Below are 144179 nucleotides of genomic sequence, written 5' to 3' on the forward strand. Positions count from 1 at the left end.
CTCGCGGGGATACACTCCTGGGGCAGGGACTGTAAGCGCTAGCTTTTCTCCTCTGCACCCAGAAGGGGAAGGGACAAGGAAGGAGGCGCCGCCGCGATGAGAGCCCGACGACGCCTCCTGGGAGGGGATAGGGAAGGAAGGGAAAGGACGAGGATTCCCGCACCGTCACAAAGGCGGGCGGGCCCTACTAACAGCGAAAACAAGCGAAACGCAATTTATATTCTACCAATCCCAGTGGATTTTCTTATGAGGAAGAGAAATCCATCGATCGAATCGGTAGATAGCAGGACGTACAATTAGTTATAATTAAGTTATAACCGACAATATTTAGTAAGATACCCGATTTTCCTTTAGGTGGGCCTATTTCTCTCAACAATGTGCCGGGTAATAATTAAGTTATTGCCGACAATATATAGAGACCTACCTAAATTTCCTTTAGGTGGGCCATTTCTCTCAGTAATGTGCCTTTATCACGCGGATATCATGTCGTCGTGTAGTGGGAGGACTCGGGTCATCTTCCTTTGGTCTTGCTTGTTCCATTTCTCCCCCCCTGAATCTCTGGCCCCTCCGATGCAATCCAGAGCGGTCCTGCGAAGAACCCCCCTCCTCCCTCCTAGTTGGCGGCAGCCGCGTCTAACGAGCAAAATTACCCCCGTCGCCCACGCCCCACCTCCGGGGTTCACGGAAGGGGCGGGGCGGGGTGGGATGTCGAATGAGGGGAAGCAACACTCGCTATGACAGGGTGGGAGTAGCTGCTCTTCTGAAGATGGGTGCAAGGATTTTATGGATTTTGGAATTTCGGAGAGGATAGGGTGCCCAGTGTCAGGGTGGAGGCGCCGATAAAAGGTGGAAAGAACACGGTCGTAGGTTCGAGTCCCGCCTTGGTAGGTTGGCCCTATCCAGGGCTTGGATGTTTGTGATCGTGTTTGTTAGATTTCCCGGGTGTGAAAGCCTTTAATTCACTTAATCGTTTCCGGCTTAATTTTGTGGAATAATGATATATTCGTGATTAAAGCACAAATGGTAATATCCACACTATTTTATTTATCACTTAACCGACCATGGTTTCGGCACTTGGTGTCATTTTCAAGGTGAAAATGACACCAAAGTGAAAACCTTGAAAATGACACCAAGTGTCGAAACCATGGTCGGTTAAGTGATTAATAAAATAGTGTGGATATTACCATTTTTTCTTTAATCATGGATACTTCTATTCACTGTTTTCGGGCCGTTGAAGGTAAATAAAAATAAATGGAAATTATCTACGTATCCTCAAATCTGTGAGAAACTCATCAAAACAAGTCTCTTATTACATTCGTAAAATTATTTAAAATCAACAATGGTGAAATTCAAGTTCTTGTGAAATATTCATATCAATATACCCAGAAAAATATAAATCATTAACTCCAATTTGAGTATCATCAGGAATAATCTTCAAAATAAATACAATTGTAACTCCACGCGTAATTTATTGTTCACCGACTTGGGTTTTGACAGCTAAGTGTCATGATATCAAAGGGTCTCTGGTATGGGATGATGAAATGTTAACTCTGTTTGCCCGTTAGCGTATTAGTTAAAATATATATAATAAATAATCTAAGTAAGTATAATAAATAATCTAAGTAATTCCCGGTTATGTCTCGAATGAATTCTTTTCTGGTTTGCAACCGGGTTAAAAGTCTGCATGTTGTAGGGTACCGTTTTGTTGTGAGACTTTCCCAACACCTCATCATCAACCCAAAAGGTGTAGCAAAAGTTTCCCAACGAAACATCGGCCTACAAAATTCAGACCCTAACCAGGTTGGAAACCAGGGAAGAATTTTTTCAAATACAGAAAATGACTAATCCTAAAGCAGTGCGAGGAGAAGGTTTGGGGAAGGCTAGCGTGAGAGGCTAAAAGAGGCTCTCACTCCTGTGTCCCTCCTTTCCCTCATCTTCTGTGCCCGATTGAGGGATTCTGATGCCAATCGGCCCAATGTGTGTCACGGAGCGGAAGGAAGCTGGGAATCAAAGCGAAGGGCCCTCACACCACCGCTCCTCTTACCGCACCGCACCCTCCTGCCCTCCTTCAACCCCGGGTCCTTTTAGTCCTCAGCTTACCCTACCCTCTCTCCCTCCCCCCAAAAACCCTTTTCCGCTACCCCAATTTCCTCCCTTTACCACTCAAAATCCTCCCTTAATGTCCCCAGCACTCCTCTCCCACCCTCACCCTCTTTCCCTCTCCCCTACCTATCCTATTTCCTCAATATCATCTCCTCCTTCGCATCCGTTTCCATCCTTTACTTTCCCCTTGTTCCTCCGATGCAAAACAACTTCTCTAATAGATGGACCTATCAATGTACATCTTCAACTTTGGCGTAACTAGGAATATGCTTTGGTGGGTGTAGGGATGTGGGGAGGGCGACCCCCCTGGCAACCGGGGGTCCGAGGAAAATTTTTGAAAAATAACAAGGCTGGAAATGCAATTCATATAATTTTGATGGGTGATCTTTAAGTTTAAGCAGATGCGGTATAACACGTCGAAACTAGAAACAAACTACATCTACCCTGATGATAATTATACTTGATGCTCTGAATTTTTGAGGCGTAAACCTTGTAGAATTCCATTTTAAGTTAGGAAAAATAGCATAATTTGCTTTCTGCTATTTAACTTTTAATCGTCTATTAGTGTCGATACACTACCATTTTCAAGACTAGTGGTACAAAACACATTGGTACTTGGTTGTATACCAGGTCGTACTGGTATATAACCGTGTACCAACGTGTTGTATTTCGAAACTAGTCGACGATTAAAAGTTAACATGTAGACAGAAAAGGTATTTATTTTTCCTACTTTTGTCGGGTTTACACGCGGAAAAGATATGAAGGCAGCCGACCGGAGACCATTCCATATGTGCACAAGTGCCCTAGCTACTTTGCCCCTGTGGTCAATGAGGTCTTTTTTCTCGTAACCCATTTTCAGTACCCTTGAGAATGAGTTGCGAGATGGGACCCGAAACGTCGGCTGCCTTAATTTTTCTTACTCGCACGCAAGAGAAGTTAATTAATTCAATTCGCCGGGAAAGTGTCATAATTACTCTTATTGATGGACCTAGCAATACAGTGTGTCATGGATGAATCGAAAGTTTATTCCTCGAAATCATCTTAGACACGATTATTTTTATACGACTGGGTCATTGCGTAAAAATTTGTTGGAAAGGCTTGTGAATACTCTGATCTGGAGTGTAGCGCTTTACGACTCAGAAACATGGGCGTTCAGAAAGGAGGATAAGAAAAGACTGGAGGAGTTCGAGAGGTAGGTGTGGAGAGGAATGGGTAAAAGGAAGTGGACTTAGTCGAAGAGGGACGACGAATCCGTTTCGATCTTTGATTTTCCTCTTGTTCATCACTCCAAAACAACTGTGGTAGATGGCTCCAGTCATAATGTGGGTCTTGTATGAATTGAAAGTTTATTCTTCTAAAGCATCTTAATTACAATTATTTTAAAATGACAGGGTTATCATGTAAGAAAATTTTTGGAAAGTCTAGTGAAGAGTCTGATCTGGAGTATAGTGCTTTCGGTTGGGCACTAAGGAACGACTGACGATAATTGGTCTCATTGGTCAAGAATGTATACTCATATTTCAAGAAGAATGTATACTAATGTGAAAGTCAAGTGTACTCATTGGTCAAGAATGGCTCGCATTTGTTTTTAGAACTAACTTGTAGAAAAAGATACATATCTTTTAATAGCTACTGTATTTAGTAATTGGGGGAGGTGACCGAAGCTGATATCATTCGCGCTATGGAGGGAAGGGTGGAGAGAAACCCGGCGTCGGCATTAGCCTTAACGAACGAACTCTAAACGAGCGGCGCCAAGGTTACCACGGGTTATCGTCATCTCTTAAGGAAGGAGTGCCCCTCCACAAAGCATTCACGCAGGAATCAGGCAGTCTTTGAAAATTGGTATAGACTTAGTTTTTCCTGTGATTGTAGGAATATGCCATATATTAGTCTGGTTCATATAAACTCAAGTTACGCCAAATGGCAAAAGTTAACGGCGTCAGTGGCGGCGGGATCAAGTCCTTGTCTGCCACACAAGAGGTCGCGGGTTCCACTCTCGCCTGGGTAGGTTGCACCTATCTAGGGCGTGGATGTTCATATACGTTTAATTGTCATGTTAAAATCCCGTTGTAGAATGCCAATCGTGATGTTTTCGGTGGTCATCATTACTGATCAGATTGGTTTGACGCAGCTCTCCACTCAATTCTCGTAATCGGCATCAGTGAATCTTGTCACACCTACATATTTCTTTTCTTTTAAATCATTCATTAACTATTCCATGTATTTCATTCGTGGTTTTCGGTGGTACAAGAATAAATAAATGAAATGCAAAATGCAAGGATGACTGGAGAATCCTCCGTATAATTATAATATTTGTGGTAGAGTCCTTTATTGGTTCAAAACCAAATTGTTGCATAGACATCTCTCCTACATACACTCTACGGCCTTCTCGTATATGCAGAAAACCCCTTAACGCCGGCGCCGTTTTCCATCGCTTCCACTCCTTCCCAAAACGCCTTCCTCCCACGCCCTCCCCACCCCTCTCCCCCTTCCTCCCCCTCCCACCTCCCCACACCCCCGCCCGCCGAAACCCGCGTGACAAGGGCTTTCTTAGTCGCGAGACATTTATCGATCTCCCGCCCCGCGGGCCGGGCGGTGGCGGGAGGGGGGCGGGGGAGTGGCCGGGGAAGGAATTGTGGCGGCGGCGGCGAAGGGCGGCCGTCGTCGTCGTCTGTGTGCGGGTGTATGTTTTCGGCCTGGAGAAGGTCGAGAGGTGCTGGAGTGAAACGTTTTTCTTTCAAGGTTGTGGAGGAGGTTGGAGTGGAAAGGTTCGTGGATTCTTGAATTGAGTGCGTGGTAATTAAAATAATAATCAACCCAAAATATTTGACGCACTATTGCGAACCCTATGATGACGAAAGCGTATGAAGCACATTCTTCGCGATAGCTTACGTCCCCTGGATGTGAATCAATCGGGGAGGTGGTAATTAGTAATTTTACAGCTCATTTTGGTGGAATTTGCGTATGGTTGGAGTAATGACAAATGTTTGTAATTCCGCAGAACGTATACGTTTTCACCCAAATAATTTCATTTACTGTTTGCGGGTGTATGTTTTTGGCCTGGAGAAGGTTGAGAGGTGCTGGAGTGAAACGTTTTTCTTTTAGTGTTGCTGGAGGGTGAAGCGGAAAGGGTTCCGAATTCTTGAATTGAGTGCGTGGTAATTAAAATAATTCTCTACCCAAAATATTTAACACACTATTGCGAACTCTTGCATAATGGAGGTATACCAAGCACATTCCACACTTACGTACTCTGGATGCGAATCAATCGAGGAGGTGGTTATTTAACAATTTCTTGGCCAAATTTGTGTAATTTACACTGGTTGGAGTTACAGAGCATCGTTGTATTCTACACGGAAAAAAAAGTTTGATTAGAACTATCGATTTCTGATTAAATTTATCAAACTTTTGGGTTCATATGGCACATTGAAAAATTCAGTAATTATTACCAAACCAGTTTGATAAATTCTATCAAACTGATTTGGTAATTGTTACCGAAATGGCTACATCAGTTCGATAAAAACTATCAAAACCTAAAGGGTAATAAAATCGACGTAGCGTGCACATGTGAAAGATTTTCAACCCAGAAAACACTATTATGATTGAAAATAATAAAATTAGGAGTTTGGCGTAAGTTTCTGCAAAAAAAATACAAAAAAAAGTGGAAAAATAACAAGCCTGCGTGAAGCATTGAACGTGGGCCCTCCGCGTGGTAGCAACGGACTCTAACAACTAGTCTAAATCGGTTGTCATAATAATTGCTAACTTAAACGCTGTAATATATTGTTATTGTAAGTATTTAACCTTTGTTTTGAAATGTGAATAAGGTGTGGCTACAGTTTCCCTTTGTATGCTTTAGAGGAATACTTGATGCACACAATTGCATTACGTAGTTACTCCATATGAATATCTAGTGCAGATGCGCAAGAAAACTTTATTTGCAGGCTTATTACATCGATAAAGAGATGGCTTTAACGTGCCGGGTGATATCCTTAGCATGGATTGGGTCTAATATCACGGCTTTTATCACATGTCATTAAACATGATCGCGAATGATTATACCTCAGGAATACCTATAATTAAAGTTTTAATGTGTCGAAATACACAAACATCTCCTTAGAGCTTTTATATCTATGATAATATGCGATTCAATCAATGTCTTTGATGCACCAGCTAACGAGTAGTATTGCAATTTAAAGCAAGAAAAAACAGAAAAATGAACGTAAACAAAATTAAAACGTTATCGCCATCACAAATAATGAAAGCAAAAGCATTTCTACCAACTTATCTTTTATGTAAGGCATGTTTAAGAATCTTTCAACTGCAAATGTGTATTGGTATAAACATAAGAGGAACGATAGACCGTTCGATAGATTACGAAACACTTGGTAAATTCTATCAAACCAAATTTGCATAGCAATGTAGAATTTGATAATTTTTACCAAACAAGCAATCACCTTCGTAAAATTAATCATAACTTCGATAAAAGTTATCAAACTCAGAATCGTATTGAATTAATTCGGTTATTTTTACGAAACTCTTCCGTACAATTCACCAAATTATGCAATACCAAAATGTTTGATGAAATATATCAAGAGCTCACGCTAGCGTTTGGTAAAAAAAATCAAGTGCTTAATAATTTGCATCAAAGTTTAAGTATATTTAACAAAAATACTCCCTATCACACCAGTTCGATAGTTTTAATCAAATCTTTTTTTTCCGTGTACAGAACGTATATGTGTTCACGTAACTGGTTTAATTTATTTTGCTATCGGCAAGGGTAATCCTGTATTTAAGTGAGAAAATCCCCTGAACATTAATTTTCCCCAAACAACTAAAGCATCTTCCGCTGTTGAAAGTACTTCATATTGCCCGCAACTTCATCACACGATTCCCATCATCCACCCACGCGACCAATTTTCCTTCGCGATGATTTTCTCATTTTTAAAATGACGATATTTTCTTGAAATTTTCAGTTAAAGACCGTTGCAAACAATTTCGTGTTTCTCAAATTTGACTAAGTTACCCAGATATTTCTCGGATAAAAAAATTTAAACATGAATAATTTTAATAAATTTTAAAAGGCAAATGTCGTCAATGTTTCACTCTAGGGATCCCTATAAAATCAGTATTTTCATTGTTATTCAATGTAAAAGAGTTTCAAGCATCAGAGATAGCCGATCCTGGTATAGGTGGCTACTTAATAACATTAAGGGATTTTGGCCGACTAAAATATCATAATTTATAAATATTAATGATTGATGTGACATTTGTATTTGCCATCACATGGAATTGAGTTGTGTGCATACTCCCTTTAAATGTATTTGACGGTATTTTTTAGTCTGGCGCGATAATCGTCGAAGAAGAGTTCACAGAGCTTGCTATGGATGCATGATTTTACGTGCAATCTACCGTCTACAGCGGTGAAATTGAATTCATGAAACGAATTCTCACCGTCTGAGTGAAGATCATGTCTTTGGTTACGCGTATCCATCTTGAACGAAATGAAAATCTCACTTCCGATCTTTTAGATCGAGAATCAACCAAGCTTCAAAAAAGCGATAAAATTTCCTTCGTGCATTCGAAAAATGTGTTCGTGTGGCTTCGCAAGGGTGACTTCATCACGCTTTTCCGTTCCTCATTTATTTCTGCTCGTATATGTTTTATAATTTCTTTCTCTCATAGCGTCGGACCACCCACATGCTCGCAATAGCATCCTATATATCTATCCATAACCTCGCCAAAACTCATTAATTCCTTCCTGACAGCTTTTTAAAAAAGATCTTCACTCATCCTTCCTAATAATTTCTCCTCGCTCGCGGATCAATCCAACCTGAACCTCTAGGGGTTTAACCCTAGAGAGCGTCCGTAAGAGATATATATATATATATATAATCAAGGAGATTTGCCGAGTGATGAGGGAATTCGTCATTTTTATCTTTTCCTCTCATTTTTACACTTTGTTTTGTCGCTTGAAACGGCGGGAAAGGAGATGTTTTCTTGCGGGTTGTACGGCGTGGGTGGGGGAGTTTTTATTTTATTTTATTAATATTTTTGTGAAGGAGTTTCTGTACCTCCTGAAATGTTTCCCCTCGGCTCAAATAATCGTTCCTTCCTACCCGCGAAGTGAAGAAGGAGTAGAGAAAAAAAGTTGCTGAAGAAAAGTGTCGCTTCTTCTTACTTTTAACGAGCTTCCCACTTTTATTATTCGCTTGCCCCTCCCCCCCTCCGTACCTTTCCCTCAACTCTCCTCACAAGAGGCGGTTTCCCCAGATACCTCTCTTTTTTTTCGTTATTTATTTGTTTCAGCACTTTTTTCTTCCTTGGTCTCTCTCTCAAGGCGACGTGGAAGGAAACGGTAGGAAGTGTTTATGTGTGAATAACCGACTGCGAGTTTATGTGTAGAAGCGAGCCCTGGAATGGAGTATTTAGCGTTAAAAACCTCCACGGAGAGTCTTGTTTTGTCGTCCCCGTTTTTTTTCTCTCTTATTTCTTCGTGAGTCATCCTTGCTTGGTGATATATATGGATATAATCTCCGCGCTATGCTTTTGTTTTGGTGACGCGTCCAACCGGCCTCGGCTACGTTGCAGTTCCTCATTTATTTACTTTCTTCGATCGATTTCCGCGGCTCTACCTCCTTATGCCCTCAGACCTCCACGCTTATTTTTGGGATATCCTTGGCTGCACGCAAGTCTCGACGAATCAGCAGTTAGGTCGGTGCATGAGGTGTTTTTTGAGGTGGTTCTTTTTACCCAGTTCTGAGTTCTGCGATGCTTACAGCTTTGCCATTCCGGGACGGAGATACCCAAATCGAATAACGGGTTTAGTGCTAAGGGGTAACTTTTAACATTAAAGAGGTTTGTTCCTGTAAACGAAGGATGTGTCATTTTCATTAAAATTTTGTTGTTAGTTCTTTTAATTATGATTTGTCGACTAAGAGCCGCAAAAATAGGCTACCCTTAGTAGGTTCATGTATTTTGTGAAAATCCCCCATAACATTTATCATTTTTAAACTGGGCCATCTTGTCTACGCTCGAAAAATTTATTTATTTACTTATTTTATTTATTTATTTCACCACCAAAAACGGCACATTGTCTGTTTACGTAAATAAATAATAGCTAAAAGATATCGTAATAAATAGAAACTAATAGAAAACAAAATTTTTTAGCATAAGAAGGAGCATAATGGATGAGACAGCGGTGATTGGCTACTAAATCTAGGAATTTATGTGTCAATTTGACAGAAAACTCATATAGTGTTCGACATACTCTAGAATCACGATAGGAGTGAACGTCACACTTGTATCCGAGCCACTTCAAAGATATTAGCGAGTGAATTCTGTGATTGAAGTTAGATGTCGTTCTTTTCGCACAAATAACCCTGAGGAGTGCTCGAATAGATGAAACTAATGTTAATTTCAAAGGATAACGATTTTATCACCCGCGTAGTTTGAATCCCTATTTTACTATAATCCTCGATGGATGTCGTCTATGATGGAAAGTATTTTTTCAAATATAATATTCGAGTTATATTCGTTTTGAACTGTGTAGAGGGCGCATCACTTCCGCTCTAACTGTATTTTTTCATTACGAATTAACTATTGAAAATGGCATGTTTTCATCCTGAAATGCACAGGGCACGAAAAATCAGAGATCCTTGTCATCATTTGTCTGCGTGTCTGACTTTTAAGTTTACTTCTTTGCATTCTCTGACTCAAATTTCACGTCCTATTTTACATGCCATGCAAATTTCTAGAAGATAACGCTGTTTTCAATCCAGTAATTCCTCTCTTAAAAAGACAAAATAGAAGTGGTCGGCAGGGATGGCAAGTGAAACGGAACGAAAATATTTCGTTTCGGTCCGGAGGGAAACGAAAATACGTGGCCTAGGTTTAGTTTCTTTCCTGCACGAAATTAAAATCACCAGGGAGTTTAGTTTCGACCCGGCACGAAACTTAATGCCGAGGAATGAAACTAAATTAATCGAAACTCCGCTGTTAGTAGTTAAGTTTCGGTCCCAGAAGTTGAGTGGAGGGAATAGTTTCGACCCATTACGTTGACATACGTGTATGGAGGTTAAAACAATGAGCTTAAAAATGGAATATTCAGTTTGCGTTCATCGTTCTCCTGTTAGTGGTAAAAATATGAGTGCCCCATGCATCTAATAGGTAGCGGTAGGCCGAACTTCTACTTCATTCAGCCATACTTCGCACTCGGTGTGTGGGTCGAAACTGAACTGTTCGAAGGTGAGGCACACGGTCCCTCCGGTGCGAATCATTATCTGCGTTTCGTTTCGTCCCAGAGTTTTACTTTAGTTTCGACCCGAAGTAGTTTTGACTCGTTTCATTTCGACCCAGTTTCTACATATCGCTCACGGGAACGAAAGTATTGAAATTTTACTGGTTTTGCCCTTTCGCTTAGTTTCTATTGCTATCCCTGCCGGTCGGAAGGGAACGATAGGCCCTCCCTTGTATGTTCAATTTCCTTCACGTTAACCAACCGCTCCGGTCGGCTGTTTTGCGTATTAAAAGAGGCGCTAAGGTCAGTGTAGGGTGGGAGAGGGTGATGAGTCGTGGTGAGAAGGAAGTCTGTTAAAACGTGTGTTTGAAAACGAGTTTGAGGGAGAGGAGAGGGAGGAGGGAGAGATCTTTCCGTCATCGCCCTGTGGATCTTTCTCCTCGCAGCAGAAGACTGGCGCCGAAGTCTCGCCCGCGCCTCCTAGCCCACCATCCTCCCGGCTCTCCCCCTTGCTTCAGGCCTCATCCGACACCATATTCACCCACATATTCCTTCTCCCTCAGTCGATCCTCGCATCGCTCATACAGTTCCCGCGAATGCTTACGGCATTGCTCTGCTCGAAGAGGTTTAGGGCCCTAGATCTTTAGGGCCTGGTTACCAGTGGCGCACTGAGGGGGGGGGGGGGTTTGGGGGATAAACCCCCCCACCCCCCCAGAGCTCAGAGAAATTTTTAAGTTTAATCCATTTTACTTATTTGGACCAGTATTACTCATAGAATAGTGCTAGAATTTATCAAATATCCCTCAGAAAACCGTAAAACTCGCCATTTTAAACCATTATTCTTCAATTTTTTCTGGAGGGTGGCCCCCGCAACTCCTGCTTACCCTGGTGGGTATGCAATACCTCCACACCCGTAAGTATTAGTTGCGCCTAAAACCCCCCCTAGCCTTAATTCCTAGCTGCGCCCCTGCTGGTTACAAGGTACATAAAAACGTTAAAATCAATGAATCAACTTCTCTCGGATTTGTGCGAGGGTAAGAAGTAATTCAGCCAAAAAATTTTCTTACCCTCGCGCAAACCCGAGAGAAGTTAATTTCCATAATATTCGCGGGGAAAGTGTTAAATCGTGCGAGTCTCAACGTATGAACGCGAGAATTATAGCAAAAGTTCACGGTGGAGCTACTCAAGTTGTGCAAATGAATGAATTGCTAATATATCCAGTTCTAATTTGGTTTGATCAATATCTAATAGTAAGTGATTGGTTATAATAAATTTCATGCATCACCAATGAATGATGATACATGAAAAATCGGCCTGCTTCGATATTATCGATTTATTGCACCACAGAAAATAGCTCAAATTGGCCTTTTACGTAGGGATTTTACAACAATCTTAACAATTACATGTGTACGGACAACAATTCCCTGAATAAGAGCTGCCTACTCAGGCGGTACTCGAACCCGCGACCTCTTGCTTGGCTGGCGAGGATTCTACCCCGCTTTCTCTGAAGCAGTGAATGCGTACCGTCCTTATTGTATCGCCTATGGTCAAAAACATCAATCATATTTTCGATTAATCGGGCCATCGAACAAATCCACGTGCTGTACATGCCCGCATTCATAAGGTTAAAACTGTTATTTCCTGATTCTAAGGAGGATAAGAAGGGGTCTGGTTGAAATAAGCGAGACTCAAGGGTGACGTCATGAGAGACGGGAAAAGGGTAAAAGGTCAGGAATCTTGAAACTCGAATCATTCACCGCCTATTAGTAACCGGGTAAGTTAAATGGCCGTGGTGAACTGTCGAAGAAAAAAGTTAATTGCGTTCAGAGCGATGTGGGTCAAAGCAGTCCTGTATTCGCTCCGTCAGCTTATATACTCTTGCGTTTCGTAGTCGTATTTCGGCGAAAGACTTGCTCTCGAATTTATTCGTATTATAAGGAATTAGGCTATGGTTTTGCTTCAGAAAATTCGGATTGTATGCGATAGATGTATCATGAATTTGTGTGCTTGGTCGGAACAAGTAGGTGTTACCTGCTTATGCATAATACCCCACCTTCCGCCTTTATCCATTCCCTCCCAGATAATGGCTGCTTGCGATTTTGAAGATATTTGAGTGCTTCGCTCCTTCGGCCGTCTTTAGTAATACTTTTTAATATTCTGTAACGCATTCATGGAGCTTATGAGAGGGTCGTTATGTAAGAGTTAAAAGAAAAGGTTAGTGATGAGTTTGATCTGGAGTGTAGCTCTTTACTCTTTACGGTGCGGAAACGTGGACACTTAGGAAGGAGGACGAAAGAACACTGGAGGCATTCGAGATGTGGGTGTGGAGAAGAATGGAGAAGGTGATGAGGACGGATAGGAAGAGTAACGAAGAAGTGCTGGACATGGTGGGTGAGGAGAGGCAGCTTTCAGATAAGATACGGAGGAGACGGAAGGTATGGATGGAGCGAGCACTTAGCGGGGAGGGGATGTTGAAAACAGTGTTAGAGGGTAGAATGTTGAGTAAACGAGGGAGAGGAAGGAAAAGGATAGGATTTTTAGATATAATGAAAGGGTGTATGCCTTGTTGTGAATTGAAGAGGGAAGTGCTTGAATACAGGGGATTTTCCCAGAATGCTTCTTTAGTACTCTAAAAAACCTTCCTTAATCGGTAGAATAAAACAAAACGCATTCATTGAACGATTTTCTCAGAATGACCCGTGGCCAAATGGCAACATTGGACAGTAACGATATTAAAATTTAATATAATCCATTTTCTACCATCATAAAAGAGGATTAACTCTTCCAGAAAAGAATATTTTTGGATGAAGGAAAGTTAAACTCATTTTTTTAATGCCCTTCTATTTTTACTCCTGCAATTTTTCATCTTCTTTACTGTCAGTATGAGTCATAATTTCGATTTGCACCTGTCTCTTTATACAAGATGTATTATTTCTTAAGTTAAAGTTAAAAGTTTTTCAATTGCATTTTTTGAAGTTACTATTTTTCATGCGCATGCAAGGGAATAATATAATTTTGATTATTTTTTAATCATACATGTATTATATTTAACGCGTAATTGATGAAAAAATGTGTGAAATAATTCTAAAATATATAACCCCTTTTTAAAATTTAACCATTATTCTTTGGAAAGTTTGTAAACAAGTCACTCATAATTAAATGCAGTGGCGTAACTATGGGGGGGGGGGGGCGGGGGGGGGGGAAGAGGGGATAGATCTCCCCCAAAGCCTCAGATAAATAAAAAATATTTAAAACCATTGGCTAATTTTGACATATAATGACTATATCTGCTTAAAGTTCAATTTTTAGGGGTAAAATTGATTTCGGGGCATGTCATTTTTCATAAATTTTACTAGATTTTGCCTAGGGTTGCCACTCCAGGCCATCTCATCTCCCCGGAAGGCATATTCCTAGTTACGCCACTGATTAAATATATGATTGAATTTAGTATTCCTATGCTATGCTATAGAGTAAGTATATTACTAAGTAAGTATACTTACTCTATGGTTATACTCGCTGTTAATATACGTGTACTGTGTGTCGCAGGTAGAAATCACGTAAGATGCCTTATCATTTCGTATGGATAACAGTTTTACATTGAAATTATAGTAATATTTTGTTCGAAGTTTGTGTCTCCGTCACCTTCGTCCGTCTAATTCATATTGTATACTATCATGTAATAGTAAAGTTCGTATTATTTACATTTATTCTTCGATATCCGCGTAATAGCATGCACGTTTGTACGCCCGAGTGTTCCCAAGTGTACCTTCTGAGGTAAAACATTGAGAACTCGTTAATGTGCATGTATATGCTTGTACTTAATAGACTGATCTCCAACTTACTGATAATCCTCATGTAATGAGTTTTAGAGAAAAATATTCTCCACATTAATTTTTTTTTCTAATTTTTATCATTAATTAAACCATGCTTCCCCCCGCTCCATGTTTTAGCTCGGGTCGAATTGAGTTGCTGGAAGAAAAAGAATAAATATTTTAAAAAATCCCATCTCCTAAGTAGGTGGTAAACATTTTGCTAAATACTTCTCCCCCGCGAGAGAGAAAATTAGGTTTTGTGAGGGATTATTTTCCCCACTTCTTCTTTTGTTTTCTTTTTTATTTTTCTTCTTTTTTTTTAAAGGAGTAGAGCGTGTGCGTTCCCTTTTTTGCATGCGTGACTTGCCGGGGAAAAGCCTCGGAATCACGCAAATATCGATCTGCAATTAAAAAAAAGGAAGGGGGAGGGAGGAAAAATCCACCCTTTCCTTCCAACCCGCCCCCTTCAAGAAAGCTTTGCGGGCACTTTAGCGCCGATAATGACTATGGGGGAAGAAAATGAAGCACGGAAGGCACCACCATTACGAGTAAGCCGCGGGGAGAGAGGTGTAGCGGAGTGGTGCGACGCGCGTCGGGCGTGCAGAAGAAGGGGTCCCTACCCCCCCCTTTTCGGAAGTAGGGGTTCCGGGAGGTATGGGGGGCGAGGTTGGTTGTATGTGGGATATGAGGTAGAGGGAGGGAGGGAGAGGTGGGCTTATCTTCCACTTTGGTGTTGCAGCGGAGTTCCCACGGCGGCCGCGTCATATCGCGTACGAAATTATGCGCCCACGGGAATAATCGAGGTTTAAGCAGTTCATGACGAAAATTTCTGTTGTTATGCTCGGGCTTAGTAAATTCTCTCGTCCAATTAAACTTATCCTAGGCGGTTTTGCCCGTGTTTATCTCAAGAGGGTCGAGAGATTTTGCCGACGCTGTCTGTACGTACGTACGTGATTCCTTGTGGATACGAAACTTACCGCTTAAAACAGAGAAATAATAAATTGAACTATCCAAGGCCTCTATAACGCTCGAGTTTCTCTATCGTAAAGTACTGAATTGTCCTTCCTTTGGTTTCCGAATTGAATAATTTATCCCCAAGCAAGATTTAGGATTTTTTAGGGTTTTCATGTTGGCTTCTTTTTGTTTAATCAATAATCCTTTGAATTCAGGTTTTAAACTTATTGTCCACAAAAGAATTATTTAGAAATTCACATCACGCTTATAATTCGCACGTATGCGTTATAATGGTTGGTCTTCATCATTCCTAGTTTTCTCTGAGGAAGAGAATTGATTTATTTTGCCCGTATTTCTCATATTTTTCTTTCCTTCATACGAGTACATACCTTCATTATTAGCAATTTTCAGTGCTTAGGTTGTGGCTTAATCGATGAATTGTTTTTTTTTTCAAAATATGTTTTCTTTTTCACTTTTTATTTTCCCCTTAAGATAGTTTTTTCTGGTCTCATGGTCAGATATCGTCTCTAAGATGTCGTCATTAGTGAATTTTCCTTTTAAATTTTGTTAGTCATAGTTGTTTTATATCCCATTGTTGTTATATCTATCCCTATTTTTTATTGAATTTTTCTATGTAAAAGGTTGTAGCGTATAAATTTAATGATTTTCAACCATTCTCCTTGCACGCGTCCATTTCTTTTTATATGTTGATATTCCTCGATGATGTAATTTCCATAAAAATAGTTATTGCGCTAGTTGTTCTAGCTCAATCATAACTTCAATTTCGTGACCCTTCTAAATCACTTCTTGCGTGTAAATGGGTAGCATGTTTCGGTAACCTAGCCGTTACATCATAGAGCTTTTCGTGATTCTTAACCGTTACTTTTTTGGAAGATGTTTTTATGCGCGGATAATTAGATTTTAAAATTGGAAGAAGGGAGACATTGTTTCGCCATTGCTATCCTTCCCACGTCTATCACGTTTATCCCGTATCCGTTTTTTAAAGCCATTTGAGGTCCTGCCCTAATGGTGACCTCATGAAAAATACCTCTGTGCTAAGTGCTCGCACTTTACGGGAAAAAGGTCGAATTATTATTGCGTTTATAAGTGTTCTCGGGTACCTTGATATAATGTCACAAGGATTGGGCAATTTGTATATATATAAAGAACACCTACTGGTTGTTGAACGGCAGTAGCGGATCCAAGATTGGGATAAGGGTGGGGGCTAAGTATGGGGTAAACTCCCAGAATTATTGCGGGCCCGAACAAAAATTAACAATCTATCTAGTGTAAATTGGATGTCCAAGGGTGGCTATAGCCTCCTTAGCCCCCAATAGATCCGCCACTGTTGAACGGTGAAGTTAAAGGTCTTCATGATGCACTAATTTCATTTATCTCTCCTGCCTGTATCCTCACCAGGCTGTTTCCTTCGTCAGTTCGGCTTGCGGCCAATGACTCGTTCTGTTATCCATGAATTTGTTGTTTCTTCCTCCTCCTTCCTCGCGTAACCAACGTACTATAATGTTTGCTTGCATATGTGACCACTGAAACGTAATCAGGTTTTTGGTCGTCGCCCCACCATGATATTTGTTTCCTCTGGTGTTACATTTGGTCCTTCCATATCCTTTAGCGCTTGGTCTCCCCAGCGATGTCTTGGTCGCTCCAGTGCTTGTATAGATGAGGAAAATTTATCTTTTCTTTCCTGAATAAGGCTCTTTCTTGCCTATAGCTCATTTGGGTACTGGTGCCATGGTCTTGATTTAGTATCCTTAGTCCTCTGTTATTCTGTGTTTCCAGACGTCTTGGTGTAACTAATGGCTAAAAATTGTGGGCAGCTGTTTGTTTCAAAAACATCTTCTATCTCTGCTGAGTCTTCTCAGATATTTCTATTAGTTTCTAGGTTTATGATCCATATTAGAGAAAAGGTGATATAATTATCTTGTCGACTCCTTATTTGTTTTTTAAAAATATGATTCTGCTTTTTAATCGTTCATATTGGACCCTATAACATTAATATATGATTGTATACTTTCCCGGCGAACAGAATATTTAATCTTTTTTCGGAGCTCCACACGGGTAAGGTATTCGAAGATCGCCGACGTTTCGGGTTCCGACTCATCTCCCATTCTTAAGGCTTCTCAAGAAACTTCGGCGCTCTTCGAATATCTTACCCGCGCGGAAATCCGAGAAAACTTTAAATATCCTATAACAGTTTTTTCCCATCAAAATTCTCATTTTTCATTTTTCCCCTCATCATTATCGTCTATGCTTCATATTTCAGATTTGACTCAACTTACTTTCTTCAAAAACAGTTTTAACTTTTCCCCCTCCTCCTTGTACACACTCTGTCAACTTGGCTCAATTCCTTCTGGTTGCTTAGTTGTCATCTGCCTGCCTATTTCATCAAGAATTTTCTCGTCTCCTTTCGTTCACGTCATATTTTCCATCTCCTTCATATCCACATCTGGAACACCTCTTGTCTCCACTTATACTCCTTCCATAGTGACCACATTCCTGCCCCTTTTGCATTATATTCCATATCTGAATGTTCGCTAAACTGTTCATTGGTCTCGAACCGTCCGTAGGCTTTATCATCGAGTCATTTTTATTCATAAATGCCTATTATTTCGCAGATTTTTCACGCCCCCTTCTTGTGTGGGCGTTTTCCTGCACCCTTATCCTCATGTTTTTTACCCACAAAGAGAAATCTTTTTTCTTGCACAAAATTTCCACGTATACTTGTTTATCTATTTTGTCATTTCACAAATATTGTATATTTTACATGTTTTGTATTGGAAACGTTTATCTACCGTTTTTAAATATGCTTGCATTGACGCTATCGAGGTGTTAGGTGGAAGAGGGGACTTCTTAGTCTTAACCTCGTCCAAATAATGACATCTTAATTCTTCGTTAAAACTTTCGCGGGTGCTCGTCATGTTGAATTAAAACTTTTTTTTTTTGAAAGCGACCAGCATCGGTCGGGAAACGTTGGGGCCACCCAAAATCTGACGCGGCGACATAGCCCAAAAGTTTTAATTCAACAATGACATCTTATTATTATTATTTGAGTTCTATTATTACCCTTACATACCTATTGCTATGTTCTTCTTCTTATTTGTCCATAAAGGTGTTGCGTAAATGCTCTCTCTGCTACAGTTCGTGATCAGTATAGTTTAAATATCAGGCCTCACCTTTCTGCGCTGAAGCTGATAAAAGCATGGCTTAGGCTTTCAGTTTCATTGATTGAAATTCGTTATTCTTATGAAAAGTATTCTTCGCCGGCCTCGGTGGCGGCGGGGTAACGTCCTCGCCTGCCAAACAAGAGGTCGCGAGTCCCGCCTGGGTAGGTTTCCCCTGCCCAGGGCATGGTTGTTCGTATACGCTTACTTGTTTAAGTTGTTGAATACCTCGTTGTAAAATGGCCAATTTGAGCTGTATGCGGTGGTTTGAAAATAAATAAAATAAAATAAAAAGGCTTAAATACTCATATTCATGTTTGAAGTCAAGGATATCTTGAGTTGTACACCCCCTCTTATATTGTATTTAAAATCTTAATAGTCGTGATAATATGTTTTTATTAACGCCCGTTCCAAAACACAAAATAAATCATCTTGTTGGCAAGGGAGAAATTGCCTCTTGTAATTGTTCACTCTTTTTGGTTTTCAATCTCCGTTCCATTTCTACTAATGCTGAAAATAGATTTGGAGTCATTGGAAGCAAATCTTTGGTAATCCTAATTATTACACTAGGTGCTCAGTCATATAGGCAATCGAGGAAGGTCTGAATCCTCCTTCCCTGAATGGCAACACTTTGTGGGAAGAGTATTTGGGAGGAGGGTGGCAGGTATTTTTTTCTTTAAGCGGCGCATGAGTAGGTGGACGATCTGATTGCTGTCCGTGGAGTGGGTGTGAGACCAGTGTTGTTGAGAAGGAGGAAGAAGGGTAGATTGGAGAATGGATGGGCGGGGAGGCAAGGAGTAGGTTGGAGAAGAAAGGAAGGGGTGGGGGAAGTTAGGGAGTTTATAAGGAGAGTGGGGTGGGGTGGTGTTAAGAGGATGTGCGTGGGAGAGCCGTTTGCGAACGGTGACTCATCGGGAAGCGCTCTTTTTCTCGTATTCTGGTTTCCCCCAAAAACATTCATACCACACCACCTATCTGCTATCAGTCTCGCGTTTAATGAATGATGCATAGGGAGGAGGGAATTATTCATAGCGTTTCTCCCGATGTCTCACCTAACTTAATTTTTTTCATGATTTTAAATGTGTTTGATAGCCATGAAAATTTCACGGGTTTCCAATCGGGTAATCACTCATCGACACTATACGATAGAATAACTTACGATTTTCAATGGTTTATGCCGATTTTCCCTGGATCAAGACCGCGAATTTTACAAAAGAGGATCCTCTAGTTGGTCTCTAAATGTGTTGTCGCCCACCGCGAATTTAAATGGGTTTACAGAAGTCGCCACTCGCGTCACTTAATCCGAGTTCCACTGGGAAATAAGTTGTAATTACGAAATTTATACACATTATGATGTGATCTATCGAATTCATAATTTTTCAGCGCATTTGTCATTACAAACATTATAATGAAAAGTATTGGAAAAAAGTGGATCGCATTGCACTCATTACAGCGCCGCGGACGTTTATGAAAACAGATTAAAATGCGACCGAAGTGGCAACAGCCTTCTCTTGGATGGAATTGGGCCTCCTCTATGCAGTCCCCTTGCTCTAGAAACTAATATTACGGTAGTGGATTATGCAGACGACGAATAGATTCGTTATCATCCAACGCGAATTTAAACGTATTTGCATAAGTACTTTTTAAATAATTTAAACCGGGGATAAGGGAAAAAAGTGAAACATAAGGCTTACACAGTGATCTATTGGTAGTAAAAATCTCTTTCGCGGTCTTTACTTGCAATAGTTCAGTGTACGAGGAATATGCCTGTTTTTTGTAGTAAGAGCATTTTAAATTTGATATTATTAATTTGAATTTTGACATAAATTTTTATCTTCACTACCAGTGGCGTAACTATGGGGGGATGAGGGGATAGTTCTCCCCCCCCCCCCCCCCCAAGCCACAGAGAAATAAAAAAGTTATCTAAAACTATGGTCAAGTTTTGAAATTTTATAAATGCAGCTGCTTACAGTTAAATTTTTAGTGCCTAAGTGATGCAAAATGCATATCCAGGCATGTCATTTTTCAAAACTTTCCCGGATCCCCCATTGCGAGGGGTAGGGGTTTTGCCTCCCCCAGCCCATCCTATCCCCCCCCCCCAAAGCATATTCCTAATTACGCCACTGTTCACTACTATATCTACATAATACCCTGCGAGCCACCTCTAGGGTGTTTGGCAGAGTGTTACTACAATGTAAATTACTTTTGAATTGCAGCCTTATGCATTACAGGTCGTATGCGGCAGATATAAGACCCTTAACTTTCCTGAATTTTTCATCGCATTCAGGTGTTAGCCCACCGCGTTCATTCGGATTTGCCGCCTGTGGTCAAACTGGCTATACTATTTCCCTTGTCTAAATATCTAATTCCAGGGGCGTCTAAACTGCCGTTGTTGAATGGTAATGAGCGTCCACACATTATGTGAATTTTCAGTTGAACGGACTTCTTTTTTTAAGGTGCTAAGTTATCTCACGGTAACCACCGACCCCTCGAAACACCCGCATGGCGCACTCCACTTTTTTAAACCGGGCGAACCGTGCATGATATTAGCGATAGTATCTATCGATGGAGGTTCAAGCGAAACTTCTTCATGCAGAAAGAAACCTGTTTTTAGCTGGAAATAGTGCTCGTTTGATATGGCGTCACTCCTAAGGGATTACTCGGACTACGGAGAATGCATGTTCCTGCTACTGCAATCTCGAAATGGTTTGATGAGCTCTAATTACCAACATACCGACGTTGCAAATGGCTTCGTTGAACCGTGGCAGCAGTGACTCTTGGAGAGTACTTGAAATCCCCCCTTGAGGTAAAGAGTTTCTTGGACTACTATTAAGCACGTCGAAATGGTGTCTCGTCTGGATATGATGCTCAAAATATAGGTTCTCAGTGCGCTTTTTAAGAGAACAATACCAAAATTAGTGAAAAATTACGTGATTTGTCACCCAAAAGACCTAAAACTCTCCATCTAACACCTATGTAAGTGTCACACGTTTCCTACACTCTTCATTTTTCCCCATTAACATCTGGCTCCAGCTTTGAACCGTGGTTTATCTTTCATTTTGTGACATAGTAACGGTCACAGACCTCGGTATTTCTGTGTCGTTTTTCGCGAAGCATCAAAAGCATCAAAATCAAAGCAAACGCCACAAATTTATTTGCAAGACCTCTGGCGTAGCACCTACTTTGAAAAGATTAAATGAAGCTGGACCATGAGTGTGTTTCTTCGAGAATGTGTTATGAGATTTGCCATATCTATCGCTAAAATAAATTAATTCATACCATAATGCTAATGTTAGGATTGGTGCTGACTGGACAACGTTGCCATTTACACCTCTTTGTGTCGTATAAACCACCATATGGTTCTTATGTAGTTATTGTTGTATTTATCCCGCTGGCTTAACTCACTTGGTCCATTGGCTCCACTATCTCCATCATCAGAGATTAAGCCGTGTTTTGAAGAACCCCACTTTGTCCTCGCAGCGACGCACTTTGTCGTTCACGTATGGGTAAGGCGAGAGGGGTAGCCGAAAGAAAAATGGATGAAGGGAACAATTTGACGGCTATTATTGGCCGCGCGTAACTTATCGTATTTCTCTTTCCCTTCCCTTTGCCGGGGGAACGCGAGCATTTAGGGCGATAGAAGAGCGGCCGGCGTTGACGTTTTGTGCGCGTATGAAAAGGACAATGCATATCGAGGGAACTTCTTTCCCCCCCCCCTCCCCCCGTCTCGCCTCGGCTACTCTGCCAGTCATTCGTGTCCTCGACGTCCCTCCTCCTTCTGCAGTCTTCCCCTCTGACTCTTCCCTATATCCCGGCTGCCTACCTCTGCCAGCACGTTCCCCACTCAGGAAGTCCCTTTTCCCAGGCGTCAAGAGTGCGAAACGAGCATCCATGAAAATCTCTTTGCACAATTCTAATTTCTTTTTTAGTATTCTACCGATTAAGTTGGTTTCCATGCAGAGGAATTTCCTAAGGAGGCATTCTGTTAGCCTCCCTTTCCATCCAGCAAGAATCAAAAATCTCTTACAAAAAGGTGAATTTGGATGTACGCAAATTTCTGTTTTCGTTAATGTTATCAGAGCATTCAACTTTTTCTAGTTAATGCAAGTAATACGCTATTTATTGCATTTATAGTTTTTGCAATTGCAATTGTAGTTTGTAATTGCATTTATAGTTTTAAATATACTGCTATTCTATTTTTTTTAAAGTATTCTATCGATAAAGGTAGATTTCCTTGGGGTACGAAGGAAGAATTGTGGAAGCCTCCCTTTCAAGCACTTCCCTCTTCAATTCACAATTAGGCCCCTTGTCTTTCTTTCTATCTAAAAATCCTATTCCTTTCCTTCCTCTCCCTCGTTTACCTAACATTCTACCCTCTAACTCAGTTTTCAACATCCTTCTGATTGAACAACATGATTCTAATAAATATGGGGAATTGAACCTATTTTAATCCTCAAGTTAAAATTTTGGCTTCTACCATTTATTTTTATCGTGATGAGTGATTATGTCTAATTTGAGTTCACGAAAAATGGCTGGGCCAGCAAAATTAACTATTAACATCAAATGTACAGCAACATTTCCCGAGTTTTTTTTTGGCGTGATGCAATTTATTGTTCTGTTTATATCAGAACTACTCGGAACAGTATTACGTTCTCGTTTAATAACACATGAGACAACATTTTTTATGATTGGCCCATGTTTTAAGCAATCACTTTCTTTTAGCCTAGGGATCTCCATTACCTAGTTATCTGAAGGCTCTTGACGAAAACGCGATACGGGATAAGAGACTGACGATAAATGAAATGGCACATTTGTACTTACCTTAGGTGATGATATGTCGCCCTTAATAACTTTTGAAGAAAATTTTGTTCATCCAATTAACGTGCAATTGGAAGCTTTATCATTGTACAATTTGTCGCTGAATACTCGTTCGATTTGTTTGTAAATTACCCAGAAAAGAGTGAACTTACATCAAGTACTAAAGAGGCTCGGGTGTTCTATCTTCGGGTCGGTTCTCGGTCGTCTCAATAAATTATTACGTAGAGAATAGAAAATTTAATCTCTACCCACTATTAGGTGATGGGACGGTTCCACTCAGAATCGGGTTCCTCTATTCTTTGTTAAAGATACAGGGAAACTTCACTCATGATCTGTTATGCTTATTCCTCCCATTGGGTTGTACATATTTGCAGTCTTACCCCTCCTTCATTTATTAGGTAGTTTAAATATTCTACCGATTGAGGTAGATTTCCATAGAGTACTCAAGAAGCATTCTTACAGCCTCCCCTTCCTTTATGTACTTTCAATTCAACTATTCAATTAACAGCAAGCCCTTCTTCACTTCATTCTACCTAAAAGATTTTTGCTAAAATCACAAAGGAAAAAGGAATTTGTCGCGGGAACAGTAAGTAGTAGGGGACGGCATTTTACAATGAACAGTAACGGGATGAAATTTTCAATTATTTGCCAAACTACTGTTTAGATCTGATACCAAACAGCCAGAAGTTTCGTACGAATAGGTTTTGCCGAAGACCGCAAATATTTCTTATTAGTGTTCCTTACGATAGGTTCGAAGTAAATGCAACATCCAGATACTTCACTTCATCTGTTGCATTTATGTTAACCTTGCGAACAGTAGCGGGATGAAATTTTCAATAATTTGCCAAATTTTTAGGCGACTGACATGCGCTTTGTTTAGGTCTGATACCAAACAGCCTGAAGTTCCCTTTGGGTAGGTTTTGCCGACAACCACAAGTATTTCTTATGTTCTTAAGTTATTTATTCATTTATCAAGTTGTCCACGTGAAGCATATTTGCCAGTTTACAGTTGCGCAATATAACATACAGAAAAAGTAAAGACAAAATTAAACATAATAAATTTAAATGAATGACTGTGCATTCAATGTAACCTTATTGGCCTTAAGAGTTTCTATAATGATAGGAAAGAGCGCGGTTCGTAAAATTGTGGTTGGGAAAAAAGAACGAGTCAATGTGGTCTGGAACTCCGACATACTTGACTTTATCTGTCGCCTTTATGTTAGCCTAGCGAGGAGTAAGGGGATGAAATTTTTAATAATTAGCCAAATTTTAAAGCAAATGACATGCGCTTCGTTAAGGTCTACTACCATGCAGCCAGAAGTTTCGTATGGTTTTGCCGACGACCGTCGGTCTCTCCAGCTCATCCACATCCCCTCTTTCTTCCTCCTTATCCTCCGCTGCAAGGGCCCTTTCACCTGGCCACCCAATACATACACCTGCCCCCCCTACCACCTTCCCCCACCCCTCCTCTCTCTCCATCCCCTCCCCTCCACTCCCCACTCCACTCCCACATTTCTACCTCACTTAGCCAGCGGTACGGTGGAAAGCCATCCTCGGGGCTATGCACGTGTCTTACAGCGGGTTGAGTGAGCGGCAGGATGGTTGTAGGTACCCCTTGGAGGCATGTATGCGCGGTCTCTTGTGTTTAACCCCCGAGGAGGCATCTTTAAGCAGTTGCCGGTCTCTCCTCAAGCCTACCAATACGCCCTTCCCATTGCCTTCTTCCGAGAAAAACAATGTCATGTGCCGCTTTCGTATTTGAATATCCTGTCATGATGCATAATTAATTGAACAGATGACCTTCTTTAAAAAAGAACTCTATTTTTGAATGAAAGGATAAAAAGCTGCTTAGGCTGATTGACTTACGGTTAATTAATACGGTCGCAGATTGCGTTGGGTAGGGCATATAATACGAAGAGAGCAAGATACCCTAGTAAATGTCTGAGCAGAAAACCCTGATGGTAGACGACCGCCAGGAAGACCGAGAAAAAGATGGAAGGATGAGGTGTTGATTGATATGGGGAAAATGGGAGTCAGCGAGGCGGATGCAGAAGTTAGAACGAGTTGGAAGCAGACAGTTGGCGGGGATAAATACCATTCAGGGTATAAATGGCCATGGGAGTGAGTGAGTGAGTGGTTAATTAATTAGCTAGCGAACCTATAATAATATTAGCAGGTGTTTTATCTTTAATACATACGAAGTATATTGGGTTTATGAACTTAAGAATAAGTTTCAGGCTTGACGAGGTAGAAATCCGCTACATCCATGATAAAATATATTGGTGTTGGTGTTTTATATTTCCTATATAGATAGAATCCTAGATATATCGGATAGATTGATTGTACTAATGTAGTGTATGATACAATGTATTATAGGTATACAATAAAACATAGCTTCTGCCGTTTAATTGCGTCATTATTAGTAATTTCCAGTAATCCGGAAGTGCTCAGGACCGGTATGTGCCGGATCTCCGAGAGACCACTGCATTGTAATATAAGTGTAATAAATATCGGCCAACAAATCAGTTACTGTTCTTCCATGAATCTAAGTGGTCGCTTAGGCTGGTTTTATGTCCAGGGCCTAAAGCACTCGCAAAGATCGCGGTGGTGGTGCCCTCTGTGCATCGCCAATGTGGTCGCGACATCGCTAGGCGTTTGGGAGGCCTTGGACTGCGAGCTGCTTGGGGTAATAATGGGGGAAGGCTGGAGGATTTCGCCCCCACTAACTCCGAGGAAGTTACCCTTCTCCTCTCGGGGGTAGCCGTCCAGGGACCTCGCCCAGCACCAGCATGCCTCCTCCGCAAGGGCTTAGGATTCCCCAGGAGAGCTCTCTGCCTGCTCATTAGCGCCTCTTTTAAAAACCTCAAAACTAAACCTTTTTCATCTTTCTCCGAGGAAGGCCGCCAAAGTGCCATTCACCTTTCTCTCGTATGTGTTCACTAGGTTTTGTCAATCTCCGAAGGGTAAAAATATAGAGGGTTAATCTTTTTCCTTCGTGTACAGATATAGTAGGACCATTTCATTGATTTATTTAAACTAATTACTACCAAGAAATAGGGATGGAAATAAATTGCACACGCATAAAATAAAAGGTATGCTGGTTTGCTCAGGAAAATATCATATCAAATCGTTTTCGGATCGGAAAACTCGTAAAGGTGTCTACACGTTCCGATGTGGTTAAGAGTTACTTTTTTGGAATGTTATATCATTTAAAGGCTTCGTAATTGAAGTGGTGATGATAAGTAATGGCAGTTAATAGTAAAAATGGTAAGATTGATCTGTGGTCAGGTTCACGGATGATTAGGCGGTGGAAAAATTCCATTTTCAAGTGGATGCCTTAGGTAAATCTCACGGTCAATGCGTCAAGAAGATTTTTCACATGAATACATAAATCATTGGAATCTCTAGTACATTGAGGTCAATAGGTGCGGCGAAAAATGAAATAGGAAGATTAGCGCTTAAGCTACGTCTATCTTTTAGGTATTTTTTAGTGTATTTTAGGTATTAAGGAGTGTATGTCTTTCCGATCGGAATACGATTTGATGCTATCATTTCGTGAGTAAACCTGCGTATCTACTATTCCATGCGTGGAAAATTTATTTCCATCTTTAGTGTCCGATTTCTATTAGTTTAAATAAATCGGTTCAATAGTCCTACTTTAGCTGTACACGAAGGAAAAAAATGAATCTATTGCAGATTTATCCAGCGGAACCCATGAGCTAAAAATCACCACCAAACTATTTCTTATAATAGTCCACTCCTCTAGATATCCTCTTCCTTCGGGTGTGGAAATTTTAAGAGTCCTGCGCTGCTAAGAATGCGAACCAAGCGTGAGACTTTATGAACGGTTTCGCAGCATTCCAAGGTAATAAACCGACAATCATTCAGTTTCCGAGAGAGAGAGGAAAGGAAAAGCTCTCTCCCCGTGATTTATTGCTGCGACCCAGACAAATTGATGAGGAAGGAGGCGAGTCAGGCGATGAGGAGGAGGACTTCTTGGAAGGTCGTTTTGTCCCCATGGCGATGTTGCCCACAGCCAAGCTATTGGAAGCTGACCATTCTCCCCCACTCACTTGTGTGCCTCGGTCCATCTTTTAGTTCTTTACACCCATTGGGATTTGCTATGCCTCTTCCCAAATGATCTCCATTCCCTCGTGTTCCTTGCACTTTCCGTCAGCTTCATGAATTTTTTTTATGTGCCAGAAGGAGACTTACAGCCCCTGCTCAACATTTCGTGTTTAGTCTGTTTTCGTGGCTTTAATTTATGGTTTAAAACTAGTATCAGACTTACAGTACACTGACGTACTCCCAGACTTACCAACAGGACATATAGTTCGTTCGCAGTACTTGGTTGGTCTTCGGACTGGTTTCAAGTCGGATATGACATCCGCAATTAATAAATTATCTACAATGGGAATACCTGTATCATAATTTTATTTCCAGAATTTATTGCTTAGACTCTTGTCAACTATTCGCAGTATCTCAAGTATAAATATTTACCGCGGAGAAAATATTGAGGTGCGATTCCAGATCCACGAAAAAGATGAACGGATGTTCAATCCATGAATCCAGAAATTTCAAAGGCAGTGGTAGTTGTAGGTAGTAATATTTCAAACTGGTATAGTTGTGGGGCTGCCCTAAAATTTTATCGATTTTCTTCAGGAATCAATCAACTGTTTGACTCACTTTTGGACCGAAACACAGTGATACTGGAATACGAGATAATATTCAAGATATTTGGATGGATCATTTTTTTACGTGTAACCTGAAGAGAGGTTTGTTGAAATATGTTGTTTCAGAAGTTGAAGGGATCAAGGGGTTCACGTTCGCAAAATACCCATTAAATACTTACCTATTTAATGACATATACTTGAACGTACTATATGAAATATTCTTTCATTTTAATGGGTGGCGTGGTAAATTCCTCTTCTGCCTAACGGAAGGTCACGGGTTCGAGTCCCGCCTGGGTAGCGTACCTCTATCCAAAGCATGGATGCTCTTGTGCGTTTAATTGTTATGAAAACCCCGATGTAACGGCCAAGTAGCTCAGTTTTCAGTGGTGAGGCAATAAATAAATGAACACAAAAATTGATCGAGACTATATTGAGTAGAGGCCAGTGTGTCACACGATGCAATATGGGCAGCTGGAAATTACGTGAACAAAAATCTCCGGGAAACTTGTCCCTTAGGTGGGAGACATGTTCTTAACTGATATGCGTACCGGGACAAGTGTTTTCTGACGAAACTTCTCCTCCAAACCTCCCTGTGATGTTCCTCCAGCTCCCTTATGCCCCGAACATCCTCCGGTCGTCCTTGTGACCAAGCGACCCTACCCTGCCCTCCTCAAGTTCGGCCCCTCTCTGTTCACCGTCATTATCCGTAACGATTATGTTATTGTCCATGAAGGGGAGGGTGCCCTCCTCCCCGCACTACCAACCCCTCGACCAAACCCACTTGGTCGGCTTTCCCTACTCTCCCTATTGGTCACCCGCCACCCCTATTTTGCCCTCTTTCCCCTCCGCCACCCCCTTTCTAAGTTTCTCGTCCTGTCCCTTCCTATTATCTTCCCTACTCCCAACTTTCCAGGTCGGTCCCTCCCTCCCCCTTTTTAAGCCATTCTTCGCAGCCACTTCCCTTTCCCCCCTTCCCCTACCCACCCCCCTCTCCCCCCTCAAAGCATTTTACCTCATGTCCACCCTCTTCCCCTCTCTCAAACCATCCCTTCTCTTTGTTGCAGCCTCATTTTGCCGGCTTCCCTTACTCCCCTTAAGTAACCCAACCTCATCCCCTGCCTCAAGAACCTTCTCCTGTCCACCCCTTCCTCTGTGTGTGTGTTTGAAGCCGTGGACGGTGTTGTCCTGTTTTTCGGGAATTGGTCACTTGCGAAATTCCCACCGTCCCGCCCAACAACCGAGCCTCTTGTCCTCCGTATGGGAATTCTCTAGTGCACCGGTATCCTACACAATTCGTCGTCTTCGACTGTTCGATTGGATAAACTTTGTTATATTCCACACAGTTTACTTTAAAAACCCTACCGGTGCCGACCTTTTATCAATAGGTTGTGGAAATTTCTGTGAGGAATATAACTAACTTTATTTTTGAATCTATCATATCACCTTTCTACAAAGTGAACACGCGAACTATATTTTATTTTTATTTAATACCACACCAATGTAAACAGTTCTATTTGGCCTTTTCATTGGAGTTTTCATAACATTCAACCATTATTCGCCGGCCTCGGTGGCGGTGGGGTAAAGTCCTCGCCTGCCAGTCCGTAGGTCGCGGGTTCGAATCCCGCCTGGGTAGGTGATCCCTAACCAGGGCATGGATGTTTGTGTTGTAAGTTGTTGATGTTGAAAAACCCGTTATAAAGGCCGCAAAGTGCTGTTTACGGGGAAATGGGAAATAAATAAATAAATAAATTATACGAAGACCATTATTCATGCCCTGGACAGGGGCAACTTACCTTGGCGGGATTGGAACCCGCGACCTCCGGTTTGGCAGGCAAGGACCCTACCCTGTAGCTACCGAGGCCGGCTGTATTGTAATGGATGTGTTTGGTCGTGGAACGTGCGGCTGTTTAGGATTTATATTTTATCTGATATCGTTCTCAATTCAGGTTCTTTTATTATAAGTTTTATATGAAGGGATTGCCGCCTTCTGTAGTATTCTGGTTAAGTCAGTGTCTTCGACTTTTCAATAAACCTAAATAATTATCAATATGTTTGTTCTTGGACCTTACGGCTATTTAGGAATTATATTTATCCCTTTATCCCCCACAATACGTCTTCTTCCATCGTTCGCTTTATCTAATTGTAAGTAAAAATTGATATATTCACCCATTCATCGTGTTCTCTTATACCTTAAGAAACTTAACGAACCTAACCTCATCCCCTGCCTCAAGAGCGTTCTCCTGTCCACCCCTTCTTCCTCTTGTGAGTATTTGAAGCCGGGGACGGTGTTGTCCTGTTTTTCGGGAATTGGTCCCACCGTCCCGCTGAACAACTAAGGCTCTTATCCCAGCCAGGCCGCCCGTATGGGAATTCTCTTGTGCTCCAGTATCGTACACTAGTCGGCTCCTTCGACTGTTCGATTAGAATATATGGTAATCGAACGCAAGTGGACAGCATTCTATTGTAGATTAGACTGTTTGGTAATTGATGTGTTTGGTCAAAGAGTAACGCGGCTATTTACCGACGGGTTGCCGTTTGCTGTGGTATTCTGCATAAGTAAGTGTGATCGACTCTTCAATCGATCTCAATCATTATAAATATTTTTGATCTTGAATAGTACGGCTGTTTAGGAATTCTATTTTATCCTATATCCTCCACAATTGTTAAATCGTTCTATTTATATTAGAAAAAATGGATAATTTCACCCATTCATATTTTTTAGGTAACGTTCGTTTGTGTACGTGAGAAATTGAGGTCCACGGCTGATGAAAGAAAAACTACAAAGGTTTATCTCCAACACAGCCGTGAACAAAGTTTGTAGATGTTAAATGTATGGTATATTGATTGATAAATAACCTCTTCATTTACACGCTATCTTCTTTTTTTGGCAACGGCTTGTGCGAATCGTATGCCGTGGCCTGATATCCTTATAATATCGACGACATTTTTCACTCGAATACGGCGGTATTTTCTCTTCCAATTCTTCATCATTCTCTTTCTTCATCCAATATTTGCTTGTCGAATATATTCATTCGTCAATGCTAGCATATTTGTGGACTTCCTGGTTGAGATACCATAGCTTTTTATGTACTATTATATGCCGTGGATTGCTGCAGACTCCGTACGGCTTGTTGTAGTTTCCCTCGTATTGGGGGTGAAAAATGGGATGATTATGACACCAACGAAATTTCTCACTCGTGCTAGAATACGATGGTATTTTGTCTTTCTTCATCCAATATTGGCTTGCCGAATATTTTCATTAGTCAATGCTAGCATATTTGTGGACTACCTTGCTTTTCATAGGCCCTTAATTCCATATGCCGTGGATTGTTATGTTTTATGTGTCATAATTTCTCTCGTATCGGGGGTAAAAATAGAAGAAAAAGCCTCACCGTCTTCGAAAACGAAAGAAAATACCAATGCATTGAATCGTCTCAGACATCTTTAAAATATCCCCAATTTCCCATTTTTCCTAGTCCCCTGCCGGCAAATGCTATTAGCCCATTGAAGTACACACGGGAGTCTTTATTTGTCGAAATAAATGGCGAAAAATGGATGGAGTACAAAGACAGTATCCGCTACCATTCGGTCCGCCGAACGCATCCCTTCTTTTGGTCCTGCATCTCTACGACGTCGATCGTCCCCAACTCCCGCGTCGGAGGATTTTGAGGCGCTAGCTCCCCTTCATTTTTTTCTCATCGCTCGGTATGGCGCTTTCCGTTCTGTTTTTCGAAGTCCTCGCCGTTTTCAATTGTTCCCCGAGCTTATTGGTTCTCTCGACGGGGAGCTTAAAGATGAGTAGGTACATTGGCGAGGAGCAATACAGCCGGGAATGCTTAGGGACGGGTAAGATGTTGCGGTGGCCGCGTTTCACGATCTTATTTTTCCCCGGAAGAAAAGTCTTGCACCAACCACTCTCCCACCGTTATTTCATGCAGTCAGGGATTTAAAAAAGAACGGACCGAGGGATAAAGATGATCAATGAAGGAGAAGTGCCTGACGAAGTTCTCTTTCTCCCCTATACCCCCCATTTCTTCTTTTAGTATCGATGTGTGTGCTGACTGCCGCGGCAGAGTGGGTAAATATAAATAAATATTGCTTTACTCTACCCAAGGTTTTCATATATAAATATTCATTTACTGTTCCAAAGTTTTTTTTTATAATTCACCTTGTTTTAGCCCATGACTTCCATTTGCAGTGGGTAAACTTATTATATGTATATGGAGGATGTCTGTTTGTCTGTCCGATATGAGTTTCCGAACGGCTGCAAAGATTGCGACAAAAGTTTGTACATAGATGCACCTCATGCTCCCGTATTGCTACTTTCGGTTGCGTCGAATGCGTTTTGCGTCGTTTTCTCACTCAAGTTTGTTACACCACGTCAATCAACTTCTGCGGTAGTACATCCTTCCGGGTAGGCAATCCTTTTTGATCATGAAATCTAAGTTCTAGGTTTCCCATTTATTTTGATACTGTCCTTCCCGAACAAAGCCGGGTGGTCTGCTAGAAGCATATGAGTAACCTATACTCCGTAATTGAGGAATGGATATAACAGGAATTAACGTAAGGTTATTTTCTCCCTATATTCCCTTAGTCCCTTGAGAATGGCTCCAATTTAATCAAATGGTATGGGTAAAAAATATGAGGATCGGCACGAAGATGTATAACTCCTCGTGAAGTTCAACGAAATCAAGGCCAAAGTTGTCCAAAAGTAGAGTGTGAATAGCAGTATCTGGAGTCCTTCGCACGAGTCATTGATATAGTTTGCTGTGGTAGCAGCAATTAACAGCAACCTCGGTTGGGGTTCTAACTATGATTGTTTGACCACGGATAGCAAGTAATGCGGGTTTGAGTTCGTCGTTGGAACGCTAGGCAATGTTTCCAGAGAGCGACTCAGTGGTGAAGATTAACTTCAATTTTTACCCATTAGTAAAACAACATTATATATATGAAGGAAAAGTGGCTGAGAATATTCTCATCCACCTTTCAATTTTCTCTACTACTTCCAGCCAGATCGAGTAGCGAATCAGGGTCCAATGGCCAGTTTACGGTGGTCCTAATTTATATGCCTACATCCGCTTTTTTGCGTTGGTTTAATGACCCATTTAGACTTATATGCCTAAAAATAGTAATAAAAAAATAATTACGAAATATCTGCACGTTCCGTTGAATGATTTTAATCAAGTGGAGTGTTGCATCTTTCATCGATCCAATTCCGACCAAAGAATTTATTGAGTGGGTATCCGTCACGTTTTTTCATTTTCGAATTCTTATTAATATTATGCGGGCAGTTCCAACCAAATCGTTGCTATTAGCCTACACAGAAATCTGTAATGTCGTTGTTGAATTGCCACACCTAATTCTTGGGATTGTTTCGATTTTTTTATATTTAACATTTTGTTTGAATGGTATATTTATTGAGATTGATATTGTTATGCATCTACACACCGTTTCGCAAAATTTCTTCTTCTTTCGTTCGCAAAACTTCTCAATTGGCGTTTGGTGGGCATAACCTGAAAATAAAAATTAATAAAATTAATTAAAATTTTAAGTTAGTGCTGGAATTTTTTTTGCTATAGGTAGCCTAATTTAAAATTGTGGCCCTTAAGTATCCATGAAACAGCTGGATGACAAATCTTTGTTTTAGGCAATATACCTACCTCTCTTATTTTGTTGCTTGAATCGGAACTGGAGATATAGTGCAGTTGATTGTGAAGTATTACATGTCGTCGTGTAAGATGTTTCAGCGATCGTCTATAGAGATCTTATTTTTCCCCGGAAGATAAGTTTTGTCCTTAGCTCATGCAGTCAGAGACTTAAAAAGGAGTAGACCAAGGGATAAAGATGATCATTGGTGGTTGAAGTGGCTGAAAAAGATCTCTTCCTGCTATCCCTACCAAGAAGTCTTTCAGTATCGAAAGAGTGTGTTGCGCTACCGCGATGAAGCGGGCATCTCATATCTTCCCTTTACTTTGCGACCGAAGAGTGGGTATTGAGCCGTACGATATCTGGTGGGGGATCGAAGTTGGGGGAAGGAGGAGGGTATGCCAAGCACTTAGTAGTCGTCTTGTTTTGTTTCTCCGTTGATGGGAGGGTATTCAGTCATTTTCCCGTTGAATCTCCACCCTCCCGCGGTCTCCAATGGAAAATTGCCGTATCTTCGCTCCCCCAACCACGTCCCATGTTCCCCTTTCTTCGTTGATCACTGGTCCCCGGCTTATTTTTCTGCAGGGATATGACGGACAGGCCTTTCGTACATATAACAAGCCATCTCCTCCACATATTCGATCTCTCCTCCCCCTCTCACACTGCTTGTGGCACGATGAGTCCCATGTGGAGAGATAGGTGCACTTCCTGTATAGTTGCGCGGGATTTAGAGTCAGTCGTATTCTCCATCTCTTAGTTTTCTTTTTCGGTCGAGAGATGGAGAAAAACGCTGCGGAAGGCTTTTTTTATATTCACGATGCCCTTTCGGTTGTTTCTTTCTTTTTTTGTTTTCAGGTTGGCAAGGTTTCAGTCGTCGCGAAACAAAAAAAAATGAATTCATATTTTTTTTACCGATTTCGGTTACTTCAGGTTGCATGCGTTCTCCAGGTAGCCGCTGGGGATTAAAAAGTGAAGGATCGTTACTCTTCGGAGGAATAGGAAGTGGAGACGGTGGGTTTTGGAGCTATGAAGTAGTCGGAGCAAGGGAGAATATGTGCCAATCCGCGTTCTTGTGTTTCCATTCTACGGTCGGGACTCGTAAGGAAATGGTTGATGACATTTGATGATGGTATCTTTGGAACCGTCAAGGTACTGTGATTCCCTACTTTTGCGATTTTGTTTTGCTCTGAGTTTCTTGCAAATTGAATATTACAGGACGATTACTCGGTTCTGGTACCATATTCCTTACCATATTTATTATGATTATGTTACCATAATTGTATGAGTTATATATTTTTAATTACTTAATTGTTTAATATGCTTAAATGTGTAAATTTAATGTAATTATATAATTTATGCAGTATCTAATTATATTGGATGCGGAAATTTGACGCGTGATTGTTATTCTCGAATTCCACTTGTTGAACAAAGATTTAAATGGAAGTTTTAACTTATTAAAATGATATATTTACTTGGACATAACTCTTGTGTTTTTGTTTTATTCTGATATTATATTCGTAATTGATGTATAATTTGAATAGCGTAATAGAAGTATATGTTTTAACGTCAATATTTCATTTAACTTTAATTATATTGTTTATGTTCCGTGTGTAGTATTTCTTTTCTTCTTAAGGAATGGCAGCAGGGAAGGAAATCAATGTCATGAAAGGCAGCAGTTCGCATGATTGTCCCACATCTGTTGTAAATTACCTTCATATTTAGCTCTTTGATAAGCTGTGACCGAGAGTAAATGAATCTACGTGTTGACCGGGAATCCATCCGTAAATCTCGTAGGTGCAAGGCTAGAATACGCCTAAAGCATTCGAGGATGGTAGAGTATTCGAATATCCACGTCCATAATAACTGGACGTTGCATTTTAAATTACGTTAGTCCTCGCAGTGTTCTTTTTTCATTCATATATTCCTCCTTCTAATTCTACGCTGATTCCAATCCTTCCTCTATGAAAACATGTATCCTGAATATCCTCCAGATCATTTCAAAGCTAGATATGAAATCGACTACAGTTATTGGATGTTTTATCGTAGGCGTTTGGCTTGGTGTGTTAGAAAACCCTCGCTAAAAATGGAAATTGGAAAAGAGTAGAAGACACCCATCTCTACGCAGGAGGGTGGGAATTAAGAAATTCGATAAATTTCGAAATTATAAGTTACTCTCCGTGTTTGTATGGTTTTGTGGCCCGTATAATATCTAATTATTATTAGAGTATTCCACCGATTAAGGTAAGTTTCCATGTAGTTCTTAAGAAGCATTCTGGGAGCCTCCCTTCAAGCACTTCCCTCTTCAATTCACAATATGGCCTATCCCCTTTCATTCTATCTAAAAACCCTATTCTTTTCCTTCCTCTCCCTCGTTTACCTAACATTCTACCCTCTAACGGACTATCTAATACCTGCATCTATTTAGTTAGATCAAATATTGTGTTTTTACTGGCCTTTTTTCTGTGGTCGATGGTCTAAGTTAGGTCTTACCAAAACACTTTGTATTGTTGAGAGGTTGATTAATTCTTTGCCGTAACATCTGCTAGCGTTATTTCACTGTTTTCGGCAGTCCTCATGCTATGTAGTTATTTTTACAGGAGCTCGGTACGTTGGTCATATTTAGAGCCTCTATTTGCTGGAAATGTAGGGTTTAGCCACCCTTTCCATGGTGGAGAATGCATCGATTAATGAAGCAAGATTCTCCAGAATCCTTTCCAGACTGGACAATCTGACTTCATGCATCCGTTACAATGTACTCGTATCATCAAGTATCTTAATTGATGGGTTTAGAAGCCAAGGGGTACAAGTACTTTTTTCCTCAACAGAGTGAGGTAAAGTTATATGTTAGAATAAATACACAAAAAATTGGTTGCCAAGGGATACGAGTGAGCCTCTGTTCTGCGCTGACATCGAGTGGAAAATCAAATGCACTGCTAAACATCTAATAGATATCGTTTGTTTTCTATACCTAATTTATTTATCTAACTCTGTGTGGATAAAAGAAATCACTTGTGCCCCTTGGCTTCCCACCCACTCAATTGTTTGATGTGTCATTCTCCGTCCACGACTTTTTTTGTAGCATCGAGTTTCGAATTGCATGAATGTGTGCCAGGCTTGTGCTACTGTCCTTTTTCGATATACAGTAAAACTCGCTTTTAAGGATCACGCAGGAAACGAAATCCCGCCCACAACCTTGAGTTGAGTTTCTGGTCTCTTGGACTTTCCTTTGATCGCCAATGTTAATTTTCCCGCATGTAACGAGTTCGGTTGAAACGAAATCTCCGCTATTACGAACTATTCCTTGGTCCTTTGGAAAATTATTTCCTCTTTTATAAAGAAATTACGTCCATTTTCTCTACGTAACCGTTCCCTACCTTATCATCAGTGGTTCTTTTTCTTCGTCATCATCGTTTCTTGTGGTCATCTTCACATAGTTATACTGTTGATTTTAGAATCTTTCCCTTTTCATCCGTTTGATGGAAGGGGTTGGACGATGGTTAAATACTATGAATCTGTTACGTAAATAAATACGCTAAACAGAAAATTATCTGGAAATCCTGTAATGTGTTGGGCAAAATTCTTAATTATGGATATTACGAAATCCCGTTTATAAGAAAACTGAACGATGGTCTTCTGAAATTCGTTATATTCGTTACTGCAGATATTTTCGCCGTGTTTAGTCTAGATATATCGCCAAAATATATCGTAGAACATTCGGATTGAGCCATTGCGTACATTTTTCACCCTCTGCGATGTATCATTTCGTGTTTAAGGTCGATATATCGCCGGAATGCATCGTGGAACTGTAGGATTGAGCCATTCATTCCGTGCTGGAGAGCTCCTCTCCTTCCCACTCCAAACTAATGCAAATAAAAGGAAACGACGAGGCAATCAGCGAAATCCCATTCCATTCCTCTCCACTCTATTCTCTTCGCCCTGCTCCCTCCACTCCACTCCCTCGCTGATCACTCCAAACATTCCCTCCTCCTCCCCGTAAACTTTCTTGGCCCCATATTCTCTCTCTCTCTCCCTGTTCGAATGGGGCTTGGGTAAAATGGTGTCGGGCTTCGCCGGTGATGGCGTTAGTGGAGTGGAGGAGTATGAGAGGAGGGTGTACTTCCGCACACCCCCTTTTCTCTCTCTCTCTCCCACCCTCCCTCTTAATTGTTTGCACGGTTAGAACGAGCATTTGAGATCTCCGGAGTGGGAGGAGGAAGAATTAGGGATGGAGAGAGAGAGAGGTACCGTGAGGGTTTCGTTCGACCGGGAGAGAAGGGTGTGGTAGGTAGGGCGTGATGCATATTTAGATATACACATTTATGTATGTATATATGATTATTATCATCATATTTTTTATTTTCCCTCTTGCTATCTTGCTAGCTTTCTCCACAGTGAACGGATCGGGTTCAACTGTGTTTTATCTAGTTATTCTACTGATAGGAACCGTCGGACATTATGACAGGTGCCCAGGATGATTGATTTTTGTATTTTTCCTAATATGACTACCAGGTTCAGTAGGCAGCGATTCATCCGGGTTTCTTTCCGCGTTTATCTATTTTACTGTTGTCCAGTAAAATAGATAAATGCGGGGGGAAACACGGAAGAATCTCTGCCTACCCTCATAATCTCCGCGGAAGCCTACTCCAGGTTTATTATTTATTTTTATTATTACTCTCCAAGTATAGGAATATCTAGCTTCGTAGAATCAATTCAAGTTATGTAATCAGATGCTTGCAACTAGGTACCTAATATTCCATCTAAAAGAACTAACTTTTGCCTTCTTTTGCTATAAATCTAAATCAAGGAGCATTAGTGATTATACTTACCAGTTATTGAGTTAATTAGGTAATCCTTATACTCCCAAAAAGCCACATAACCTTTAATTGAACCACTAGCCCGATGGCAACTTTCTTATGACTTGTCTTTTTGCTAATTAATTTATTACACATATGTGTATATTCAGTCACACGATATGAGCGCAAGCGTAGAAATAAATTCATGGGATCATAAAGAAAGGGATAGGAACACATAGTAGAGAACAGCGGTGCTGTCCGCGCCAAAATCATGGTAAAGCTAAGCTCCTGCGCAAATGGTAGAGCACTAGGCCAGTAATCGAGAGGTTCTGGGTTCCAAACCCGGTCAGGCAGCATTTTTCCCCTCTGACCACAGCACCGTTGTCCTCGCCCTTATATGTATATGTACGAAGGAAGTGGGGTGGGGTGTGGGTGTTACTTTTTGCCCCTGTTTTTATATCTCGAAGCGAATGATTCAATCATTCTTGGTAACAAGGGGCGAACTTAGGAAAGTTTCCAGGGGTCATGACGCCCCCCAAAATTTTATCAAAAATATTTAATTTATTAGTTTAATAGCTTTTTTATCCTAGTATAGGAGTATAAGGAGTGAATATGCAAATTCATGGCTATGAGTCCCATATGTGAAAGAAGTTTGAGTTGTATTTATCGTAGATCGTATGGTATTTTTTTTTAAATTACACAGGAAAATGCCTCGGTCTCCCGGGGGGTATTCAATACTCCCGGACCCAGGTCATGACTCCATCCCCAAAGACCCTGAATCCGCCCCTCATGGTAGTACAATGTTAAGATTGGCATATTATGGCACTCAATTTCTCCTTTTCCCTAGCTAATTCCTACATTTACATACTACCTACCCCACGAGGCGCTTATTGAGGTGATTAAGAACTAACCGTGTACTCGTAGGAGAATACAAAAATGTAGGCGCTCATTGGATTGACTCATTGAGTTTGACCTGGAATTCATTGGTTTATTATTGCGTTTCTGTCGGACCTAGAAATATAGTATAGTTCCAAGAGTATCCTCCGTTTCACCATGAAAGATTTTCCTGTGGCAAAGCGGTCGTATTTATGAAATGCAATTGGCAAAGGCCTATCTATGCTTGAAATCAGACAAATTTGAAAAAAAATCAGACCGGTAGTAGGGGAAAAACCAAGCATATATAAAATTGATAGTTGGTGTGACGAAACCCGAAACGACAGTGGATAAAACCCTTAAACCACACCTTAGACTCTAATGAATTAAAAGGAACATCGATCGACGCTGGCCGATATTGCAATTGAAGACGTGGGTAAGATGACGTTCATTTTGATGATAAATGTAAAATGTAAGAATGTAACCTCTGTGCTATTCAGTTACACGGAGGTTTCCGAGTTCTCGCACGCAATGCACGTTTTTTCCCTCACGGTATTCCTGAATCCCCACACTCCCATATATATCTGTGTCGCTCTTCCCCTCCCACCCCCGAAATCTTTTCTTCCCTCTCACTCTAACCCTTCCCCACCCCTTTGCTCCTGGATCGATCGTGTGTGGTGCAGCGGCAATCGACGGAGTGGGTGGGTCGCGAGAGGAATTCTTGTAGACTCGGCTATGCACTGCCTCCCCTCTCGGCTGCAATAGTGCAACTCACACTACTCCCCTCCTTATCTGAACACTCCTGTGACAATGCCCATTTAAGTATTTCGCTCAGTTAGGATTCATGGCAATATCGTCCTAACTCTGTTGATGATGCACCTGCATGGGATAGGGTTGGTGTGGTGGCTAGTTATATGGCTTCACACCCTGCGTGCCCGGGTTCAAATCCCGACGTTGGCGGAGGTAATTAAGATATTTCTTTGTTGAACCCGGAAAAATTAAACAAATGCTGTTGTCAAAGAGTCTATTTTTTCCTCATGTACAGAATCTCCATGGGAATAATGTAATGTATCAGAGTGACTTCGCATTTGGTTTCTGATATGGGGACGAGACTAATTAGAGCTAAGTGAATTATTTTTGGAACAAAGAAATAAGAATTATTTTAGAACAAAGGAGAATTATTTGTTAGTGTTCGTTCGTAGAAAAGGAGGGATTGTCTACTGTATTTATTACGTCCGAGATAATTATTTCTACTCCATTTGTTCCACTGTCCGAGACCATTATTTTGTAGGATATGCGACTAACTGGATGCGATTTTCTCAAGACTTGTTAATTAATGTTACAATATTGATAATTTGTTGATAAGTATCTAGATAGTTACTAAGAAGAATAGATATTTTTCACGGAAAATGTATTTCCCCATACATCAACCAGATATGTGAATGAATGGTGATTTTTGATTCGGAGTTTACCAACTCATATTTCTTATTTGCAAGGCCTTGTTTTCACTGTGTGTGATTGTAGGGTTAAGCCACGGAAGCATGAGTAAGATGTGTGAGCACATACCCTGCCTCTGAGAAACGCAATCATTCCGGGATTCATGACACAGGCGAACGCGAGATAAGATTGCATCCTTATATTGTGTCTTTCGACGACGCATTTTAGGGTGATTTCGGTGTTCAGGGTGGCAGGGGGTGCAAAAGTGGGTGCTCCAATAAAATAAAAAGCGCTCTTTTTTATAAGGAAGCCATAGTATAAGTAGAAGGGACCGTGGAAATGTAAGGATATTGTATGTATATACATATACCCCTCTCTTTTTTTCTCTCGGTGGTTTTGAAGAAGGGTTTTTGTCGCTGCTGGCAGTTTTGCTAGTCCAATATCAACGTTTTTATGTTGCCAACCACCCCTCAATAAGACTCGTAACCCTGCGCAAACTCATTTCCCCCCACCCTTTGTGTCTTTCACCTCCTCCTCTCATCTTAAACCCCACCCACTTTTCTCGTACCCTACGACAAATACACCCTACTAAAATCCCTCTCCCCACCCTAGACCTCATCCCCACGCATTGGCTACCCCTCCACCCTTTTCGCCCAGCGTTGCGTAATGTGTTCGTACTCCGTCTCCTTCAGCCGCCAAAATTTATACAAAGGGTGTTTTTTTTATATCTACGCCCCTTTTGCGGTTCGATTGTGGACTTCGTCTTACTATTTCGCTGTTTTTTTTTTCTTTTGCATTCATGTGGCGTGTATGTTTCTATTTGTGAGTGTATTTTTTTTTACTTCCTGCAAGGAAATTGAGTGTTGTCACCGCCGCTTCATGTTTTCACAATTTTGGCTCGGATTTTTTGATCCCTTATCGAGGATTTTATCATATCATTCTCTCTCTGGAGTGGTTGAGAATCGAATAAATTGCGCAGAAATCGTTTTTCTCGTGTGATGCGTAGCCTACAAATGATGTTGAGAGCTTGGTCTTGGATTGTGGTTGTTCGATGTTATTTTGAGGCGATGCTGATAAGCTTGTTCAATGTTCAGGCTTTTTGGACTCCCCTACCCTTGCTAGAATCGTTGCATATATGTATGTTTATCTTAACAGTGAATGTGAGACCGTATTTGAAGTAGGAAATATATATCTGGGATATCTGGCTTGGAAAATAGGTACACATAGTTAAATGCCTGGTTCCAACGGGAGTTTCCCTTCTCAGATTATTTCTTCTTTCAAATTAAATGCGAAAAATTGCATTAAAAAAACATCAACTTGAGAGGTTTTAAATATTGTAAACGTTACTAAATAAATCAATTTTATTTTCAACACCACGTTCTTCAAATAGTCTCATTTAATCATAGTAGGTTCTCACTGGGTACAAATTATATTTATACTCTCGTCTACTACATTCAAATTTCTCTGAATTAGAGATGTCTTCTACAGTGATTCTCAGTTTGTTTGTTTATAAAACACAGAAGTAAGGCGTATGAACAAGTGGCTCCAACAATCGATAGAATCTTGCGATAACTATGCCATTAATTTATCCTTTTTTTCTTTGTCTTGACCTGTATTTTTTAATGATCATAAGTATCTTGGAGTTAAGGTAATGAAAAGTTTAGGTCATAAAAGTTTTGCATCATTTTGACCTAAACTTCAAGAAACTTTATCCTTGATATAAGATAATTTAATCAACGAGGTATGATAATTTATCTTTTTTTCCCGCTAAGGTTTTTCCCTGTACCCCGCCGTTGGCCTTGCGGCAATATTATCTCATGATAAGTACTCTGAACGGTTGATTTATCGCTGATTTGTTTCTATGCGTTGGCTTTTACTCAAAATGGTTCATGCAGCTATCTCTTGACCTCTATGCATACCTGCCATTCTTCTTGAAATTCTCGATAAGACCAATGCCACCACCATCGAGCTGAACGTCCATCCTCTTGCACACGCGAGGTGAAGAGCGAAGAATCGAGTGGCCCTCTTGCCGCTGCACTGAACCAATCTTCACCGAACACCACGAGAGCCGAAACCGGGAGTGTATCGAGTAAGTGAACTCCCGCAGATGGGTTAGACGAATGGGAAAGACCAGGGATATTGAGGCAAGGCGTACAAAATGTGCTCCACAAGAGAAGAATAAGAGCTGCTCGAGCCTTCATTTGTTTTTTTTTCAATCTCGAGGATGTCGGCTATAATTAGCCAGAATCGCATGTTTGCAAGTCTTAAAAAAGAGAAAGAACGAACTGACCATTCTGGCCGAAATCTGTATGCCTCTCCAGAAACAGCATGAATTAACGGAAGTATAAAATAATGTATCAGAATTTTTTTGTTTTCTCATTACCCTACCATGCAACGTGAATGCACGGAGCCGAACCGTACCTCTCACTTCGATCCTGGACCCTTGAAATTACCCTTTCCCAAGGGTCTGGAACAAAGAGGAGACGAGGCAAAAACATTTACACCCGCAAACGTCCGAACTGAGTTCATCTCCATTTCCGCGAAACGGATACTTATGATGGAACGGACAAATCCTTATGCATACCTATCTACCTTCCACTTCACTGTATGCATGCACGGCCAACCCTCTCATTGGCCCCTGAGGTTGTCTTTAGCCTTTACTTCTTTCTCTCTTCTCTCGCAGAGTTTTGTTTCTTCCGTCTTCTTGATTTCTTCCTTCCTCCCGTTTCGAAGCGTGCTCGTACTGTCTGTACCCGGAAGAAAAGTGGTAAATCCGAACGGAATTGCTCATTGAAGCGTAATACCTCTTCATGCCTGCGTAATGCATCGACTCGTTGCCCCCTCCTCCTTTTTTACCTTAAGGTGGCTGTGGAATATTAATCGTGTATCTCTGAGTGCAAACTTTCATAAATGTATTCCTTACGTCATAAATCATGCATAGTTTTTTTTTGAGATTTCATTTTTTTAAAATCCCGTCCTACCCTTACTTTAGTGTTGTGTATTGATAATAGGGAGTAGATGTGGATTGATAGTTTAATTAGGTGATAAGGGTTACCGATGAGAAACATAATAAAGAGGAGGTTATTTTTTGCAATACAAAACAATTTCACCTCCTTTAAAAAAATTATAAACTATAACTTTTGCCCTCTTGGTCTATATGGTCTATGTTTATACTGTTACCCTCCCCTGTAGTGCTTCACGAGACCATTTCCACTCCCAGGAAAAAACGTAACAATCCTACATTCTGCTACATAGAACTACTTGTCTGTGGGTTTGGCATGACTATGGGCAGGAAGGATGAGAATTCACTTACGAGCAGCCCTCTGTACCGAGATAAGAAGTTTGATGGATAGAGTAGAAAGGGCGTGAGCGGAGTGATCGAAATGATTTTTAATTGTGAATTGAAGAACGATGATGTAGTTCAATGGAGGATACGCGGCGATTCTGAATCTGAGAGTGTTGATAGGATATAGAATGATTTGAAATTCTCAGGGGAAGAGAGAAGTAGAGGAGGTGTAAAGTGCACGTTATGAAGACAATTATTGAGCACTCGTGAGCCTGTATCTTTCATAAATGGTACCAATGTGATAGATCTCCCATCATGGGCTAAGTAAACACGAATTCAGAGCGTATGTAAATATAAAAGTAATGACAGAGAAAATATTTCCAATTAAGTGTAGTCTACATTCATAATAAAGCACATAGGAAATTATTCTTTGTGCTCTTTTTGCTGAAATATTATCTCTAGAAGATACGAGCGGACATCCTGTGCGATTATGACTGTAGTTAAAGTAAATTTTCCAGGATCGGATTCGTCCGAGCGTTTTTGGAAAACACTCCAACAGTAGCATGGTAACCGTGGTAATGACGGTAAGCCGATGATATGGCTTCATCCACCCATGCACAATTCACATCCCTCTAGACTGTAGTTGAGTAGCCAAGGGAAGAATGGGCACGCGTGGATTGATCGAATATGATTTTTATTTTGAATTGAAAAATGCTGATGTGGTTAGCGGTGGCATGGGAACCTGTAGAGAGTTTTGGAATCGCTGGACAGTGATTGTAGATTGAAGGGTTTGGGTTACTTAGCGGAAGAGAACTAGAAAAGGTGTGAATTACACTTTATGGACACAATTATTAACAAATATTGAGCCAACATCTCTCATAAGCCGTACAAATATAATAGGTCTTCCATCAACGGCCGTATAAACACGAAGTGACAGCGTCTGGAAGTAAATAAATATTGGAAGTAAGGAAATAAAACTTTGTATTATAAATAAATATTGTTGCGGAATATGTGAGCTGACATTGTAAATGATTCTGACAGTATTAGAGCAAATTTGCCGATATCGGATTCCTCCTGTTGTAATTGGAAATACTTCCTCAGTAGCATGGTAACCGTGGTTTCCCCGAAATGACGGTAAGCCGATGATCTGAGTTCACCTACCCTCTAAACTGTAGTTGAGTAGCCAAGGGAAGAATGGACACACGTGGATTGATCGAATGAGATTTTTATTTTTCAATTTGAAAATGCTGATGTTATTAGTGGTGGCATGGGAAACACCTGGAGAGATTTTTGGAATCGAAGGGTAGTGATTGGGGATCGAAGGCTTTGGAGTGCTCAGGCGATGGGGATAAGAGGGGGTTGGGGTCGGGAATGGGGTGGAAATTAAACTCGATGGTGCTTATTTCGGCGTCCGAATGTTCGTTTCGTTCGCGAAGGGGTGTGTGTGGCCAAGGGTGAGGAGGAATGTTGGGCAGTGATTGGCGGATCAGTTCGCGAATGCTTCGTCGGATATGGTTGCATCATCATCGTGGCTCTCATTCAGGCCGGACGCTATATCTCCCGTCGGGCGTGTGGTGAGTGGTCGGAGGAGTGGGAAAAGTGCATTTCCTGCATCTCGAAAAGGATGTGGAGTGAGAGGGTAGTGGATATGATCGAGGGGGCTCAAAATCCATACAATACACATTTGCTCCTCCCCACGTGCGTGTTCAGCTTCCCAAGCAATCAGACCATCTTCTCCCGCTTTGATTGCATCTGCAAGCCACGTCAAGGGTGTGTGGTGTGGGTGAAAGGGTGCATGTTTTGAGGCAAAGCATGCGCTGAGCTTGCTTTAGACGAAAGTTTTATCGATAGCCGTGGAAACCTTTCAACTGTGGATCAAAATATTCACGATAGTGATTGTTAAAAGTGGTTTAACAATTGGCTGAGGTATTGAAATAAATGCTTTCTATTTTCCACGATTACTAAATTGATAACGACCTAGGTTTCAATGTTACTACATCATGTTTCAGGTTGAAGATATTGTTACTTCATTGAAGACTTGTTACCACATTATCTTCAATGTTATTACATTATTACAGATTTTATTGGTTGATGGTGAATCATTGTTTTGTGAGTGAAACTGTGATACAACGGTTGAAACAAATAGATATTTTATGTGTATTTACCATGTGTTCCTCCAATGTTACTGTGGGATTGCCATTCGTTAGAGGGTACAAACTTAATAATATAATTTGATTTAATTCTTGCTTAGCGGTTTTGAAGTTTCTGTTTTCTTTGTTTCTTTCTGTTTAACTCGATCCCGTGTTTCAGATATGTTTTCAGTTGGTTTGAGCTATAGACGTTGGTGCAATTCGTAAAAATAGAACAATCTGTTTCAAAGTTTCAGTTTCTTTATCATAAGCTTATCGTTCTTTATTCATGTGATTCCCGCTATTCAATCTCATGCGTTTCCATATAATTTCATGAATTTCTAAAGTAATTTGATTGGTGAAGGTTCAAAACCAGCCATAATTGTGTGTAATAAATAATGATCGGAATGTCCGGTGGACTTGATAGCTAATCGGAGCTCTTATGAATGCCATAATACCTTCTGGAAGCCCTGTTTGGTAATTAGTCGTACTATTTTAGTCTGCGACAATCTTTCACCTATTGTAATTGAGGTGTGAACATGGTGAATTCTCGTTCGTCATGGTGTAATAATGCTGGTTCTTAAGCAATGCACAGTGATTTTTAAATTTCACCTATTGTAATTGAGGTGTGAACATGGTGAATTCTCGTTCGTCATGGTGTAATAATGCTGGTTCTTAAGCAATGCACAGTGATTTTTAAATTTAATGTTGGATTTGAGTTAGGGAGTCTTGATCGAAGCTCTTAACTTTCTTGCAACCACCATCATAGATAATCGCGGCATTAAAATTTTTTTTTTAACATAATGGTTTTCGGATTTCACATCTGGTAGTCCAGCCAATTGGCGTGTGACTTCATAAAGACCTTCTTGTCGGTATTGTTGGGAATTGTTGCGTTGGAGTGGGTGCTGTGTGGTCGTGAATGAGTGAATTACGATTGGGGAGAGAATAATAATTGGTGGGTTGGCGGGCCTTTTGCCATGAATGGTTGAATGAGGAAGGGTTAGTGGAATCGGAAGGAAGTACTCGTCAGCGAAGCAAAAGGCTTACTAGACAGTGGGAATTGGAGTTTGAATATGCCACTTGTCTGGAGATGCATTTTGATGGAGGGCAGGGGATGTTGGCTCGATGGCTTACGTCGTGGGAAGGAAGTGGACTCTTGAGACGAGTAAGGGGGGGATGGTTTTGGCTGGAGGGGTACTGAGTTAGTGAATGGCGATTAAGGACGATGATATCTGCTAAGATGTCTGTGCATGCATTGGAATCGGAACGTTGGATGCCAATGGAGGAATCGCGGAATTGTATGTGCATATCATTTTGGAGTCGCCATTTTAGATGGGTTAGCCTAGAAAAAGTGGGTTTTCTGGTCAAATAATTATTATTTATTCATCAAGAAAATTCCATAGTAGCCGAGCGATTGAGTTCTAATAATTTTCGCGTATTTTTTTAAAAGAGTTCTATTTTTTTCTTTTTTTTCTTATAAGGATCCATTCTAAGTTTTCGTGGATATTTCACTATAACTTGTACCACTACTTTTTTACATAACGTGACCCGGGTTTCTATGAGTCATCATCATGTTCAGGCGTAAATTTTTAACTAGTTGCTTTAAGGATCCACTCATCTTCATTATTACGTTACGGGTCTGACTGAGCAAGATATTATTTTGCTAGATAGGAGTTGTCATGCGTTTTTCCCCGAGCAGTAAAAGTACATAAAAAATACGTATTCGAGCTCAGCAGTTCTTCAATAATCTCAATATTTTTCTTTTCATCTTTTTTCGTATTTTCTTACAAGTTAACGGTTGATATCCTAGCATCTCCCTCCACACGCCTGTTGTAACGTCTTGCAGGGTAGTATGTTGGTGGACGACTAGACGAATATTGCGACGACTTCAGCCTGGACGCCTACAACGCAGTAGATGAAGCTTCACCATCAAAATGAGAACGCGGACGAAACCAGGAAATATACTGCGCAGTGGCGTAACTAGGAATATGATTTGGTGGGGGGGGATGAGACGGCCTGGGGTGGCGACCCTCCCCCCCACCCCCCAGGCAACGGGATACGGGAAGATAAAAAAAAAATGGAATGCCTGGAAATACATTTTAAATAGTTTTGGCTCTAATAATTTAACTTGAAGCAGATGCAGTTATTATAACTCAAACCTAGACAATAGTTTTAAATAATGTTTTTCAAAATTTCTCTGAGGCTTTTGAGGGAATCTATCCCCATATCCCCCATAGTTACGCCACTGCGAACCTGAAAGCCGCGAAAACTTACCTCCGAAACTATTAAAATCTTCTTCATCTATTTTTATCGAGGTTTGAGCATGGTGAATTCTCCTTCGTTAAGTTGTAAGGGTGAAGAGTGTGGGTAAAGAGTTTGCGACAAAAAGGAGATTCTTCTCTTGAGGGTTGATGGGTGGGTAATATGAGTGGTAAACATTCCGATGAGGGAGAAGGGGAGGTGTACTTGAGTGTGGGGAAGGGGTGGAGGGATGAGTGTTGAGGACAGGGGGCCCAGAGTACCACTGAATGTGAGAGTTTGTGAAGAGTGGAGCCAAGTGCCCTTGTTTCATTTCTCCTTATCCAGTGCGCCCAACCCTTTGTGCACTTCCTTTCCTGCACCCCAAAGAAAAAGAATAAACCCTCGTTCACGACCTACAGTTTACCACCCTTTTGTTTGCTTGCAATTGAGATAGACTTAGTTGTGAACCATAAGTCGTCGCCTCTTTCCGTTCACCCCTTCCTTTTCTCTTATGGTTTGTCGTCTTGCGTCGAACGCTCTTCAAGGTTTTTGTGTTGCCCTTAGTAATGCTCACGCTCATATTTGAGTACGGATTCCATTATTTGGTGTTCTTTTCCCAGCCGTTGATTGTCATTGTGTATTGCTAACAGTGGTCTTCATTTTGTTACCGTAAAACGGCCTGACTTTGCCCCAAACATTTTGACTCCTCACTTTATTTTTGTTTAAATTACTTGAAATAATTTTTTAAATTTTTTATTTCTTTCAGGTTAGATTGTCCATATTTTACAGTTGCTGAAAATCACCTTTTTGGATCAGTAAAGTATTCAAAATATTTTTTTTTGTTTTTCAATGTCGGTGGAGCAAAGTCAGGCGGGAATCGGGTGACTTTTCCCCAACATTTTATTCCTATTGTAACACACACAAGAAAAGTTTTTGGAGAAATGAAACATCATAGGAGTATAGTAGAGTTTATATGTTAGAAAGTATCAACTTTAAGACTAGGCTCCTGGCTTTCTTTTATATTTAGAGGGCGTTTTACTACCTACACCAAAAATGAACGAAAATAAAGTGTAAGGACATGGGAGGGGAAAGGAAAACAGAATACTCAAATTCAACAGTAATTTTACGATAAAACATTGAACATTCCCATGAAATGAGAAACTACGCGACTTTTCCCCAAGAATATGTCTGGGGTAAAGTCATTCCAGATTCCTCTGAAAAGGTACTTTGTCCCAGAAACTAGCTAATATAATTCTTCGTGATTGATGTGAACAAAAATATGATTTATGCAGCTGATCCATGGTAAATTTTGAGTAAAAAAATACATAGCTCACCTTCTGGAAGCGTCTAGTAGGTGGACAATCAGCAACATTTTACACATAAACTTTAGTACCACAAAAACACCCTCCTCACAAAATCAACAGCACACTTCACTAGAACATGCAAGAATACTGGAAAAACCTTTTAATGTCTTGCAGTGTTGCCAAAGAATCCAAGAAAAATAAAAAAAAACTCTCCCAATCAACAACATAGTATCCATTTCTATGAAATGAAACATTGTTGACGGGGTGGGGAAAAGTCAGGCCGCTTGGGGTAAAGTCAGGCCGTTTTACGGTATCGTTTTCTATTGCTAACTAGTTGTTTTATTTGCATGTTGGCATGTTCATGTTCTTAACACACTCCTATTATCTGATCTGATCGCGTGTAGCCACGGGCCTGTGAATATCATACCTTTCATTGAGCATATTATTGCTTTTAGAGTTATTCTGCCCGTTTAGGTAGTTTTTGTAGGTAGCAAATTGCGAAAAACCTCATTCTGTTCCCCTCCCCGATTTCAATTCCCTATTCAATTCACGACATGCGTATTACCGTTCGTTCTACCTGTAAATTGCAATTGATCCCCTTATCAGATAAAGAGACATTCTTCCCGCGTAAGTTGTGTTTAATATCCCCTCCCGGCTCAGTACTCGCCCCAATTAAGCCCCCAAATCCGCCCGTGTTATCTTTAGAATTGTCGTCTATTTCTTATAAATAGCTCTCAAATATTGGTTTAACTGCTTGATAAGTAGCTTGCGGATTGAAAGTCCTGTCCAGAGCCATTTCATTTGGACATTTCTAGACTTTTTAGTGTTAATTTTCGAAAGGTTATTGCGTAACTCTGGTAAAGAATGGTTATTATTAACCCTTATTGTTGCCTATTTCTATTCTTCAACATTCATATATATGTACTCTCAGGCATGTGTTCTCTGGTGGGATATTTTGTTACTCAAACTGCTAAAGTGATTTGTTTTCATGAAAATTACTAAGTATTTTGTTTAAATTAGCCTTTGTCTTAATGTGATCTATTCAAAGTTATTTTAAATGTGAGAAATATTTTGCACAAATAAAAAGAGGCCTCTTTGTCTCACGGCTGTGACTGTAAATTGGCTATAAAATTAATAATTTTTACTATAACGGGCATCATCTATTTCCCTATCATCTGTTTTTACTTTTTATTTTGTGAAACATAACTTTTATATTAGTCTTGCTCCAGCCTTATAATACCCTCCTTGACACAATCAGTTTGCAATTAATCGGGCTTGAAAATTTCAAATTCTACCCGTCGCAATAGGTTGAGAGAAGGTCAGACACGTGGTTATCAGCTAAACCTTCCAACTTCCAAATTGGTGACCGTGTTTTATCAGCGTTAGCCGCGCGAGAAAACTGGAATCTTTTTCGGAAAGGTCCGCTTGTTGTGTCGGATTGGGACCAGCAGAAACGAGAACACGGTTTTGAAGCGATAAGAACACGGCCGTGTGTCCTGGCAGGACGTTTAGCTAAGCGAGACCATTCCTGGACAAGCTTTTTAACTAAGTAATGGACGTGTTTTTAGTTGGTTTTTCTGCCGGAGAAAGGCTTGGTTGGTATTTTTGACCGTGGCACCCCGTAGCAGGGACTTTGGGAGCTTGGAGAAGGTGATTGTCGTTGGATGGGTAGAGCTTCGTTCTGCGGGGAATGGTTGGCTTCTGTGGGGGGAAAGAGCGCTGTGCAAGTCGCTTACTATGGTTTCCGGGAAAGATGTTTTGGGTGCCGTATTATGAGTCCCCTTTTAGAATTTTCGTGACGCTTCTTTTCTACACAGCTATCATCCAGCGTGCTCCCTGCAGAGTAGTATTTGTTTTCACTTTTCTGGAGAGTATAGTGACCATTTATAGGTAACGTATTGATGACGTTGGTCACAAGGTATTTTGGGCAAATATTTTCTTCATTATAAATAACGAAGGACCCCTCAAAAAGTTGCCAAACGATCCAAAATTGATACAAGCATAGTTTTACTCAATATGATTACGTTAAACCTTACTTCATTGGAGTTTGGAAAAATTATGGTTTTTAGCTAAAAATATGAATACTTTTAAGTACAGCAAGAATCATAGGTCAAATTCGTAGGAAAAAACTCTAAAAAAAGCATAAAGACTTTTCCTATTAATGGATGTAACAGCCGAGTGTCTACGACAAATAGTTTTTATTTTTTCGAGGTATCTTTTGCAAAAAATCATATTTTTTCCAAACTAAATACCCCATGATACAAGGGTTATCGTTATCAAACTCGGTATAAACTTTTCCATGTTATTATTTTATGGAATAATTCCACATTTCACTGGGGGGAAAGCGTTCGACCGGAAATCGGGAGACTCGGATTCGAATCCTGGTCAAGACAAATGTTTTTTTGGTGAAATTTTGGCTAATTTACCGACATAGATAGCATAAAACATACACCATAACTCGTTTATTGTTAACATTAATTACTAACATTATACGAGTATGTTTTACGTTTAATGTTTATTAAGATTAAAGTTAAGGAAAATGTGTTCCGGCATCGCTAATTTTTCCGTGACGTCACTGCTTGAAAGTATCTATACATACATTCTTCTAAATGTTATTCTCGCGGAGTCAGCAGCATTATTTAAATTTTAAGAGCTTAATTTTTAAAGATAATTTTCGCAAAAATATCATCGAAGAATTAAACAAACCCAAGGTGCAAACCTTCATACAAGACCCAACCATAGTCAACGGATTTAATTAAAATCACGGACGATGTGTGCTGTTTTTTCGAAATTCGAATAGTTGATAACATTGTATCGTAGAATATCGGATAGTGTAAAGGCCGTTTTACACGGGGCACGGAATTTCGCAGATTAGAGCTGCATTAATTTCTAAATTGGCGTGGAATTGCGCGAATGCATGAACGAAATTAGAACCGGGGCTATTTTGCCATCTCACGTCCACGCATTCTCGCATGTGTTCTAGCGATTCACCGCTTTACACGATGCAATTTTGACTGCGCCTTCGTACACACGTCAGGTTGTGCAAGTGCGTGCCCCGTGTAAAACGGCCTTAATAAGCTCGTTATTGGAGATATTCGGTGAATCGACAATTCGAACGTCCCATCCCTATTTTGTTTACCCTTATTGCATACATCCTTATCATGCGTTATACTCGTACGTCGATTGTGCGAAGGGGTCATCTTCCCCCCTCCCACGTTCCCTACTTTCCCTCCCCTACAGTCCACCCCCGCTCTCGCACCCCACCCCCCTCGAAACTAGAAACCTGCATTCGGAGGGAACAGGAAATTAGGATGGGGCGGCTTGGAAACCCGTTCGGCGTGACATCATGGATCCTCGGAATTCCACGAAGACGCCATTAAGGGAGGACAGGGAGGGGAAGGGGGAGTCAGGTCGTGTGGGCGGAGAGGAGAGGGAGGAGGAAGCTGGAGTGAAACAGATAGAGAGAGAGAGAGGGAAAAAGGACAGAGAGATTGGGTAGATGTTCATCTTTTTTATCCTCTTAATGAGGAGAACGTCCGCTAATCTCCATCTTAGGGCTAATTGAGTCTGTTTCTTTTTTTTCTAATCATCTTCCTCCCCCCACCTCCTCTCATCATTTTTCTTCTCTTTTTCCGTAAGCCTGAATCGCGCTATCATTTTTTTTCAATCCCTTGGGAGGTACAGCTCCAGGAATGGCGGAAAAATGACAGTTTCTCACGATAATTTTCCGCGATGACTTGAGGGATGGGATTACCATCCCTTTTTCCATAACTGAGGCTCGTCCGTTTTTCCGTCGATGAGACCATAGCTTGCGACGTTCTTTGGTCAATTGGAACACACGGCCGCTGACAGCGATTGTTACACTTGGCTTTTAATTGAATGATGTGTAAAGTGACGGAATAAGCGAAAAGGTCGATGGGAATGAACGTGGGAATCAGTAAGCGATCCTTTCCTTGGCCCTTGAAAAGCTATCGCTGGAGGAATCCCTCCGAGAGACGGTAAAAATTATCGTGGCATTCATGCTTTAGTTACATGGACTATCTAGTGCACTTTAAAATAAATTGTAATGTATGTATTGTGTTAAATTCAAAGAGCACTTATGGCAAGTTTCTTGGATATACGACTCAATTTACACTTATTTACTTAAAAATTCGCCGGCCTCGGTGACGGTGGGCTAGAGTCCTCGCTTGTCAAGCTGAAGGTCGCGGGTTCGAGCTCTACCTGGGTACATCATCCCTGTACGTGTACAGGGCATTGATGTCAGTTATCGTCTATCGTCGTTACGTTCTATCCCACCCATGTATAGGCAAATTAGTGGTTTTTTCGGGGTTTAGTAAAGAAATAAATAAATTCACGAATTTTTCACAATTTTAAGTAAATGAATCATGAAATTGGTAAAGAAAATATTTTTAAATATTTTTTCGTGTTTATCCAAAGTATTTGCTGGGCGTTGCGTTGCTTTAGTTTAATAGGGAGACTAGAGGAATGTGAGAGATGGACTGTCGTGCTGGATGAATAAGGGTTTACCAAATGAGGTGAATGAGAAATGGTTGGATATAGAGTTGGGAGAGATTTAAGCGAGAGACACTGATGGAGGTACGATGCGAGATTCAATTATTGTTTGATCGATTCTAGGAGTTTATAGCCGGGCGACTTCCGGTTTCCCTAGCGTAGAAGGCTCCGGATGGTCCAGGGAATTCCCAGTCGGGTGGGGAGGCGGATCAGGGAGATTACGGGGTACTATAAGAGAAGGGGGATTTGATCCCCAAACCATCCCATAATTCTTTCTCGTTAAGGAGAGTGTGGGCGTTTTCCTTTGTCTCATTTTTAATTAATCCGCATACCTTCTTTGCTTTGGGTAGAGCGTGGTATAAATCGGAGTCCTCTGAGGTCTGTGCTTTCCTTCTTCGTCTAAAAACCTCACTATGAAACTTAAAGAGTGCCAATGGCAAGTTTCTTGTTTTTTTTTAATGATTTATAGTAAATAAGTTATGAAATAGGTAATGAAAATATGTGTTAATATTGTATTGTGTTTGCCAAAGTGTTGTCATAACATTTTGTTTCATTATCTTGAAGGATAGAAAAACGTGAAAGATAGATAGATATGAATTGATCAACAAGCTATGCTAGTTATTGAACAAAAAAATTGCATGTTTTCAAAATCGACTATTGGAGTACTTACGGAAATTTGTTGAGCTCTAAATCTAACTTTACGGTTTAATTTGCTTTTTATGAATATTTATTTAATGAAACGTTAGGTAATCCACCATTTCAGGAACAGACTGAAAACGGATTGGAGTTTGCTCTTTCTGAGACCCATTTCTTTAAGTCAACCGAATGATGAAGTCCAAATATGTGCTTCATCGGCTGTAGTTGAAGCCGGCTGCGTTTTTTTCACGTACGTCTGTCTATAGAAGATAAAGTAGTGACGATTATTTAAGATTTTTTTCGCTTTCATTACTTACTTCCTAGCCATTTATTATGTCGCTCTCTCCATTTTCTTTGTGTTTTTGTTGCCAATGGCTGGTATCCTAACAGCCCCTGCCTCACGCCTAAAGACTTTCTTGGCCACTTGCACTTTTGTATGTAGATGCTGATGTTTGAAGATAAATTTGGTAGGTATAGGTTACAAACCTTATTCACGTAATTTAGAGGTACAGTGTAAGAAGCGGTGTAGTTGATTATCTGCATAGGCCGCTTTGTCCTCCATAATTCTTTCACCTTTTAATTGATAGTCTTCCGCATATTGCCCCCTAGTTAATCAATCCTCCTGGTGAGAAAATCTCATGTGGGGGACCAATTGGAAATAAAGCAAAGCGTTCCATGGTTCTCCAGCTGTAAATCTCCATGGCTTTCCGATCTGTGGCACTCCGAAGCCCTCGCGAACAAACAAAAGGAAAACAAATGAAAAAATAGGATCACAGTCCATTTGCCGTTTTGTCACCATAAACGGGCCCTTCTGACTTTCTCCCTCCCGAAATCAACGTAATGAGCGCCCGCTTTTGACCGGTCGGCAAAATCATTTAGGAAAATCGAACCAATTAGTGAAATACGCCCTGGCGTATTAATTATGTTAATTTTGACGGCTATTAGTGAGTGAAAGAGAGAGAGGAGTGCAATCCAGTACACACAAAACCGGCTTTACCGTGAGGTCTCTTTTTCACTCGCACGCTAATAAAATGCTGGAAACGTCCATCGCAGACGCCACCTATGTCATCGATCCGATTAGTTTTCATTTTGGCTTCGAGGCGAACGTAAATCCGTTCCCCACCCCCGCACACACGCCAAAAACAAACAAAACTTTATGATTTCTCCTCCTCGCTATTCCCATTTAACCTCCACAGCAGCCTCTCTCCCCCATTCGACCCCGTCCTATTCAACCTTCCTCCCGCGAGCCGCCCCATTCAATTCTTCGACCAACCCAACTCCCTTCCCCTCCAAATCGTGTATCTTCCCCTCCTCCACCCTCCCAACTCCTCCCCCTACATTCTACACCCCTTTTTAGTCCCCACCCTCCACCCCCACCCTCTCCGGTTTAATTAAGGAAGAGCTTTTGTAAGCTCCTCATCTAAAACCATGGTTACGATTTCGCCGGTTAACTGCCACGGCCATGCTTAATTAAACAGGGGCCCCGATGATTTGGTTTTAAATTGAAAACACAATGTCTATGCGCTCTGGAAAGGGAAGGACCCTGGCAATCGCGCGAGGAGACGACGTTGGGAGTGGTGGCAGTAACTTGCGCCTGCAGCAGCTATCGAGGTTGCTGCGATGGAGATAATTAATTTCGCGGAGTGAGCCGGGGAGGTTAAGTTGTTGCAGCGAATTGCAAGGATAGATGGCAGAGGGCGGGAGATTTTGCAAGTATTGACGGTTACATAACCCTACCCAAAATTGCACCTTAGTAGTCTCGGTAAGTACCTACCTGGTACCATTTTTTAATATTCATTAGCCAGTACTAGATTTTCTGTTTGCTGCTGTTTGTAGAAGGACCATTTTAGATATGCTAGGACAGATATACCTAGGCATTGATACCATTTTGCTTCATAATGCAGGGTAGCTTAACAGATTTCATCATGTACCAAGCATAAATATTTCGTAAATCAGACGTATATTGCTTAACAGGCAATTGAATCATTCCAGGCTTAGGGAAGCATAACATAAATATCTACCAAGCACAGCGAATAGATTTAATTCAACTCTGTGGACTAGTCATGTATGACTATCATATCAACTGAATTCAAAACAGGTTTACAGAATTGTAACCTAAAGTATGCCTACCGAGTTGAGGATGCATATTGCAGGTTAATGAGTTAACTGTGGGTGACGTAACCTGCACCTTTTCTTCAATTTAAAGAATCCTGGGTATCGAGCTAGTGGTTAAATTGTTGCAGTCTATGTACGCACAGCGAGATTATATTTTAGGGGAAGTATTCAAGGATACTTTACCTTATCCTAAATCGCTTTGCTCTTTGTTCCTATTTCCTCATACGTGCCCTGAATGAAAACTCTCCGTTAACATGGAATTCGGGTACATTCTTGGCACACAATTATTGATAGTTTCATCGAATCGGATTTCTTGTTCTCATCCCATTCCCAAAAATAAAAATTATATAAGCAGCCCTTGGAGCTTTGTAATCGTCATTACTGATGCGAAATAATATTTTCTAATCGGAATCAGGTAGGTAGAAAGTAAAATACCTATTTGTGCCTAGAGATGTACTTAGTACGAGTAACTGGACTACCGTCTCCCTTCATGTGAAATTCGCCTAAGCTTTAGCCCCGGATGACCTGGGACCACAATGTGGGAAGATACAATAGCTACGGCTGCAACACGAACCCCTGAAGTCATTATGAGGGAGAAATTCATAGATGTGATGACGTTAATTTAGTGTATTACCTCGCGCATCATACGAATCACGGAGTGATTGATTCGGTGCACAGATCTTAGACCTTCCCCATCTTTTACAATCAATGGTCATGCTTACACCATCCGTCATGGCTTAACACGAATTACTTGCTAATTATGATTAGATATGAATAAATAGCGGGTAGTGAGAGGACCTGGTGGAACTGGCGAGGGAATTCGCGCTCGCTTCCTCTTCTCCTCCCGAGGTTCTCTCACCGAGCGAGCGCGACGTGACCCCACCCCATGGGCAAACAGCGCGAGCTCTCTTGGGTAAATAAACACATAAATCGGCTTTTCCCTCTTCTATCTCTGCCACATTATGTGGGAAGAGCCGTGGTAAATGCCGAAAATATTGGGTCGTTCAGTCACTCTCAGCTGGTTCGAAGGGCCGAGGAGGGGTTTTGCCGAATGAATACGGGGTGGGCTCGATGGCAGTAAGGTTTAGGAAAAGAACTTAGCATGTCCGTCTATTCACTCTCAAGGATGAGGAACCTCAGCGCTGCCTCGTGGTTGAATCTTCCTCCTATGTAACCCTCGCTGAAAAAGCTTTGGAGAATGGCGGGTACCCTCCAGGGAGGCCCTTCCAAAGGTAACTATTACCACATAGAGGCACAAGTCCGTAACATTGAAGCATGATATTTTTGTCGCCACAATGGGTAAATTTTAATGATTTCAAAAATGTCCTCAGTCTGCCGATAAGTGCAAAGCGATCCAATATTTGTACACATCTACAATCGAGTATTTCCACAAGTTAGCAAATAGCAAAGAGAAGTAATGAATTTGAAAGATCATGTCATCACGATTATAAATTTCAGTTGATAGCCATGATTATCGCTCATTTATCCGTGAAATTCGGGTCACTAACCGTCAGTGACGCGAATATTCGTCGAATATAATTAATAGACTAATCCCAATATTTCCCTGCTTCCCAATTTTGAAAATGATTCTTAAGTATATTCTTAGGTGTAAATCTATTCTACACTTTTATTTGAGACAAAGCAATATGAACAAGATACCCATATCTGTATACTCTGAAAATTTCAGAATAACAACTTATGATTGAAGTGAATTATGCGTCGCAAAATGATTGATATGCAACTGGGAGCGATGCGTCGTTAAGACCGCTATATACGGTGACTGATCATGCGAATGATCATGCCATCATTCGCGGGATCATGAGAGCAAAATAGAACATGTTCTGAATTTCACCGAATGGTCGTTCGTGAATTTCACCGTTATACACGGCGAATGATTTCATCATCATTCAGCATGATCATTCGCATGATAACTCACTTTGTATAGCGGCCTTTACTCCCCTGAAGGGTCCCGGGCGAGCTATGAGGAAATCTTAACACCGATTTCCACGTAGCAGAGGGCAAGGAAACAAGTGAGTGTCACGCTGCGTATTACTGAATTCGGTGACGTCATCATTACGTAACGTGCAAGTGAACGCAGAGCGACTGATTGTACAAAATGGTTGTTGAAGCCGATTCCATCTTCTTCATCCAGTTCTCTCCCCTGAACATTTCAGGAAGAATGTACACGCGGACCCTGACGTGAGGGTTGGGACTGGAGTATGCCCAGCGAGGGTTTTTGAATGGGTCCTTGTGGGGACCCTCTTTTGAGTTTGTAGTGTACCTGCTCTTCCCGCCTTGGTTTTGAGTGGAGGTCTGGTAACCCGAATCGGGGTTGTGTAACGGCTTGCGAAGCTTTTCGGACGGAGGGAGCCAGGGCCAGTCGGTCACTCTACGCGTGCCACCGCCGACTTCGTACCGCGAGGGGTCCAATCTATTACGGAAAATATTTTCGGGATTCTCTCCCTATTCTTTGAAGACGTCATCTCCTCCATTCGAAGGATATATGCGAGATGAAAAGCATTTTTGAGGTTCGTTCGCTTTCGTCATTGATAGATTTCTGAATGCTTTGGGAGGGAACGTGGAATATATTATTTTGAGAGACCCCTGACCTCTTGTAGTATAATGGCCAGCGTGTCGTTGAGCGAAACGAGGTTCAACCTTTTCATGCATGTCATTGAAAATATCCCCAGCATACGTTATTGCGAATTCTTAGAATGTGGATCATTTGTAATGGATTTATGCCTGTAATAAATTCTAGTCTTCCCTGATGAATATGGAATTTGGGTTGATCCGACTTTTTCGCGAGCAGTGACAAATGGAGTGATCTAATGTAAATGAAACTTTTTCAGTTAAATTTGACTATTTTTATCGCAACCCATTGTCGGAAATTTGGATTCAAACACTGTTACAGCTCGCTAAGTTTTCTCATCCTTCGGATGTCCCTATTGGTACGACCCTGTTCATTTGCGAACTGCTTCCCTAAAATGGATTAAACTTAAAATTTCTCGAGTCCTGGGGGGTTTTATCCCCCAAACCCCCCTCCCCTCGCTGCGCCACTGATATTGATGATATGTAAATTATCAATGGGAATATTCCTCAAAATACACATTTTCCCTCTATCCAGTCTGACAAACGGTGAGGTAATACACGTTCTGTTTTGTCATTTCCTGTGATAATATATTTTTTCAGTGACGGAGCTCCAAGGTTTTCTGGTTACATTCAGTGTCGCGATGTTATTTTAGCTCTATCCTCAACAGCTCTCGTGCGGTCATCTCCGCTCATCTATTTCCTTCTTTTCCATTGAAATACCCCACCTAAATATTTCGTCACTTTCTCCACCCTCCTGTATTTTTCCCTCTGAAATGTCCAGTCTCTGTGTTGGATTCTCCCTCTTCAAAAGTCGTTCATTCTTTAGCGTGGCCCCGTCTCATTCTCCGAAAACCCGGCCTTTCCGAAAATTTGACCAGCTGGGGGAAAAGGAGGAGGTAGGATTTGGGAATAATTTTTTTGTATCGCTTTGCCACGGGATGGTGCTAGGTGTGAAATGACCAGTATTCATGAAGTTCAATTTCATTTAATTTTTCACACCAATATTTCGACTCTACTGTCTGTTCAGTGTACAAATTGATTCGGATTTAGGGGACACATAATTATCGCTCGAATATCCGTATTTTATCGTTGTTAACGGCGTATACTTGGTTAAAACACCTATTATTCATCTTAAATTTTCCACGGAATGTCGAGTTGGACTTTTTTAAAATTAATTTTGTCTTGAGTGTAAATTTTTTATCTTGGAAAATACTTAAGTAAAGTTTTTAATTATTCGCCACAGGCAAATGTATACATGGGTCTACTACATTAGCATACCTTGAAAATTTCAATAGTCGTAGTTAATAATTGTTTTCGCCGTTGGTAGGATTGTTTAATTTATTTTCCCAAGGTATCATCTCACCATGATTCTCTTCCTTTATATTTTTAATATTAGGGCCAAGGTTTGAGAAGGAAAACTCGGGATATCAATAATAGGGATTGGGGGTAAAAATTGTCGAAAACTGTAACGTAGTTCAGGTCCGAGATAAAAAAAAAACCGGTCGAGTATGTTGCTATGGTAGGAATGCTAGTAGTATATTGTGGGAAAAAGGGCGGGCAGTAGGAGCAAGAAGGTGGTCTCTGGGTTTTCGACTTAAATGGTACGTGGAGTGAGGTATGGTTAGGATAAAGGAAAAGAGCAGGCACTGCCCTTTGGAGGTGAGGGGAAGCATACAGCTCTGCGGGTGGTTTTTCAGGAGGTCCACAACCTCCTCCCCATGTTTGTGAGGCTGTCGAAGAGGAGGAATATGAGGCGGGGTTGGTGGTGAGCGGACATTTTAGAAGCGGTCCCTTCTGAGGGCTGGCGAGGGGTGGCTTTTTCAAGTGAAGTTCTTCGGCTGCGACTGGGGCTTTTGGTTGCTGGTGAAGAGGGCTTGCGGTCTCCCGAGGTCTCTTTGGCCTTCCACGTGAGGGTTGCGAACTGGGCTCATGCCCTTCCAATCTCATAGTGGAACCTCAGTCTGCGGGTAATGTGTCACTGCAGTTTTACCATGATTCGTATAAAGGAAAATTCACTTAAAACGATCACGCATGTAACAAAATACCGCCTGTAAAGGCCGTTATACACGGTGAATGATCATGCAAATGATCATGCTGAATGATCACGTGATCATTCACAGGATCATGCGAGCAAAATAGAACATGTTCTAATTTTCACTGAATGATCATGCGCATGAAGGTTCATTCGCGAATTTTTCCGTTATACACGGTGAATGATATTGCGCATGATCATGCGCTTGATTATGCCGAATGATCATGCGAATGAAATCATTCGCCGTGTACAGCGGCCTTAACGAGGTGAGTTCCGGGTCCCTTATTAACTTTCTTATGATTGCCAATGTTTATTTCTCCGCATCCGAGACCCCCTCCAATATTTGATGATGAATCCACCCCTGTTTGACGTATAGGTAAAAGCACACCAAGAATATCTGAACATACGAATAATCTCTCGAACTAAATAACTCATGCATCGCTTTCGTCGACTACAGGGGAATACGGCGAAACGGGATGGTCGGAGGAAGGGAGCGAAGGGGCTTTTGAGTCGCCTCGATGATTGCATTCTGCGTCCGCCGAAGGTCACTCGCGTTCCGGCCGCGGCATCAACTCGACAACACGCCGCGTTTTCGCCCCTCGACCCATCACGCCCTCTTGAACAGATCCAACTCAAATATCACGGGGATTAGCGCGCGCGGTGGGGGAAAAATCACTAAACGCCCCACTTGGCAACACTTGAAGCGTGGAGGGGTCCACAACGGACGGAGTGATGGAGACTCGAGGGAAAGGGGGTTGACAATTGATAGGTCACCGACACGAAAACGCACCGTAATTTCAAATAAGTTCTCGAGGAAGGTTCGCAACAGTAAGATCCCAAATAAATACTAAAAATAGTGCAATCTACTATAGGAATTTTTACTCTTTCATGGTCTATTAAATCATTAATAATAGTAATTAATTGAAAAAATGAGATAGATATAATTCTAGTTTATAAGGTTCCATCATTACTTAGGATAACATGTCGTTACTTAGCATTGCATAAGTGCTACATGACCTCAGTAGGGCGTTCGAACACCGGGGTTAGAAAATCAGCAATATTCCGTTGCGTGATTTGACATAGTGGATGAATGAAATTCTTGGTTTATAATATGGCAATGATTTTATATAATGCAATAGTAATCAAAATTTTATCTATATATGTAAAAGATAATATCTGTTTGTCTGACCACGATGTTTTTCCATGCGGCTGCATGGATTGCGACCAAAATTAGTCCATAGGTGCATCACATGCTCCCAAACCGTTCGTGGTGCTACTTTGGTAGCTCCCGTGGTGCTACTTTGGGTTTCGTCGGACGCGTATTTTTTGTCGTTTTCTCATTACTGTCTGTTACGTCACGTGACACAACTTCTGCAGTTGGATGTCCTGCTGAATGGGCACACGCCTATTGACACGATGAATGAGAAAACACTAAAATTCCTGCAAAGTGATCAAGAATTCGAAGTTTTCGACTTCTCTGGGCCATAACCTGCCCGCTATTTAAAATGATAAAGAAAATGAGAAAATATTCCCATCGAGGTTATTACAAAATAGTTTATCTAACTAAATAGAAAAATAAAGTATTTAAAACATAAAAGGAGTAATAATAATGAAATAAAAATATACTTTATCCACCTAATGTATATTTAGCAATTGAAATTTAAGTTTAAAATTTTTTGGCCTCAGTTTCGTGATTCACGTAAGAAAAATACATTTACGCTGGCAACACAAATGTGCAAAATTTAAAGTTTCATTATCGATGGGTGTACCATGGTAAGTTTTGGAACAGCTTTGTGTACTATTTAATAGAAATAGTAATTTAATATTTTACCTAATTGCGAATTATAGCCCCTTAAGTCATAGCAAACTTAATGCGTATGTAATTCGGGGCTAAAAAAAACTGTACGTTTTCACATTGTTGGACGGCTTATTTGTAGAAATTTCTGAGCATTTCCTTTCTCGGCTACCAGTCACCGCTGGGGTATATCGTCCCAACCTTTTGTTTGGTGCCGACCGTACTAAGACTAAGTATTTCCTTATTATTAACTAATTTAAATGTAATGTTTTACTGTGACGGAATTTTATTGGATATTTATTTAATAACGGCCGTCTTTAATGCGTCTTTAATTTGACGAACTTCGGCTTCGACTCGAAATGAGCGATTCCTTGTTGTCGATCTGTTTTGAGCGACTCAGATTCTCTTCTTTTCGCGATTTAACTACCCTATTATTAGTATTATATACGGCCTCATGGCGTGCATCGATGTATACTAGCTTAGGAGTCTCATAGCTGCAATCCTTTGCCATTCGGACCACCGCGGTCATTTGCCCTTGAGAGCACGTTGCTGACGCCCTTTGCCTCATCCTCGTAATAGACAATTATTTTTTCCTGAAATGAAACCCTCGAAGTACTTGAGGTGACGCGCGGAGATAATTTGAGGACAGTGACTCTGCATTATGGTCGCTCTTGTACATGATTATTTCGCACCCTCCCGGAGATTTGTATTTGATTTTCTTTCAACTCAGAGGATAGTGGGCCTTAGGTTTTATTGTTTTTTCCTAAAAGAAAGCTTCTCCTTTGCCGGGATATTAATACATTCTTCCATATATCTAGCCATCTAAACAATCTTAATATTTATTCCTTCAGGCATACCACATCGTTTTTATGCATCTTATGGGTTTTACGGAAGTTTTTATAATTCAGCATTGTTTTTGTTTTCTTTGGCGTGCGTCGCTACCACGCGGTTAATCAATGAGCAGTAGCAACTGCCCTCGCGTAATTACCATAAACAATGAAAATCATTGATCTGCTATTTATGCAATCATCAAAAGTTAACGTCATTTGGTATTCTTCGAAATCATTTCAATATTCGATTTTTGGATGCCATTCCTTAGCATAACAAATGGTGTATTTTTATTAAATTGAATTATTAATATTCGGTTTTAAAAATCACACGTTACTAGCCGAGGGTAACGTACTTTAAACATAGTTGAGATGGTACATATACTTTTTCATGGCGTTATGATATGACTATTATAGAGATATGCATAATTTATATTGTCTTATAGCTCAAGTCTACCACTGCCGAGGCCTGAACACGACGTTCCTTTTGTAGCTCTAGCCATTCCAACCATCAAATTCCTAACAAGTATTTCATCATCAATTTTTTTCTGTTTATAGTTGTTTCAGTTTATATATCTTTCCATCAATTTCCTTCTCCGTTGAATTTTTCTGAAAATTTTCTGTGTATCACATTTTTCTGAAATATCAACTATTGTCGAGGGACAAGTGAATGGCAATAACAGAAAAGGAGGACCTCGAAAAAATATGTGGATCACGTAAATAATGATGTGAAAATGAAGAAATTCTTCTTTGTGAAAAGATTAACTGATAGGAGAATTGAGTGTAGAGCTGCGTCACACCAATCATAGGATTGTTGACCAGTGATGATGATGATCAACTATGGTTTTCTTTTACAACCAGTGCTAATAGTAATGGTAATAAAATATTAATTGTGTGTGTCATGTAATGCCATTTTCGAATTATGTGCTGAAAGATTTGGTGAATAACTTTCTCTTCCGATTTGAATTCTCTGCACAGATACTTTAAGTATAGATAAAATTTTAGTAAACCATGTGGGTTTTCACGGGAACGAAATGAGTGCAGTCTTGCCCTATGTATGTATTCTTCGCGTGTATACCGTGAGTGCGTGCCTTTATTGATCGGCACAGAGAGTCCCCCTTGCACCGCCACGTGCAGGGTACCGCTCTCTGGGTCTGCGGCGGTGGGGAGAGGCGCGCGGGTGCAGAGAAGAAGTGTAGGAGGAGGAAGGGGTTTTCGTCGGGCTTTTTAGGAGGGGTGGGGGGTTGGAGGGGAGGGCGTGGGAGTAGGGGGTGGAGGGGGGAGGAAATGAAAAGAGAGGGGGGTGAGACGACGAAAATGCCCAGAGGGCGTGCCACGTTGAGTGCGATTGCAGGTGAAGCTGTCGCGAGCCCTTTAAGCTAATGTTTTATCCCGTTTAATCGGGAGATCAAGCCACGGCTGCCGGGGACTTTCTTCGTGAGGGTTGTCCCTTACTTCTGGTCGGCTGAAAAAGATTTCGTTTCCTCTTCAAGGGTAGTGAACGAAAATTCATGCCCGAGAAATGAAAATTTGCGAAAAATATTTGAGATTTATTTTTTGGAAATAAAAAAAATCATTGTATGTCCCTTAATTCAGTCGGCTGAAAAAGATTTCGTTTCCTCTGCAAAGGGTAGTGAACAAAAATTGATGTCCGAGAAGTGAAAATTTGCGAAAAATATTTGAAATTTATTCGTGGAAATAAAAAAATCACTGGTTGACTCTTACTTCAGTCGGTTGAAAAAGATTTCGTTTCCTCTGCAAGGGTAGTGAACGAAAATTGATATCCGAGAAATGAAAATTTCCAAAAATATAAAAAAATGCTCGTGGAAATAATTAAAATTGCGAATTTTACCGTGTAAATTTTAATTATTTCAATATTTAGTGTCCGGTTATCGGGTTTCAATACTAGTATCGTCATTGAACCTGATGATGATACTCCGTTTTGAGACGCGGATCATGTTATGCATAAAATTTATTCACAGCAGGTGAGGCTGTCGCGAGCCCTTTGAGCTAATATTTTCTCACGTTTAATCGGGAGATAAAGCCTACCCTGCCACTTCGTATGGGTTATCCCTTTGTTTCGGTCGATTGGAAATGATTTCGTTTCCTCTGCAAGTGTTGTGAACAAAAATTAGTACTCGGAAAATGAAAATTTTAAAATTATTGATGGAACTGAACAAACGTTGCGAATTTCACTGGTCTTCTCTTACTTCAGTCATCTGGAAAACATTTCGTTCCTATGCAAGGATTGTGCAGGAAAAACTAGTACCCGAAAAATTAAAATTCCCGAAAAAAATTGAAAGTAATTGGAGGACATTAAAAAACCCATGCGAGTTTCACCCGAATAAAATTTTAATTATTTCTTAGTATCAGGGTTGTGCATGAAAATTGGTACCCTAAATATGAGAATTTTGAAAAATACTTAAAATTATTGGTGTAAATACACGAATCTTGCTTTTTTCTCTGGCTGGCCCTTACTTTAGTCGGCTGGAAAGGATATCGTTTCCTCTGCATGGGTAGTGAATGAAAATGGGTGCCACAAATTTTGTATTTCCTAATTTTAATACAATGTCTTCTTGAATTACAGGTGAAGTGGAATATTGAGGAAGTGGAATACTACCATTGGATATCCAGGATACATTATCGCAAGGATTGAGGTTGAAGAAATGGACACTCCGCTTTCTTAAAGGTTAGTTACTGCAACTCTGCCTATACTTCTATGTACAACACCATTTAGTGCTTTAATCTATGGAACCTTATTTCTATACTATAAATATTTTATAATTTAAATTGGTAATGTTTTGGAGAAAATGCCTTTTACTCTGGCATAGGTGTCAATTCTGTGCAAGCTATTACTTAGGTTTTGATGATGATTATTACTCGCAAAGAGATATAGCTTAGGTCTGTATATGAAGTCATATATTTGTAACATATTTTAGTGAAATTATTTACAAATTGCATGTCTACATTGTACGTTTTATGGTTCAGAAGTGCAGCTTTAGATTTTATGACGCAATAATAAATATTATTGCCACTGGCTCTTAATTAGGACGCCATGTGGTTTATATCGTGTTGGGTTGAATGTAGCGTAGTTCACTGATGGCTATATGACCCTTTATCTTTAGTTTTATTTGATCTTTCAAATGAAATATAAACGCAATGGAAAACTGATTATAAAGTACAGGAAACGGAAGAGCCACGTTATCGTTTAATGCTATAAAAATAATTCCTTACCCACTTAGCGATCAAATCTCGCATGCAGACGTGTTGATTAGGTGAGCTTTTGAGTAAGGGGTTCATAGACTGTTGCTCAAGTGGTCCCATTAGCCCTTGACGTTTATGGCTTATTTCCTTTCTATCGCAACATCTCCGGAGGAAATTTAGAATTTCGGGGTATAAAATTATTTACTTAAGATGAATACCGTGACATTTTTTAAGGAAAGTCTTAATTATAGAATTAAGCAATAGTTATTAGTTTAACCTTTGACATTAATTGGTATTTCCCATTATTTTGAGGCTTGCAATTATAATATTTTTATTCCTATACTTATCAATGAATATGCTGCTGATTACAGCATTGCTCAAGATGAATGGTTGTTAAATGACCACTCTCAGGAAATTCAAATAGTGTTTTTAGACAGTTTAATTGATTTATTTTCCCAATCATTATAAAAATTCTTTAACTAACCGTGTAATTATGCGTTTTTGATTGTATTTGGATGCTTTCTGAGCAAAAATTTCCATTATAGTGGAGGGAAACTCATTATTTGAAATTGGAATGTATTTGTGAACTCGTGAAAACCTGAAAATGAAAAGAAGATAAAGAAAAGAAGAAAAAGATAATAAATCTGTGGAAAGCAACGAAGTCTCTTTTTCATTTTCGTGTATTAATTTCCGCAAAGTTGAGCCGGAAACCATTGAATGTATCGTGAGCTCTTTTGCTAGTGAGAGTATGTTTTCATTTCGTTGTACTTCCAATTGGGAAAATACGTAATATTTGGCGATTATGTGCACCTAAACTATGGATATGTAATATTAGAAAAAGTATGTGAGGTCGGGAATCCCGTCGTTAATATAATAAGGCTGCTCGAATCCAAAAAACTTTAAGGGAAGTGCGAAATAATTTGCCATCTAACCAACTTGATTCCATCCCACATTGTTCTCCCTTAATGCAACAGCTGTAAGTTGGTACTTTAAGTACCCAGACAGGTAAATGAACGAGGGCTCTCAACATGCGCCATTTACTAAAGGCCACTATACACGGTAAATGATCATGCTGAATGAAATCATTCGCCGTGTATAACGGAAAAATTAGCGAATGAACCATTAAGAGCATGATAATTCAGTAAAAATTAGAACATGTTCTATTTTGCTCGCAGTTAAAAGTTAGAGAACTGATGATTATCTATTGAGAGAAATTACGGGAACGAAAGGGCCTTAAGCTGTGGCGTATTGTTAAAATATTTTACTGATTGAGGTCCTATCAAGGGTATGGTTGTTCTAGACGTATATTTGTTAAATTTGTTGAACACCCCGATGTAAAACGCCAAATGAGGTGTTTTCGGTGGTATGGGAATAAATTAATAAATACAGGGCATTACAAAACGAATATACGTATTACAAAGTATTATTTAGTCCAAACTATTGTTCGTTGCGCCTCTGTTGTTTCCGCGGCTGCACGAAGACAACTTCATTTGTGAATAAGGCGGGGTGCCCTCTCACTGGAGTCGGCAATGGGGTTGTTACCTATTTCTTTTTATTGCCTTTTACGAAAGATTATTACTCCTGGAGTACGTATTTCACGCTTTTAGACTTTTAAATTACGATATCTATTTTTCGTGATTTAATGAAAAGTGAAAATTTTAAAGCGCGTGAAAACGCGACGGCTAAGTATGAATGCTGGGAAAAGCCCGTGTGACGTCATTCTGGTTCCGGCTGCCGCCGTGTGAGGCCACCTTGGTGCGAGTCTATGAGCGCTGCAGGCTGCTAGAAGGTAGCGCTTGGCTAAAATAAGGATTGTTAATGCCCTATCAAACGAAGGAAACTTTCCGACCTTAGCCAATTTCTTCGATGAAGGAAACTACCATATTGAAAAATACTTAAGAAGAATGGATATAGGTAGTATCTGACTAGATGCAACACCTGGAGAGATGGCAAGGCATTGCTGGTGAGACCAAAAACCTCTAAAGGTGGCCTATTAGGTGAGGTTAGATAAGGTTCTAATAATATGAATCACCTTTGATTTATTAGTAGTGGTATTCATATCGACGGCGGGAGAAAATCGTACCCTTCTGTGGTTCTTCCTATTTCTATTTTTACCATACTTATGTAGAGTAATCAATTCCCGTTAAACTCACATCTGTCTTCGTTCTAAAATAGTAGAATTAATGAGAAATGGTTAACGAGACTGGACTGTAGAACAGAGAGATTCAGAAAGCAGAGGAAATAATAGTAGGAAAATATTTTTAGTTAATACCTTCACTCCCAAAACGATTGAGGGCGATTTGAAAATATATCCCATAAAAATAAATCACATTCATTTCACCTTCATCCGCCAGAGACACGTCTCGAATGCCTCCAGTATTTCATATACTGAGGCCGTGAGCTCTGTGACACATGCATTCATTGGTGACCTCAGACGATGTAAAACTCCTGATTACTCTTATAGCATCTGGGCCCCTGTTACGTCACGTGGAGAGGCATCGCATGGCCGCCAATCTGGCCTTTTTCAAATGAGGTTAAAATTGGCCATTAGCAGTCGTCTAGACTGGGATATCTAAAACCAAATAATTTGTAGATATGAATGAACTAATAGTGGGCAAGAACCGCAATCAATGCCTTTCGTTTTCTTTGATGAAGGAAACTACCTGAATGAAACTCTACCAAATAGTTGGGTTAATCGCCTAAGTGTTGGCGACTTAAAATGTCCACGGTCACCGAATTGGACACCCTGAGACTTTTTTCTGTCGGGTTTCGTCAAAGACAACGTTTAAGCACCACCACTCCCATAAAACCTCGCAGAGGTGCAGAACCGGATCTGTACTGCCATAACATTAGTGACAAAGGACATGCTTTGCCGGGTATGGAAGGAATTTGAGTATCGCTTTGATATCCTTCGTACCACCGATGGAGGACACATTGAAGATCTGTTATCTTAACTTGAGAGTTTCGTAAATATGTGTGTGAAGTTTCATATTCGTATGCCTTTAAAGTTTAATGAGTGTATGCATTCGAAATAAGTATATTCTTTTCGAAACACCCTGTTCGTGCAGACCCCTCACCTATTCATTTTGTGTTGGTGAATGCCTCTTCTTCTTACCTTCTCTTTAGGCTGTATTACACGGTACACGGAATTGCGCAATCTGACGTACGTGCGAAGGCGCAATCAAAATTGCGTCGTGTAAAGCGGTGAATTGCTAGATCACATGCGAGAATGCGTGGATGCGAGACGGCAAAATAGCCCCTGTTCTAATTTCGTTCATGCATTCGCGCAGTTCCACGCCATTTTAGAAATAAATGCAGCTCTAACCTGCGTAATTCCGTGCCCCGTGTAAAACGGCCTTAATCCACGGTTGGCAATTTTTTTCTGCAAGCTCACCCGCCAATCATCCTCGTTCGTCCTCTTCTCATCCCTCTCCTCTTGCTTCCTTCCGCTCCCCTCCTCCCCCCGTCCCCTGTCCCCCCTCCCCGCTTAACCCATCCCCTATTCCTTCGCATTGTTTTTCTTATTATTCCCTCGGCCAAACTTGTTCTTTCATCGAAAGGATGATGCGAGACACGTGAAAGGCATCGTGGGAATCTACCGATTCTTCTTCTCATCCTCCTCTTTTGAAAACATCTTTATATTTCCATCTGTTTCCTTCGCTCTTCCACCTTTTTTTGTTTTGTTTCTCTCGTCGTAACTCGTGCGCCGTGAGAACATTTCCCTTCGCATCAATTCGTCATGCTGTTACTCATTCCATTTTTTTTAATTCTCTCAATGTCATTCAAACTTACCGTTGCGTTATTAGAAATACTTCTATAACTTATGATTTCAGGCTTAACTTTATGAATCCTTTCCTATTTGAAAAATGGAAGAATAAACTTTGTTAGATTCATAAATTTCAAATTTCAAATATATATGAGTGAACCAAACAGTGTTCATTAATTAATTTCTCAGAAATACTTCTGTTGTGATTACATGTTATTGTCAAAGCTCTCTCTCATTATATGGTCGTCATCCATAAAAATGGGACATATTTTCACGAAAGTCATGTCTTATAATGAAAAAGAAATATTAACTCCACTTTTAATTTAATATCGACCGATTTCGATTTTTGCTCCAATATATTGCCCAAATAAATCAAGTTTTCTACCAGCTTGAGTTTCTTTTTTGCCTAATTATGTACCAGTACGTATATACAGACACCAGTTTATTAGTACTGGTAGACCCATATACTATATTCTTAATACGCCTCCATCACGAAAGAAAATCTTGTCCCGGCTTCTTTGTAATTCTCATGGTATCGTTTATATAGTATCTTGTTATCTTATCGTTGTTACTCTTACTAATGGTGTTCAGGTATGTACATAAATGAACCTGCTGAAGTTTCTTGCTTTCGATACATGTACTAATGCATATTTACAGCCAAAGTGCCCTCTCACTATTTCATTATCGAGGTTAGCGTATTTTTGTACCATAAACTTTTCAAATCCAAGTCAGTGTTATGTGCTGTCATGTAAGCATGTAAATTTTTGAACGTGCTTAACTATCTGGCAGTCGAAATATGTACCATTATACATTTATATTAAGTCAGCTAATGTACTCTCCAAGAATGAAAATTATTGAATCTGCTGAGTTTCTGGCAATAGAAGTATGTACCAGTGCACATTTACAGCGAAACTGTCTTCAGCGTTCGTTGTACCTTGAGCTTTTCTAAACCTCATCAGTGTTGCTAATCCTCATGCCGCATTGCCTACAAAAGGGTTATGACACTTATTGCCGCCTTTTAGTTAGGTACCGCATTCCATTTGAACACCTTTCTTCCCGTTTATTTGTCCCTCGACATACCCCTCCGCCGAATGGATGGTTCTAAATTGATTCTGCCGATACCTACACCTCGAGAGTGTTTGTATCCCGGCAATTGGCGTACCCGTTGCCATAGACGCTGCGGGCCGTACGATTCGAATCGGCGATCACCATGGCGATAGCGCGCGTCGATTTGCGCGTGATGTATGGCGCAATTCGGCGTTCCGCGTCGTCGTCGCATAGTTTCCCGTATCAATTAGGAGGAGCCGTTGATTGGAGCTGTTGATTCCCTTGAGGGAGCTAGCTGCTCGCTGTTCGAATACATTCACGTCGAGGCGCACAATCGTTTGTGTCGGTATCGTTTGGTTTCGGCGCTCGATTGTAGTATTTTAAGTCTCTCCACGCTCCCTTGATGTATCTGCGGCATCGGATCGCTCGTAGTGTTGGTGGCACGAGTTATTGAATGCCGCAGAAAATATATAAGATGGGCCTCAAACGCGCTGTATTTAACGCTTGAAAATTAATTAGCGATGTTGATGTTGTTAGGGGGTTTGTGATGGGAGGGGAGGGAAATTATCGAGAAGAAAAAAGGGGAAAGTTGCTAGAAGTGGTAAGGCAAATGAAACTACATCTTTAGGGAAATAAAGAGGATTTGGAACGAAAAAAACGATTGACTTTACAGCGCTAGTGCAGAGAAGAACAGCCTGAGGCGGTGTTGATATTTTGTTTGAATTTTGACTGATAGCAGACAGATTTTGTTCTGTTGGCACGGTGGAAGTTTGGTTTAGTGACTCAGAGAAAGGTTCTTCTTGATCGATGAATTGAAACTAAACTCTTAATGCAGTCACCAAATGATGAAAAGTTGGCGACAGTATTTGCGTTTTTAAAATTTTGAACTTGTGAAAGAATGGTTGAGTTACGAAAATTCTTTGTCTCAACTGTATTATCCATAGACCGATTCCTCTATCTGAAATGTGATTTCGAGCCTGTTTGGGCGGTCCCATTGCAAGTTAGTAGATCATGTCTTTTTTCGGTTTGGGCCCCATTTTTATGTCTTACTCTCATTATTCTAGATGTATCCGCATCATCGAATCTAAAATCTGTCAGAGATGGATTTATTGAAATCCGAAAAATATAAATTAAATTTGGTACTAGTCATCTTACACTTACGTGCCAAAAGTGATGGTAATGAGGGATTTTACTTGAAGTTGCTAGTTTTTTTTGTTAGACCTGGGACAGTAATCAATTAGAGTTCATACTTCGAAGTAATGATACTTAAATAATGAGAAATTCTTTGCGTTTTGTCCAGATTTTTATTTCTCCATCTCCGTGTCGTCTTCGCAGAAACGGATCAGTTCGGGTAGTGGCTTCATGATGTGGAAAGTAAATTTCCTGTCCCGGAAATTCGCTAGTACCTAGAAGAAGTGTCAGAGGTGGTGGTGATAGATTTTTATTTACTGGAGCAACCGTTTTTTTTTTCACTAAGCCCTGATACGTTATTGAATATGGAATCAGAATTGAGAGTAGGTAATGATGCAAGTTTATGATTAATCGTTTCGGTTTGGGCCGATTTTTAATGTTTCTTCTCTGTGTCCCCTTGATGTACCTGCAGCATCGGATCGGCTTTGAGTCAAGAGTCGGAAGTAACTGAATGCTGCGGAAAGTATATGAGATAGACCGCCTAATGCTAAGTAAAGGTGTCAAAGGAGTTTTGGGGGTTGAGATATATGAAAATCATTATAATGAGGAGTGGGATAAAATAAATTAAATGAATTACTTAATGTAAATATCAGTGCTATCGGCGGTGATATATGTTCTCTTTGCCATCCTGATGTATCTACAACATGCATAATATGAAATTTGTGACGGGAAATGTGTGATACGTTTTCATTTTTCGTTGTAGTATGTGGAGAGGAATAAAAATTAATTCTATATTTCCTTTTTTATAATTTTATTTCCCCAATTGATGGCAAAATAGCGATAAAGTGGCTATTAAAAATGATAACTTCAGTCATAAGTTCTTCTCACCTCATATGTGAATCGTCGCTTACCACGTCTTTTGTGGTCATGTTCGATGTAAATCTTCTCGAAAGGTGATGGAGTACAATCGAGCGCGAATTGGCTCTGTCGTCTTTGCACAATGATCTGCGGGTAGCCCATGCTCATGCGGAAACAAGTGTGCCGAATGATTCGCGGATATGAGCGGGGAATAGGAAGGCGGGCGTTTTACGCGAATCGTCCGAAGAGCGATTCTCTTTCTCTCTTCTCACGATATTTGGCGGCAGTCCGGAATGGTCACGGTTTCAATAGACGCCCCGGTATTGCCTTTGCCGTCTTTTTCAATCGCCCTCTTTTCAACCACGCTCTTCATTTCTCCTCTATGCAGCAGCCAGCGCAGCATTTGAGCTTATGGCAGCGCGAGGAACAAGGGGATCATGGGCAAAATAGGATGGGACTCATTTTTTTCCCCCAAGCGATGCATAAAGGGTGGGAAAGGTGGTCGACGTATGTGTGATGGGGTGGTATTCGGATACGGTCGCGGATTGGCGAAACTACAACGGTGCGAGTTGCGCTCGCCCTATCTCACTCGTGTTCTTCTTCGCGAGTTGGCTGTCCCATTTGACTGGCACGCCCCGCCCCGTCCCATTCGACTGTCGTACGTTCTCTCCCCGTTGTCTGCCCGGTCGAATGGGGCCCTCCCTTTCCTCCTCTTCCTATATATGCTCGGAGATACTAGCCAAAAGCTCGCGGGCGGGAGATTCTCTCTCTCTCTCTGTGTGAGCCGCGGCCACGCTGTGATTCGTGCCAAGCCACGCGAGCCAAATACCCGGACACATATTCCACCCATCCTCTTTCCTCCATCACTTCCCTTGCTTCCCTCTCGTTTTACCAACTCGCTCTCTTGCCTCTGCATTTCCCTTTATCTTCCCTCTGTTCTCTGTCCTCTCATACTCCTTTTTTTCATCGCCAGTTATGCTTCCTCCCACTGCATGCGCTCGCTCCGAGAGCATGCCTTGCTGCAAAAGGCTGGTTGGCCTATTTGTGAGCGCCGGTAGAGGCTTGTAGAATAGGACTGGACCATTCCCCCCGCCTCTCTCCTTGCTGTCTGTCTCGTTTCATCTCTTCCACTCCCTAACCGTTTCTCTCCCCAACCCTCCTCGATATTTCTCGGGGCCAATTCGAGACAGTCTCTCCTCCTTTACCTCTCGCTCCTTTCTATCTATATTCAAACGTGTACCAAATAGTTTTCCTGTATCTCGTGTGGTAAATCAGTCTTTCATGGGCATGTCGAATTAGTCTCCATAGCTATCATGACTAGTATTATCAATCATTATACAATTGGTTGCTATTCTCCACGATATAATACCCCTAGATGATATGTTTTTTTAGTAATAGGTGGGTAGTTGAAAAAAATATTTCAAAGCTAATAAAAAACTGCGAAACTTAAGGTTATATGACAATGAATGGAACTCAAAATTTAACTGGTGATGGTACTCCATAAACATAATGAAAACTAGCGCACAAAACAAACAGAAATACAAAATAACCACGTTAGAAACAAGTTAAAAAGTTTCTGCACTGAATTGTTGAGGCCTTTACTTTGTAGAATTCCATTATAAAGTTGGAGGAAAATTACTTTGCTTTTCTACAAAACACACACTTTATTGCCGACTAGTTTCGGTACACTGTACCATTTTCAAGACTAGTGATACACATTAGATTTTGCCGGGATATATACTCTGACTCTCACAAACGGCAAAATCTTATGTGTATCACTAGTCTCGAAAATGGTACAGTGTACCGAAACTAGTCGGAAATAAAGTGTGTGTTTTGTAGAAAAGCAAAGTAATTTTCTTCCAACCATAAAAAGTTTCTATTTTGAAATGAAACATTATTTCCTAACCAACACTCTAGAAAGGATATAATATATTAACAAATATTTTTTCATGCAAGTAAATACTGAAATAGCTGAATGGATCCATAACTCTAAGTTCTGAAATGATAGCTCATGTGTTCTTGTAAATGACTCAAAATTCCACCCTGCTCAAGAGAATGAAGTGGCACATTCCGTTAAGTCTGTAATCTGTATAATATTGATGTTATGGGTTTAGCCTAATTTTGGGGCAATATTTACCTAAAACTTGTCTACCAAAAAGTGATCAATTAACAGTCACCGAAAATCCTCGTCAATTTTCATTATTAGAAGTTAGTACCCCCCGAGAAGATCCCCGTTTCACTAATGTTGAAACGGTCGTATACGTACATTAGGGCGGATCGGAAAAATCGATTTTTTTCAAATCCATCTGGCCCAGTGAAAAAAAGTTGTGGGACCGATCAAAAATAAGGCCTGAAAAATTTGAGACCTCTAGGTGAACCCCTGACCCTCGCTCAAATGCAATTTAGGGGGGGAGGGTCGAAATTCGAAAAAAGTAGTATTTTATGGTCATTCCCTATAGATTTTGCCGAGATTTTGCCGATTTTGCCCTTTTGGGCAAAGATTTCGTGCATTTTGACGTATCTGCCACCGTTTAGCCACAAAATGCCTAATTTGAGTCCGCGTCCGCGAAGAAAATATTCCAACGCCCACGAAGCGTCGCGGATACAAGAGCCGCAGGCCGATCCCTTCCCCTCCACGCTCGCTTCTCCCCCTCCCACGCCTCCAATACAGCAAAATTCATTCCGCGCATGCTGCTAGGAGGTCGTTTATCTTTGATAATATAAATCGGAAGATGATTTAAGGTAATAAAGGAAGCGTAGTGAGACGACTTGTCCCTTATTAGGCGCCTCGTCGACGTTAAACAAATCGATGTTACCAACTTTTAGAGAAGTGATGAAATATTTTTAGATCCGAGAACGCAGGAAAGGAACCTACGGTCTATGAAAAGTCCTCTCGAGTGGCTATAAAGGTGTGCGAACTTTGGATATGCGCTTCAATTTCGGCATTGTCCGACAAATGTGACTAAATGGATTTTTGGCGAAGACCGCCTGCGTCCCCTCCCCGCACGCCTCTCTCACGCCACAAATGCACCAAAATTCACACCAAGTGCGTCTTTCTTCGTTAGTCTTACTAATATTTAATGTTTCAGTATCGTCTGTGGAGGAACAATCACAAAATAATTACTCAATTATCTGATTTCCAATCTGTATTTCTTATGTCAGTGTCATTCCTCGTCTTTCGCTGTTGTCAACAAAGTTTTGGTGAATTTCTTCACGAATCTCTCGTCCGTATGTATAATAAAAGAAATTTTTAACTTCAAATTTGAACGTTCACCAATAGAATTTTGAAAATCCACAGTACTAAGGTCAGAAATAAACGCAGGTTCTGTGGTCTCTCTTTATTATGTCATCAGCGGATAGTCCTTAAAGTCGATATTAAAATCTAGCAGTTAAAAAAATCTCGGATTGACCACCAAAAAAATCCTTGCAACAACGCAAATTCAGTCCCTAGATTGCCCTCCCGATGTTTATGTGGCAAATCTAAGTCAACTTAGTGCAATTAGCAATTAGACCTCTGTAAGGGATGAAATATGATTTGATGCTTTCCCGGCGATTGATGTGGGTAAACTCTTCTCGGGATTCAACAAAATTTATCCCTGATGTTGAACCCCGAGTCGGAGCTTGAAAGGTTTGCCATTATGGAAAAATTAACCCGGTGTGAACCCCGTGAAGAGTTCACTCACATAGCAAGGGATGTTGGAATTATGCTTGTAGCAGAGGGATGATGCCTCCTTTTTGGGCGGTATTCACTTGGTACCATCGCATTCAAATCCTTTTTAATTTTGTTTATCTAATTTTCACTCGGAAAGGAAATGAGAATCGCAGATTTTATAACTTTTGCTAATCCTCCGACGGGGGAGGCAAACACCCAAAAGTGGGAACCTGGTTCTTCAACTAACACCACACATTCCCCTCTAAACTTGGATTGATAAGTCTTCTTGCATTTTTTCATCAGACAAAAGTATAGTCTTTCATTCCATCAAAATGTAGCCCTTTCATGACACCCTTTGGTACCTCTCTTTTCGTATTCACAATAATTAGCATATTTTTCTGTCTACGTAAGTAATTCTGGTACACTACCTCGGATGTATCTTACAGAGTTATGATTTTTGCTTCAGCTAAAGTTGCGGGGACGATCATTGCTGTTTCTTGGTTCTTGCATATACCTCTATCACTTTTGGCAGACAGATTTTCCCCGCAGAAGTTCCAGTTTGAGTTTAGTCCTGGATGTTTATTTCATGAGGAACGTAGAGATAAAAATCGGATGATTTCTATTCCGTTTAATTTTCTTCGGATGAATTGATGAAGAAAATCTTTGATACTGTTTTCCCATAAAAGAATTGACGATGTCGACTCAACACTCTCCGACGATTCTTTTTTTTCCTCATTTGTCGAGTTTCTTTAGGACTCAATCCAGCAGCCAAAATCTTTAGTTTCGTCCGCTGGTCTCTCAATATACTTCTTCATTAGGGGGAACCTTATATTCCTTCTTGCACTTACGCGCAAAAATATCGCATAATTTTAAATGTTCCTTCAAAAGTGCTTGAGTTTTGTACTTCAACAAAAACCCTACTTTTGGCCTATTCGCATTTTCCGTAAGTTTTAGTACTTTCTGTGGTACCGCTAAATCCATGTAATCACACACATAATGGAAAGAAAGCGTCACTATAGTTCGCACTTTATAGCCACTCGAGAGGACTTTTCATAGACCGTAGGCTCCTTTCCTGCGTTCTCGGATCTAAAAATATTTCATCACTTCTCTAAAAGTTGGTAACATCGATTTGTTTAACGTCGACGAGGCGCCTAATAAGGGACAAGTCGTCTCACTACGCTTCCTTTATTACCTTAAATCATCTTCCGATTTATATTATCAAAGATAAACGACCTCCTAGCAGCATGCGCGGAATGAATTTTGCTGTATTGGAGGCGTGGGAGGGGGAGAAGCGAGCGTGGAGGGGAAGGGATCGGCCTGCGGCTCTTGTATCCGCGACGCTTCGTGGGCGTTGGAATATTTTCTTCGCGGACGCGGACTCAAATTAGGCATTTTGTGGCTAAACGGTGGCAGATACGTCAAAATGCACGAAATTTTTGCCCAAAAGGGCAGTAACTCGGCAAAATCTATAGGGAATGACCATAAAATACTACTTTTTTCGAATTTCGACCCTCCCCCCCTAAATTGCATTTGAGCGAGGGTCAGGGGTTCACCTAGAGGTCTCAATTTTTTCAGGCCTTATTTTTGATTGGTCCCACAACTTTTTTTCACTGGGCCAGATGGATTTGAAAAAAATCGATTTTTCCGATCCGCCCTAACGTACATGTATCCCTTACTTTCAAGCAGGGTAGATCCAAATATGAGATGTTATTACTATATTGGATAAGTTTTTATTGTTTATAAGCCAGAGGTGCCCTAACCCAGTTTCGGGTTCCGTCTCGTTACACATTCTCTAGGCTTGTTTGAATGGTGGATAATATTTATAATAATGCGTAATACATTCTTCCTCGATGGCAGCGAGGAGAAGTCCTACCATACCGAAGGTCGCGGGTTCGAGTCCACCTGGATAGATTGCCCCATCCTGGACATGGGTGTGAGTGATCGTCTGTTGTTGATTGTTAAAACTCCCGATGTAAAGGCCTTATTATGCTGTATTCGGGGGTAGTAGAAAGTATTCTACCGATTAAGGTAGGTTTCTATGGAGTGTTCAAGAAGTGTGTGTGATTTGGAAGCCTCCCTTTCCTTCCAGCACTGCCTCCTTTAATTCACTGTAAGGCCTTATCCCTTTCAATCAATCTAAAAATCCTATTCTTTTCCTTCCCCTCCCTCGTTTCCCTAACATTCTGCCCTCTAACACCTTTTTCAACATCCCCTCCCCGCTAAACACTAACTCCATCCATACCTTCTGTCTCCTCCGTATCTCATCTAGAAGCTGCCTCTCCTCGCCAACCATATCCAGCACTTCGTCGTTCCTTTTCCTCTTCGTCCATTTCACCCTCTCCATTCTTCTCCATACCCACATCTCGAATGCCTCCAATCATCTCTCGTCTTCTTTCCTCAGTGTCCACGTTTCCGCGCCGTTGAGAGCTGCACTCCAAATCAAACTCGGGGGGTAATTGAGATAAATAAATAAAAGCCTTGAGAATGCGTAACGAGACGGGAGTCAAAACGTCGGCTGCCTTAGATTTTCTTAACTGCGTGCAAACTCAAGAGAAGTTTATCCTTTCTATTCGCCGGGGAAGTGTTAAATCATACATTCCAAAGGATTAATTTCTATCCCCTTGTGTTGTGTCCAGCGATCGCACACACCTGCATCCCTGAAGGTAACATTCCTGTTCAGGAGGAGGGCCCTGTGATTATCAGCCGCCGGTAATCATTATGGGTATGCAACGGGGTGTGGGTGAGATAGGCCCGCCGGCCAACCCATGCCCCTTGTCTCGCGGATCGAGGGTTATTTCATCCTTCTGGTACTACCCTACCCCCCCAACCGGAATCGAAATCTCTTTCATGTCCGTCCAAATGCCGCTTGGGGCCAAAAATGGCGATGGGGATCACGAAGTAGTTAAAGGGAAAGCCAAGTACATCGACGCGGCGTTTTTTGTTTTTAACTGCGCGAACACTTAATCAATCGTTTTCTGGGTTTTCGTTCAATCGACGTAACTGCTCGTTCCTGGAATTCCAAGTGTTAACTAGTCTGTCGGGGATGAAGTTAAACAAAAATTGTGTCGCGAAATTTTAATCCTGTGTAGCTGATGCCAGTTGGAACCCCTTGCGCGTTACTGCATACAAAATCACTTGTTCCTGCAGTGCTTTGAAATTCGTCGTCGCTGACCAGCAACAAAATAAGGTTTTTTACCCCGACAGTGACTTAGTAAGCACGACCCTCGCCACATGTGCCACAGTGTGGACTTGTGACGTCAACATTTTGTTCGGTAAAACCCAATTCCCGAAATTCGCTCTGAGAAAATGGCTTGGTGGTGTGACTGGCTAACACACCTGACCAGCAATTGGGAGATTCGAGTTTGAATCTTGGCTAAGCCAAGTATTTTTTCATGGCGAGCGGCGAGCATATTTTGGTGCATTTAGTATAACCGATGATGTTTAGGTTGAAAACGCACCAATTTTAACCTACGGAAACTTTGAGCAAAGCGCTCCGATTGGCCGCGAGTTCGTCCTGTTGCCAAATGCCTAGGATATATCGCGATCCCCGAAGACAAAGCATGTCATGCACGGTATGTGAGAATATTAATATTTTTAATAGCAAATTTTTAACTTTTTGGATGTAAGGAACCGATTTAAAGGGTATTTGCCGGATTTTTCCGATTCCAATCAAGACCATTGTGTTGGAGGGAATCTTCTCCTAAATTTCGTCCTCACGTTGCGTGTTTTGCTAGCAAAAAATGCGGCGGAACAAAAGGAAATTATGGTCCCCATTCTCTATCATCCTCCCGTCTGATTCCGCTTCACCAGGCCATTTCTTATATCGCGTCCCCCGGCTTACTTTTCCCCACTCCGGCCGCTGTGCTGTTTTGTATCTGTTCTACTAAACTCCCTGTCCTCTCTTGTCGCTTGTGTCCCTCTTATCAGTTCGACGGGAAAAGTGGGGTTTGCTGGAGGTGTTCGGAGTAGAAGTGAGTGAGGGACGTGAAGGACCATTGGCCATTCGGTTTGTGGGTAATGTCTGGATAGACAGACAGAAAGCAGGAGGACGAAGTGCGCTGTTTTGTGTCCTCGGCCTCTCCAATTAGTGAGGGAAAAATCGATTTCGATTAATACTGAGTTAATCGAGTTGAGTCAAGATCGAGGACATCGAAATCGGGATATTCGAGTTGCGATCCGAACTCAATTTTTCAACTTCAATCTTGACATTTCTTTTGATCTCACCAGTATCACTACCCGCCTATGATAACGCCATCCGTCCCACGTGAAAGACTTTTCTCTAAGGCCGGTAAAATTGGATAGGCACCCCCTCGATCATCAAGAAAATATCGTACTCGGTTTACCATTCATAAAAATTTTCGCGGAGCTAAATGGTTCCAAGCGATGTTCCCAAAAATTTAACATGCGTGCATTTCTAAATTTTGACTAATCATAATTCAATCATGTATTATGTACATTTTTTCACTACTATAATGTGTATTTTGAGTTTAGAGGGAATAACGTCCGTGGGAGAGGGAAGGGAGTTGATAGGGAAAAGAATGGGAATTACAGAAAGAGTGCAATCTAACAGCTCTTACTGGGAATTCTTGCAATTGAAGAGGAAAGCTCAGTTGCGGTCTGTTTGATTCACGTAATGGTGCATGTTGGCCTAACTTTTTCATCAAATGACTTTAATAATTTGTTTGTCTTAACTTTATTATCATTTAAATCTATTCATATTTGAGGTTGATTTAATGGTGATAGTATTTCTTATAATCTCTTTTATGGTGAATGAAGAGAGGCAGCTTCTGGATGAGATACGGATGAAACGGAAGGTATGGGTGGAGGGAGAACTTATCGGGAAGGGGATGTCGAAAACAATTTTTGAGGGTAGAATGTTGGGTAAACGAGGGAGAGGAAATAAGAGAGTAGAATTTTTAAAAAGACTGACAGGGTCTAATTGTGAATTGAAGAAGTCAGTGCTGGAAGGAAAGGGAGGCTGCCAGAATACTTCTCAGTGGAAACCATCCTTAATCGGTAGAATACTTAAATAATAATTATTATAATAATATTCTCAACGGCCTGTTATGGGAAAAGTGCGGGGGTGGTTGAACGGAGAAAGATGCGGAACAGTTTAATGCTTGTCTTTCCGTCCTCCCCACGGCACAATACATGGTCGCCCGTCGCAGTGGAGAGAGAGAGGGCGTGAGTACCGCCGATAGCAGAAACGAGATATATTCGGCAAGGGCTGAAATTCGTCCTGTGCCGCCCGTCGAGTCGCATTTGTTCTCTTCCCGCGTTCGAAAGCTCCAGTGCCGCGGGGTCACGCTGCCAGGGCCGGTGACGCTGGGGAGTGTGGGGCTCTTTGTTGGCTGCTAATCCACACTGAGGCGCCCCCCCCCTCCCCAAATGCCGGCCCTTTCTTCTCGTTCTGCCTGCCCTGTGTGTCCGTTTTCCCTGTATCTTCTCTTTCTCTATTCTGCATCCTCGTCGTGACCTCGCCAACTCGATGTAAACGCTAGCCCCTGTATTCTTTATCTTGCTAATGCTGTCGACCAGCAATATTTATGTTCGTGACTGAACTCTGATATGTATATTCTGCATTAAATTAAAAAGAAGAACGTTGAAACCATGGTCGTGAATAAATATTAATGTGAAAGCACAAAGTTCTTCTTTTTAATTTAATTATGAATCGCTTTCACCAAGTTACGCCTCATACAATCAAGTATATTCTGCAGTTTTCTGATAGTTTGGCCTCCAGTATTTTATAAAATATGGTAAGATTATATGATAAAGTATTATAATGTAATCTTACCATATAAAAAGCCTAACCAATAGCCAATATTTTTGTCAATTACTAATTGGCATCTTCCGGGCGTCGGCATTGGGGAAATACTGAAACTTTTCGGTTACAGGAAAATCCGGATTCCAAGTAAAGAGAGTTTATTATAAACTACCTACTCTCGAATAACGTCTTTCGTTTCTGCGTTTTGAATATTTCCCTCCTCCTCTAAGAAAATTTGTTCTTTGCTGTATTTAAGCCAGCAGGAGCAATGTCAGCTCTTTTAGATTAGACTTAGGTTTTATGAAATCGCCAATTGTTAGTTTCTTTGTGTTGGAGTATGTGTTTGATAGGCATTGGCGATTCGTAGCTGTCTCTTGTGTGGGCCTTACTGCGTTTGATTCTATTCTCTCTTCCCATGAGCATCTGCATCAACCTCCCCTGTTGCGTCTTCCTTGTCGTGTATACTTTCCCTATTCCCTTTCATATTCCCCGTTGGTTGTTAGGGCGCACGGCAGTACAGAATCCGCGCTCGTACTAACCAATAGGTTTCTTGGGTCCTAAAGGAATTCGTAAGTTCTCCAACTCCAACCCACTGCATTTTTCACCTCCTCTGATCTTGGCTTCTATTCTCCCATGAGCTATGATGCAAACACTCCTTATCTCCAACGTTTTACTAATAATAGAGAACATTTCATTCCTTATGTTTGCATCTGGACTGGAGTTCTTCATTAAAGTATGGTTGATACATATTCATACTGGTTGCGAAATTGAATATTTGCGTTCAGTTCTCCAGAAATATTAACTTTTAATCAAAATAGATTTGCCATCATTAGCTGTGAGTGAAATTTCACGTGCGGAATACCGCTTAACTGAGCTATTATTTTGCATTTTTGGTTTCTCTCCCTCAAACCTTTTGTTAATCTAAAGAGCTCCTATATGTGTGCGAAATCTTGTCACTTTTTCCGAGGCCGTCTCTATTTCCTGTAGAACAAAGGTATCTTATAACTTGAATTTATATTTATATCTCTGTGTCTCCTTTCATATGATATTACTCTCATTAAGGTCTACTCTTCCTCACTGTAGATATGCATCCTTTTCTCTTCCTCCTTCCTTCTCCGCTGATGCAATATTCTTCCCTCTAACGCGGCTTTTAAAATCCCCTGCCTTCTTATCAATACTCCACCCGTCCAAACTCTTTCTCCTTTGTATATCCTCATCTCCTGTAGAATAATAACAATAATAATAATTTATTAATGTAAGTAAGTGCCCCCGGTAACATGGATTATAATATGAATGAATATAATTTTAAACGAACAATGCAAATTATGGTACAGTATAATCACATACCTTATATTAAAGTGCATAAAATAAATTAACCCTACCTTAAATAGCAAATACATTTATTTGTTTTTAAAAGTTCAAAGAGGTAAAAACAATCGACGGAGTTATAAAGTTTTGATACTTTTATTTTTGAGAACTGCTGTACAAATCTAGAGTAGTGACTACTTCAGTGTTCTCGCTAGTACCGTAAGCTTCTAAAGAATAACCTATTCATTGTAAACTATCAGCCGTTTAGGAACCCCAAACTGAGGCATTATTTAAAACTGTCCTACTGATTCATGAGAGATTGATAATTGTTCAGGGTGTTCCAGGAGGAATCCATAAGACTTCAGAAATTGGTAGGGGAGACACTTTCAAGCATTTTTTGTCCATAATCGGTTCGCAACTCCTTAGTGGCTGCAAAACATTTTATTTTGGATGCACTCTGCAATTACCACTTACCACGGAAACAGTTTTTCTTTGGCATCCAGCCTTGTCGACAGTTAATTTAATACTACGATTTTTGAGGGCATTAAATAATTGAGGTCCGACTAAAACATAATAGTCTGGAACAATTCATCTTTGAGCCAGTGACGTCATGGCAAAATTAGCGGTGCCGGAGCGCACTTTCCTTAACTTTCTTTAGAAGTGAAATATTACTCTGTGTATTTTTTATATTACAAGTCATTATTTAAATGTTGTTACTAATTTTTTTGCTTAGGTTACGAATATATAAATTAGAAATTTTGAGGCAGCAAAATGATAAAATTAAATCGAAATTCGAAGCTTGTACGTGGTGGAAGGGTTCCATACCATCAATAACAGACACTTTGATACTTCCACAATATATTATTGATATATTCACAATATCAATAATATATTGTGGTGGTAAAAAAGTGTCTGTTATTGATAAAATTGATAAAAGGCGCGTTCCGGCACCGTGACACCACTGCTTTGAGCTTAATTAAACGATAGCTTTGAGCGAGTGTCAACAATACAAATGCGCAATCTCCATCCATTTTGAGTTTAATGGTCCAAGAATTTTAAAATTAAACTCTATCGGCCGTATTCATAGATTTCCGCTAAAACACGCTAGTAGGGCGACTAACTTAGTCGGCTACTAAGACCTTTTCGTCGCCTACTAAGATATGGTATTCATGGATTGTATTACGTGAGCTACTAAGAGCTACTAACTTAGTATGCTACTAGCCAGCTCGGCAGCCGATACTCGGTAGCGATTTAGGTTCAACCCGCTAGGCTACGCTTGACAACACTGCATCTGACTCTTCCGCGGCGCGGAAAATTCGTAACACTATCAAACAAAAGAAATTGATTCAGCAAAATGCATTGAAATTTTTACTTCACAATGGATAATTCGATGTGATATCGCATCTCAGACATATTTTTTGATTGCTGTACACAAAAATTATGCAATACCTTTGGGAAAGGGTAGATTTATGAGTAATACCGAAGCATTTGTATGTTTGCGATGCAGTTATCGCTTTACAAACGGCCGTATATTTATTGATCATATACATTGCGTATTGTTTGCACTTCAAATATTTGTTTCCATTAGTGTATGCGTGATTAGTATGGAAAGCATAACTAGCAACGTCAGTATTATACATATCTGTATTCGGAAAGCAGAAATACACCTCAATGTCGGAGTAGAAATTTAAACTTTTGCAATGTAGAAATGAAACGTTAAGGAAATAACGTTGAGATAAATGTGTGAATGATGCACATTTATTACGTTACAAACACCTACGTGCGAGCAATTAGTAACATATGTTTGCAACTCCTAAAATGTTAGTCAAGGAAACAACAAATCTGCTTCGCTACATTTAAATATTTCAAATATTGTCAGCGTGCGGAAATATACGGCATATACTTTACTAGAGGTGGTTAATGTAAAAAACAAAGCATAATTAACGTGACTTGTTTTACTTATTTATTGCTTATCATATCACAAATAGCACTACAACGCACACAACATTTCACGAGCTGTCTTAATGACACTTATAATCCGTACATTCTGAATCAACTGGGTTCAATGAAAAGCTTGACTCACACTTAATTTAAAACACTATAACGTAACTCTAGTAAACAATGATAATCAGTTCTAATCAGATCTAATCACTCTGCACACACCAAAAGAATTTGCACTCGTTGACGTTCGAAAGAATTCTTCACATCTCACTTCCCACTCATCACTAATGATTTAGAATCAGTTGGTGTTATTTCACATTACCATTACGTAGACAATGAAATAAATAGGCTGATACAAATTTTTAAACCAGAAATTGTAACATCAACAAACTTCCAATCTCACTCTCCACTATCACTCGTACCGTAACCAAAACAAAAACAACAGCGCAACGAAATACGCGAAATGTAAACACTGCCGAAGGCTCACGATAAAGTGACTAGAATAAGTAATATAATCAAACACAAATTATAACCATACAAACGAATAAAAATTTATAATCGTTTGCTGTATCCCTAAAGACCAACTGCTTCAAATATGAAACATATCCCCTTCGCAACAGCTAGTAGATACCTTTGATCGAAATGGTTAAACCAGTATGAAAGAAATAAATAATTTTGTCGAAGCTCATACACTCACAAATCACTTCACTTGTCGCTTCACTCTTTACTTCATCGTCTATATACAATCAATTCACTTAGGGGCGCACTGAATGTACAATTTGTGTTCACTTACACTAGAGGCACAAGTTCACTGCAAGTCGTAGCTTCCTCGCAGCTACGAAAAACTTTCAATTCCTGTCAACAATTACACTACATACGTTGCCTGCCTTACTTGAAGAATGGATTCTCGTCTTCCATTTTGGCACAAATGCATAAAAACTCTATAACAGTATACAAATAAAACCGGAGTTCGATCATCCACAACGGTCCGCCATATTTAGTAGCTCCCTTAGACAAGGCCGGAGGGCGACTAAGAACCGGCTACTAAGATAGTAGCATACTAAGCTTAGTAGCCCTTACTAACGATCTATGAATACCATTTTGCTAGTATGCTACTACTTAGAACGCTACTTGGGCGTTAGTAGCTTACTAAGGAAACTATGAATACGGCCGTATGAATCGTGTGGCTAGTTCGCCTAAAATGTAACCAGTACCAAAATAACATCGGTAAATATGGTCACGTGTCTCCTAACCTAAAATTTCGGCACCATCTGTAGTTTTCAGGATCCAGGGGAGTGTAGTTTGCAAAGGAGAGGCAGGCGGGCAGGCTGGCAGACAGAAAGAGAATAGGATTTGGCACGTGATCATCCCAGAGTCTCGTTCTGCATCAGGAAGGGAATTTTCAACGACGCCGCCGTCGATCTCGGGTATATACTTTTTTTGATTCCGTTGCATTGCGCAGGGAGTTTAAAAATTTCCGGTGGGAAACGCAGAGGGGCGACTTTGATGTTTTTAAAACCGATCAGGATTGCTCGTTTGTCGGAGTTTTCGATCCCGCGACGCTTTCCGAGTCTTCCTTTCTTTCTCTTTCACTCGAGTTCTCTTTTCCATCGATTCCCATCGGCTCTCGAACTTGCTAGCTTTTTTTTAGTAGTCCGCGACTTTGAAGCTAGTTTTTTTTTTTTTAATCCATCCACGAACGGCGAGGAGGAATAATTTTTTTGTTGCCGTTTTTGACAGTGTTGTATCTAAGCGTCTGTGTGCATCATAATCGAAGTGTGAAAGGCTTTTGTTTGCGTTATTATAGTTTTCAAATGAATGCCTTTTGATGGAGCGAACGGCAGAAGGCGTTGGGTTTGATATTTATCTATATATTTTATTTCGATTGTAAGCCTTCTTTGGCGGGAATCTATGCAGAGTTTCTCGTACTTTAGGCAAAGGAATCCTCAATTGATCTATCGACGTGAATCTCAAGGATTCTCTATACGTTTATATTTTTTCAAGGTTTTGCATCGTACAAAATGTATTTTATCCTTAACATATAATCACTTTTACGTATTTACACAAGTTTTCGAGTTGAAATCTTTCCCTGAACGTTCATTTTTTGCGAGAAAAAATATTACTCTACCGTAGGGTTGGGATTCAGTATTCTATGGTGAAAGTTAAGCTGAAATTTGCCGAATTTCGCTGGTTGAAAAGTTATTTTTATAACTTTGTATCGAGCTAAGACCCTCAATACTCGCTTAAAATCACGTTAACTGATAGTAGATGGTGATTCTAAATCTAGTTGGTGTTATTGAATTTTTCTAGTTCCAATTTATTACTATTCCATTTTAGGGAACATGCAAATAACTGTTGCTTAATTGTCCACGGTTTTCCCCTTAAATATGAATTATTCATAAAATTCATTTTGATTTTGCGAGTTCTAGGATGCCATGTAATTCATAATAACCATTCATTCCGATGGTGATCCTAAATCTTGTTGGTGAGATTGAATTTCTCTTTTTCCAATTATCACAATTCCATATTAGGGAACATGGGAATAACTTGCTTTGTCCACGGTTTTCCCCTTAAAATTGAATCATTCATAAAATTCCTTTTGATTTGTCCTATGCTAGTTCTAGGACGCCATGGAATTCATAATAAGTAATCATTCATTTATTACAATACCATTTTTTTTAGTACCGTTTACTTTTTTCGAGGCCTAAGAAAGTAATCAACTCTTATATTTTTTTCTTGTTGTATTGTTATATCTCTCATTACAGTTTCGCTCACTCTCTCTATGTTGGAATTCATTTAGTTCATTCATTCATGTAGTTTTAAAATTCTCAAAATACAGCCTCAATTTATTGTGTAAGCAGAAGGAAAACTACGGTGTTAATCATACTCGGTGATTTTAAACGGTTGTAGAAATATTCTCATTCAATTATGTCTGGATTTTTCCATTCGCAGGCATAATTATATTCTTCTCGCATTAATTTTCGGGGCCTTACATGGTATACTTATAGGGCGACACGATGTAAAATATCGTTCGTAGTATCAGCATCGACCGAGGCGTAGAGGATCAGCCCTAATGAATGAATAATGCATTAACATTGCGCTGACGTAGACATATGGGCCTTTCCACTTTGCTCCGCCTACACTTCCTAAGGGACAGAATTTGGCAACTCTTTTCCTCATCACCCGAATCCATCTAATTCGGCAGCTCCCTTATTTACTTCCCCACCCTTTTCTTCCTACAGTCACTCCGAAAGCTCTCATAATTCCGCTTACCAAACGCGTCCGAAATCCTGCTCTTAGGTTTCCCATCCCGCTTAACGATGCACTACTTCGACTTGCTCAGTCTTTTGTGAGAATTTCTCCGTTTTTGCGAGTAAAGATTACCCTTGACACCGTCGCCTAACCATCTAACCCTCAACTGCATGAATTACTAAATACGTGCCTAAAACATTTTTTCTTTATGAAATATGTTCAGAAACGCTTCAGCTATTACATTTTAATAACTTTATCTTGTATTTTTTTAATTTTTGAGGAAAGTTTTAATATTTATCACATATGATACATTATGGCATTAGACAAATTTAGCATAAAATGGATATGTATCACAAATTAGAAGATTTTCCACTGAAGGTTTTCTTTTCACATATTCATTGAAAACTTCTCATTGGCACCCGTACCTTTACATACATAGATACCGGTGAGGGGGGGGGGTTTGGATGATAGAAAACCCCTCCCGCCCCAGAGCTCAGAGAAATGTTTAAGTTCAATACATTTACTTAATTTAATTAATGTTAATTATAGAATAGTTTAAAGATTAAGAAACTATCCCTCAGAAAACCGTAAAACTAACCATTTTGAACCATTTCCCTTTAAAAAATTTCTGGCGGAGGGCCCCGCACCCCCCGTTTACCTTATCGGGTATTCTATACCCTCCAGGCCCCTCAATATTAGTTGCGCCTAAAACTTTTAGCGTTAATTCTTAGCTCCGCCCCTGCCAACCGCGAAGACCATTGGCATTGAACCTAGAAACAAAAACAGGGCGAAAAGTTATTAATTGAAACGTAGGTTTTCGCCGCGAGCTTTCAAAGCTTGAGAAAGCGATACGCAGCTCCTCCTGGTAGATTCCTATACGTATAAGTTTTAACTACCGGTTCAGCATAAATAACACCTTTTAGAACTATTGATTTTAAAGTTTTTTTTTCACCGAAAAACTTAAGTTCTAAGCCTCCGATATGCTGACGGTTTTACTATCGGTTTAGAATAAATAACACTTTAGCACTACCGAATTTGAGGATATTTTTCGCCGTTAGGTACTCATGAACTTTAAGCCTTCGATACACGTAAGTTTTAAGCCGCCAATGCACCTAAGTTTTAACTACCGGTTTAGAATAATTGGCATATCTTAGCACTATCAATTTTAGAGGTAATTTTTGCCGATACACATAAGTGTTAACCTTCGGATGCACATAATAAGTTTTAAGCCTCCAATACATATACATTTTCATAACCGGTTTTGCTTGAATAACACCTGTTAGCATTAAAAGGTTTTTGTTAAAAGGTATTCAAGTAAATAATGTAAATTAAAAGTTATTTTTCGCCTATCATGGGTGCATCACGGTTCCGAGACGACGCGACGGAGAGGGATGGGGGTGGTGAGGGGTTGGGAAGGTGAAATTGTGGTGGTGGGGATTGCTGGGAAGGAGGGGAAGTTAATGGAACAGGGATAAAGAGTATGAGTGAAAGGGGTGGAGGAGAGGGGAGAGGTTTTTGGGGAAGTGTTCGGGAGTGACAGGAGCGGGGGTAAAATTTGGAAACGAAGTAGCGTAGCGAAGAGTTCGTTCGGACCAGAGAGAAAAGGAAGCTTGGGAGGTTGTGACGTGCAGAATGGAATGAAGGGATATGGCGGTAGTTTTATTCTCCTTGAAAAGATGGAATTTGTTATTTTTACATTTTAATTACTTTAGTTATTACCTATCGTTATTGATCGAAACTTGAAACCTACGCATTTATATTGATTAATTAAAAATATTAAAAGTATCTCGTATCGAATACGAATGAAGTCGACTCAATTTCGATAACTGAACGGTATTTAATGGTGAATTAATCTTTAAATTATGTTTACTATTCGTGATAAATGAGTATTTACGGTTCAATAATGTAAAAGCTGCCTCGTTGGCGGCGGCGTTTACCTGCCGCACAAGAGGTCGCGGGTTCGAGTCCCATCCGCGCATATTGCCCCCATCCAGGTCATGGATGTTCGGGTACGTTTAATTGTTTGGTTAAACATACTGATGTAAAAGGCCAATGGTGCTGTTCTCGGTGGTACAGGAATAAATAAAAATAAATTAATTAAGTAAAATGTTTGATAGAAAAGACAAACAACAGACCCCAGCAAATTGAACGAAAGTTTGAGCTGCTGCGGACTCTTGAACGGGTTCATAAATAAGAACGGAGCTTTCTATGTGTGGATAAACGTAAGGGAGATTACGATATACGGTTTGCATATTTAATAGACTGTTACACGCCCTTGTCTTAGTCCGGGTTGAGTTCTACTCTCACCTATCCAAACTGGCCTTCCGGTTGAATGAGTTGAATAAGTGAGTGACGTACCGTAGTGTGGTATTTGGGAATTGGGAAATTTTCAGGAGGCATTGCCCTCTTATAAATTGCGAGGATTTTAATTTTTATTGTTGTTTAGAATTCTGCCGGTCGAGGTAGGTTTAAATGCAGCTTTTGACCGATTACACTGGACTATCTACCCTCCCACCTTGGAGTTCCCTTTTCAATTCGCAATTCCTTATTTCATCCTATCTAAAAATTCTATTCCCTTCCTTCCCCTCCCACGCCTACTCAACATTCTACCCATTCTCCAACGTTTTTAACATCCCCTCGTCGCTAGGCACTCGCTTCATCCATACCTTCTGTCTCCTCCGTATCTAGATGCTGCCTCTCCTCATCCACCATGTCTTGCACTTCGTCGTTCGTCCCCCTCTCCGTCCACTTCACCTTCTCCATTCTTCTCCACGCCCTCTCCTCGAAGGTGTTGAGTCTTTTTTTCCTCGTCCTTCCTAAGTATCCATGTATCCACTCCGTAAAGCGTTACACCCCAGATCACCTTACCCATATCTTTTAACTCTCACGTAACAATCCTCTCATCAGCTGTTTCCCGTTCATGAACGTCTTCTTTCCTAGCGCGTTTCTCTTTCTGATGTTGTTCCTGCTGTAAAGTATTTTAGATTACCATGTCCAACTCTTCGTCGATGATCCTCCTCTCCGTCTGTTTCGCCTCCTCTATTCTTCTTGATACCCAGATCTCGACTGCCTCCAGTATTTTTCAGTCCTCTTTCCTAAATGCCCATTATTCCGCGCCATTAAGCGCTACCATCGTGATCAGACTCTTCACAAGCCTTTTCTCCAAACTTCGGCCAGTATTCATCGTTAATAATTGTAATCGTATTCCCTAAAATTTTCTTTAAAATCTTACGTAAAAATAGTCTCATCAGATCATTCCCGTTCTTGAACGTCTCCTTCGCTAGCGCGTTTCTCATCCTGGTGTTATTACTGCTGTAAAGAATTTTGTGTAATAATTAATTATAAAAAATTGTTTTGGGAATAAAATAACTAAAATAAAAAGGATAAATGTTGGGAGAAAGGTAGCAGAGACTGCTTAGCTAGCGCACTGATCTTCCTGATGGCATTACTGCTGTACTGGATTTTATATTTTATTTTAATTCTTTTTCAAAATATTTTCTCTGTGAAATAAAATAATTAAAAGAAATAGGATAAATGTTGGAAGAAAGGTAGCAGTCTCCTTTGATAGCCAATTGCTCTTCCTGATGGCATTACTGCTGTACTGGATTTTATATTTTATTTTAGTTTTTTTTCAAAATATTTTCTCTGTGAAATAAAATAACTAAAATAAATAGGATAAATATTGGGAGAAAGGTAGGAGTCTCCTTTGCTAGCCAATTGATCTTCCTGATGGCATTACTGCTGTACTGTATTTTATTTTAATTTTAATTTATTTTATCAAAATATTTTCTCTGTGGAATAAAATAATTAAAAGAAATAGGATGAAATGTTGGGAGAAAGGTTGGAAGAGGCTTTTGGGAGATGCAGTGCGCGGCGAACGTAAGGGGCGGTGTTAGTTCGGGGGGGGAGGGAGGAAAGGGGTTGGTTGCAAAGTGGAGTGGAGTGTGGGCCCAAAGGTTTTTTTTTTATTTCATCCCGCTCCCTCTTGTGTGTGTGTGAGGGGAGTGGGTGGGTTGGGGGGGGGGGGGGGGTTGGGAGTGTTGGGGGAGATTTTGAAGTGCGCTTTGGAGGTTTCTGGAACCTCCTCTCCTGTACCACTTCGCAGCGCTGCGATTGATTAAGCTTAAAACCCTCCCGGCGTTCTCTCTCACGCCACTCCACTCTCACGACCACTACATCCCCATTTCCTTTCACCCCTTCCCCAAGAGATACGTACTTCCACCACCCCCCTATCTACTCTCTCCCTCCTTCCTTTCTCTCTCTCTCTTTTCTATAGTAGAAGAGTGACTGAGGGAGTGAATGTTCTTACGGATACCGAACCCGTGTGAACCATCGAGAGTGGAACTGGTTTGGAAAACAGGGAGATGAGCTGTTACTATTGGTAAAATATCGTACTAAATTAAGAAACGTAACAAACAAATGAAAGGAAAACTATGTAATTATGCATAGTTTTCCTTTCATTTGTGTGTATGCCGGCCTCGGTGGCGCCGGGGTAAAGTCCCCGACTGCCAACCTAGAGGTCGGGGGTTCGAATCCCGGCTGGGTGGATTAATCACCATCCAGGGCATGGATGGTTGTGATTGTCAATCAAGTTAATTGTAAGAGAGGACAGCATTGTCCTAAATTCGCTTGAAAAATAAAGATGGAATTATTATTATTATTATTTATCCGCCAATTTATTCTCGCCGTACAACTAGTTTTGACGCAGCGGCGTCATCATCAGGTGACATCAGGTGAGATGAGTCGAAACTAGTTGTTCCGCGAGAATAAATTGGTGGATAAATACATAGTTTTCCCTTCATTTGTTAAAATGAACTTCCACAAAGTTGAGCCGGAAACTATAGAGATTAAACGTAACGAAAACGTAAAAGATATCCATTAACTTTATCAAACCCGTGTAAATCATCGTGAATGAACCTGAATAGAAAAACACGGTTATAAGTTGTTGCTACAAGTAAAAAATCATGCTAAATTTGGGAATTCTGGGAATCCTTCGAGCCATAAAGGCCTTTAATCGACATTGCGACTGCTGATTCTGTCTGTATCCACAGTATAATCCGTCTCCTAATCATTATCATGAGTCAACAATCCCAAAATTGATTCGACGCAGTTTTGCTCTCGAATCTCCTATTAGCTATAATTATCATATTTACCCTTTTATCATGTTTCTTCTCTTTTACACCCCTAGTGATAGTCGTTATGTATTTAGAGCATTTGAATTTCATATGTAGACGGCTACTGTCCTTATACCCCCTGCCACATGTCTTTTTTAGGCGGCTTGCGGGGTGGTATGTAGATGTACTAATACAAGAAACATGAAAAGAATGCAAAATTTACCTATTAATTGAAATGAAAGGTAGTTGCACTTTTCCGCAATAATTGAAGGCGTACGACGCGTTTTGGCTCACTATGACATCATCTGGCACAAGAATATTGGAAATTATTATTGTGGAAAACAGGAAGCTAAGTTGTCGCTACAGGTAAAACAGCATCCTAATATAAAAAACGACGAAAATGCAAAATATATCTATTAATTAATTGTAGCGGGCGTAATTTCGTGGAAATCCTTCATCGTAGGAGTTGAAGAAATAAAAACTTGGCTTTTTCCACGTGGTTATCTATTATGACCGACCATGGTTCCGTTACAGCATTATCAAGGCCACCGTAGCATTATCACCTTGATAGCGACAGCGTAACATTATTTTTCATACCTTGTTCCCTATACTACGTTCTTCTCTCCTCTATTTCGTCTTATATTCCTCGCTGCTATTCCGTAACTCCTGCTTTCCTTGTGTTGCTACTTGCTAGTTCGTTTACATCCTATAGCAGATAGATACCTTCTTCCTGTCTATCCACCCTCTACATTTGATTAATCCCCAGATTTCTAATTCCGTTTAAACGTGTCCTAACGGCATCATTTTGTTTCAGTTTGTTAGCTTCGTTACTCCTTTCAGCTGAACTGCCCCATCTGTTATTTATTGGCCTGTTTATATTGTAGTAGCAAGCCTCTGAAGTGAGGTCAAAGAATTAGGCAAGTATATTGTACCGGGCCTCATTTGGTCGACAAAGAGAAAAACGAAGTGGAAGCCTTTTGACCGCAAGTGGTCTAATTATACTCACGTTCGGTTTTGACTTTAAAGTCTCGTCGCTCTAATTATTGACACCACCATCCTCTAGTCTGTCTGGCCTATCAGTTGCTAGGGGACGAAGTGAAATGCATGCATGAAGTTACCTATATATTACATTCAGCTTCTCGTGGCTCAGTGACTCAAAAAGACAGCTAATGATATGGCGTTCCAATCTATTTGGGCCCAACTTAACGAACTACTTCCTACTATTGTCATTGATGTAGTCTCTGGGAGTGTTTAATTACGTAAGTATGAAATGCGAAAGCCTTTAAATTAAATTGTATTATTGACAACATACTTACTTATCTGGAAAAATTGGAAAAAAACATTCATCCTTTCCATTCAACCTATAATTGTTGTGGGCTCATAATTACGGGGTGCGTTATTTTTGTAGCAAATAGTTGGACGATTATAGAGGAGTATATTTTAGTATGTTTAAACCACTATTTTTATGCAATGCCTCTACCTACCTCAGTAGCTGATGACCAATTTCCTTTACACTACACATAACACCTCGTACAACCATGCTTTAGCTACCGTATTTATTCATACTTGAAGAATTTAGAACAATGTAGGTATTGCAGACGTTTTAAGAGTCGGAAAAGCAGTGAAAGTGGTGAATATACAAAAAATCTTGCCATCCACTTGTCCCTCGACGATTGTCTTCATCGGGCCGTCACGTCGTAAGATTTGGCCTATAAAGTTATATCGTATTCTTGTCAAGGCTTTTATGAGCTTTCCCTTCTCTCCTACACTTCTTAGGACTTAATAATTCCTAACTCGGTCGCTCATCTAATAAAGTCAGAAGAACTAAGCGTGATGGAGTGGAATTTTTCAACTTTGAAATAAACATTCGCATTTATCACGATAATAAACTTTTATTCCAGAACTGTGTTTCGAATTTCCTACATTATCGTCAATGTACAAAACCATTTTGTACCTTGAAGATCGAATCCTAGATCGGGAATAAAAGTTTATAATAGAGGAAATTTAGAAGATCTATATTGAAAGAAACGCATGGGATTTTCCAGGATTATAATTATTTTAATAATTTTGCCGGCCTGAGTGGCGGCGGGTTAAAGTCCTCGCCTGCCAAACCAAAGGTCGCGGGTTCGAGTCCCGCCTGGGTAGCTTGTCCCTATCCAGGCCACGGTTTCGTGTGATAGTCATTGTTAAACGTCATTTCTCCCTATGTAAAAGGCCTTCAGTGAGCTGTTTTCGGGGTGATGAAGATAAATAAATATGATAATGATCGTGGAAAATTGCATGTGTTTCTTGCAATATGGAAAACTTTCACTCCATCACGATTAGGTCTCCAGATTTTAATTATAAGATCCATCAAATTTTCAATGTAAATGTACCATTCGAGTAGATGTTAGTTGAAATAGGTGAGATTAGAGCTAACCTCACACCTAGGGTGTCTCTTCTTAATTGCAATTTTTCTACCAACCCCTGCCAGACACCCCTCTTGCGCGAACTCTTCCTCCTAATACCGTTTTCGCCTTCCGCAGTCATATCTCTACAACCCCATCACTCTCCGCTTAGCCTCCCGTCTCCACATTTTCACTTCACCCCCTCCCCTCCTCTATAATATCCAGCCTCTCCGGATCCATTCCCGTTGGACATGTCCCAGACCACTAAAGTCGTCCGGAATTTTTGTTTTCGGAATAACACTAAAAAGAATCCTCCTTCCAGGTTTTTTTTATTTTTTAAATTTCTTTTCCGTACTCCCATAAACAGCAAAAAGCTCTCCACCAATTTTTTAGGGGGATTTAAGGAAAAAAAGAGAAAAAATCCACTCATCTTATCTGCTCCTCTCTTTTCGTTCCATGTGTGTCTTGGTCCATTACTTTTTCGTTCCTTGTCATCTTGATTTCTCCTCCTATACTCTTGTCTATTTGGCTTTATATGGATAGCCATCAATAAATGATATACATTTCTCTTCCATTTATTCTTCTATTTCCTATCTCATCGGAAGAGGCTTGGCGTTTTTTCTTAGTAAAAGGCGAATAAATACAGAAAGACATGACTTACGGAACAGTGTCGTGTGATACGGACGGAATACCTTACAAGGGTTACGCAATATTTCCCATACCACCTTGATGAAAAATGGGGAGCTTTGAATGGTATCATTAATAACTAAACACTACCTTAAATCATTGTTTAAGTCTAAAAACTCAAAAGTGTGATAAAATTACTGTTGAACTCCGTTAACCAAAATTTGATCGATTTTAACGGCACATATATTTGGTTCATATCCGCTATTAACTCATGCCATATTTTAAAGGCAATCCTCCGTGACTCAAATTTTGGCAAAAATTTAATTTTCATTTTAACGAAGTGAACACGTAAGATTTGATGCTGGGGCCATGTTTTCGTTCTTTTTTTTTTTAACAATCCCTCTTTTTTCACAAATTTGAAATCTTATTCAATTCAAATTGGTGATACTTTCCCGAAGTACTCGAATTTATTTCCGCAAATTTTTGATCTTCATCATCATTGTAAAGAAAACTCAATCAAACCTTGTGATTCTGCGATGAAAAACTCCGAGAAAAATCATGATACAGCCAAAATTAATCTGTTAGCCTGGAAACGATACTAATTTAAACCATTTTAGAAGTTTTATCACACTAAATTAAATATTAGGCGCGATACCGATATTTTTTTACGACGGCCTTGTTCCCATTTTTTGGAAAATACTTCTACATCCTCTGACACTCACTAGCTGCTGAAGAGGGAGCGGACGTAGATGTTACGTCATGAGCACCAAAGGTTTTAAAGGCCCAGGAGGAATCACCACACCGTCTCGGTATTCAGCACACTTATTTTAACAATTCAAAATCATTCAGAATCTATCAGACATTATTAAAGAAGCCTTTGGAATTCTATGACAAAGTTGTAATGCATTTCACAGCTAACATACTTGAATTGAAAAATTCTAATCCTTAAGGTTTCGCCTGAAATCGTTCCGAAGCGCTAAATCCTTCCTTAATTCAGTTTTCCTTTACTTTTCTGTGTTGGCTTTCGACTAGCTGGTTTGATTGGGAAAATATTCAACGTGAATGTACCTTAACCAGCAGTGCTTCTACCTCATTGTCAGTTGAGATGGGTGAGGGCAGAGGTGACCTCGTACCAAGCGTCATGCATGTGAAATCCAAAACCTCTGCGCGGTAGAGCCTTACCTGGACATCTCTTTTTTCGAGAGTTTTTGTTTGCAGATGTCCGTCGGCTGAACGCGAGAGTCCTAGATCAGGAGCTTAACGCTCTATCAACTATTATACTCGGTTTCGTAGAATAAATTAACGTGGTGTATGTTTATGTTGAAACGATTTAGTGACGGAAGAGTTGACTTGTACGAAGATTTTTGTGCGTTCATATATGTAATTGTTGTACTCCGCTTACATAGGTTTAGAAATAAGTACGCAAATGTATTGTTTAGTGTCCATTTCTATGTGTTAGATTTCCGATGTTCAATCGGTAAATAAGCATTGGACATCATCATTTTTTAGCTATCCTAGGATTAGTTTGACGCAGCTCTCTACTCTATTCTTCTATTTATCTAATCTTTTCACACTTACGCATTCGAAGAAGGATTTGGTGTTTTTCCGGCGAATAGATTGCTTAAGAGTTCTGGGATCGCCACCGGGTCAGGAACTGCATTACTTCCGACGTTTCGATGTCCGACTCGGCCATCGGTCTCAGGGCTATTGAGTGATAACTATAGCCCTGAAGACGATGGCCCAGTCGGACATCGAAACGTCGGCAGTAATATAGTTCCTAACCCGGTCGCGATCCCGAGAACTCGTCACGCACCTACGTATTTATTCTCTTGAAAATAGCCTTATGCCATTGATATTTACTGGGGCAGCTTTCTTTCAACCTCCGATGGGTCATGAACACAAGGCGAAGTGATTGATGGAAAATTATTTCATTGCTAAATTTTGAGCTCACTTGAGGCATCCTTTCGACATAATTACCTCGGCGATTGAGGAATTGGTCGTGCCTGTGGAAAAGCTTTACTATACCCTTTAGAATCTTTGTAGGATGTTGCCGCCAATGACTTCCAACGATTTTTGCCTTTGTCCTGAAGCTCATCGCCCGTTTGAAAACGCTTCCCTCCTAGCCACTTCTTCATTTTAGCGTAGGGATGGAAGTCACACGGCTCTATGTTGACATTGCACGGCGGGTGATCGAAAATGTCCCTTTTAAATTTCTCAAGGAGCAGTTGGGCTGCATCAGCGCTGAGATGTCGAATGTTGTCATGGATCAGAACATTTCCAGAAGTCAGCATGTCTCTTCTTTTGTTTTGAATGGGAATGGACGCAAGTTTTCACTCTATAGCCACAAGGCGTTAAATAAAATCTCTTTTATCGGCATTAAGGTCAAGACATGTCAACGCTGAAGCCATTCGGCGAGGTTTCTGGCTGTCTCTTCGCAGTGCACACTTCGTGGGAGAATCAATTGAGGCAGTGTAGTTAATTAGATTGCTACTAACCTTAAACTAACAACTTAGTACGGTCAGAAATGACTCGAGGTTATGGTGCGTTGGACGCGCAATTTCTCTACCTGCGCAGTACCCGCCTGTCGCTTGTAGAGTGTTTTTGATGAGTGATCTGAGGTTGAAAGAATTCCTTCGTATATTTGTTATCAGACTTATCACAAGACTTGCTTGCTTTTTCATATTATGGTATCTTCCTTATTACTTACGTCTACGTTCGTCTAACCCGTTACGTACCGTGTTCTCGAATGCACTTCTCTGCCGTACGACTCGGAATCCGGGAGGTGGATTTTACACCCACGCGCAGAAGAGTAGACTATACATACCCGTCACTCAACGTCCCTCCCCTTGAGTCAGACTGTGGGGACGAGCCAATCCCTGCCTTGGCCTGCTGCAATCCAACCTCATCCCCCCAACTCCTCCATCTCCTCAGCCTTCCCTTCTGCACCGACGCCGTCGTCGGAGGAATTCTCTCTCCGCGAAGCCGCTTTTGCATCGCCCATCATCCAATTACCGCTCGGCGGCGAGCGAGTGTGAGTATGAGTTTTAATTAGGCATATCCATCTGCGTCATTTGGCCTGAATGGGATTCCGCTATGATGCTGATAGCAAGTTTCGTGAGTGATTATTGATGCGTTCCCATTTCGGAGTCGGAAACCATTATACCTATGCTCTGTCCTACTCCTCCGTCTCTTCCTCTTAACTCTTTCCATACGACTTTATTGTGAGTCCATCCTCCGTCCCAGGAATCCTCTTACATTGCCTATTACTTCCTCCGTGTACCTCTCCCTGATGAAGATGGAATAGAGTGCAGACTCTTTCTCATGTGAGGTTTGCGTACGAAGATTTTTGTGCGTTTAGTTGTGTATTTGTCGTATTTCGCCGGCAAAAGTATCGATGAAATTTGGTTAAAGTTATGTTAATTCTCCTTTATATATTATATTGTAAATTAATACTACGCGTGACAGTGTCCATTGGTAATTCATCAAACTCCTGTTACATTGCTTTTAACTTCTTCCATTTTCCTCTCACTTCGGAAGATGGAATGAAGAGCAGATATTTTCCAATTTCAGGTTTACCTACTATGATTTTTTTGAATTAAGTTATGTATTAGTCGTACTTCGCCTGAAAAAGTGTCGAAGAAAGTGCGCTAAGGTTTTTATTAGTCTCCTTTATGTGTTAGATTTGAAATGAATACTTGGTGGTGCTTTGTCCATTGTTGATTTATCAAAATTATTTGTCAGTCCCTGTTGAAGAATAATCGCATCATTGGATTTATGGCTTTTAACTATTAGACAACGAATGGCTGTATGTTTCTTAGGAAAAAAATAATCTGCTGTTTTTCTGTTTTCACGCAAAGAGGTATCCGTCTATCTATTTTTGAGTGATTGCAATATGCAGAAATACTCTGACGTGATCCAGTGAAAACTAAGGGCATTTTGGGCAGAGCGTACAGAAAATTTTGGAGTCCTTTCACAGAACTTTAAAACCATTTAGCTGCGTTTATGCTGAGTAACATGCTATATATACATGGTACATATAACAAATTTTACGAAAAAGTAACAAATCCGTGTAACATGCAACATTGTATTATAAAACTAAAGTACGTGTTATGCCATAAGTTTTTGGTTTCCAACTGTACAAAATGTTTTATAAAACAATGTCGCATATAATATGTTACATGGATTTGTTCTTTTTCGTAAAACATGTGTTATGTAACTTGTTTCTATAACATGTTACTCAGTGTAAACGCAGCTTTACACAACTGGAAAAATGCAAGGCCTGTGTAATTTTTTCACGAAGTTGACGCATTTGTGAGAAACCCTTCAGTGGAACCCTGAAATGCACCCATATACTGGTTCCTAACCACCAGCTCCCTTCGGCTGTCCCTGAAAACCCCCGTTATACATCGTGAAACCCTCACCCCTTGCTCTCTGCTCACCCCCTGCCACCGACCACAGCGGCCCCTCCCTCTATATAACACCCTCCGTCGTTCGCGCTACCCCTCCCCTCTTTTACCCCCCCCTGTACCTCCTCCCCCTCCATTCCTCCCTTCCCCTCTCTCCATGGCAATTAGATGAGGCTCGGATCACTTACAGTGAATTGGAGTGTCGGAGCGAATGAATGACAGTCTGGCAGATCGATACTTTTGATCCTTTTAGCCGGGATGAGATGTATTGGAGTGTGGGGGAGTGGTTTGGTTCTCCTTGGATTGAGGCAGATGCGGTGTTGTACCTGTAGTTGCGAAAGAGAGAGCGCTTTTGGCGTTTCTATTTTTTTTTTTAAGGGATGTGGAAAAAGAACTGTGTAAGATGATTCCTCGTTTCGCTCTGTACCTCATTTTTTTGCGTACGTTATTTTGGGAGAGGGAAAGATTTGTCGCAGTGATCTCCGATTTTGTGGAGGAAAAGTTTGAAGACTTACTAGAGCTGCATCTTTACGTTTCACCTGTGTAAAAGAAGTTGATGCAGTTTATGCTTATGTAGCTGGGGAAATTGAATTTTGCGTCAGGGAATGTACACATAAAATGTACAAGCTACAAGTCTCCGCCACAGCAGAGGTCGTTGCAGCTTATGCTCATTTAGTTGGGGATAATGATTTTTGCGTTAGGGAATGTACACATGACGCATACAACCGCACCAGGTTTAATATAGTGGAAAACCGTCACAACCATGTGGTAAAGATAAATGCAATAGAAAATTCCGTGCTAGCACTGAAATTCATCGAGAAAGCATGAAAACTTATTTCACAATAGAAAATTTCCTCACCGTTTATTCAACTTAATTTTCTTATTCCTAAGAATTGATTGCATGTACCATTTGAATGGTGTTGTGAAGCCTCCATATTGATAATAGCGATATATTATTTGGCATTTAGTCGGTGTTATATTATATCTTATAAAAAGTATCATTGAAAAAAATCATTTATCAAAAAGCATATTTTACGTAAGATGCTTTTTCTTACAAGAATTTCCTAAATGTGATTGAGCCCCAGGTAAAGTTCAGACTTAATTGAGAATTATTCACACCATATTAATTCTGTTTCTGACCGATATATCCCTGCATTAACGTGATAATCTGCCAGCCATTTCTTGCTTTGGATGAGATTTACAGTTCGTGCTTGACGACACATGTTAATCTACTGAATTTTGGAGAGCATAGTTGCACGTGAAGTTTGTCAATTTTTACAAAGCATACACTATTCATTCTTGAACAAATTATTTGAAACTCTTAAAACCCCCGGATCGTGCAATTGGACGCTGCAAGAATTTTATGCATAAGACTGTGTTAGTTGTAACAGGTAATATATTGCGGATAAACTCTCCTCGGGATTCCGACCGGGTTAATATATCCATAATATCTAACGTTAATATCGTTAAAATAGTTAATAATTTAGTTCAGTAGCCCTGAGGATGAGCCCCGTGTCGGAGCTTGAAACGTTGGCTGTTTCGGGTAAATTAACCCGGTGGGAATCCCGAGAAGAGTTTAGCCACATTATTTGCCGGGAAAGCATCGCATCAGATAGTTATATTATCTGTTCTGGATAATATTTGGAAAGGGATTTTCACAGTTACTGCACTGTCTGATGAATTACCATGTTTTACATTTACGTTTTGTGTCCCCCCTTAAGGTCCTTTAAATATGCCCGAGTTCTACCTTTTACCCTGGATGAAAAAAAAAACCAACTGATGAATGTGGATTCCAGTATTTCAGACCTTTTCCACCTTGCCAACTCTTACTGCCGCACCTTTCATCGCCTTCCCCTTCCTTCCAAACCTTTTGTCTCCATTCTATTTTCAATCCCAACCACCCTTTCCACCTCACTCTTTCTGTCCCTTGTAAACTTCCATCAACTCGCCCTTCCGAAAAAATCCAGAACCCCTGCGACCCTACATTTTTTGGCATACAATGCCGTGTTCCACGATCAACGGTACGGTATCGCCTCACAATGTTGCTCCCCTATCCGTGTGCGACTCAACCCTTGCCGTTGTCCATTTCAATTCTTAAACAATTTCCCTCCAACCTGACCTACCAGAGATCTTCTCATATAAAACTTGTTTTCCTCAAACTAGTTTCCAGGGGATTTTCTGGATTTTGGTAGCATTCATTTCCACGATTCTTCGATTGCTATTCTATTTCGTTGCCATCTATGGTATGTTCAATCTGGCATGTGTTGGAATCAAAGGCAGAGGTCGAATGGTAGGTTAGATAATCAGTGCTAGTGTTGAAATTCCTTAAATATTTTTTTAATTTTACGTCGCCGTGAAAGTCATGTCTATGCGGCAAAAGCACAACTTTGGTCGCGTAAATACGTGAATAGGAATTACTGATAGAATTTCTTCACCGTCGGCAGCATTGAATGGTGATTATCATTTTCAGCCTGGCAATCTTTAGATTTCCGGTGAGATATTTAGGTCGGAGGAAGTGGAGAAAATGTAAGGCTATTTAGCTTAAAATGCACGAGCTAATTTTTTCATCAATTTTTATTGTATTTGATAAATTTTTTATCAGGCTTGAATATAATTGTGTATCAGGTGAACTTTTAGTAGGGAATCGGACAGGTACATTGGATGACATTATATTGACAAGGTTTGAATATTTAAAATTTAAGTATTGTTGCCTACCTTGTGGTGTTTATGTCCGATTTATACCCTTTACCTGTTAAGAAATGAAGCAACTGATAATTGTGGATCCAGCATTTTAAATTCGGTATCTATCATTACAAGTTATGTAGTTTTCTTATTAAAAGCCAGTGGGCGCCTGAACAAGTTTGCCAAATTAATATTTCTATTTGCTTCTCTGCCCAATCATCTAAAAAGTGTTTTTCTGTTTAGTTAAGAATATGTGACTTTTTGTTTGTGTTTGTATAAAATCTGGCTTGAAAAATTTGCCGTTTTTCACTATTATTTCATGCATTTGCTATGATCGGTTATGCCAAGAAATGGAATATCATTGTAATCATTTATAATTTATTTAATTTAATGTGCTAGCAAAGTGTAATTTATTTATGTAATTTAATATTATTTTTTTTCTTACGGAATTTTATCCTGGACAATAAATATTTTTCTATCTATCTATCTACCCAAAAGAGATGTGACATCTTTCTTTCTCACGTTCTTCTAAAATTTGTCGCGCAATTATCTGATTTCGTCAAAAGTAGCTTCGCCTTTTTACGCCCCTCTTTAGGGAGACGTTTTTATGTTTGATCCTCTCGCTCTAAACGTCTCAGCTCGCTCTCCCTTCACGTTGAACGTGGCTATAACTGCGTTACTTAAGGCTCCTTAAAGTTCTCCATCCAATAATCTTCAATCCTCGTCTCACAATCTCTCCCCTTCCACTTTTTTTTCTTATTCTCCTTCGTCGACTAATTTCTTCCCGCTCCATCTCGCCATTAGTTTGTCTCCCTCTGTCTCTCCCTGTTACATTTTCACCTTTCTCTTTCGATCCCCTGAAATCTAAGGTTTCATTTCGACGACCGCTACCCCCGTTTCACTCATCACCACCACCCTACTGTATGGCATTAATAAAATTTATTTACATTCACTAATAGCAATATTTTTTTTATAGGATATAGATCATAGAAAATTACAAAGAAGTTATAAAGTGTTTCTATCAGTTTTATTTTGTCTTTCAGGGTAATCTGTAGGACTACATAATTTTGATACATTTTCGTTAATTAACAATAAATTATGCGTTCTATAAATACACCAAAGCCATTTTATTCATTTTCGTTAATGTTTGCAACTTATTGTGGAAGATGAATGCTGTAGACGTAGTAGTTTTCCCTAGGTTGAGTTACAAAGCTCATGAAGTTGACAAAATGGCTACTTTTACGGTGAGTGAACTCATTCATCGCGCTGGCGTATCTATGTTTTTGAATTTTTCGTAAAGCAAAAAGCAAATCGGAATTTAGTATAAAATTTCGTTTAAAATGACGCATTATTCATTATTTTTGCATGCAATTTGGCCCAGATATAAATTTGCAAAGTACAGCGGCACATCATTTTGACGCCGACTGTAGTTCGGAATATCCTTTTGCCCCAACCTTCTTCACTATTCCAGCCTCCATCGGTCGAAACCTAGCCGAGAAACCTCCCTTCCCTCCCTTTTCATCTCCTCCACAGTGGGTCCCCCCCTTTTTCCCCTTCCCCCCCTCCGAATTTCCATTTATTCCGCCCTTGTCCCGTTTCCCCTTCCTCTCACACCACTCCTTTCTTTTCTTCTTCCACGTCTCATACTCCTATTCACTGTTACCCCTCTACCATTGCGCTGGCTTTTCACGTTGGAACGCACAATTAGTATCTCCGTACTGCATAGTCTTTCTCATGCACAACTTACTCCTTTCTAACCATAGCTTCTTCTGGGAGGAATCAAATTTCATGATTTCTCATTTTAAAAATTTAAAAATTCTCTACTCAATCATAATTATCGTGGTAGCTACACATTCTGCCATTAAATTTTAAAACACAAAGGTAAACGTAGTTCAGATATTTCCTGAATAGATCTGAAAATGTATGCAATTTGGTGCTACTTAGAAGCAATATTGGGTTATGATGGTATATGGCGATATTTGGTGGAATTGTGTTACAGGAAACATATTTATAGATACATTTATTTTTGTCTACTCCACAAATATACTGGGAATTATATTTTTCTTGGCCTGGCTTCGAACCAGTGTTCCCAACGGTCCCAAATCCGAAGAATGTAGCGTATTGAAGTGGAGTTATCCCATTTTGAAATACCTAGGTCCAATTTTCCACAAATTTAAATTGAACTCGACCCAGGTTTCAAAACCATGACCATGAATTTGATGAACCTATTGTAATCGATGGAACGCTTAAATAATAATAATAAACCATAAGGCTGCCGGCTTCTGTGGCGGCGGGATATAGTCCTTGCCTGCCACACAAGAGGTCGTGACATGGGCGTACCCAGCGAGGGGCAGCTGCCCCCCCCCCCCCCCCAGAAGCAAAAATCACATATGTCCTTAAGGAAAATAATATTTTTTCAAGCAAATAAGTTTAAAAACTAATAAAATTAATAAAAACCTACTACTTGAACCACCGTGGCTTGCCCCCCCTCCTAGTTTTGATCCTGGACACACCCTTCATCTACATCTACATAATACCCCGCAAGCCGCCTAAAAGGCGTGTGGCAGGGGGTGTTAGGACACCAGCCGTTTACACCTAATAAAAAAAATGAAGTGCTTTAACGAGGTTGGGACTAGCGTTTATTTAAGTCCTTTACGGTTCGGGGGAAAAACGAATTCCCGTATCTATCCGTTCGGCAAAACATCTCTCTTAATTTATCGCTTCTATCGGATCTGGAAGTATAATGTGGCTCTAATATTATGTTCTCTGTGTCGCTCTTAAAGATATCCATTCTCAATTGTTCAAGCAGTCAAAGCCTAGCGCGCAGCCTCCGAGTCTCCAACATCTTCCAGCCTAATTATACTAACTAGTAATAATAATAACTAGAACGGAGAAGAAAAATAAATAGGCTTTGCGCACTCTTCCGCACACTGAAAGGGGAAAAGGCATGGGGGGAACTACGGAATAAGATTGAATACCCCAGCTATATTGGTAGGCATGATCACCAATACAGGATGAAATGCCGGCCGCAAAGGACTGATGTAAAGAAATTCTCGTACCTCAACAGGACGATTACGGAATGGAATAGAATCCCTGCAGAACTGTTTAAGCCCTACCCTAACAACGTAAGGATTTTTAAGAAGAGGTGTAGAGAATTAATATTGGAAAATTAAATATTCACTTTTTTAGTTTCATTTTGGTAATGTATTTCTCATTTGCAATATTTTTGTTTTTCTTTTTATTTTTTGTATAAACTGTTACCACCTGGCAAATAACCAACTTGTAACTTGTACAATATAATAATAATAATAATAATAATATAATAATAATTCGCTTAACATTTGGGTAACACTGTCTGTACGCCCGTACCTTTGGGTCGTGGGTTCGAGTCCTTCCTGGGTAGGTTGCCCGTATCAGGCGCATGGTTGTTCTTGTACGTTAATATCGTTTACATGTTGAAAATCTCGATATAAAATGCCGTATAGAGCCTTTTTCGGTGGTATGGGAATAATTAAATTTTAAAAAAATTTCTATTTCGATTCGAGTGTCGCCTGATTGCATTGAATTCCATTTAAATCCATTCGCATCACGTTGGCTGTGTCGTTGGAGGTTGTGTGTAGTTTTGGACTTCGCTTACCATGCAACCCTTATTCCCTGGCACCAGAGCGGCCTGTTCTCCTTCTCTTCAGGGCATTTCAGCTTCCTCCTGCACCGCGCACACCCAGGCTATAACACCGCCAAAACTTCCGCACCATTCCATGCGCCTTTGTCGCAAAGAGGACCCGAACCCCCTCCGGGCTCGCACAACAAGGCCCCTTCCCCTTTACCCCAACCCCACGGCCATGTCCTACCCCCCAACCCCTACCACCACCCCTCTTTCCCGCCCCTTAAATCTCCCCCTACCCCCCCAAATGAGGCGGTTTCGTGTGAACATTCCATTAATTATGGCAACACCAGGGTGGAGAGGGTTTGGAGGGATGGCTATGTGTGAGGGGATAGCATAGGAGTGCTCCTAAGGGGGAAGGGTAAGCTGTCAGGGAAAGGGTAAGGGGGTGGGGTTTTTGAAATGGGAAGGGGCATAGGGGAAGGGGTTTGTCGACTTGCATAGGATGGCGTTTTGGCAAATGTGCCCAACATACCCGCTCAGTTCTCACAGCGGCTGTACCGAGGCGCGTAAGCCGAAAACGTGGTGGAAACCTTCGATCATCTAACGCTCAATTGGAGGCCTGTTTATCTATAAAATATGGTAATGACCAAATAAATATTTAATGACCAAGCCGGCCTCGGTGGCGTCGGGGTAAAGTCTTCGTCTGCCGAATAGGATGTCGCGGGTTCGAGTCCCGCTTGGGTAAGTTACCCATATCCAGGGCATGATTGTTTTTGTACGTAAAACTGTTAACGTGTTAATAACCGCGATGTAAAAGGCTGTACAGAGCTGTTTTCGGTGGTATGGAAATTAATAATTAAAATATAGCTGTACATTTAAATTAAGCTCTTCTCGAAAAATAAGATTCACAGATTTTGGGCGTTTATACATGGTGGAGAAAATTATATCAAGAAATTTTGACACAGGGTAACTGGTGCCAGTAGGACCAATGATGTATTGGTTGGAAACGCACAATTTATAAACTGCAGAAATTTTGAGCCAAGCGCTGCGATTTTCCGCGAGTTTGTCCTGCTTCCGGATGCTGTTGAACAAAGGCTAAGGCAAATGCAGGCAAAGCCACGAATATTACAAAAGAGGAGCCTCAAATCGACCTCTAAATGTATTGTCAATCACCGCGCATTTAAATGGGTTTACAAAAGTCGCCACTCGCGTGACAAATTGATCCGATTTTTACGGGGAAATAAGGTGTAATTAGGGGTATTAAACGATGATGTAATTTATCACATTCATAACTTTCAAATGTTATTCCTTGCAATGACAAAAATTATACTGCCAAATATTGGATTAAATTGGATCGCATTGCACTCGTCACCGCGCCGCGGGCATTTTTGGAAGCCGTTTAAAGTGCGACCGAAGTGGCTTCAGAAATGAACCCTTTGTTGGATGGAATTGGGCCTCCTCTATGCAGTCCCCTTGGGCAAAACATTGGGAAGTCATGAGTTGTCCAGAAAATTCGGCGGCATGGCAAACTCGCGGCCAGTCGGAGCGAATGGCTCAAAACTTCCATACTTTAAAAGCTCAGGTATCTCTTCACCTTTCCTTCTGTGCCTCTTGCTCATGGTGCAAATGACCTCAGCCATCGGACTCCGACTCCGAAAACCATATCAGCTAATATCCAAATACCAAACAATACCAGCAAATAGCCAAATACTGTACCAGACCAGCAAGTACCGAAATACCATACCTTACTAGCTAATACCCAAATACCACAGAAGTAAATAGCCAAGTACTATACCAGACCAGCAAGTACCGAAATACCATACCATACTAGCTACTACCCAAATACCACATAAGCAAATAGTCAAATACTATACCAGACCAACAAGTACCCTCACATCATAACTTACAAGCTAATACCCAAATACCACAGAAGCAAATAGTCAGATACTATACCAGACCAGCAAGTACCCTCACATCATACCTTATCAGCAAATAGCCAAATACTGTAGCGTAAATTACCTACAAACCACACTCTACCGTTATATACCGGAATACTGTACCATACCAGGAACCACCGAAATACCACACCAGCAATCACCCTATTCCATACTATCCCAATTTCCTCGCCAGCAATTACCCATATTCCATACCAGAAAATACCCAAATAATATCCCACCAAATTCTCGAATTCCCGTTCCCACTGTGTATTTATTCGATGAGTAGAATGAGGAGAGGGGGGTGGGCGTTAGCCACAGCAGTGGAGTCTCTGAGGGAGTGCTTTGTGCCGTGGCCATGGAAAGATTGCACCTATGACCTCACATCCAGGCACACTTCAAATATATAAACATGCATGCGTGCCCGAATCCGTGTGTTGTTTCCGCATTTATCTACACGTGTGGCCGTACGAAAATGCTGTGTTTTCATAACAAATAACGCGCGCGCGGGAGGCTGTATTGAGGCGATAGGGCAAGGCGGAAAATTTTTTGGCCTCGAAACCTGGGGAAGGATTTTTAGGCTCGTTCCGTTTTTTTTCTCCCTTTCTGTGGTGCGGTTGTTCGTTGGGAAACGTCTGTAATTCATGTCGCTTTGTCCAGTTCGTGTTGGAATTTATCGTGCGGCTCCAAACTCGTCGTTGGGTACATTTTTACCCTTTTCCCAACCGCTGCGAAAAATATTCCCTTTTGCTTACAAAGTTTCAAGTTATATTATCATATTCACTCTTGTATTGTAAATATTTCCCCATTTCCACCGCTGTGTATACATATTATTTGATTATTCAAAATGTATGACGCTATAGGTACTCTAAAAATTAATACAAGGTACTGTAACGGTTTTTCTATTCATTTGGTTCAAGTTTGTAGGGAAGCTAGGTCTTAAATACTAGAGTGGCTTCTAACCCTCTACATTAAATAAAAAATATTATAGAGTGATTTAAGATTTTTATAAGTCATGAATATGCATGGATTAATTAACTTCTCTCGGGTTTGCGAGCGGCTAAGAAAATTTTAGTTTAACATAAGTTAGTAGGCTATACTAAAAGCCATCTAATCTATTTATGAGTTCTATCGCTGCTGCTATAATCTCTTATTGATTGTGGAAAAAAAAGAAATTCTGAATCTGTCTGTTCTACAGTCTATCTCTCTGTTTTATTTATATGATCTGATCTTCTGTGGTATGTTGGCATCCGTAATATATGGCTAACTTCGTTAGAAAATACACTGCTCTTAAATTTATCAATCTACCATCTGACAGAGATTCCCATCCGAGTTTGCCCATAAGATTGATGAAAATGTTGATGGTTTTAATGAGTAAACTCAACTTGGACGAGAAGAAAGATCCGTGGGTGAGTATAGGAAAATTTTAGTTGGTACATCTGTGTTTAGCATAGATGGCTGATGGGGAGAAAGGGGTTTAGTTCAATTTTGGGTTCCATTGGTTTACGCCGTGTAGAGAGATGGCGTCATGAGAAGTAGAAGGGTTTGCAGTGAGAGAGAGAGAGAGGTTTAAAGCTTTGAAAGCAGCAGATAGGATCCCGCAAGTTTGGAGCGTGTGGTGGAAAGGCCCACGACAGCTGAAATGGAAACGGTTCCAATGGCGGCTTTATGGCCCCGTCATTTGTCAATGGGACTATGTTTTGGTAATGTCGAAGCACACAGTGCTTAGGTTTGGCGGGGCGTATAATCGAAACCCCTATTGCGGCGACCATGCATACGTTTCGTTTGCTTAGGGGGTTTAGATTCATTCCATGAGCCTAATTGAAAATAGGGTCTTCTGTTATCGAACTCCACCCCTTCTTCGCGTACTGCGCATGCGTATGACTGTTGACGCGAGCGTTTAATTATGGCGTTAGGGAAACCACCCCGGCTGGAGACAGCGCTCTACATTTACATAATACCCTGTTTGCCACCTCTAAGAGTGTTTTTCTTTAATGAATAAGCTAAACTTTGTTTCCCGCCGAATTTTGGTATTAAAACACGACCGTGGTTTCGACGGTTAACGTCACAGTCGAAACGAAATTCTGAATCTATCTGTTCTACAGGTATGGTATTTGTAGGAGGCGACCGACAGCTGAGGTCATTTGCGCCATGAGGGAAGGGTATGGAAGGAAGGGTGGAGAGAAACCCGGCGTCGGCATTAGCCTGCTCTCAACGAAAGGCGACCACGGCTTAACGTCCCATCCGACGGACGGAGTGTTGCGCTTAAATGTCCTCCACACAACACTCGAGCAGGGATCGGGTAGTCTCTGAAAATTCTCTGCCACTGCCGGGATTTGAACCTGAGCCCGCCGGGTGGGAAGCCAACACTCTAGCCACCACACCAACCCGATCCCCCCTGTTCTACACTCTATCTCTCTTATTTTATCTGTATGATCTGATCTACCTTAGTATGTTGGCGTTCGTAAGGTATGGCTAACTTTGTCTGAGAATTCACTGCCTTTGTTTTACATAACTTCGATTTAATACATGCCTTAAAAGGAGTATGTGAAGTGGTTAATTTCACTCGAAAGTTTCCTTCCAGTCCAGGCCATAATTGACTTCTCGAACCTTCTACTACTACGCCGTAAGATCCGGTCGATGAAACCCTAATTTTAGAACGGAATCTTCGACCGCTCATACGTTGAAAATTTCCCCATCTCCTCCGGCCAAGATTCGTGGGTGTTTAAGTCTTTGTGCTGAATAGGATTGCCCCCCAAATGGTTTTCGTGAACGGTTTTTATTTATCGCGTATTACTTCTCAAGTCTTTCTCTCTCGGAGAGGAGAAAAAAAAAGAAGTTACGAGGCGAAGAAGTCGTAAAATTTGGATGTACGAACCGGTTCGTGACATGGACAATCCAATATGAATTACGCTCAGCTCTAAAAAAATCTCATCTGAAGTTACCTTTTTTTTAATGCGTTCATGTGTTTCTGGGGGTTGGGGTGGAAGCAATGATCCTTTTGTCAACTGGTCTACATGGCGAACTAGCGAGCTGGGCCTGGATTGGTTATCAGTAGACCTGTGCATCAGTTGTGCGAATCGTCGGCCTCGGTGTTGTTTTTTCCCGGCGTCAGTCGGCGCGACGCCGGGGTAGTTAGAGGTGGCGTGGCGGGAATGGCGCCGCAGTGTAGTATGCTCCTTATATTGTGGGTTACATCATTATCATAATTTGTCAACAATCCTAAGATTGGTTTGACGCAGCTCTCCATTCCTCTCTCCTATCCGCTCATCTCTTCATAGCTACATATTTATTCTCTTTTACATTCTTTATAATCTGTTCTATATAAGTCATTCGGGCCCGTTCCTTGCCCTTCTTCCCTTCCACTTGTTCCTCTATGATTATATTCTTCAGTCCACCATCAGTGACGTCATGGCAAAGTTAGGAGTGCCGAATCGCACTTTCCTTAATCGCACTTTAAAGATAACGGCGTTCCGGCACCATGACACCACTGTGCACCATGGCTCATTATGTGGCTAACTAAATTCTCTCTTCTCATTAAGGTCTTTTCTCCCACTCTTCTGAGCACTTCCTCGTTACTTACTCGGTCGATCCATTTTATCTTCATCATTCTTCTGTAGTATCGCATTTCGAATGCTTCCACTCTTGACTTCTCTGCTGCTGTCAACGTCCAAACCTCGCTCCCATAGATAAACATGCTCCACATGTAGCATGTGATGAATGATAATTACATTTTCAGAGAAAATAAATTTTTTGTCAATAGCAGAAACTATTCTCGGGGATTTAGCGTTAACGAAAAACGAAAGAAATTACTAATATGATCGTATTGTAGTCGCGCGCGACGAGGTCGGGAAAGTATTTCATTGCTTCAACTCTTGACTTTCTGTCTCTAAACGTTCTCTAGTAAACGACTTCCTACTTCCATTAACACCTATTCATAATGTGTTCTAAATTTTGAACCTTTTTTCATCCATCATCTATCTTGCACTACGTCCATCGTATTCTCCTCCTCCTCGCACCAATCTATGAATATTACCATTCTGTGTTTTTACTTCATGGTGCTGTTGAATGCTATTTTTTTCATTGCTGTTTACGTTCTTGCTTATTGTATGTGAATTTTTTACTTTTTTATAAGCCCTAATATGCCTTTTGCTGTTTTTAGACTCCACTGAAGAAATAAATAAATAAATCAATTTCTATTTTTTGCATAATTTAACAAGAAATAGTTGTGTTTACTACGACTTGAGCCGATCTTTGTCGAGTTCATAGCTTACTATTAGCATTTTCATCCACGTTTCGTTCTAATTTAGGCATTTCAACGCTCTATTTCGGATGAAATTCATATAAAATGGATATTGCCATCATTTTATACTTATTAAAAACAAGCACGACTTTGGAAAGCTTGTTTTGAGCTTATCCTTCCATGAAAAATTTCGGAGTAACTAATCCATATCTGAAAATTGTGAATGGACGCCAATTTCAGGACGGCGTCGTCGCACAAGCGTCGTGACTCAGTGACGCGTAGTTGTATGCTGAAAGAGGTGCAGAATGATTTGCCCGCCTCAACGTATCCCATTGCCACCTCAACTCTTCCTCCGTATTTTATTTATTTTAAAGGGCTACTTTTATAGCACGGCGCCTTGACGGACACCAGAAGAAACGAGAGAGCCTTTCGAATCACTTGCTCTTCTTTTTGCATCATTATTTTTCGCCCCGTTAATGGCACCACGTTTAAGGGAGTTTTATTTACGATCGCTCCGCTTAGATGTCTCTGCCCCGAGTTGTGTTGCTCGCAGACCTGACCATAATTCTTTGCCGTTCATCTCGTCGTAATGGTCGCGAATCGGTCGCCCGAAACTGGGTGGCATTTTATACCCGTCTTTTGTGGGTAATTGATAGTTGCGGATTTTAATAATTGTGGCTGAATATTTATTCAAATTGCCTACGAATCCTTACGTCTCATTGACATAATTGAGCATTATTTTTTACTTTTGTCTTAGGGTATTTAGAGGTACATAATTTTAATCAAATATCACTGAATAGGTTATAGTTGTGTAGTCAGTACCCCAAACTTCTGATCTAATCAACAAATCTGTAAATTCAACTCTGCCCTTGGCACTGTGAGTGGTATCTGTAATTCATATTATCATAACTTTGACTGTCGACATGCAAATTACCAACCGTATTGTTTAGCTTTTACTAAATTATAGGTAAGGGTTTGTTGTGGTTATAGCTTCTTGTGCAATTGAATATCTTTTAATAAATTTGCGCAGTGGTTACTTTGCATGACCTTTTTTTTGGAATTTGTGAGCCATTTACGAGAAACTTTACATTTATTTGTGTCGGTCTACTTTTCATCTTTTCCCTTGAGGTTAGAATCGTCCGATTTCCTTAGCAGGTAAATAATTTTTGGTAACCAGTTATGAAGTCTAAATGCACAAATCCATAAAAGCCGAAAATCGCTCAACACATTAGGTACAGCCCTCACATACATGGCGGTCATGGTAGTGCAAGAGGAAGGGGTTAAAATTGCCAACCCCCCCCCCCCTTTACGGAGGGAGAGATTAATATTGAAGGGCTTCGCGTCAATTTCGGCCGGGAAAAAAAATCCTCACATCAGCTCACGTTCGCCGGCTAGGCCCGCCGGCCCGGCCTTGATCGTAACAATGCGGGTGAGATAACGACAGACATTGGTGGTTTGGGAGTGGGTGGGGAAGAGCTGGATGGTGTTAGTGACGATAGCGGAGGCAGCTTGGCCAATGGCTTTTGCCTCCTCCCCTCCCCCTTCTATTCCGCCTCTTTATTTTTGCCCCAGGGCCGGGTTTGAACCCAGGGATCTAATCACGTTGGCTCTTCGATAGATGCTCTTACTTGTGTGTTGTCCACTCTGAGCATTCTGTACTCACTGCTTTCCGCTGATCCCTTTTGCAGTGTTATTTTGTGGTGAAGGATATCGTGAAACGGTAAGGGAATGCCAGATAGTGATTTTTATTTAGGATTAGAGCGATATTTATTGCTCCACGAGTTATGTCCTCTAAGAACAAAAACAATATACTGTTCAAAGATCATGGAGTAAATACGTCGTAGAATCATGAAATCAACTCAATTATTCGTTGTGAGCGATAAATCAACAGGACAATACAAACAAAAAGTTCCATTATGCAATGTTGAAAAGAAAATGAAAACATCATACAGAGTGTTCCAAAAAATTATAATTATTTCCATATTAGTAACTATAAATTTTTATGCACGGGCTGAGCATGGTCATGTGGAGTGAATATGATTAAGAGGACGCAGCACTCCTACTCGATAAGTCGTATTTTTGTCTTTTTTCGGGACGGTATTCTCGTTTAATATTTAAGCAGTTACTTGAAACTTCTAGGGTGTATGGATACATTTGTTTTATTTCATTTTTAGAAAATGACATCGGAGGATATACTGAGGGAAAATTGTAAATGTTAATACATTGAAAAATATTAACAAAAGGCTTGTGCGTACACTGAAAAGTGCAGGATTTGTATCTAGCTGTTGAATATTACGTTAAATGCGCTAGGTATTCATCGCTCTAAGCCCTAAAGTAGTATCTCAAAAAATGATTCCACACGAATCTTGAATTTCTAGTCCAGAACATCGTATTGGTGAAATTTGAGCCATTAACTCGTGTATGGAATTTCGCCAAAATGTCAGAATATGTCAGAATACCAGTCCACAATGGACGAAATTTTAGGTACGAATATATGGCCCAAATTTTACGCATACTATTTTCAGGACTAGAATGGAAATATTTGTCTGTATGGAATGATTTTTAGGTATACTACTTTACGGTTAGGAGTGGTTGGTGTGAGTTAAGGTTACAGGATGCATAAATTACTGTGCAAATTATCCCGGATAATTGATTTCCATGAATTTTGAAGGAATCAAATACTATCTATATCATACAAAAAGTTTGTGATGCCTAAGTGCCATCCTGAGTCAATCATTCTTTCTCAAGACACCTTCTTTGAGGTCCAGGAGATAGCGAAAGGGTTCACTGTCCTCGGCTATGGTCGGAAATGAGTCGATTAGTGATGCTTTGGGCGGAAACGCCTTCGAGGAAGAGTGATTCGCAGGAATGAGACGAAATAAGAATTCCTTAATTTCTGTTTTCTAACATGTATCTATTGAGGGATGGAAGAGTCACGGTGTTGCTATTGTGTTGGCGGATTATCATCAGTTAGAGGGATCCTTTGCTTTCTTACCGTTCACTCTCACCCTATCACCTGATTCACTCCTGCATACCTACATCTTTCCTCTCTGTTACATTCTTCAGGTAATTTCATTATTAATTTATCTCTTAAACCCCTCAGGTTATTACTTTATCTGCCTTCTCTTTTTTCACCAGTCGATTATTGTTTTTCTCAGTCTCTAATGGCTCATGATATGTTGCTCTGTGGTAAGATTTTCAGAAATTTCGTTCAATGTGTATTCCTCTTCCATCCTTAGCGAACACGTTTCCGGTACGAAAGCTATGTACTCTAGATCAGACTCTCTACTAGCTCCTTCGTAACGCTTTTAAATAGCGTTCCTCTCCACAGCGAAGGACAATCAGAATGACCAATAAGTGTACCTGTGGAAGTCAATTCTTTGTGATATTTTGATTATTAGGCTTACTAATTTCCATCTATTAATGTATTTGATTTATTTGGGTTACGAGGGGTTGGTCTCCCTAGACATTATGACGTTATTGTACTTCGCCTACGATTCGACGTTTTTATACGTCCTCCTTCACGGTCAATAATTACAACTTGAAATGAATACCCGTAGAAACTGTGAAAAATGCATGGTCGGCGTAAAAAAATACCAATATGGCTTAGAAAAACGTGTAATATTTTCATTATAGAATCAAAATTTTGGAAGGGGGTTGTTTGGTCGCGGAATCCTGAAGCCGGCCCTGAGTAAGGGTATGAATTGGGTGGTCGTAAGGGGTGGGTCGGAGTGGGTGAAGTTGCAGTGAAGGCATCGAGCGGGTCTCACAATGTGTTGGAGAGGGGAGGTTGAATAAGCAGGGAGGAGGAGGTGTGGGTGGGACCGAAGCATTTGTGTTGTTATGCGAGCTTGCAGGGACGCGGGGAGAGGAAGAAGGGGGTAGTTTCCGTAGGGGGAGTTTTAAAGGGAAACGTGGAAGGGATAGGTTTCGTGGGGGACTATAGGGTGGTTGTGGTACTTGAAAAGGGAGGCGGTTAAGGGTGGGGTTCGAACCTGTCTTTCATTCAGGGTCTACGCTAGTTTGATGGGCGATTTTATACTTATATTTATCACAGTTTGATTAATTGATATTCTTACTCTCTAGTTGTCGTCTAAATTTATCGATAGTTGTATTTTCGATAGTTGTAAATGTATCGATAGTTGTATTTTCGATGGTCGTTGACAGTGGCGTTACCAGTATTTTCGTTCGGGGGGGGGGGGTCCATAACCACAGGGGAAAATTTTGGAAAAACATAGCACTGAGTAGAGGGTTTTAAACTAATTTTAACACTTTTCATTATCGAAAAACCTTAAATTTTCAAATAATTTTTTTGTAAATCCATTATTTTTCAATTTCGTTTTATTTTGTGAAGGTAAGTAAGTAATTGTGTTTTATATCTCGGGGGGGGGGGGGTCCAGACCCCCTGAAACCCCCCTAAAATCAACTGAAATTCATCATCAGTGGCAATCGGCAACGATAGTTTTAGCAAAGCGATGCCGGACGTCCACGGTGATGGGAACAAGTGGTAACATGAAAATCAAATAATTAGAAACGCTGGAATTCGATTAATCAAAAAGGAAAATTCGATTAATCAAAAATGAAAATTTGATTGGCATGAAATATCGAAATTCGATTGAGATGAAATTCGATTAAATCAAGGTGTGGATATTCGATCTAATAATAACACTGAAAATCTGTAAACCAAATACAAGGTGCTTTATGGTTATATATCGTGACTATCGGTAAACGTATCTGTGCTCATATGTGAGTCTTTCGTGGTGGTGGAGGTACACGGGGTTGAAGTAGGAGTTTACGGGAGATAAGGGAGGGCGTAAGGCTCGTACAAGTAGGGCTGTGGTACTTACGGGTAGGGCGTTTAGGGGAAGGGTATGCTCTTGACTTCGCTATCCTTCTTTCTCACTGTGGGTGGCGGTTGGTACAGCGTTACGGCCGTTGGGGTGGGCTTGGCCGAGAGAGGCACGGAACGATGCACCGCAGAGGAGGTGGAGGCAGGAGCTGGGGACATATTTGGAATCACGAGGATAATATACGACAGAAATAGGAGGAGATGGGCGGATATGAGGGAGAAGAGTTTGCCCATCGCATGCGGAGGCTTTGTAGAGGGAAGGGGTTGCCTTAGAATTGTTATTTTGACTTGTTGGTGTCTCAGCAACGTCATTGGTTGGCATGGTGAAGGTAAGAATGCGAGAATTGTGTCGATAGAGAAGACTGGGATTAAGGCATGCAGTAGACTTAGGCCATTTTAGCATACCAGCATTGCATTCCGATGCATGCATTTTGCGAAATGAAGGAATGCTGACACCCTAATATCTTGAAGAGCGACGGGAAAACTGTTAATCTATTACAATCCTCTGATCTTACAGAGTCCGCAATAATTGTACTCGGCGAACATATCATCGAATTTTTAGGACGATTATATGTACGTTTAAACTTTTGACCTTATATATGCATTATTATTTTTATTGTTAATATTTTTATATTTCAGACACATTGCCACATGCCAACCAGAATATTATAAATTGCTTTTTTTATCGGTATTCAGATAATTATACTGTGAGAGGATTGAGGTACAGGACGATTAAAATTCCAATCATTCGACGTTTTAAAGCATAACTTGATAGATATACTTCCATCTCAATCATAGGTTGAAGGTAGCCATTGACTTTGAATAGGTATTTTAAACAAATTACGTAAATAATAGACTTAACTACTACGAACAATCAGTTGTCCTTCGGAATGAAATAGGTTGACGAAGATAGAACGAGCATAGACCTTCGATTTGTCGTGGAATATCGATCGATAATTGGTGAAGTATTTTCGATAGCCATTGTATATTTATCATATGATTTGCCATCGCATCAGCGATAGTTGAAACAGTCGGTAGCTGCTTCGTTTAATCGATTTTCTCTCTACATTCGATTGGACATTAATGGAGTAGTTGAGATACATTTTGTTCGTCAATAGTGAGAGTCACGTTCTCGATGATAGAAAAAAACAAGATGAATCTGGAAAATCGATTGATCAGAAGTGCTGGATTTCGATTTATCGGAAATTTGATTAATCGAAAATGAAAATTCCAGTTATGTGAAATATCGGAATTCGATAAATTCAAGGTGTGGCAATTCGCTCTAATTAATATACTGAAGCTCTGTAAAACAGCTCAGGGGATTTAGAGGTTGTGTATAGAGATACGTAAAAATCGCACTTTCATTGTTATTTTATTGCACTATCAAAAACAGTTTATCGCATTTTGTAGCGTCTATTTTTTATTTTCATAATGAGGTAGATGACGATAGAATGTAGTGAAACAGAGTTACATGGGAAAATACAGAATATTTTAAATAATTATGTTGTAGAACAATAATGAATTAAGGAATAAGACATGTAGTGGCGGAGTTCTAGCTTGCCAGCGCCCACTTGTAGTTCGCGGCCACGTAGAGTCCCAGCCTACTAGCAGCTGTCCAGTTGCTCACATGCTTTAAGCGGTGAGTGTCGGCGGAGCATTTAAACTGCGCTCGGCACAAAATGTACGAATTTTGCCGTCGGAAAGGCAAATTTGCGTAAAAATATCATAAAAGTCTAGTCATCATAGCATTTATTTGCGCACATCGCATCTATATCGCATTTGCGATTTTCACGCATCTCTAGTTATGTATTATGGTTATCGAAGATCGTCGATTGTCGAATGCATCGACTATGGATTCGATTAATCGAATTATCGAAGCGATCTGAAGCCCTTACGTAGAACGGCGATCGAGGCATTTGGAGAGGAGGAGGCCTGTGGGCTTTTGAAAGTGTGGGGGCGGGGGAGGGCCGGGGGCTGCTGGCGGTGACCCGAGAGGGGCAGGGGGCGGGAGGGGTGGTTTTGAAAAGGCAAGGGGAGATGGCTTTGTGTTTGTGGGGTAGAGGAGGTGGGACGGAAGGAGGAGGGTGGTTGAAGGAAGGCGGTACACAAATTTATTGGCAATAAACTTCCACCCCCTCCACATAGCCTTCTCGTCCCCATTCCACTGCGTTGTGAGAGCCCTACTCCCTTTCTCTCTCTCTCTCTCTCCTTCTCTTCCTTCGTCCTTTCTCTTTGTCCTTCTGTTCGTCTCCCCCCTGTTTTCGTCTTTCTTTTCTCTTCCCCTCTTCCGTTACCACGTGATTGCCGGCAGGGATTGCTTCGAGATACTTTCCTCTTTTGTTTGTCCTAAAGTCTTGGATGAAACTATCACTAGTTACAGTCTTCGATAGGGTAGTTTCCTTCATCAAAAAAAAAAAAAAACGAAAGGCATTGGTTTGCGATTTGTTACCCACCGCTAGTGTATTCATAGTGTACAAATCATTTGGTTTCAGAAATGCCAGTTTCGACGAATGTTAATGGTCAATTTTTACCACATTTGAAAAAGGCCAGATTGGCGCCCACGCGATGCCACTCCACGTGACGTCACAGGAACCTAGTTTCTATACGAGTAGATAGGAGTTTTACATCGTCTGAGATTACCAATGCATGCATGAGGCACAAAGCTCAGGGAAGCATGTCTTAATAATCACCTATTAAAACTGCCTAAGGTCTGAAAGGTTCCTTCGTTTGATCCACGAATATCCATAAGAAGAGTTGTTAATATATATCTAATGCAGCAAATAGTAAGTAATGGGAGGAACATAGGGAAGTATAGTAAATTTAGTAATTAATAGGAGGTTTGTGATACAATTTAGGGTGCTCTCAGTTTAGCTCCTTGGACGATATGCCGGTGTCGGCGGACACAGATCTACTCAAAGGGCCTTTGCTTCAGACGAAATTAACATTTTTTTTAACCGGATATTTTTCAAATGTTCCATTTGTGGCAACATTCATCAAGCTTCTACGGCACGGAATGATGCCACCCCTAAACAGTCTGCTTGGTAAATAAACACAAGAACAATAGGTGGCTGCGAAGTAAATAGAGACATATTACAACAATGAAAGTACCAGTTTAAGTATTATTGCGGTAAATGGAAAAAAAGCTAGCAAATTTAAAATAGGTGCCACGGCAAGGCAAATGAAAAAGCAAACAAATAAATGGATCACTCTGGAATTACCGAAGCGCTGCGGACATTTTTGAAAGCTGATTCAAATGCGCCTCGAAAGGCTACAAAAATCCAACTTCTAAGGTACGAACCGATACCTCCTCTATGCAATTCCCTTGTCAGTGACACTCCCGTGGGTTTTCCCCACCATTTTCTCTCCTTCGTTCCTACCCTTTCGAATTTCACAGCTCCATATCTTCCTTCCGATGGACCTGCTTTTGCCCTTGCTCCCTTAATCGTTTTACTGCAGCCTAGCGTTGAATATTTCGTCCGTGGAAGATTTGCCTTCATATTGCGGAAGCCTCAAGTCCGTTAAACATTTTCGTATTGAATGCCAGTCTGATTGATGGGATAAACATAATTTGTTGGTGGATGAGTCTGGGTGAGTTAAAGGGAGGATAAATCATGTGACGTTTCGAGTTGTTGGTGTTCAAAAGGGCATTTCTTATTCGCCTGAAATTTTAATGTAATTTGTGAATTGAATGATAAAGCATGTGATAAATAGGGTCTGAAGTGAAATATCATGTTGATTATCAAGTATAAAATTATATTATCCACGAACCTAATATACCTTTATTAATTTTAAAACAGCTGATTTCAACTTCTTTCAGTTGTCTTATCAAACGGTTTTCTTCTGATGCATTTTCTTTGTCTTCTATTTGATTTTAATGGCAATCTTAGTGACTTCGTGGATCATTACCGTAATCTGATACATGAAAATAACGGTTTCAGTGATTTTTATTGAAAAGTGTGCATACAAGTTGTTTTATCGTCAATTTTGTACAGCTTACAAAAATAGTTTTATTTTTAGTGAACTAGATGTGAATAAAACTAATTAGTATTGACGAATTTAAGTATACCGGGACTAGCCACGGTGATAACTTTTACGGGAGTCACCCGCAATGCACAATTGTGCGAAAAATCCACAGAGAAAAAATCATTCGCCTTGACCGGGATTCGAACCCGGATCCCTCGATTTCCGGCCGAGTGCTTTAGCCAGTTAAGCTACCGAGGCGTCATTCTACCGAGGCGTCATTCTACCGAGGCGTCAAATTTCCACAGGGAAAAATGACGCCTCGGTAGCTTAACTGGCTAAAGCACTCGGCCGGAAATCGAGGGATCCGGGTTCGAATCCCGGTCAAGGCGAATGATTTTTTTCTCTGTGGATTTTTCGCATAATTAGTATTGGTTAGAAAAATCTGTCAAACACTTGTTTTACAAAGAAAACTCAACATTGTCAATCACTTTACAGTTTCTTACCTGTTCATGCCAACTTTAAAGATTGTGAAAATGACCTGAAGTCCTTATTAACGCTCGAGTGTACGTTTAAACGTATAACCTTATTTATGCATTATCATTTGTATTATCAGTATTTTTATATGGTTCGCATGTGGTTATAGGTGTCTGTACCAGAGGGATAATTTTATCCGTTAGGAGGAACAATCTAGTTTGTGATTAGTGATAGTTCCGGGGTAGCGATGATTACAGTCTTTGGAGGAGCAATATTATAAATTGCTTTTTTATCGTTATTCAGATAATTATACTGCAAGAGGATTGAGTGAACCGAAGCTGGTGATAATGAGTTACCGGAGATGAACGTCCTTATCTTATAATGGTTTTCAAATGTCTTAATTTCGAAAGAGGGTTGGTTGAATGCACTACCGTTCGTTACTTATCCCTGGGTTAATGACAGGATTCCGGGTCACTCCTGGGTCTTATCTTGATAATTACAATACCTTCCATGTATTTTTCTGGATTTTTCGTGAAATTGCACGCCGTCACGAATCATAATCTCAAATAATGGGAAGATTTAGTATTGAAGCTTTGGGTTATATGTTGTTTTCGACGGCCGGTAATTTTCTCTCAAAGCGATGGTTACACTTTTTCGCCTTATTTTCCTTCTTATGGGATATTAATGAATTTATTAACCCGGCTATCTTTCTTGAGATACAGTTATGGTAACCTATTCGGAAAATTCTTTAGCTTGTTGAGTTGTGAGGATTGCGTCATCGTGCGATTATTAGTTTATTTAGTTATTTAGTGAGTAATAATTGTATGGAATTGAACATCATACATTTTTTCCGAGATCTCATTGCACTATATTACTACTTCTTTTTCTCACTCAAATGTTTTCGTACGTACCAAATATATCTTGTTCACTTAATGAAATTCCTTGAGAATGTAGTTTTATATTGTCAAAATTTTCTATCTAATGATTTTTCCGTGGCATTCTTGACCAATATGCATATTTAAACCTTTTTGAGCAATATCCTTGCATAAGTAAGTTCGGAATACCCGCAGTAATACCTGATTGGGGCTAAGCAATTAAATATTATCACCAGCGGCATAGCGAAGGGGAGAGTTTTGGGGGATAGAGCTCCCCCCCCCCCCTAGAGAAATTGTTTCTGTAAAAATATTATAATGTGACAAATTTAGTTACTAATATTAGGGGAACGTATGACGCACAAACAAGACATCAAACTATTCACACACCCGTAAAAATTTAAATAAAAAAAAACTTTATGGAGGAGGGTATTCGCACCTCCCGCTTACCCTGGCGGGTATGCCATACCCCCCAGACCCTCATGCATTAGTTGTGCCGCAAAACTCCTCCTAGCCTTAATTTCTAGCTGCGCCCCTGATTGTCTCCACCAATGTTTCTTATCTATTACTTCGTCACATGTTTAATAATATTGACTCCTACCTTGTGCTGTCGTATTGTTTTTCTTGCGTACATTTTTGGGTCCCTGCGAATACCTTCGATTTGATATCTCAGAAGTGTTGGCACGATCTCAGAGTAAGGATAGGGCACGATTTATATTTATTCCGAGTGCACGATTGTGTCATCATCCTCAGCAGTTCACCAAAATTTTCTTACGACTCATTCCGTCATGGTGAGAGTTGCTTTTTTTCTAGTCTGGATTCTCGTCCGTGATTGCGACCTTGTGGCCGCAAATACCATTTCTTATGGATACGTATTTTTTTCATATTCTTGTTATTATTGAGCCCTTCTTTTTGTTTTCGTTAGGTAAATGTTTCTTATACGTGTATTTTTGAATCATTGCAAGATGTCTTTCATTTAATAACTCGATGTTATCGACATAGGTGGATTCAGGGGGTGGGCACGGGAGAACGTCCCCCCCCCTCAAGACGCTTAAAAAATAGACAAGATATGTAATACGGTCATCTTCACGCTCGTTTTATTTTGTGTATTACGAAGCCTCAATCATTTAATTTAATATTAATAACTTTCATGTCAAAATAAGAATATTTTACACAGTAATAGTTATATTTTGTTTTTAATCTCAAACATGAGAAGACCTATCAGACCCTTGTGCCCCCACCCCCCCAAATCCTGGATCCGCCGCTGGTTACCGATGCAGCGAACTATTCGTCATATAATATTCGTATTAATTTTCGTCTGACTCATTCCGTAATATTTTAGTGCCTTTTTTCTTAGCTGATGCCTTGTCAATCCTTGAAACCGAGCGATTACGCGATTACTAATATCTTTTCACGCGACTAAAGTGATTCTCTTTCGTCAAATTTTTTTAACTGTTTTGGACTCTTGGTGTGTTGTTGTTACGCGATGGTTTTTTCGCATGAATATTTATTTTCGAGTCCTCGCGAGATGTCTCCGATTCGATATCTCGATATTGTCGACGCCCCGTTTACTCCTTCAGGCACGCGAAGTTTACCTCAGTGTCTGGATATATCCACGATGAGCTCGGGAGTAGGTGGGGGGTAGAGCCGGTGGCGGTTAGGTTTGGGGAGTGAAGTGAGGAGGGGAAGTGACTGGGGGAAGGGGGAGATGGAGGGGAGGGAGAGTGGAGGGGTGGGGGGTAACAGCATGGCGGCAACTGGCTATTTTCCCACACACTCGACCGTCGTAATATCTCCAACCCCTTCCCGACCTCGAGACTTGGGTCTTTGTGATGTCCTCCGTGCGCGCTCTTCTCTAACAGTTATTGCCCTTCTAATAATAATTCATTCGCGTTTTGCTTCCCCTCGTGTGTGTTTTGGAAGGTAGGGAACTGAAAATATATTTTTTTACTCCATAACTGCACTTATTTATCGTGTGTGCATCTAATTTTGAGCCGCAAAATGCATGATAAGTTATTAGATCCTTAGCTTTTATGAGTTTTCGAGTTTACAGAATTCCGTCATCAATGTTTTCCCATCGTGGCTTGTCAAAGCACATCAAAGGACTGAAGATTCCATCATTTAGCGCGTAGACAATTATTATTGCCATCAAAGGACTGAATATTTCTCCTTTATTCCAAAATTTAGGGCGGAAACTTATTCACGTTATGCATTTAATTTGCACAATGTTAGTTGAGTTTTAGCTGAGTTGTGTGCAATGTTGTTGACGTTAATTCCAGTGCGTTCAGAATTCCTCCGCTCAAGTGTTATGAAAATACCATCGAAAGAGAAGTTGCATTGAACTGTGTCTTTCTATATTGGAATTTTGTAATTTGAATGAAAATACTTTTAGTGCCGTGATTTCATGCTTTGTTTAGGATTTAAAATAGCACTTTTAGAACTTCAGAAGGAATGTTGTTTGGAAATTGTCTAGGGTTCATCTGCCGGTTAGCCATTTACGGTAATTTTTGATTTTTTGTCGTTGTATCCACTGGATGTATTTTTGATAAAATATTTCTTTTATTACAGGTGAGTGTTGGTGAATCCCTTCGTCTCTAAATCCATGGACTGTGAATTAGAAATACTACTAAGAAGTATGTAGCTATTATTTGGACTGATTAAGGTAAACATTATTTCCTTTGCCCTTGTATCTAATATTCATCATCATCATCATCACTGGTCAACAATCCTAGGAATGGTTTGACGCAGCTCTCCACTCAGTTCTCCTATCAGCTAATCTTTTCACACCTACGTATTTCTTCTCTTTCACATCTCTCTTTACTTGTTATTGATGTTATTTATTCTGGCTGCACAATTATTCCGCGATATATCAGTTGGGATTCAGTTAGAAGTGTCTAATTCATTATATAGTCTGGGATTCTAGATATTCTAGACCCTCGAAGACTCTGCTTCGATATGGCTTTTAATCAGCGAAGCATAAAATTATACAAAAGACATGTTTTGGTTTGCTTTAAATCCTTCTTTTTTCATTTAATGCATGCGTGGATGTCACTAAGAGCCCATAACTTAGGATTTAACATTTATTCTTTCGTGTGTTGAAGTATAGCCTGCTATCTCAATCTAATAATATCATTTTGGTTATATGTATTCCATAAACTTGTCCTTCATCGTTAAACGTTTAAAAATTAGCCATGTAGTTATATAGTTTCAATAGAATGTAAATGTCTTTCTGCATGAAAATACTGATTTCAGGTGCATAATAGCACGTTAAATATAGGTAAAAGAAGCGAATACGTTCACCTTACTACAATTTCATGGTTACTATCATTGAGTATTGAAAAATCTGTTTGTAGATGGCCGCCACTGTATCTCTTTATAACATTGATATTGATAATTCGACTAAAATTCAGCCAAATACTCATACGTATCTTCTTAATCTGTGTTTTTCCCTCATTTCCGCACACTGGCGATTGGCAGATGAGCTACCTGCGTATATATTTCGATAGGCACATAAATATCTATGATAAGATATGTACAACGGCAAAATGTCTTCTTCTGAGATCGCAACCAAGGTTGAAATGGCACATTCCGACATCGCGTGATATGTCTTATGCGCCTGATTGCGACTCCTATGATAGCGTTTTTTTCGTGAAGCTTATTTCGATAGGAAATTGTTATTCCATTATATTGCGGTTCGTATCAAGTATATTTTGCGGCAGGTAATTGTGGTAGTTCTTGATATTTTTTAATTAAGACATTTCACCATTACCCTTGATTTAAATAAAACATTCTCGTATACACTTTTTTTACAATGTCATACTTGAGCAGTACCTATTTTATTTGCTTACTTTTTCCATTTCCCGCAATAATACGTACTCCAAGAATAAAATTCGCCACTAAAAATCATTTGGCTTAACCGGGAATCGACGCTAGCATACCTGAACGGCAATCGGGAGATTCGGGTTCGAATCCCGGCTAAGCTAAATGATTTCTTCATATCAAATGATTTCTTCATTTCCTTATATTTCGTATATAAATTTGCGTGACTGCGCACAAATTTACCTGCTCACCACAGTGCTGACATTTGGGTTTTCATAGTTGACATCAGCTTTTGGTTACTAAGTATTCTCGAAATTCGAAAATACATTCCTGCAAAATATTTGGATTTAGTGGATCGCATAGCACTCATCCCTGCTCCGCGGACATTTTTGAAAGCTCATTAGAATGGACCGAAGTGGCAACATAAATCAGCCTACTTTAGAATGGAATAGGGTAGTTTCCTTCATCAAAGAAACGAAAGGCATTGATTGCGATTCGTTACCCACCATTAGTGTATTCATAATATGCAAATTATTTGGCTCTAGAAATACCGGTTTAGACGAATGGCAATGGTCAATTTTATCCTCATTTGAAAAAGGCCAGATTGGCGCCAATGCGATGCCACTCCACGTGACGTCAGAGGGACCTAGTTTCTATACGAGTAGATAGGAGTTTTACATCGTCTGAGATTACCAATGTATGCATGAGGCACAGAGCTCACGGAAACATGTCTTAATAATCACCTATTAAAACTGGCTAAGGTCGGAAAGTTTTCTGCGTTTGATAAGGTATTAATAATCCTTATTTAAGCCAAGCGCTACCAGCTAGCAGGGCACTCTGCTACCTGCTAGTAGCCTGCATCGCAGCGAAGCACATACTCTCGCCCCAAGGTCACCTCACATGGCAACAGCGGGAGCCAGAATGACGTCACACGGAGTTTTCCCGGCATTCATACTTAGCCGTCGCGTTTTCGCGCGATTGAAAATTTTCACTTTTCATTTAATCGCGAAAAAAAGATATCGTCATTTAAAAATCTAAAAGCGTGAAAGACGTACTCCAGGAGTAATAATCTTTCGATTTAGGTAATAAAAAAGAATAGGAAACCACCCTATTGGGCCTCATCTATGCAGCCCCTTGACCAAGCCACAGACCTCGGCCCCAACACCGACTGCGCTCTTTCGAGACCCGAACCTGCGACCTCATTCGACGGGAGAGTTTCCTCCGTACGGTCGTCTCCCCAGTTAGAGGTCTCCCCTTCGGTTGAGACGTTCGTAGTTATCGCCGATACCGCGATGAGAGGGGGTCAATTTTTTTTCATGGCTTAGCAGCATTGCGGTCGTTGCGTTCGGGATACAAGCTCTCTCGGAGCTTAATTGCGCCAAGTGAGAGGGCTATGACGTGTTTCGTCGCCTCGTTGAGCCATTGGAGCTCGTTGAAATCATTAACCCTCAACCTTTTGACGGCGGAATTAAATTATGGTAGGAATCCAAAGATGTGTCATATTTTCCTTAATTGGCATACGTTGGAATGCGTAGGTACATATGCGTACGTAGGATGTAGCCTCGGTATCACGTAATGGTAGGAATCCAAATATGTGTAATATTTTCCTTAAAAGTATATTGACACACGAAGGTCGTTGATTCTGTATCCTATACTTTGTCTTTTCCATTCAAATGCAAGGCAACTTCAAGAATACATTTGTAATAATGAGCATCATATTTTCCACGGAAATTGAAAAACCCGGATTTATTCTTAAGAAGTGGAATTATTATTGACATTTTTCATAGAAAAGCGATAACTATTTTAATACGCAAAAATACGATTTTACAACCCTATTTTTACGTTGCAATTCATGATCAGGTAAAAAACGCAGCGGTGGAGTCACACAGTTAACAATTTTTCCTGTGACTCATAATTATCTGGTAGCACCTTAATACCAACACTACTAAAAATATGGGTAATTAATATGTGCATTCTTAATGCTAGTCATCACGTTATCGGTCTGTTAAAATCCAAAAGCCGTTGTAATATTACTCCTTCTGTGATTGGTTAAAATTTGTTTTTGTGAAACTATAACGGCTTGAAAATCTTCGGCCGGAAAATGAAACTTTGACGGTAGAAATACGTGAAAAAAATTTAGTTCTTTAAACTTAGATTAGTATTCACTCCCAGTTGTATTCATGATAAATGAGTCAGAAAGAAATTTACTGCCAAGAAATTCAATCTCATTTACTCATTTGATAAAAATCGATAACATCGTGTTTGTGGTGAACTTGTTTCACTTATAATTCCGTATAAAATGATATTATTGTAACACAAAGAGGTAGTGAAAGTGAGAACCGTAAAAATATTGACTCTGGTACTTTTATATATGAGCTCTCGTACTTTTAATGTTTAGGCATTTGCTTTGACGGTTTTGGCATCAATTCCATCTGTCGGGATCACATTCCGACTCAAAGGCGGAATTTATTCGTGCTGGGCCGATCCCTGGTTGAATCCCATGCAGGTGAATGGTATTCACTTCCTCTGTATGGGGCGCCAAAGAGTTGACCACATCGCGTGTTTTATTATGATCGGCCCGAAGCTGGACACCGAGTTTCTCTCCGCACTTCTTTTCATTTCCCTCCTTCATGACGTAAACGTCTTAACGCGGTAACGCCTGGATTAAAAAGTTTGTTCGATTTTTGTGGTAATCGTGTATCTAAATGTCAATGAAATTCTGAGTCATTAGATGCAAAATTTATTCTTTTATCACTAATAGTAACGCCTAGTGGTACCATATGGTACCACCAAATTGTTTTGCATCATAACATCCCAAATTTTAGGCTCACATAAAAAAGTATACTTTATCTGAGATATACATGTTATAACGTTTATAATTACATAATAAGACTTTTGTATTAACAGTACATGAGGCGCAAGCAAAGGAAATCGAAATGCTTGCTCCAAAAATTCCGTTTTTTTTTGGGCTAGTTGATAATTCCCAATTTTCAAACGGCTATAAATGCTTTAATTACAGCTTTAAAATTGCAACATTTTCGGGAAAATGTTATTGAAAATATTTTTATTAATTTAAACTTCTCAAAACCCCTAATAAATTACGATAAATGACAAAACAGTTACGTTTAGCACTGCACTACCAGCTGATACCATTTGGTACCGCTAGGCGTTAACGGGTTAATCAGTATGGGCCTCTTCTGAAGGCCACTCGTTTATTTCGGTGTTAATACGACTTAAATTTTACTTGTCTGTTTTTCTAAGCCAAAGGTAGCGTCTTGTTTTCCATAGTTACCTCAAGGGGTTGCTCTATGTTCTACATTTCTCTTTGAGGCTTTATTTTATGCGATGGGATACGGAATCTTTTTGAGTTTCCTCCCCTTCTTAGCCGTATCTTTAGAAAGTGATTGTTAACTAGCCCCTCAAGAGCGTGCTTTTGCGCTTGGAAGGCTTCAAGACCACCCATCGCCTTTCCCTCATTATTTAACTCTCGCTAATTAATGCGCGAACCAGGAAACAATTGCGCCGCGTCGGGCGACGGCGTCCTATGGAGGCTTCGCCCTCTGGCCGCCATATTCCTTCCCACACCCAGCGGGCATCACTGCTTCCAAGTCTCTCGTCTCTTTTGAGCCATCCACCTGCACGTTTGTTGAAAATGCCGTGGCTTCGACCCGCTATGCCGGAAGGATTACGTACGCATGTTTATACTTGGCCGAGGAAACGGTTTTTTTATGGTTTCGTGGACAGAGAAAATAATCAAGGCCATTGTTTTTCACGCAAGTAAGTACTCCGCATGGGATAGAAGGGACAACGACTCCTAAATTGAATTCCAAAGGAAGACCGATGAAAATCCCTTATTTACCGCCATGCACCTTCCCATCTACTTGAGAGGATGACCTGTGATGAATTTATTTTGTTAACTAAGCCAAATTTATATTTATTTGTGTATTTATTTCCATAACATCGAAAGAAGCACATTTTGGCCTTACAAATCCGGGTTTTTAACAAATGTAACAATTATACGTGCTCAAATAACTACGCCCTAGCTAGGTGCAACCTACCCAGACTTAACTCGAGCCCGCAACCTCCCGCCTGGCAGGCGAGGACTTTACCGCGCCATCTCATGATCAAAATGTCTTCCACCTGTATCAATGCAGTATGACGTTACCTGAACGTACATTTTTACGTCATTGCATTAAAAAAATGGAGAGAGTGTATTTACGAATAGGTACTTAAAAACTGAAATATTGTGTAAGTTAACCGAATAGGCAGCCATATTTTTATAATACGTTTCACTAAAAATTTATTTAAAATTTTCTGTTAAATTTAACGTTTAAGCATCTATCACGATGGTAATTTGAAAATATTAGACTGATATTGCAATTAATGTTTTGGTTCATTGAAAAGTAATTAAAAAAATAAGAAAGCGTTATTTTGGTATCTTTTTTAGTAGATGCAATAAGAGGAATTGGAAACCTTACACCAGAGTACTGAAACTTCACTTGTTTGTAGAATAGGGGTAAAGATAACCTTCGAATTTGAAGACTGTCAATATTGATTGCTTATGGCTGTGGAGAATAGGGTGGAAATAGTCAGTGAGAATGGCTAATTGCTGATATTTTTGACTTGCAATTAATGAAAGTGAGATGATTTTGTGATCATGATTAAAACATGGATGAATGAGAAATCTCTTGCCTCGTTTAATACTCATCTCGGATTTTCGGCAAGTATTTAGTTGAAAATCAATCTGCTAAGCCGAAACATTTAATTTGTAATATGTCGGGTTTATTTACTCTCTTTTGTTTGACTTGTGGAATCGATTTTTGAACTCTTGTGTGCGAAATTTGGAAATTAATTCTAGGGATTTAATTTATTTTTTATGTGTTGGTGTTTATATTGTGATGTGAAAATTTTGTTTTTATTGTTCAATCTTTTTACCTTGGCTGGCGGAGTTGAATTAATGCTTTTGATGCTTGCATCGCCACGAAATGCTGAGAAAAAGTAATTTATTTTATCGATAGTAGTTGAAGGGGTACGTAAAATTTTTATCGTTTGACAGATTCGGAGAAAAGTGCATATAATTTCGTCGACTTTGTACTCAAGGCATTGAAGTATTCCTTTACTACTGATATTCAGTTGGTGGACCCAGCATAATATAGTTGGATTGAAACTGAGAAAAGCATCCTTATTTACTTAAGGCTTTACTATGTGTAACAATTATCACCATCATCATAGACCAGCACTTCATCGTTCCTCTCCGCCTTCCTCATTCTCATCCAGATCCGCGTTTCGAATGCTTCTTGTCTCTTCTCGTCCTCCTTCATAAGCGTCCAGGTTTCCGCACCGTAAAGAGCTACGCTCGAGATCAGGATTTACACTACCCTTAAATTTAAACTTTGACCATTATTCATGGAGAATTTTTAATAGTATTAAACCTAAATTACATTACCTTCAAAACGAATAGGTTCCTCCTCCTCTCTGTTCTCTCCATCTTCTCCATACTCGCATCTCGAACGCCTCCAATCTTTTCTCGTCTTCCTCCCTTAGTGTCCACGTTTCCGCACCGTAAAGAGCTACGCTCCAGATCAGGCCTATTCCCCAGCCTTTTCTTTAAACTTTTACCGGTAATCATTGAGAATTGTTAACGTATTAAACCTAAATCATTTTATGATTCGTTGTTTCGGGAGTGGCTTCATGGAATCGACTTAAAGTAATGAAAAGCAAAAAATTCAATAATTCAACTTAAATTCAATACTGTACTACAGAGGTTTTGACGTGGCTCGTCATCATCTGGTGATTACGTCCATGTTGAAACCTAGGTCGTATCCACAGTATTATACAGTTATGTGGAATTATAAAGTTTTTTTGCATTTCATTTTATAAATTAGGTATATTATACTCTAACAAAGAGGTTTATGCGTTAGTATAAGGCAGCCAGCTCCTGTAGCAGTAGGAAAACTTTCTAAACCTCATTCCCAAGAATAAAGAAGCAAAAAGAAAATTATTTACATCGAGTACAAATCCTAGTGCTGATTATATTGTGAGAGATTCACGATCTTTTTATCGGCAGACTTTGTGTCTCGGCGAGGTCTAGTTTTTGGGTCCGGTGGTGTGGGCTTCCTACCTCTGTTAACGTAGGCGGATACAGAGGCATGGGGGCACGTGCCCCCCACCCCAAACGCTAATAAATTGACAATATTTTAAATACGTTCTCGTTTCTCGTTATCATTGCGTTTCTTTTTTTGTTTATTTCGTAGCCTCTATCATTCGTTAGTCAGCGCTCGAAAAAATCATCGCCCAAAATGGGAAATGGGCTCCAAAACTGTCGTTATGTATCGTATATGTATATATTTATCTATACATAATGTATATAAGTTATTAATATTCTCATATTAGTAAATTTTATACTAGAATAAAGCGTATATTTCGTACAGTAATTGATGTATGTTGTTTTTAATCAGAAATATGAGAAGTCCGTTTGCCTTTCAGACCCTTGTTGTCCCCCTCCCCCTCCCCTCCCGGGAAGAAATCCTGAATCCGCCGTTGTCTGTGTCTATCTAATTGTATGCTAAGCATCAGACTCGGGTATAATTCTGAAAACCGTCAGAATTGAACGCTTATCTGCCTGGACGTGGACGGTTTTTTTATTGTCTTTTTGACCCCAATTGCCGGGTTGACTGTCTGGACCTACCCACACGAGCGACTTCGAGGACAGCAGGTTAATTAAGCGAGGAGAGACTGACGGCTTCTCGTGCCGTTCGCCTTTCGCAATGCTTTCATTTGCGCCGTTAGTTTATTGTGCTTATTTACTTCCCTAATTGACGATATCGTCTCGGAAAACTGGATTTTTGGATCGTTAAAAAATTTTTATTTAACTGAGAAAAGGGCACTCATGTGTTTTACGTCGATCAATCGATTTTTTTCACCTTATCACTCGCTTTTTTTCGATAGTCGCCCAATTAAGCCGTGGGGTTAAAAAAAATGCTCATTAACCTGTATCGTGCTCTTCACATTTAATTGTTCAGCTACCCTAACTACTGACTCCATTGCGCAATTTTCTTGGGATTTGATCCCCTAAGGTGTGGCTGAGTTGTTTGTACAGTGTATCTCTCCTTGCTTCGAGCAATAATTAAGGAATTCCTTTTGCTGTCGCTCCCATAGCTATCATTTCCCTGCGATGCATAAACTGTCTCTCGGATACTCCATGCTTTGATAATTCACGACTGAGCTCTACGTCTTTAAGTCGTGAATGAATAACGTCTTCTTCTGCTCCTACTTTGCCACTCTAATTATAATTTTCCGATGAGAGTCCATCGACCTTTAAAGTTGTCGGAAAACGAATCAAATTCTTCTATTCTCGATTCATTATTCGTGCATCAATTTTCCTGGCAGTTTTCATGAGTATTTTTTTCAGTACGTTCTACCGATATGTAGTTCCTCTTTCTCCTTACTGTGCTGTGTAGGGTTTATTATTATCATAATTATTTCCATCTTTGTAGATGCACATTGTACACCATTAAAAATATTTCTGCTAGTAAGAGGCACAGGAGACGCACTTTAAGATTTATTTGTAATAAATTAAAGGAATTACCATCACAAATATAGTATAACCCTTTTGCTTTGCACTGGCTAAAATAGAGTTATTATCGATAATAGATTAGGAAAATAATATTTTTGGCGAAGTAGCTTGCGTTGGTGGAGTACCAAGTTATACCCTTTGTCCATGAGACGCTAGCCGATATTTAGGCACATTTGTGAACTTAAATAAGCGCGCCTTATTGGGCGGGAAATACGGTATTTATTTATTACTAGTTGGCCGCCCGGTGTTTCTTGGGAAGGATAGTACGCAGAGCAGTGGAAAACTTGGAGAATGGAATTCATGTTCACGTGACAGGATTTTTATGTTTTTTTTCCATTTTCTTCGAGCGCGCCGTGAGGTGTGCCTATCCGTCAGGATGTCCAGCCGTAGAAGTGGAATGACGTTACGTAACAAACAATAATGATAAAACCACGCAAAGGACGCGTTGGAAGCAACAAAAGTACCACTAAGATGTTTGATAGCATGAGATGCACTTCTGTGCCAACTTTGGTCGCAATCCGTGCAGCCGTATGGAAATTTATTGCGGACAGACAAACAGACATCATTCTTCATATATATAGATTTTCATATAATCCTTTATGACCAAAAGTAGCACATATTGGCCTTGTACATTACTTTCGGGGTTTTCAACAGATTTAACATTTTCATGTGCATAAACAACCATGTCTTGGATAGAGGCAATCTACCCAGGCGGAACTCGAACCCGCGACCTCTTGTTTGGCAGGCGAGGACTTTACTTTATTTGAAGTTTCTTGCAATTTTCCTGTTACTTTGGAAAATAATCGTCAGGGTTTTCGTGTTCTTTATTCTGAAAGCCGTTTCGGCGGTGCAGGCTGTGAGGAGACGAGGTCTGTAACATTGATACGCAGGGGTGAATTGGGATGGAGAAGTGGAGGTTGTAGGCTGGAGAGAGAGAGAGGACGGGAGAGAGGGTTTTGAATTTGAGCGTGATTGGGTTTCGAGAGAGGAAAGGGATGTGTGGGTAGGGTGTTGCTTGGTGACGGACGGAAATGAATAGCGGGGGAAGTGGGGTGGGGTCCGAATTGAGAGGTGTGGAGGGGGGAGGCAGATTGGACATTAGCCGGACTTGCTAGTTGGGAGAGGAGAAGTGGGAGATGGGTTTCGGGCAAAGGGACCAGAAGCGACAGGACCGAACGTGCATTTCGGATATTAGGGGTATCGATGTATCGAAAAGACAAAATACTCAGTAGATTCACGTAGAAAGCATCGGATGGGAAGAGACTGGAATGAAAAAATGAGCCCGCCACCTCAAAAAGTATCGCGGGTCGCACGCCTCGAATTGCGTGTGGGTTCTTGCCCTTGGTGTCGGGAAGCGAATAATCACACACAAGTATTTAAAGTTTTTACCCAAAAGTTTATTTCCATTCAAAAACCCCATAGTATCCAAATCAATTCAAGCAAAAGGCATGAAGTAATAGTGAATATGTGCGTCCAGAATAGCCAAATTTTAGAACATTACCAAAGTCTCGGGAAGGAGAGGAGCTGCTGGTGATGGCACGGGTGGATAGCGAGGCGCTTCGGTCGCACGGGCCATACGGCCCGCGCTTCGACTCCAACTGACGGCTACATTGCTGCCTGACCGCTGACGAGTGACCCGTGACAGTATGAGTTACGGAGTGAGTCCGTGAGTGCGTCCTGAGTGCCAATAGCATCTCCACCGTGCCATTATATAGGGAAGTGGAACCAGGATTTTTTCGTCCAAGAGGAAGGGGAAAGGAAGGGAAAGAGGGAGGTTAGGCGTTCTAGAAAGTGAAAAGGTGCAAATCCCGAGGCATAGTTTGTCATAGCTGGCTATTCTGAGATGTCACACAACAACATATTTATTCATATTTTGGAAATGGAAATCTCACTGCAAAAACCTCCAAGCTTGGAGAATAGGAGATGAGCTTTTACGCTCCGGACACTGCCAGCTGAGCGGATTCGAACTGTTGGGAAACTAGATGAGTGGATTTAATTTGGTGGGCGATTGTTGAGCGTTTTTGCTGTGGAGGTATCGATTTATTAGGGTGGAAGAGGAAGATGGAAGAAGAAAAGTAGGGTGTGTGGGACCTTCTACGACAAAGGACCCATCAAAGCGAAGAAATAAAGTAGCTTGCGAATTATTTATTTGTTTCAGCACCCAAAACGGCACGAGGTAGCCGGATGTTTGAGTGCTGTATACTATACTTGGAAGCATGGAAAGTATCTGGAAGCATGCGTGATTGTTTATTGGGAATTGTGGTTTGAATCTGTCTCGGCGGTTGATCCAACCTTAAGTCGAATTTTCCTTATGAAACCTACCTATTCCCTCCAACTGTCGCTAACTGGGCAAGGGAAACTAGTTTAGTCGCGATGAAAAATATCGTGTGCTACGGAAATATTTATGCATAATATTTCTAAATGTTGCAGGATGTAAAGATGTTGGTGAAATAGTCATTCGAAGTCTATTGCCTTTTGGTAATATTGAATGAGTAATTGTTTCGCTGTGGAGTATTTTTCTTCCGGGGGGAACGGAAAATTAAAGCAAAGCTGGTAAATAATACCCAGTTGTTTTGATTGCAAATGATCCAGCGATCGGCAAAGATTTTAATGCGCCCCGTATCCTCTTTCCCTTCGATTTTACGCCGTAAATATGCTAATTTTGCGCATAATTAGAGCTTAATGAGGTGAAAAATTAATAATTGTTTGACAAATCAGCGAAATGGTGCGTACGGAGATATCCGCTTTAACATTATTTCATCCTCTTTTTTTTTAATTTTCGATCATCCCTCTATTTGTGTCCTTTTATAATTTGAAATGACTTAATTACGTAGGACTCCACACACTCTCGCGGCACAGCTTTGTGCGTCGATTCCCGTTATTGCAGTTTTTTTAACATTATAGGTCTCCATGCATTTCATTATATTGAATATGGTAAAAGGGGTAGTTTTGGATGATCAGGGAATTCATTAGAGGCCGCAAAAGGATGCCTGGACACGTAGCTAATGAGTGACACATCCGATGGATTTTGTAAACTAAAAGCTTCGATGAAGCCCATCCCCAATACCTCCACCCAAAGACCTTTTGATCTCTCATTTGATCACACTTTTTGAACTTGATTTAAAAAAATAATTTCGCGCTTTCAATCCGCGTTCCCTGGTGAATAAACTACTCAAACAGATTTTCATTTTAAATCCCACTAAATTATCATCTGCTTTCATTTTTTTGCTTTCCTTTTATTTATTTTTTTTTAAATAACTGGGGAATACAAGCTTATTGCAGACTGTTACAATGGAGTCGCTGTTTTAGCTCCATGACTAAACTCTAGTATAGCATCGTTTGAATTACCTTGGTGGAAGTAATTGTATTCAATCCTCACCCATGTAGTATTTTTCTATTTGGACTGAAAATTCCTCAAATGTGTTTTTCTTTCTATTCGTCAAATATTTTGCCCATTTTCCTGTGGAGAAAGGTACTTAGAAGATTCTCATTAGAGTAAATATGCACATATACGTTTCCTTGTTTTTATGTAGTGTTATTGTTAGTCACCTCTGATTAAGCTCCTCAACGAAATTGTTATTATAGATCCCGCTAAATAATCATATACTTTATTTTTAGTTAACATTTGCTGTTAACTCAATTGGACAACAATCATATTCGAGACAGTGTAGAAAATTTATTTTAGCTCTATGTCCAGCTCGAGCTTACCATCATAAGAAGATTTTAATGAGAAGAAACAATTTTGCCATCTTAGGAGAGGCAAAATTTATATCATCCTTACCGCGGTAGTAATTCATTATTTGATCAGTATAAGTCTTAGAGTGGAAAAAGGAAAGAATTTTCAGGGATAATGCAGGGGGAAGACGATATAAAGTGTTATTGTCATTTATGTCACGAGTTGTAATGATTATTTAATTACTAACATTGGCCAAAAATTGAATAAATTGTTCGAAAGATAATTACATGGAATCACTAGCATAGCTGTTTTTTGTGTTGAAATCTTTATACCGAAGTCCACTAGTTTTATTTCTCATACAGGTATAATAATTCCCTGGGGTACTAAAACCTATCTCAAAACTGAGAAAATTTGTTCACAGAGGCGTCAGTAGGGATATAAGTGTGAATTTTATCAACTCAACGTTTCGATTGAAACAAGTATTTGCGCTAATCACCATGAGAAATTGGATTCTGACCTAAGTGTGATATTTACTTCTCTGTCCTTTGGTTATGTTGAGAAGTTGGTGTTATCCTAGCAGTGGAGGATCTACTGCGACGGAGTAGAGGAGTTGGTCTCGGCCCAAATGTGTTTCTCCTCCGAAAAGTTTGGACTTTCAAGGCTCTGATACGGCTCATATTATATTCTCTATGTTTGCTGTTTTTGTTATGCCCTCATTCATAATTATTTTTCGGGTCTGGCTGGTATCGCTTCCGATTACATTAGCTTAGGCGTGAAAAAATTACCCTAGTTTTTTCTGTTTTTAATCGTCACTTTAGGTTAATTTCCCGGGTAACAGAACTATTTTTTTTTTAATTTAAGTATACCGGGAATAAAGCTACCGAGGCGTCATTCTTCCCTATGGAAATTTGTGGGCCATGCCTGTCCGGTGTGGACTATACTGGTTAAAGAAATTGAGGGATCCGGGTTCGAATCCCGGTCAAGGCGAATGATTTTTTTCTCTGTGGATTTTTAGAGCAGAACTATGGTTGCCCAAAAGTATCGATTTTTATCGAATCTTTCGAATCGAATTCGAATCTCCATTTGAATTTCACAAATTTAGATTAATACATCCTGAATGTTACGACCCAATGGAGAGGGAGGCTAATCCCCCACCCCATCCCTGTACCATATAATATTTTATCAATGTATTGGGTGCATTTCAATCTCTGCAATTCACTGATTAATTCCTGACCAACAAGTAATTCCACTCCTCTCTCTACAGTGTGTGTTCGTACCCCCTTCAACCTTCTTTTTCTTCCCCTCTTCACGTTCACACTCTTCACTCCCTCTTCCTCCGTTCTACGTCGACCCCTTCACCACCAACAGAGCGCTTGCCCATACCACTTCACTCGGCCCAACCTCGCGGTACTCCTCTCCCTCCCATCCCCGTTTGCCTCGTTAATGCAATTAACGAACGTTGTTTCCAAATGGGTAAGAGGGCGGCAGTACGTAATTGTGGGCGGTAGTGGCGGCGGTGGGGGTCAGGGGTGGTGGGCGAGTTAAGGCAGTTCTCTCTCTCTCTCTCTACCACCACCCCTGTTGAAGGGTGGATGGCTGTGTGAGTGGAGGGTTGAAGGAAGGAGAGAGAGAGAGAGAATTGGTGGGTGTGGAGGGAAAGTGGTCGAGTTGACGAGGAGGCGTTGGAGGAATAGTGCGTATGGTTTGGGGAGAGAGAGAGAGGAAGATGAGGAGATAGTTCAAGGGTTAGCGTAGGAAGAGTGGATGGGAATAGGTGATGCGATGTTGTAACCTTAGCGATGATTTTAAGTTATAAAAGATACAGTGTCCGGCGTGATACGGTGGAAATCTTTGATATTCAGCTTAGAAAAACCACTCGTCTGTTTTCACATTTTTATTTAAACCGACCATGGTTTCGGCAACTCGGCAATTGTCTTGATAGTGGAACGTGCCTTGATAATGGCACGAATTGCCGAAACCATGGTCGGTTTAAATAAAAGTGTGTGGAAACAGACAAGTGGTTTTACTAAGCTGGATTTTATGTAAGAATTTTATGTATTCCCCCTAATTCATGCGTTATTACCTATTATAGGTATCTATTATCACATATTGTAAGTGAAGCCTAAGTAAAATTGTCAGCAAAAATCCTAGAAATTCCATGAAATTCGTGGGAAAACAACTTGCCATCATTCCAGGATTTTTTTAGTTCACACCTTAGTCTGAGTTGAACTGGACTTCAACATTTTCCAATCAAATTCCTGCTGGAAGTACCTAGTGAGAGTATATTCCTTAGTGTCCACGATTCCTTACCGTAAAGAGCTACACCCCAGATAAAACTCTTTAGTCTCACATTCCTCGCTCGCGATGATTTACAAAACAGCATTACCTTGGTCTTCTTGTGATTAATCCTTATTCCACACTCCGAGCATCGCTTGTCTAACGCGTCCACTACACCTGCAGTCCCCTCGCTGACTGGCTAATCAGCGCCTGATCATCCGCGAACTTTACCGATTTAAAAATCATTCCTTCCACTTTCACTCCAGCTTCCAACTCGTCCCACGCTTCTCTTACCATCTCCTCAGCGTACACGTAAAAAATCAGCGGAGATAGAGGGCAGCCTTGCCCCACTCCTCGACCAATGTTTGCCCACCCAGATTCTCCGTCCGCTATCCCCACTTGCGCAGTATGGACCACATAAAGATTACGAATGAGTCGCCCATCCCTCCAATCTACTCCCATTTTCTTGAGAATATCCATCAACTTTACCCATTTCACGTTATGAAATGCTTTTTCAAAATCCACGAAACAGGCATACACGTCCTGATATTATTCTCTAAGTTTCTCTCCTCCAGGGACCTCATTATCGCTATTGCATCAATATTCTATTGAATTTTGATAATATTCAAAACTATTGTCAAATACCAAGCTAAGAATGGTTGTGTTCAATAGTAATATGGACGTAAGGGTAAAGTGATGATAGGTGTAGTTTATATATAATTCATTGGAGTAAATTAGGATTGTGATGGCCCATTTGGCAGAGTTTAGCGTTTGGTAAGTAATCGAAGAGTCCTGGGTTTTGAGGGATGAGGGTTTTCGGTTCCAGAACAAAAATCCTCGCGAAGGCGAAGTGAATTTTCCCACTTAGCCTAAATGTACCCTTCAAGTTGAAACTCCGAGAGTGAGTGATGGGAGAAGCATAGATAGTACCTGCATTGTGATCCCTGAATGGTAACTGTAGATAAAAAGTGACATCTTGAGTACAAATCTAGTTTCTCCGTTGGGATGGTGATTACGTTTCGATAAAGAGTGGATATTTGAAACTGGCATTGCCTTTGCTTATATGATGTCATACTTCAATGAAGGAGCTATTCTCAAATATGCGTTAAGATATGACTTCGTATTGGTCCCAGGTTTTGTTTAATTTTTTTCTTTTTTTTCGATCCTTGCTGCATGAGTGATTCTTTTCTGAATCGGTCATTGTCCATCGGTGTATATTAATCGCTTTACCATCTTCATTGTATGTAATATCCTGTTTTTTTTCTGTTCAAATGTTATGAGATTTTTATTTAATTCACTGCCTTTCGTTGTGTTATTTTCCCATCATTTTAGATTTTAGTTGTCAATTAGATCACTTTCTGGCCTGTTGTTTTTTCCATTGAAGTGGTTTCCGGATTATATTTTCTCAGTTTTCTTACGGTCACTGCACAAGTTTCCGTTCCCAAGATTAGTAAGGGATTGATTTAATTTCTATAACTCTGGAATTGATGGGAATGAAGGAGGATGCCACATAGAAGTAAGGGCCTGGCATGAGAATGTGGGAAGTGGACTGTATAGGAGCTCTGGTACAGCGGAAGAGGGCCGAAAATAATTTCCGATTCGAATACTGCCCTTGGGCATCAATTAAAATCCTCATGAAGGCGTTGGTGAGGGTGTAAGAGAACTGCGACTTCAAGCTTTCTTTTGCTCCTATAAGCTACAGTGCTTTAAGAAGCTGGAGCCTTATCTTCAGATTTACTACAGATGCCTAGTCTCCT

The sequence above is a fragment of the Ischnura elegans genome, chromosome 9 (genome assembly GCF_921293095.1).
Source record: "Ischnura elegans chromosome 9, ioIscEleg1.1, whole genome shotgun sequence".
NCBI classification, from domain to species: Eukaryota; Metazoa; Arthropoda; class Insecta; order Odonata; family Coenagrionidae; genus Ischnura; species Ischnura elegans.